Consider the following 110839-nt stretch of genomic DNA (forward strand, 5'->3'; position numbering starts at 1 on the left):
CCATGAAGATGGCCTTGGTGCTGGACCCCTCCCAGGTTTCCACATCCCAGGTGCTGCGGGGCCCACAGGGAGGACAGCCGGGCGCCCTCACTGACAGGACTCCGGGCTCCCGCCAGTCTGGGAAGGGCGTTTCCCCCACACCCGCCAACTGCACCCAGGCCCGGAATGGCCGCTCCCATTACCTCTTCTTTCTATCTCTGGCATCCAAGACCTTTTTCTTCAGCGAAAGGATCCTCTTCACTTTTGCTATGTCACCAGCGCTGGCAGCTTGGTGAATTTTGCCGAGATCTTTTTTCCAGATGTGGTACCATGGCTGTAGGAAGGCGCTGTCACCTGCCTCGCCTTCCAGGCCCACTCTGGTCTTGTCAGGGCTGCTGAAGGGGTCCAGTGCAATGAAGACAACTCGATCTGACCACGACCTCCAACAAGGGAAATCCCAGTTTCCAACTTCTGACAGGAGCAAATCGCCAGGCAGCACCAAACACAGCCAAGCAAGGACAAGCACCGCCAGAGCCGTTAAAGCAAGTGTGCATGCACGCATCAGAGAGCCGTCACTGCACATGAGCACAACCTCCAGCAGGAAACCGTTCCCCCAGTGACACACTCTAGAGCACACGGACTCCGGGCTGTTCTGGCTCTGTTGCCCACATGTCCTGCATGTGTGGCTGCAACTCAGGCCCCTACGTGGGCTGGCGGAGCTCACCCTGGGCTGCATCAGGGTTGCCGAGCATGGCACCCGCTGGGCCTATGGGTTACCAGCCAACTGAACTCTCTGCTGACCATGGCTATAAAATTATAGACTCTAAATAAAGCTATTTTTCCAAATCTATTAGAAAATGTGTTTTTCTTTTGAATACCTAAAGTTGGTGCAATTACTTTTCAAATATGAGTGGTTTGAAAAGAGGCTGTCCATGGAGAGCTAGAATAAAATACGATCCTCCAAGATTTGGAAAAATAGAGAGATTTCCCATTCTTGGGTGATAGCATTTGGGCTGGGGCTGGTTAAAGTCCCTGATCTGGTGTTTGCTATATAGGAAGGATCACAGGGAACTGGCATGGGTAGACTCCTGTAGCCTTTTGGTCTCTCTCTGCTGACTGTGGCTATAAAATTATAGACTCTAAATAAGATACGCACATCTCATTGATACATTGAAGCTGAAAAAAAAAAAATCAGTCAAGACCCAAAGATTACCTGGCCACAAAATATTATCTGAAAGCCAGCTTAGGCTCTTATTTCTGGAACTTTTTTCTTCCCCTTTTACAATTTCTCCTCTTAATCATTCCCTTAGCTAAACTCTTTTTATAAAATCCTTAGCTATTCTGGCAGACTGCTTATTAAAAAAGGAAACCCTCTTGAAAACCAGCAGATTTTTTTAAAGAAATATTTTGCCATTCAGACCTTTTTTAAAAGTAAAACATAAAATTCCTATAAAGACACCTTCCCTATAGTAAAAGAAATGATGACATTATTATCTTCAAGGATGAAGAATTGAGTCCAAGAAACTGTCAGAACTTGTCAGAAGAACTCTTGTTTTCAGCCTTCTCACATATTTCAGTCATATTTTCACAGTTAAGTGTTCTTTGTACAATCCAGTATATTGATAACTGAGTCAAACTGCTTTACCCAAAATTTGGTTGACAGCCTTTATAAGATGGCCTACTTAAAAAAATCTTAACCTTATCTCATTTTGTCAGAAAAATGATTTAGATCCAACTGGTTTTTATAAACTGGCGAGTTTATATGTTTTACTATCTCATGACTGAAATTCTAAAATGAAAACTTTAAGACCTTTATGTGTGTATATATATATATACACATTATATATATATATATATTTAGGTATATTGATGCATATACACATGCACTATGTCCTATGTAATGCCTACATAATAAAATCTGGTATAGTCAGCAAAATTGGTTTAAATAAATGAGCACTCAAAATATTTAGTAATTAAATCAAATTTTCAGTTCACATGACAAGAAAAGTTTTATAAAATTAGAAATGTCTTCAAAGTTGTCAACATACTTTCTTTTTTTAGCAAAAATTATTTTTTATTATAATAGTGAAATTATTTTACTGTATTTCACCACTACATAGTAATGGAAAATTGGAAACATTTTAAATGTTCAACAATTGAGAAGATTATTGTAGTTGTATAAACTAGAATATTACACATCAGTTAAAATAACCAGCTTGAGCTATATAGATCAACATGGATAAATCCCAAAACCATAGAATAGCAAGTTTCAGAAGAGCATACATGTTACCATTGATATAAAAACAAACAAACCAAAAATACACATTTACAGATACAAACATACGAAGTAACAATGTAAATAAGTAGAGAATATCAGCAAACACAGATGAGAGTGGCTGTCCACAGTGGGAGAACTGTTGTCTAGGGGATGATTTTACATAGATACATGAGGACATTGAGTTTTGTAATCTTTTACTTGTTAACAGGGGAGTAGGTGGTCATGTTATTCTCTGTTCTTTTCTGTTCATGTGAAATCCTGTAAAAAATTACCAAGCTTCCTATACTCTAAGAGGGTTGGCTGTATCTCATGTCCCCTGCATGTCCCCTGCCCCCACAGTGGCATCACCCCTTCAACATACTTTCTTGCCTGGGTTTACCAGCTTACTGGTGAAGGTTTTTGCATCCATGTAACTTTCTGTACTGCTTTCAAAGTCTTTTGATTATCACTTTGGTTAAATCAATGGCTACTATTTTACAGTGTTCTCTGATTTTGATTTGGTCAAATGTTTTGAGCCCTTTAACATCTTTGACAAACCTCCCCTAAATTGAATTCTAACTTAAGCATCTTTAACCTTGAATTAATTATGAAAATTTCCAGTTGGGTCCCTGGAAAGATTCAAAATATATATCTCCCATCTTAATAGGATATTAAATGATTAGAAAAGATGCCTGCTATTATAATTTCTTCTCAAGATTATACTGACGATCCTGGCAGGATCTGTGAAGTAAGATAAATATTTGAAAGAATAAAAAATATTGTCATTATTCACAGATGCTATGATTGCTTATGTTAAATATCTAAAGGAGATTTTAGTTAAGTATTAGAAACAATAAAATTAATAAGGTGGCTGGATACATATCAAAATGTAAAATTAATTGAACATTCATAAACAAGTAGGGATCAATTGTATGAAATAATTTTTAACAGGTACTATTTAGAAAATACTTCATGAAAATATGAAGTATTTAGGGGTTAATATAATAAAGGATGTATAAATCCTTTATGAAAAAATTATAAAATATATTGAAAAACATTTTTAAACAAATATGCAGAGATATAAAATATTCTTAAATGAAACATTCAGTAGAGCACATATTCTTTAATGAAACATTCAGTAGAGCAAAGATACAAATTCTTACCAAAGTGATCATATATTTAATGTAATTGTAGGCAAAATCTCAATGGGGTTTTTCTGGCACAGAACTTGAGAAGATGATCCTAAAAATATATAAAAGAATAAAAAATAAAAATAGTCAAAACACTCCTGAAGATAGACGAAGGTACAGGGATTTTCCCTACTGAGATGGGTGTATACATACATAATGAGTGCGATGCGCACTGTCTGGGGGATGGACACGCTTGAAGCTCTGACTTGGGGGAGGGAGGCAAAGGGCAATATACATAACCTAAACTTTTGTATCCCCATAATATGCTGAAATAAAAAAACACTTTATACTCATTGAGATAACATACTGTTCATTGTGCGATAGATAAATGGTCCTGTGGAACATAACACAGAGCTCAAAACCAACTTTTACCTGCCTGGAAATTTGATTCATAAATGAGCAGTTAAGTCAAGGTCAGACTAGCATATACAGTAGTAACAGATTCTCCTTCACATTTCTCACAACACAAATCCAGTGTGAGTTGGCTGGGGTGGGTGGGGGTGGGATGCGTAATCTGCTCCCCAGAATCACTCAGGGTTCCAGGCAAAAAGCAGCTTAATGATCTTGTAGCTGTACGTTTGGGAGCCTTGTGGTCGTTTTGGTCATTATGGCCAGAGTAGCAAGAACGAGAGGATCATGTGCCAGCTCATAAGTCCTTTGACTTAAAAGTGACCGCTCAGAGACCTTGTCCCATAAATTAAAAGCATGGTTCCACCTATCCAAAAAGGAACTAGGAAATGTGGAGAACTGTATGGAGATTCCATGAGTAACAAATATTACTGTTAGTGAGGATTGAAGATCATGGGGAAATCGATAGACTCTTTAATAGATTTAAAAAATAACAGTCTTATGGAGAAATGGTCAGGTGACATAAAGCTTTTCACAGAAGAGAAAATACACTGTCTCAAAGTATATGACATGATGCTAAAATTCATTTGTATTAATAGAAATTAAAATTGAAACCAAAATAAGGCACCCTTGTACACCATCTTTTTGATAAGGTTTAAAATGTGTGAAAATGATCAGGATGTGGAGGAACTTGAACATTCATCTAATGTTGGTTGGGGTGTAATAGTAAAGTAACTTTGGAAATCAGGTTACCGTCGAGTAAGGTATTGAACCTATGCATTTCTGTAACACTAGAATTTATTTCAACAGACCATGAGTACAGTACTCATTCAACAGAATATGTGTATAAGAATGTTCATACAACATGACTCATAATAGCCCCAAACTGAAAACAACCTAATTTTGGTAAAAGAAGACTGAATCAATAAATGGTAATATAGTCATACAATAAAATAAAGTTCAGCAGTGAAAATGAATAAATGCCAGCTAAATGTCTCAACATAGATGAAGCTCAAGAACATCAAGTTTTTGTTTTTTTGAGACAGAGTTTCACTCTGTTGCCTGGGCTAGAGTGCCCTGGCATCTGCCTAGCTCACAGCAACCTCAAACTCCAGGGCTCAAGCAATCCTTCTGCCTCAGCCTCCCAAGTAGCTGGGACTACAAGCATGTGCCACCATTCCCAGCTAATTTTTTTCTATATATTTTTAGTTTTCCAGCAAATTTCTTTCTATTTTTTTTTTTTTTTTATTTAAGTAGAGATGCGGTCTCGCTCTTGCTCGGGCTGGTCTCGAACTCCTGAGCTCAAACGATCCTCCTGCCTTGGCCTTACAGAGTGCTAGGATTACAAGTGTAAGCCACTGCGCCTGGCCCAGTGAATGTCATTTTAAAAATTCAAATATTAGCTTGATTTAACTATTTAAAAAGTACTATCCAATTGCCCATCAACAGGCAAACTTTGCAGTAGTTGAGATAAAAATGCTGTTGGTAACATAGGAATTAGAGATGTACTTTTATGTAAGAAAATGACAATTAGTAAGACTTTAATAGGTTGTGAAATATATGTTTTACAATGTTGATAATGAAAAATAACACCCTATTAACACCCACTTTATCAGTGCCTCCAATGCATTATTTTTTAGGATAATCAAATGAAGTTGTCAAATAGAATGAGTATACTCTTTTTTGTGCACGTGTGACATTGATCAATTTTTCTCCCCAGGTGGCATGTTAATTCCATCCAGGCTGCTCCCCAACAGATTAAAGTATTAAAAAAAATACTTGATTCCTGTGGGGGAAGAACTGTTGAATTGATCCTCAAATTTGGAGCCCAGCCCTCAGAGACTCTCTTCCCCACACCCAAGCCCCCAGGCTGTGCCTCCCCAAAGCTGAGCGCACACCTGGGGGCTCAGTTTCTCCTGGTTCCTATTCCTCACAGCTATGGTCTAGCTGATTTACTGTCACCCTCCGAACTCATGGACGTGGCCGGGAAAGTGCCTCAAAGGGGGGGGGGGCAAATGCTGGTGGCAGAATCAGGACAGTAGACAGCTGCAAGTCTCCGACCCCTACCTACCCTGTGTTTTTGTGAAGCCTGTCTGCTTGGCTCCTGGGGCCCAGTCATCCCAGCATCCTGGGAATGAGCCTCAATTATGAGCCACCTGAAAACTTGGGACATCTTGCTCCGCTGGACCAGTGGAGGCGGCTAGGTGAGAGGGAACGGCTCGAAGGACATCAGGGGTGAGGCTAGTGGGTGACCCTGGCACAGGGACAGAGAGAGGAGGACTTGCCTCCATGAAATAACAGGTGGGTGGGGTCAGGAGTGGGGGAGTGTGAGGTCACAGGGGTGACATTGTGACGCACCTGGAGCGGAGTTGGGGATTGGCCGGGCAGGCAAAGGGTAGTGATGAAAAGCTGGTTGCCGAGCTTGAGTGCAGCAGAGCCCGCATGGACTTGAAGGGCTGAACTTGGGCTCCAGCACCCGCCCTTTGGCTGTGACCACCTTCCTGTGGTCATGTCTCAAGGTCACCCTCTTGCCTGCCACTTCCAGTGAGTCTCATCTATTCTACAGCTTCCTCCCCTCTGCTTCCTAATCCTCCATGACTTCTCAGTTTCTGGCTGCCACAGTCCTCCACTTTGCCACTTTGGTTTCCAGAAATTTCGTCCGGAGCCAGCCCTGCTTTCCAGAGTCTTCAGCTTACCTGCTCATTGTCCCCTGTGTGTCCTGTTTGCCTGGAAGTCCAGATGACCGCAATGGAGACGGCCACTTGAGTTTTCTGGATCGCTGTGCCTGTGAGAGATGCGTCGTACATGCGCGGACAGAGAGAGCTTCATAGCAAGGTCGGTTTTCTTAGTGAGAAAGCCCATGCAGTTCCCACTGTAGCCTGGGCTGCACAAAGAGAATTCAGGTGGTGGGAATGAAAGTGGCCACCTGAGAGAGGTCCTTAGAAAATAAACCATCAGAGAGCTCAGCTTTGTTCCTCACAATGAAATTGGAAAGTTTTCTGCTATCTCTCAATGATGTCCCGACTTGTGAGGTCTTCCTCTTCTGGAAATGGAGGGGTTGGGCTTATATCTGAGGTAAGTCCTACATCTAGTCCTAGTGAGTCATCAAAAGGGCTCAGTAACTTAATGACCTCAGAGCTGGGCCCTCTTTTGGCCACATCTATAAGTCCAAGCAGCCTGAATTCTTCTGGATGGAGGAGTGATGTTTTTCACATTGATGCTTCTGACATCAAGTTTTTCCTGAAAATGCCAAGAATGATCTCACTCGCTAGGAGATTCCCACCCCTCATGTAGCCCATTTATTTATTTATATGTTTATTTAATGGTAAAATTTTGTTCATTTTTGTTTTATTTTGAAAGAATAGGGTACAAGTTGAATTCTGTTACATGTATATGTGATATAGTGAAGTCTGGGCTTTTGTACCCATCACCTGAATAGTGTGCATTGTACCCCATAAATAATTTTCATCCCTCACCCCCTCCCGCCTCCCTACTTTTAAGTCTCCATTATACCATTCTGTGTGCCCTGGTGTAGCCATAGTTTACACTTATAAGAACATACGGCATTTATTTTTCTGTTTCTGCTTAAATTTATGGTCAGATGATTTTTAAGGTTATAAATGAGCTTAATAACTCTGTAGGATACAAGATCAAACTACAAAAATCAATTGTTTCTATATACTAGCAATAAACAAAATGAAATAAAAATTTCTTTCAAAATAGTATGAAGAAGAATAAAATAGGAATAAATTTAGCAAAAAATTTGTAAACCTGTACACTGAAAATTATAAAACATCACGGAGAGAAATTTAGAAGATAGGAATAAGTGGAAAGACATTTTGTATTCATTGATTAGAGATTCAGTATTGTCAAGATCACAATTCTACCCAAATTAAACTCTAAATTCAAAGCAAGTCCTATAAATATCCCAGTAGACATTTTTATTGGAATAGACAAGTTGATTTGAAAATTTATATGGAAATGAAAAGGACTTAAAATAATGAAGACACATTTTTTACATAAAAGAATGAAGTTGAAGGACTTATGTACCTGTTTTCAAAACTTACTATAAATCTCCAGTAATCAAGACATCATGGTGTTGACACAAGATCAGGTATATAGATCAATGAAAATTATTTGAGAGTCCTTAAAAAATGTTTAAATTTATGGTCAGATGATTTTTGACAAAGTTATACAGTCTTTTAACAAATAGTGCTGAAACAATTGAATACCCATAAGCCGAAAAAAGCATTATTACTTCACACAGCACATAAAAACTAACTGAAAGTGGATCATAAATCCAAATGTAAGAGCCAGCACTTTAAAATTGCAATAAGAAATAGGGAAAAAATGCATTACCTTGTGTTGTGGAAAATGTTCATACAGACAACATTAAAAGCATAGTCCATAAAAGAAAACATTAAAATGGATTTTTATAGAAATTACAAAGTTTTTCACTTCTAAAGACACCATTAAGAAAACTAAAATACAAGCCACACACTGGACGATGAAATCACAAATAATATATCTGATGATAGACTTGAATCCAGAATATATAAAGAACATGTAAACCTCAACAATAAGAATAAAACTAAAAAATGTTCAAAAGACTTGCACAGACATTTCACCAAAGAAGATATAAGAATGGCTAATGGGCCTATGAATGATGAGCACATTGTGATAATACTCAACATTATTGACCATTAGAGAAGTTCAGATTAAAACCATAATGATATACTATTACATACCCACTAAAATGACTGCAGTAACCCAGAAAATAACAAGTGTTGATGAGAATGCAGAGAAACTGGAATCCCCACATGTTGTAGGTGGGAGTGTAAAAAGGTACAGCTACCTTGGAAATCAGTTTGGCAATTTCTTAGACTTACCACACAACCTGGTAAGTCTACTTCTGGGAATCTCTTTAAAAGAAATGAAAACACGTTCATACAGAGACACATACGTGGATGTTTCTAGCAGTGTTGTTCATAATGGCTCAAACTGGAAGCAATCCAAATATGCATCAATTGGCAGATGATTAAAGAAATGTGGTATATACATACTATGGAATACTATTCAGTAATTAAAAGCACACTACTAAGTACTAAAATATGGATGAAACTTAAACATGCTGAGTGAAAGGAGCCAGACCAAAAACGTCTGCATATTGTGTGATTCCATTTACATACAATGTCTAGGAAAGTAAGTTTATAGAGACAAAGTAGGTCAGCATTTTTCTAAGGTGGGGAGTGGGAGACGGGATTAACTGCAAATGATTGTGAAGGAACTTTTTGCAGGTGATGGAAATGTTCTAAAACTGGATTGTGGTGATGTTTGCATAAGTACAAATTTATCAAAACAATTTGAGTTTACATTTCCAGTGGGCAAATTTTAGGGTATGCTAATCATACATCAATTAAGCTATAAACGTAAAAAGGAAGAAGAAAAAAGTTATTAAGTGGTGTTTCTTTTGGTAGACGCTTAAAAGCTTATTTACATAGTAAGCTTCTGTTACGATAGTTAGGAGCTAAGAAGTAATGGCTTTGGTTTCAACATCAAAAAAGTTTAGTGTATGGTATGGTTTCATGCTAAAAAATCAGCTTACAATGGAAACATATGTTAGGAACAATATTTTTGTTTGTTTAATAAGAGGGTAAAATTTCTTGTGACTTAAATTTTATAAATTTCCTATATTGGATTTATAAGTAAATTACCACTGATCTCATCACTGCTTAAAACACAAAATTATACGTACCAACTTATATTGAACTAAATGAAATGATAATGGATGCCATTCTAAACGTTTTAATTTCATAATATTTTTACAAGCTACAAATCATAAGGATTTAATGTATTAGATAAATTACAATTTCCCTATCCTTATCTACCTTTAAGATCTTAGATAAATCATTCAGTTAATTAATAAGTTTTGAAAGCCTGGAAAGTTTCTTAGTAAAAAACAGACACAAAACACTTATAAATAATGATAATATCTATTCTTGTTATTTTTGAATGGCAATGGCTTAAGGACAAAATATATATCCTCCAGTTGCCCTCAGAGGAGATATATATATATACATATATATATGCATGCACATACAGTATGTTCAAAATTATACAACACAAATAAATATGTATGTGTGTGTATATGTATGTGAATATGTGTATATTCATCTATTTCAATTGTTAATCAATTGTTAATATGTGTTGATGGAGAAAAAACAGTAAAACAATTCATGTTTTTTTTATTCTCTAGTTCTTTTTTTCTGTCTGGAAAAGGTTATTTTAATTAAAGATGATATTTAATATAAATATTATATAATTTCATTTATAATATATAAATTATATTTTATGATATATAACATTTATATTTAATATGAAGACACTTAATTTAAATAATTATATAAGATACGATAATTAGAGACATGAAAATATGTATACAAGAAACTAGATATGATTTCCTTCTTATTTAAGAAATTAATAGTTTATCCACAGGACAAATTTAATATGATATATATGTATTATTTAATATACTGATTAGTTAATTATTTGTTAAAACCATAGGGAATTTTTATTATTACCAATTTTTATATTTATATATCTGTGTATGTCTAAACCTATAAGTCCTTTCCTTTAAATTATTATATAAATACTTATAAAGCAGAAACAAAATGAGTGACATTTTTATTTAAAATGACTGGGCTATTTTATGCTTATGTGGAAGTTTCTTCTTGTAATTCTGTTAAATTTTGGTTATTGTTTTTTACACTCCTAAATCAGTTTTTAAAAAGAAGTCTTGTTTGCTTTTCATAATTTATTTTCAATTACAATTGTTACAGTGTTTTTAAAATGTATGAAATTATTTCTGACATTAGTTATGATTTATATCATGTCTTCTGTAACTACTATTTTTTGTTTTAGCTTTCCAAAATTCAAAACAGTAATTTTGTTCTACAAAACAAAGGAAAATAGGAATAATTAGGTTTGTTAAAACTCTTTAGGTTTTAAATAATTCAAAACTGTTATGAGAGCCATTGTCCTTCAACCTTGGTATTTAAAAACAACAAAAAAGTAAGTTTTACTTCCCTCTGTGCAAAAATTAAAGTGCTCCAAACCTGGCAAATCCAAAAGAGAGTTGATATTAGGTTAATTATATATTAGTAAAACATATTAATAGAAGTATGTTTTAATAACTGTGTACTTTTCAAGTTAAAAGAAGCATGCTGCTATTTAAACATAAATACTGAAATATAAACTATCAGATTTTTCTCTAGGATTCTAGGCTCACAAATCCTTTTTCATGTTTTGTTCATGAAAACTCTGACCAAGTGCTGACTCAAGTATGTGGGAATCATTAGAGACCTACTGCTTATTTCAGTATTTTGTTAGATCTAGTGGCCAAGCCATATCCACCTTGTTTGGGATCTATAACAGCAATAGAAAAATGTATGAAAACTTCCATTGATTTAGTTCCAGAGTTTCTACTACACTTACTGGTTCCTATCCTCCACAGACTCTTTTACTGGCAGTCACCTGGCATCCTGTGAAATATTACTGCTTTCGTCTTCAAAGGTCTCTATTCATTGCTGCTTCACTCTGAATCCAGCCACCCTTCATTCATCACCTAAAGAAAGAACCCAACAATAACTTGCCAGCATTTTGGGAACTATTCACAATAATTTAAACCTTATAGACAAAACAACCTTGATTTTAATGTGGTTTTATGTAGTTAATAATTTAAAAAAACTAAAAATTATGAAGCTGAGTATGCTATAAGAAACTTAAATCAGGCCTTGAAATATAAGCTTCTCACAGAAATAAAATAATTCCAGATGGTTGCATTAATTGCCATCATTCAGATATATCAATTGCCAAAAGATAAAGAAAGAAATATTTATTGTTGTGGTAGGTATGATTTTAGGTTAGTTCACGACTATGAAATGCTTTAGAAACAAAAAGATGTCCTATTATAAGATGGTGAATTAAAAGCCCTAGTATTTCTATAGGCCATGCTCCCTAGACAAGCAGCTGATTAGCAAATCACAGAAATGGTAGAGGTCATTGATTTACATCCAGAAACCTGACTTTAGGCCGGGCGCGGTGGCTCACGCCTGTAATCCTAGCTCTGGGAGGCCGAGGTGGGTGGATCGCTCGAGGTCAGGAGTTCGAGACCAGCCTGAGCAAGAGTGAGACCCCGTCTCTACTAAAAATAGAAAGGAATTATCTGGCCATCTAAAAATATATATACAAAAAAATTAGCCGGGCATGGTGGCTCATGCCTGTAGTCCCAGCTACTCGGGAGGCTGAGGCAGTAGGATCGCTTAAGCCCAGGAGTTTGAGGTTGCTGTGAGCTAGGCTGATGCCACGGCACTCACTCTAGCCCAGGTAACAAAGTGAGACTCTGTCTCAAAAAAAAAAAAAAAAAAAAAAAAAACAGAAACCTGACTTTAGCTTGGTCAAAAGGAGACACTAAGAAGAGAGAAGCAACCTCTAATATTTGGAAACTCACCTAGCACTGTTAAGATTTGGTGTTGCTAGGAGTAGACCAGGTATTCATAGCAAGGTGATAATATTTTTCTGCTTAATGTAAATAATTCCGCAGAGCACTAGCTTCAGAAGAGGCCGCACAGTGATTGTGGTGGATCAAGAGAAAAAGAACAACTCTCTACAGTCAGGTTTGTATGAACTAAAATAAAATCTTAATCCCCCCAGCTGTGATGGAATGGACGTCCTCTTGGCAAAGGGCACTGCAGAAATAACCTAAGGCTCAGATACTGGCTATGAAATGGTAGGTGCACCTTTATCCTTTTGGAGACATCATACTTTATGACAGTGAGACAACAAATCATGAACAGACCTAAGGCTATAGAAGGAAAATAGCCTAAAACAAACCTATACGCCTTCAATTTACATAAGAGACCTCTTGAGTTTCAGTAAACATCCAATGGCTTATCTCTCATTAACAGATTTCTTTTTATTTTTATTTTTTTATATTTTTTATACTTTAAGACAGAGTCCCACTCTGTTGCCCAGGCTAGAGTGCCATGGCGTCAGCCTAGCTCACAGCAACCTCAAACTCCTGGGTTCAAGCAATCCTCCTGCCTTAGCTTCCCGAGTAGCTAGGACTACAGGCATGCGCCACCATGCCCGGCTAATTTTTCTATATATATTTTTAGCTGTCCAGATAATTTCTTTCTATTTTTAGTAGAGATGGGGTCTCGCTCTTGCTCAGGCTGGTCTTGAACTCCTGAGCTCAAACAATCCACCCACCTTTGGCCTCCCAGATTGCTAGGATTACAGGCGTGAGCCACCGCATCTGGGCAACAGATTTCTTAAGTTAAGAAATTCCAAGACTTAAGACAAAGCTTCATACTTTAACCAGTTACAAGTCAAAGAAACTGTAAGTGCACATATAACATATAAGAACACACTTTAAGATGTCCTGCCATTTCAGGGAAAACAATACACGCCCTCCACATACTGACTTAGGGAGTTATTTGTAGTTCCTACCTGCATGAACCTATACAACCAAACTGCACCGCAGTAGTGTGGGCACATATTCTCAGGACCTCCTGAGGCCATGTGCTCCAGGTGAGCCAGTCATGCATGTTCAGATCAGAATAAACCTCTTTAATTATTTTAAAGAGTTTGGGTTCTTTTCTTTTCACAAGATGGTGCTCACACCTGAGGTTCAAAGAAGACTCAGGATTCCTTGAAGGAGGAGCCCAAAATCAGCAACAGGTAGCAGCACAGCATCCAAAGCCACCCACCTCCAAGCTTTCCCTTGGGCTGAACTGGTAAGTCCTCCTGTGTCCCCAGACCTCACAATCTTGGTTGATGGTCCTGGTATATTCTGAGCCGTGGATACTTTTTCTAGGAAGCTGTTTTGATGGATCCTAATTTTGACTTGGAGGTGCACTCTAAAGGGTCTTCTCCATTCATTGCCTCTTCCTCACCAAATTTCTCTGAATTGGCCTTTCTGGGCCTTTGTGAAATGAAGGAGGAAACTGAACTGTCCCATTTGTAGACAAATAAGAGTCTCAGTTGCTCAGCTCCGAAGAGAAAGGGCATTTTCCTCCTCCCAGCCAAAGGGAAACCTGGGTGACTGCAGGTGCAAGTGGGAGTGCTTGGGGTGACTGCCCCCGGTCGGACATGTCCCTGCAGGGAATCCCCAACAAAATTAATTAAAAGAAGGATCAGCCAGGAAATGCACATAAGAGCTGATCACTTGGCATTTTGAGCCTTCTCAGAGGAGTTAGAGCCCTGGAGAGAGAACCTGAGACACGGGTGAGAGGCGGGAACCAACTCAGTGGTGAAACCCTGTGTGATCCTGCCCACAATCAGCACACTCTGATCCACTACACTGACCCCTAGACCGCTGTTCGGTTGCTTCCTGTAAAGAAAAATGGGAAGCCAATCCTCTACAAGTGAGAAAAGGCAAGGAGAATGATCCTATCTGGGCACCCCGGTCGCATTCCGGCAACTCTACTCACAAGTGTGTGTGTAAATGGCAAGATTCAAAGGCGTGCCAGGTACGCTAGGACTGCAGCTGGTTAGGGCCAATTCTTGTGCACATGTTTTAACTGAAGGGCAAATTGCATCCATGAAAATTCAGAGCTCAAGTGCTCGACCTGCCTCTATGAATTTAAAATGTCCAGTCTTTCAAGCTCTCTGTCTCTGTTGTCTGTTCTGTCAACTCTCAACCTGCTAAGTTTTCCTGTTGCTCTTGAGGTGGACTCAAAGTTTATGCTATTTGTCATTCAAAGCTACTTGGAGATCTTACAGCCAGTTCAAGCTAAAACACAAAGATTGAGCACTCTTTTTCCTCTAAGGAAAAGAAAGAAAAAAAGGATAAAAGGGTCTTTTTAAAATCAGACTGCCACCAAACTCTTTTATCCAACACTTTGGTCCATAGGCTTAATTAGCTTAACTCTCAGGGCCATGAAAATTCAAACATATGAAAGAGACCAGTTTTGTCAGAGGTAATTCTGGTCCAGTGATGTTTTGTAAACCGGGGAGTTTCTATCAGAACCTCATGGCTAGAATTGTGAGGTTAAAGGTAATGGAACATTGTGTGTGTGTGTACGTGTGTGTATGTTTATATGTGTGCATGTGTTTAGATTTATTTGTGGATATCCATGTAGTATGTGTTGTGTTTACATGATGCCAGACTGGTTTATACATAAGGCAGCACTCCTAACTTACTTAAAAAGAAGCAAGATTACTCTGTATTTCCTATGAATTTAGTAAACTTTGGTAAATGAATTGGCTTATTTAAACAGGGTAAGTATGAATGGTGAAGTGAAAGTGAAAATTTTTTCAAATTGTGAGCATACATTTTTATGTATGCTCCTGGACAGTTTGATGTGTTTAAAGTGTCAGTTTTTAGCACAAAAATCTTACAACTCTAAACCCATCCTAAAGCAAAATGGTCTTTGTTTGTATCATTTCTGATAAGTTAGGGATATTTAATGTTAGTCTCACAATAACAGCAAAATCTCCTGCCTTATGAACAAAACTGCCCATGTGTTTAATGTTCTTAAGTATCTAAAAAGGGAGACAGGCTGAACTAAAATAAATGGTCAAAAAATTAACATAATGGAAACATGAAGCACATAGGAGCACAGAAAGACATACTTATGGTCAAAAGCTTATGAAGTTATTATGGTTTTGGCCATTGAATCCTAGATACGATGTATTTTCTTCCCCTGATTTCAATGTCTGTGCAAAGGTACACATAAAATGTGTTTCTAACTCCCTCTTTCTATCATTTGATATGAACGTTACCATTAGGGATTTGAACCTGTGGTTACAAGGGCTTAAACTGGCAGCTTCAGTTTTCCCTTTGGTCTTATCCACTGTTCATTTGTCCAACTCTTACTACCTAGGACGTTATGTGTCCACTGCACAGACACAGCACAGTTTCTGCTTAGGAGAACAAATCCCTAAGCTGTTAAATTTTATATAATACTTTATTTTAGGGTAAACACAATGGTTATTACAATACAAAGAGAATCTCCAAACAGTATCCTTAAACCCACCGGTAACCTGTAATACCCCCCTTTGACATGTCATGCCTTTTGGGGCAAAACCAATGTATACCTTCTGTGTACTGAATTATGGGCAAACCCTGCCCTTCTGAAAGGTATAAAGCCAAGATGTAACCCAATCAGAGTGAGAGCACTCGCTGAAAACCTCTTGCCTGTGATTTTCTGGTCCATGGTCACACATACTCAGCTCAGGATAAACCTCTTTCATTTACTTTTCAGAGTTTGTGTTCCTGTCTGTTCACAAGATGATGTCAACCTGTGTGGCACCCAGAAGACTCACCAACCCCTGAGAGAGTAGCCAACCATGAGTGCCAGGTAAAGGCATGGCCCCCTCGGGTGCTCACACTGCTTCAAGATTTCACTTGGTCTGAACAGGTTAGTTCTCTTGAGACTGCACGGCCCTCACGATCTTGGTTGATGGTCATGGATTTTTCTGATCTGTCAATACTTTTACTGGGAAGTAGTTTTGAGGGGTCCTAATTTTGACATGGTGATGAACTCAAAAAGGTCTTCTCCATTCATGGCCTCTTCCTCCCCAAATTTCTCTGAATTGGCTTTTCTGGGCCGTTATAAAAGGAAAGAGGAAACTGAACTGTCCCGTTTGTAGACAAATGAGAGACTGAGTTGCTGAGCTCCAAAGAGAAAGGGCATTTTCCTCCTCCCGGCCAAAGGCACGCCTGGGTGACTGTGGGTACAAGTGGGAGTGCTTGGCGGGACTGCCCCTGGTGTGACGTGTCCCTGCAGGGAATCCCCAACAAAATTATTTAAAAGAAGGCTCATCCAGGAAACGCACATGAGAGCTGATCACTCGGCATTTTGAGCCCTCTCGGTGGTGTTAGACCCCTGGAGACAGAACCTCAGACACAGGTGAGAGGCGGGAACCGACTCAGTGGTGAAACCCTGTGTGGACCACCCACAATATCCATCTGTGTCATAAAGAAACTCACAGTAAATTGTTAGGGTACAATCCATGTTAGTCATGTGTTCAAGAATTCACAGATATTTCTGTATTGCATTCCTTTCTTTCTTATTCTTGTCTGGTTTTTATGGAGAAATAGTGTTTTAATTGCTAATGGAGACCTATGAGTCACAGCCAAGATGCAGCCAAATATGGGATCCTTAAATTAACTACTTTACTTCACCTACCTATGCATGTATACATACTAGGTGCATGTCTAAGCAAACAGTTATAGAAATTGCAAAAATTTCCTAACAGCGAAGTGTTACCTAGCTAGCAATTGCTTAAAACAACAAAATATGCAAAGATTTGTAGTTAGATTAAAATATAATTTTAAGATCCATGGAAAAAAATTGTTTGTAAGACTGATTATATCTTCTTCCATCTGTATAGCTATATTTCCTTGTGTCTATATATGTTATGTATATAATATTTTGCTACCAATATATACAAAGGTACTTTAATTGATTATCTTAGAAATAATTGCTACATCAAATATTTTTCTAGAAAATAGAAACTAATTGAAATGCTTTTTTAGAGTATGTGACTTTAATAGTACAATAATTGACCTCTGCTCAACTTTTTTTTTTAATTCCATTTCACTCTACTTCACAATTTCTGTTACATTCACCTACACAGTGAGACTATTAACATGGACCTGAGTACTCAGAGATACTGTGAATGTCCTTCAGTATTCTCTCAAATTGTCACAGCTGATTCATACTTTGACGTTTAGCCGGGGATCCATTCTTTTTCCTTACTTGTTCATCATATGGACAATGTTTTACTCCATAAACCGGGTGTCCTCTTAGACATCCTCATTCTTTGAAAGTCTCTGACTGAGTGACGCCATAAAGCCTCTAGGTCCAAACTCCAGAGGGTACATGCAACTGTTACTTAGTTTTAACATAAAATATTTCTGGGCACTCAAAAGCTCACCCAAAAATTCCTTGAGTCAATTTTGTTATAGCCCTCATTAGAGATTATATATTGGTAAAAGGAAATGTTGCCACTATTTACACAGACTCCAAAGATGCCTCTGGAGGCAGGTGATCTTCTGTTGCCAGGGTGTCTGGACACTGTTGGGATTTAAGTGAACAATTTGATACCGGGACTAGCTATATGCAGACACTGACTAATATGCTTGAAACATATCATCAGCAGGTGAAAGGACCATGGCTTCCACCAACTGATATGCTCTGCCATCCTTTTTGACCAAGAGAGTCTGTATACATCAAAATTTTTAGAGAAACACATGTACTATCATCTCTCTGGGCAGGCCCCTTTGAAGTACTGTTAACTACCTACATGGCCATCAAAATAAAAGAAAAATTTTCCCGGATTCATGCGAGCTACACCAAAGTGCACTGAGACAGTAGGAAGATCACCCCTACAGGGACCCGAAAGCAAGGATTTCCAGGGCTAGTTCCCAGGCCCCTGAAGCAGACATCACCAAAAAGTAGACAGGTTTTTCCCAAGATCTTAGATCAAGAAACCACATCTTCTATCTAACAACTCCTTTTTTGTGTGTTTTTTTTCTCTCTTTTTATCCCCTCCCCTCAAGAAGAGTTCTTCATAAACCCTTTTTCTTTTGAGCCTCCCTGTTCGAGGATTGCACATGGGAAGCTGAGTGGGGATTGCCTCAACCTATCCCAATTTCCCTTTTAATCTTCCACTATGACTTTTCTTTCAAACTATGACTCACTCTTACTAACTCTTACTGTTTTTCCAGCAGGTCAGACACAGACCCAGCATCCCTTTGCACCAGTTTTTCAAACCCTGGCCACACTAACTAATCAATCCAATTGCTAGTTGTGCCACCATGTAAATCATACAAAGGAACTTGAACTCATTTTTGTTTCTGCCAAAGTGAGTGCCTGGTGGGACTGGTCTGGAAGATGGAGATATGACAAGCAGTGGCATCCACAGCCAAAGAAAACATGTTATGGTACTGCTGCTGTTGGTGAGTAACTGAACACAGAAAAAGTGTCTTTTTCTCAGGTAAAGTCACTAGAAAGAAAATTTTTATCTCTTCTGGGTGACATTCTAGGGCAATATTATGATCAATGGTTTGATTCCACAGGAGGCATTCTTGCACCTCTTAGATGATGCTGACACTACCCCTCATGATGTCAATGCTTGCTAAATGATAAGATGTTCTGGATGGCTCGCAAGCCAGGCCTCTGCAGCTTGCTCCCTTTGCTAAGTTGACGGACACTAATGATTACATATGGACAGACCAAAAGTCTGGACTGACTTGGTTTCGTGACAAAACCAAGCCCTGTATCTGCCAGAACTGGACCAAAGGCCTTTTGTATCAAATATTTCACAACCTGTTTTGTTCTCACAGACTGGCAGGGACACATGGAGATGAAACTGTCCATATTAAAGTACTGTGAAGCCACAAAGTATAAATAGTAATCCAGGTCTCATTTTCATAGAAGTACAGATACAGACAGAAATCAAAGAGCCATTGTTCCCTAACTTCCTTGCTGCTGCAAAGGGTTACTACTTAACTGCACTACTTGTGCCTCCCTGACAGGCACCCGATATGTGACTCCCCCACTATTTCTATAGATAAAATTGCTATTGTAAATCCCAAGACTTTGACTCCATTGCTGTTTAAGTCTTAAGACTGGTCTTTGAGGTGTTTTTCAAACTCTGCATCCTGGAGACCTGCTGACACCAACCAGACCCGTGCACAGATGTGGGAATGGATCCAACAGCCTCGAAAGCCCCTACCCAGGAAACCTACCAACTGACAAGATAATTTCTGCATTCCAACCCTATGAGCTCATCCCTCACCCATCAGCAGACCCTATTCCCTAGCCCTTTGCTCACCAAACTGTCCCTTTAAAAACCTTTTCTCCCAAATGATTGAGGAAGATGGATTTGAGAAATTACTCCCCTCTCCTCGCATGGTGCCTGTGATAATAAAACTGTTTCTCTGCTGTAACCCCTGCTGGCTCAGTGTGTTGATCTCCTGTTGAGCAGCAGGCAGTGAACCTGCTCGGGCTGTAACAGATACTGGAGATGTAGAAGTGCCAATGAGAAAGAGCAAGTACAGCAAACTCCACACTGGGAGTCACAGGTTCCAAACTGACCCTCTCGGAAAATAACACTGGTCTTTTTGTTCTTAGGAGAACTCTTATGTTTTCAGCCTTCTCACATGTTTCAGTCACATTTTCACAGTGAAGTGTTTTCTGTACAATCCAGTATATTGAAAACTGAGTCAAACTGCTTTACCCAAAATTTGGTTGACAGCCTTTATAAGACGGCCTACTTAGGAAAATCTTAACCTTATCCCATTTTGTTAGAAAAATGATTTAGGTCCAACTGGTTTTTATAAACTGGTGAGTTTATATGTTTTACTATCCCATGACTAAAATTCTAAAATGAAAACTGTAAGACCTTTTTTATGTGTATATGTATATATATATATACACACTATATATATATATATATATATATATATATTTAGACGTATTGGTGCATTATGTCATATGTAATATCTACATAATAAAATCTTGTGTAGTCAGCAAGAAATCTCTTCAAAAGTTGTATTTTGATTGGTTTAAATAAATGAACACTCATAAAATATTTAGTAATTAAATTAAATTATTTTTAGTTCATATGACAAGAAAAGTTTGGCAAATTAATTGGTTTAAAAATTAATGATAACACAAAATTAGAAATGTCTTTAAAGCTGTCAACATACTTTCTTGCCTGGTTTACCTGCTTACTGGTGAAGGTTTTTGCATCCATGTAACTTTCTGTACTGCTTTCAAAGCCTTTTGATTATCACTTTGGTTAAATGAATGACTGCTATTTTACAGTGTTCTCTGATTTTGTTTTGGTCAAATGTTTTGAGCCCTTTAACATCTTCGACAAACCTCCCCCAAATTGAATTCTAACTTAAGCATCTTTAACCTAGAATTAATTATGAAAATTTCCAGTTGGGTCCCTGGAAAGATTCAAAATATATATCTCTCATCTTAAAAGGATATTAAATGATTAGACTCATTGGATAAATTGTATAAGAAACATGGTCCAATGATAAGTGACACTAGATCTTACTTAGTTTCATTTATTGGTATGCTGTTGATATGAATGTTTCAAAAACATCATTTCTACAAGCATGTAAGTTTATAGAAGTTTAATATATTATCAGTCATAATTCTGGTTACTATCTGTCATAGATATAGTGACGTTTCCTTGTTGACTGTAAACTTTCATCAGATTTTTAAAATCTCTAAAAATCATTTACAGTCAGATTCATGAAACAGACTCCAACAAACACTCTTACATACAGGTTTCTGATAACTTTAAGGACAATTGACTAAACAAAAATTTCCGGAACTCTGCTAAAGAAATGGATGGATTCATGATACTACTAATGGAGATTAAGCAGAACAAATGTTGACTATATGACATTGAATACCTGATAAAATCATGTCCATATGACTTTTATTTAAAACATTTTTGTTTGTCTACTTGAAATGTTTGTTTTCCAGATTTATTACCAAAGCTTTGACTAAAATATCATATTTGAAAATATGCATACAATGCCTGACTTCAAAGGTCCCTAGACTTAAAAAAAGTAAATAAAAACTCACTTTCTGTCAGAGCCAGCATCCTTACAACAGTAAATAAAACCTGAAGTCTGCCTTGGGTTTCTATGTGATCAATATAGAGAAAAAAAAGTTATACTTCTAAAAAAAAACAGGTATAATACATTCATTATATGACTGTAGCTCTGTATACTATTTTCTTAATTTTTTCGGGTTCTTCTCATCCAAATTTCTTACAAAGAATTACAAAAAGGCAAACTTCTTTGTGCCTTAACCCCTATACATTGAAACTAGATAAATTTCAAGAAACAAGTCTGTGGGTAATGTATGGGCCACACAGACATTCACCAAACTATCTGATGCTATAGCCAGAGACATGGAAATGTAAACCAGGACAAGTTGAACTTCCCATGCTATAAACGGCTTTTCCTAAGTGGTTGAAGCAAGACTCCATATAATAATTCTCACCACGTATGTCTGGACTTTTTAATATGTTCAGCTGATTACCTTTAAAATTAGTTTCATGGTTTAAAGCTATTATTCAAACTGGGCTTATTATTCCATTCTGATTTTAACTTTGTTCTTTTTGTCTGCCTAATCTCTGTAAATCCAGCTCTCTTCACAACATAATTTGCCTAAATGCTTCAAGATAATTTCTGATGCCTGTGGAACTGATAAGATGGAACTTGATGCTGGAATCCAAACAGCTGTGCTCAGAGAACATGTTTCCTTCTGGCCTCTTTGTTACTGTAATGTGTCCTGGGTCCCTGACAGGGCCTCATACTTTCCCCTGACTTGGGACAGAGACCACCAGGACAGGTTCATTTTCGCACCTGTCAGGTGCCAAGGGACAGGGTTTGGCACTTAGTTTTTTACCATTTTCTGCACAATTTCCCACGTGCCTTTGTGGCACCCCGACATGACTGTGTGATCTCTGGGTTAGAAGCTATGTCTTTACAGTCAATTACATTCTTAAAGCCTTCATGGGTCCCTTATTACCCTGTGGGTGCAAAGCAGTGTTTTCAGGGTATATGTGCGTGTGTCTGTTAGAGTATGCATGTCTGTGTTTGTGACTGTGTCTGTGTGTGTGTCTGAATGTTGGTTCGCGTCTATATGTGCACGTGTGTGAGCGTGTCTGTGTGTGTGAGAGGGACACCAAGGTGAATGAGACACACCCTGCTTTGAGGAGCTCCGACTGGAAGATAGGGCCATCCAGGGCACAGGTGACTGTGGTGGGAATCAGACATGTGGTGGAGATGGGGTAGAAATCTGGGAAGGGGTGGGAAAAAGCTCCGTGGATTGACGGGCCTCTGGGCTGGGGCTTAGAGGTGAAGCACATCTCACCTGGGCACAGTGCAGGGGACAGGTCTTCTGAGGAGGGAACTGCTGGAGCCAGGCTCAGACGGCAGGGCCAGGTGTGTCCAGGGTCAGAGAACTCCAGTTTGACTGGGAGTTCTCAGAGTCTCCTTTGGTACTGGGACATCTGATGTGGTCACGAGGCCCAGGCCACAGACCGAACCCTCCTCTGTGTCCAGGAGGTCGGCAGGAGCCAGGAGGGGACATGGCGGCTTGGACTCCCCAGAAGCCACACTGGGGGCCCAGGAGATTCAGCTGTGAGGTGTGATGGAAGATGGGGCATGGATGTGCTCTGGCTGCACCTATGTTCTCAGGGCCCCCCGCCAAGCACTTCTCACCCCTCAAGCCAGGGGCCCCAACTGAAGTTTTGGGGGGAAGCCACAGCCCACAGCTGAGTGAAAAAACTGGGCACAGACTCTGATAGGAGCACACCCTGATTTTGTCAACCCATGTCAGTTTATTTTCCCTCACCCCAGAAAGTTCAAGGCAGAATTGAGCACAAGCTGAGGTCCAGGCTCTGAAAGAAATCCAGGTGTCTCCCTGTAGGAGCACGTCGTAAAACCAGCACACACTCCGGGCCCCAGATGCCCACTCCTTCCTACCAGGGGAGCCCATTCATGTTCTTGGTGAGAAGGCACCTCCCGGAGGTGGCCACCATGCAGCACCTGATGTGACTCAGTGCCCCTTAGGCCGCTGTGTCGGCTGGGCCAGCTCCCTCCCATGCTCGAACTGCTGTTGGCCGCCTCATGGAGCAGGGACAGCTCCCACTCCAGGTCTTCAATCCTCTGAGCGAGGTGGACTCTCCTCACCTCCAGCTCCAGGGCCTGGTGGCTCTTCAGGGCCCAGGGTCCCAGCTTCTCTCCATATGGGCCACTTGTCTCCAGTGGGTGAAGTTTATGTTCCTGCCACTCACAAGGGGAGATGCTGGGAGCCACCTGGGAATGACAGATGCACAACATGGACAGGTGACCCCTGAACGCTCTCAGCTCACTCTATCCTGAGCCCTCTCTGTGGTCTTGGCCCTGACTTTTGTCATTTAGACACTCTCTAGGCACCAACATCCACCCCAAACATGGGAATATGCCAGTGAGCTCCCTCCAGGGACTGACCTCATGATTAACAAATGAAGACACAGTGTTCACAAGTTTCTGTCACCACAGTAATGCACAACAGTGGCCAACTATATCATTATACAATTGTCATGTTTAATAATTTAGAATGATTATTGAATAATTAAATCTCAGCATATTTTATAATCCCTCATCTAATCCTAATTTTCCCTTCCTTAAAACCAGGGATATTTGTATAGAATGTATTTTTAAGGATGATCACCTGTTACTTTAACCTCAACGAGTCATGCTCTTCTGGCCCCTCAGTGCAGCTGAGGACAGGCTGCTGCACCTACCTAGTCCCTCTGCTGTCGAGCTACCTTCACGGCTGCCCGTCTGAGGTGGACGGAGGGCGGGTTCACAGAGGAACTGACCCCTCAGCTTAGAGCAAACGCTGTGGAGGAAGTCCAGATAAAGCTCAGGGCAAGAATGATTGGTGCGATGAGATGACCGGAAGCCAGCATCTGCATTTGGGTTTCCTGAGGGGACTCACCTCTGGGGCTCAGGGACCCTGGAAGGCCATGAGAGACACAGTTCCCGCAGCCTCACTGGGAAGGGCATCTGTGCCTCTCGTGGCCAGTCCTTGGGCCACACCCTGCCTTGTCTGCTCACAAGAGAAATGTCCCCTCAGCTGTTTGTGAACACAGGTGCCCTTCCTTGTCGTTTCTGTACTGAGAGGTCAGTTTGACCAAGAAGAGTTGATATTCCAGATCTTCAGACATCAAGACCCAGATACCCACGATGTTCTCCTGAAACTCTCCATATTGAGGGACCAACCTGACTTTCCCTGCTGAGTAAGAATGAGAAGAAAACCTGCCCCTTGGCCCGGACTCCTGGGGTCACCGTGGCAGAGGGTGTTCCCTGGCAGGGGAAGAGGGGATTCTGTGGTATTTCAAGGTATCCCAGCCCAGACGCCCACACTGGGAAGGCGGATGTGAGAAGGTGCCTATCCACGCCCCTCCGCCACCCAGGGTGCTTCGCTAATTTTAGCAACGCACGGATGAGGCTGGGAAAAGTGAGGCCCTGGGCTTCGGTGTGAAAGTCCAGGGGCCCAGAACAGAGGATTAAACATGACCCGATAGCAAAGTGGGGACAGGACACACAGTTAGAGATAAATGACATAAAAGGTGCCAGAAACTTCAAGTCTGGTTGAATAGTATCTTATACAGTATGAAAACAATCAAACTGGTGAACTAACACCCAAAGACTGGCTGTCAACTTTAGCAAATAAAGTTGGCTTTTTTGCTTTACTTTTTCTTTTTTTTTTTTTGAGACAGAGTCTCGCTTTGTTGCCCGGGCTAGAGTGAGTGCTGTGGCATCAGCCTAGCTCACAGCAACCTCAGACTTCTGGGCTTAAGCGATCCTCCTGCCTCAGCCTCCCGAGTAGCTGGGACTACAGGCATGCGCCACCATGCCCGGCTAATTTTTTCTATAGAGATTTTTAGTTGGCCATATAATTTCTTTCTATTTTTTTAGTAGTCATGGGGTCTCGCTCTTGCTGAGGCTGGTCTCGAACACCTGACCTCGAGCAATCCACCCGCCTCAGCCTCCCAGAGTGCTAGGACTACAGACGTGAGCCACCGCGCCCGGCCTTGCTTTACTTTTTCTATATTTTTAAGGAAATAAAGTTATCTTGAGCTCAGTGCAGACACAATGGCATGATCACTTCTATCTTTCATCCTCCTTTCTTCTCCATCCATTCATGTGTCTGCAGCTAGGACAGGGAACAGCCTGGATGGAAGATGCATCTTGCAGAAAGCTCCTGGTCCCAGAGGTGTGCACTATTAATTAGGCTACATCTACAACAGCCATTGTTAGTGCTCCTTTTCCATGCTCGTCCTCAGTATTTTCAGGCTGTGAATTTAGAGAGTTTCAACCTAATCTGACGGTGTGGGCTTCCCTGTCTCCAGCCCCAGCTCTAAGCTTTCCATTCATGAAACCAACAAAACAGAACCTGACTTTGACTGGCAGACATTCTGGTCAGAGCTGGCTATTGCAGTCCCAACACCTCTCTGTGGAAGGGGCCGTGACTCCATGGGTCCCACCCCCCTGGACACCTTAGGAGCTGAGATGCTCGTCTGCTGGGCTTACCACAAATGTGCTGCCTTCACCTGGGGGCAGTGGGTCTGGCTCATCCTCCTCTTTCTGGAGCTCCAGGGCTGGAGAAGAGAGCTGGAAGAACTCCTCATTCACCTCATGCACAGTGTCTTCCACATGCCATATCTTTCTCTAGAAACAAGGAACATGTGGTCTTTATTACTTTCATTTGTATTCTAAGATCATTGAAAATTTCTTGTGCTCCTACTCCATGATTGACAGCGGGGTCAGTGCAGGGCACACAGACTCAGAGTCAGGTGCTGCTCTCGGACAGCTGAGCATCTGAAGGCAAGGGGAGCCAGACCTGCAGCCCAGCACAGCAAAGCAGTAAAGCTAATTGTAGAGAGATACACCAGGCACTGCAGGAGCAAAAAGCAAGACACCTAGTCCAGGAAGGATGGTCAGGGAGAGCTTTCTGGAGGAGGGAATGTCTCAGCTGAATATTAAAAGTTGGACAGGAGTTAGCAGGGTGGAGAGAGGGAGAAGAGCATTTTAGGCATTTGGGTAAACACAGGCATGAGAGAGTATAGGTAACATTGATGTATTTGTCCATCTATTCATTTGTCCACCCATTCGTTCATCCATCCATTCATCTAACCTTTCATAAATGAACTGAACCATCCATCTACCCATATATCCATCTAGCCACCAACCCACTCGGTTATTTGTCCATCCATATATCCACCCATCTATCCACCCACCCACCCATTCTCTACCCAGCTATCTATCTATGCTTCCATCCATAAGTATAGAAAGACTTACTATGAACCCAGTGTGTATCAAGACAATGGTCAGTTATGGGACACTATTAGGGAACTTCCATGGAGTTTATAAGCTGTGAAGAAAGGCAGACATATGGCAAGAAATTACATGTGAAGGGGGTTATGTGAGTGGATGTTTGGGTTGCAGTGGGGATTAATTAAAGTTCATTTGGCAGTAGCATAGAATTTGTCAGGAAAAGTGTCAAGAGATGATGCTAGAGAAATGAGGGTGGCATGCTTTTCTTACATTGTGGGGTCATCTAAAGGCCAATTTGGTAGAACCTTTCTTATGAATAGAACCTTCATTTTCTAGGGAGGGTCAATTTGCCCAGCTGAAATATGATTTATCTCAGACTCTCCATAAGATAGAGATGATCATGTGGCCAGTTTTGGCCAAAAAGATGTAAAAGGCAGTGTTGCCGGCCTCTAAATGATGGCTTTGTTGTCAGGCTGGCCTCATAAAATGACTGCCAGCAGCACGCATGCTGGCTACTCCTTCACATCCAATGGCAGAGCAAAGGCCAAGGACAGTTGTTAGAACCGGTGGTTCTAAAACCATATGGTCTCAAGTTTCACTCTGACTGGGCCACCCCGATCCAATTTATGTAACTAGGAAAGTGCCATTCCCTGATTGACTTACATCTGCGTCAATCACTATGACAGGGAAATGGGATTATTCCAAGTGGTTTAGAGCAACCAGAGCCCTCCTCTGGATCTGAAGATGAGGTTTCCCCTTCTAAACACCATGGCTGTCGCTCGAAGGAACTGAAAATGGATGGTAGAACAACTTCAATGTTTGCTACAATTAAAAAAATAATTTTTAGCTATTTAGTGCAGTGTTCCTCGTTGCCTTTTTTTCATTTTAAAGTTATCACTTATTTTACTACATTAGACACTTTCCAAATAAAATATCATGCTTTAGCATCCACAGGCAGGCATAGCTTAGAGTGAATTAATGGAAGCCAAGACATTAGCAACAATTTCAGAATATCCAGGTTGGCGGTCTTGTCTTCTCTCTCCAATTCCCCTGATTTTTCTCTCCCTCCATTTTCTCAATGATCTTTTGTTTTCCCTTTCCTTCCACTTATAATCCTGTTTTTCTCCTCTCAATATGACTTTTAACATATGCAAACATAACTGGATGTATAGTTAGACATTTGCCTACCTCCCACAAGTTTAGCTAAAGCCTCAAAGCTGTTGACACAGGTGACAATGTCCTCCCACAGAGGAACTACACATGCCCTCTCAGGAGTTATTCAGAGGAAGCCAAAATCATCCATTGCTCATGTCCCCGGCATCCTGTGAAAGAGAAAAATAGAGATTCATTAGAAACACAGTTCTACAGAGGTGAATTTATAGGTAGAGATGAGACAGGGATGGTCTCACCCCCCCCCAGAGCCAACTGAGGAAGACTTTCAAGTGACTCACTCAGAGAGTGCCGGTGCTTGGCAGAAGGGGGAGCTAGTATCTTATTCTCCAAATGGATATATACCAAGAGCCACAGTCTAGGAGTTTGGAGGGTGAAACAGGGGAAGAAAGAAGAGAGTAAAAGAACAAATATTGCCCATCCTTCCCACCGCTGAACCTCAAGGTTTAGGGGCAGGGTTGAGCTGGGCTGAGGGTGGAGAGCTTACAGGAAACCTTTAAGTTGTATGCAGGATGGAAAGTTGGACTGAACTGGGCTTCCTAATACCTGAAAACACCACTCTTCAATAATATTCCCAAAAGGCCCCGCCGAAGCTTTTTTCAAGAATTGAGAAAGAAAAGTCCAAAAGAATACCATTTTAAGTTAGTTGCGGAAACATTCCTTAAAATTTTACATTACCTTTTTAATGCGAAGAAAAAGGCAGTTTCCTAATTCTACCCTACTGAATTCAGTTATTTATTAAGCAGGAGGAGTGGCTGCCTGAGCCCACAGAGAGATGGAGCTGAGCTTCTCTGGCTTGTGCCCTGAACACCAGCAGGGGAGGAAGCCCAGCACTGCTGGGCACAGAGCAGAACGTACGTAAACAGCTCACTGCCCCTGGGAAATGGCAAATATTTAGCACATATGAAATATTTCAATTTCAGAATTCTGACAAGCAGAATTGTAATATACATAATATCCAAATTACTTCTGATGGTAGAATTGTGTGGAATAAAGTAGAATTTTTCCGTTGAGTCTTTTGTCAAAACATGCAATTACCTTCCTATAGGAAAAGAAATTCACTTAGGATCAATGAAATCAGCCTTAAGAGTGTAGAGAATGTATTTGAACAAAATTATTATTAGGCTAAAATGAATATGGATAAATACCTGATAGAAAATAATCACCAAGGCCAGGCACGGTGGCTCACGCCTGTAATCCTAGCACTCTGGGAGGCCAAGGTGAGAGGATTGCTGGAGCTCAGGAGTTCAAGACCAGCTTGAGCGAGAGCCAGACCCCCTCTGTACTAAAAATAGAAAAATTAACTGGGCATAGCGTCTGTAGTCCCAGCCACTCTGGAGGCTGCAGCAGGAGGATCGTTTGAGCTCAGGAGTTTGAGGCTGTGGTGAGCTATGACGAGGCCATTGCACTCTAGCCCAGGTGACAGAGAGAAACCCTGTCTCAAACAAAACAAACAAAAAAACCCCACATTACTCACTTGGTATGATTTATACTCAAAAAATCCCTATCACTTTGAATCCATTATATTTGAAATCTCCAAACAACTTTCAAATATTGAAAAAAGACACATGCCAGAGCTCCTGCCTAGTAACTTCCAAAGTGGAGAGTTTATGGATAATTCATTCTAACATTCCGTAAGCAGGTAGCATACCCGCGTACATTATGACGGTGGAAAACATGAAAGGGAAAAGCCAGCGACAGCACTGCTCATTCACAGTCAGCACAGCAGTGGGCTGGTGACAGTTTTCTAGGTGACTCTCAGGGAGGCTCCAACCCGGCGGCGCTGGGTCAACGTGATTCCTTAACCCTGGCCCTTACAACTACACACCACTGTGATGCGCTCCGAAGCTGATTACAAAAGCCTGACTGCTTGGGCACATCAAGTACTTGGGCGTCCTTTTATATTTTTCTCCCACGGAACACGAAGCCTGACACCTGAAACTCGTCTAACCTTGTTCAGGGGCTTTGGAGTTTTTATTACTTTTAAAGCCCACTGGGCATAGATTCAGTTTCGTGTGTGCTGTGTATGCAAGACCAACCCATCTCCCGCATGCACGGGGAAGAACGCGTGACAGTCAAGCGGCTCCGTCTCCCGAGTAACTTTTTTATCGGTTAGTCCTGAAATTCCCACAGGCAGCAAACGTCAAGCACCGGCCTGGCCAGGCGCACAGACCGGGCCCTGGCGCCTCCCGGGCGGATCTGTCCACCCTGGTCCCGCCCGGCCCAGCCCCGGCCCGCTCCGCCCGGGGCCCTGACCCGCGCCCCCCTCGCTGGCCCCGGCGCAGCAGGGCGCCTCGTCGCGAGCGCGGGGCTCCCCCGACCGCCCGCCGCGCGTGTCCCGAAGCCGTCCCGGCCCGCGCCCGCCCGCTGTCCCCACCCGGGTCGCACCCACGCCTGGCCTGGCGGCCGCACCCCGGTCCCCCATCCGAGGCCCCCGCAACTCCCCCAGAGGCCGCGCCCGGAGCCCGTCGGCGCCCCCGGAAGGGGGTCCCGCGGGGGACTGAGCTCGCAGCGTCCTCTCCTCTCCAGACACCTTCTCCTCCAGCCGCGCTCACCTGGCCGGCTCCCGCCGAGGGGCCGCCCGCCCGCACCCCGGGCCGCGGCGGGAGCGGGGCTCGGTGGGTCCGCAGTCGTCACGGCGCGGGGCGGGGGCTCCCTCCCGCCGGTCAGGCCCGCCCTTGAGTTTGACCTTTCCCCCCAGCCTGGCTGTGGGGAGGAGCCGAGCGGGCTCGTGCATGTCTCTGTGTGCGTGCGCGCTACCGGGCAAGGGGCCAGGGTCGCTCCCCGATGCCGGCGTCATTGCCATGGCAACGGCAGCCCATACCCCCCCCCCAGTTTTCCAATTCCTGTCCCCACCCACCGTGTGTGTCCCTGGGCCTCTTGTGCTCTCTCACAGGAACGCAGGCACTCTCAGAGCACTGGGGCGTTGGGAGGTCATCTGGGCCTCCTCGCTCCCGGTCCCTCTATCTCCGCCTCTCGAAGTTCGACCAATCCGGTGAGAAGGAGGTGTGGGCGGGGCGGGCTCGGCTCCCAGAGAGGTGTGAAAAATTTCCCGATGCCGAGTGAAAACTGTTCCAGAGCGACAGAGCATGTCCAGTAGCAAAAGGGCGCGCTGGAGGCCAGTTTAGGGAAGAAGAGGAGGTGGCGGCATTGGGGTAGGTGAGAGAAATGTTAGGGCAGGTACTCTGCTGTCAGATTCGGACCCTGTGGATTGGAATGTAGCTCCGCCGCCGTCTGGCTGTGTGACCTGGGGCGTGCTCCTTAAACACTGAACTGCACGTCCCGGGTAAAATGGGGTTGGTGAGTAAAATCGACCGCTGTTCTTCCAAGGATCGAAAGAGAGAATGTGGGAAACGCCTCACCTGGCAAAGGGTAGAACCTAAATGCCTGGGTATTATTATGGAGCCCACATCCTCCGTATTTCACAGATGGAGGGGACAGGGGACTTAGTCAAAACTTAAGGGACTCGTTCCAGGTCAGGTAGTCGCAGAGAGCCAGGCTTCAAGTTCAGTAATCCTCGTCCTACATAGCCTGTCTTGTGCGGGGGCATCACAAATCCCATGTGATCTGTGCATCACTTCGTAGTCTTGCCTCCTTCCCAGCCCTGCGAAGGTTTAAAATTCCGCACATAGGGTTGAACAGCTTTGGGGCAACTTTTAGAAATTCAGCTTCTGAATTTGCCCCTGAACGACCAGCAGAACGATGCTTTCCTCAATTCCCTTGGGGCCGCTGCATTTCTTCTAAAGTTTTGGTTAAAGCGTAAACACAGTAGCAGGGACCTCCAGGACCTCCACAATCCCTAGCTAGTGGAGGGAAGGTAACTCGGTTAACCAACATTTACCTAACATCCACCAAGCAGCAAATGTATTGAGCACCCTAATGCTTACCCACACCCTAATCCCTAACCCTAACCCTAGTTCTAACCCTAACCCATTCACCATTGTTTCTTAGGCCTGAGTACTACTCCATGGTATACATATACCACATTTTATTAACCCACTCATGTATTCACGTGCACTTGGGTTGTTAACACCTCTTCGCAATTGTGAATTTTGCTGCAATAAACATTTGAATGCAGATGTCTTTTTTATAGAATATCTTTTGTTCTTTTGGGTAGATGCCCAGTAATGGGATTGCTGGATCAAATGGTAGGTCTATTTGGATCTCTTTGAGATATCTCCATATTGCTTACAACAGCGATTGCACTAATTTGCAGTCCCACCAGCACTGTATGAGTGTTCCTATCTCTCTGCATCCACACCAACATGTATTGTTTTGGGACTTTTTGATAAAGGCCATTCTCACTGGAGTTAAGTGATATCTGATTGTGGTTTTGATTTGCATTTCCCTGATGGTTAGAGATGTTGAGCACTTTTTATATGTTTGCTGGTCATTATTCTGTCTTTTGAAAAGTTTCTGTTCATGTCCTTTGCCCATTTATTGATGGGGTTGTTTGATTTTTCCATGTTGATTTTCTTAAGTTCTATATAGATTCTTGTTACCAGCCCTTTATTGGATGTATAGAAAGCAAATATTTTCTCCCATTTTGTAGGCTGTCTATTCACTCTAATGACAGTTTCCTTGGCTGTGCAAAAGCTTTTTAATTTGATCAGATCCAATTTATTTATTTTGGTTGCTGTTGTGATTGCTTTGGGGATCTTCTTCATAAATCCTTTACCTAGGCCAATGTCTAAGAGACTTCCCAACATTTCTTCCAGAATTCTTAAGATTTCATGCCTTAGGTTTAAGTCTTTTATCCAATGTGAGTTGATTTTTGTGAGAGGTGGGGATCTAATTTTAATCTTCTATGTGTGGATATCCAGTTTTCCCAGCACCACTTATTGAATAGAAATTCTTTTCTGCAATGTATGCTTTTGTGTGCTTTGTCGAAGATTAGATGACAATATGAGGATGGTATTATATCTGGGATCTCCGTCCTATTCCAAAAGTCTGTATCTCTGTTCTTGCGCCAGTACTATACTGTTTTGGCTGCTATAGCCTTGTAGTAAAGATTGAAGTCTGGCAGACTGATGCCTCCCAATTTGTTCTTTTTGGTTAAGATTGCTTTGGCTATACAAGGTCTTCTCTGGTTCCAGAAGCAGTGTAGAATTATTTTTCCTAAATCTGTAAAGGATGATGGTCGAATTTTGATATGGATTGCATTAATTGTACAGATCACTTTAAGTAGAATGGACATTTTAACAATATTGATTCTACCAATCCATGAACACGGTAGGGATTTCCATCTGTGCACATCCTCTACACTTTCTCAGTGTTTCATAGGTTCACCCTATACATATCTCTCACCTCGTTATATATATTGTTAAATAATTAATTTTCTTTGATGCTATTGTGAAAGGTGTTACATTTTTTATTTCATTTTTGGCTTGACTGTTATTGGCATATATGAATACCATTGATTTTTGTGCATTAAGTTTGTATCCTGAGACTTCACTAAATTTATATATCAATTCCAGGGGTCTCTTGTTTGAATCCTTGAGATTTTCTAGGTATAATAGCATATCATCAGCAAAGAGTGAGAGTTTGACTTCTTCTGCCCCTGATCAGACACCCTTAATTCCCTTCTCTTGTCTGATTGCTATGACAAGCACTTCCAGCACTATGTTGAATAGAAATGGAGGTAGTGGGCAAACTTGTCTGGTTCCAGTGCTAAGTGGGAATGCTTTCAATTTTTCCCCTTTCAGTATGATATTGGCTGTGGGTTTATCATATATGGCCTTAATAATTTTAAGGAATGTTCCATCTATGCCTATTTTGTTAAGAGTTTTTAACATAAAAGTGCACTGTATTTTATCAAATGATTTTTCTGCATCTATTGAGAGAATCATATGGTCTTTATTCTTTCTTTATTTATGTGGTAAATTACATTTATAGATTTGCATATGTTGAACCATCCCTGCATCCCTGGGATAAAGTGGACCCCACCCCCTGGTCATGGTGAATTACTTTTGTAAATGCTCTTGGATTTGGTTTGCTAAAATTTTGTGGAGGATTTTTGCATCTATATTCACCAGTGATTTTCATCTGTAGTTTTCTTTCTTTTGCTACATCTTTTCCTGGCTTTGGCATCAAGGTGATATTGGCTTCACAGAATGAGGTGGGGAGGATATCATCCTTCTCAATGTTGTTGAATAATTTCTGCAGTATAGGTGTGAGTTCTTCTTTGTAAGTTTGGTAAAATTCAGATGTGAATCCATCTGGTCTGGAACATTTTTTTCTTGTTGGAAGACTTTTAATTGCTGCTTCAATTTCTGTGCTTGATATTGGTCTGGTCAGGAATTCTATTTTTTTCTGATTGAGCCTAGGTATGTTCTGTGTAAGCATTTGGAACTTGAAACTTTTCTCTAACTTTAAGACTGTTTCCAAAAGTTAATCAGAAATAAACAAATGAAGGAATGAATGATCAGAAAAATGAAAAGCCTTAGGCAAATTTTATTTCTCCAAGAAGAAAGAGTCATATAAATCAGTGCTTAAAATTAAAATTATAAACAGCTAACATTTTGGCAGTCTGAGGATGTAAAACTGGCTTTCATTTGCAAGACCTACTTAAAAGTCTTTCACATTGTATATTTTTTTTAAAAAAAAATTGGCACATATTTCCATGATGCTTTCTAAAGAATGTCTTCATTTAGATTTGACTCATCAGTGAATCTAGAGAAGAAGCTCTTCCACAGGAGAATATCCAGCAGCATCTGGAAAGGAAAGACAGAGTATTCTTTACCTAACAGATTTCATTGGAACTAAGTGAAAGTGAGTAAAAAAGAGTCAAGAAGTTTATCAGCATGTTAATAATAAAAAATATGTATGTACAAATGTAATATAAAATTATTATTAAATATAATTTGCCTGTAGTTGCACATTGAATTAATTGTCATTGTGGTTAGGTATCAGAGCTTCTGCTTTTCTGAGTCTTCATTCACTTACTCAACAACCATGTGCTAAGGTACTATGACAAGCACTGGTATACAAGGTAAGGATGATAGAGCCACATCATTGACCTCGATAATCATATAGTATACTATGAAAAACAAAACAGACAAATAGGCAATTTCCATGCAGAGTCATAGAGACTATAACAAGTTTAAAAGAAGGCACAATTGGAACACACAGAAGGGCCATATGTCTAAGTCTTCTCTCCAACACTATAAACTTTTTGATGCAGTGATATGGAAGTTGATAGCTGAGAGACAAGGAAAATGTGTGCCAGATAGAGGGCAGCAGCAAATGCAAAGTGCTGGATGTGAGGAGGAATGCTGTAGAATTCTAAGTAGTGGAGTTTAGTGAGATGCTACGGCAAAGGGGAAGAGTAGGTACGTGGTAAGAGATAAGGCTGAATAAACTAACAAGAACCACATTAATATGGGTGCTTTCTCCCATGCTAAGAAATATGGAACTTTTTCTGAGGGCAAAAGTACACCAATGATATAGTGAATGACTCATTTACAATGTCACCCGTCAGGTGACTGCATGTGAACTGCAAGTGCTTGGCTAAATGTTGCTAGTGAATCTGGGGTCTTTTGGCCTGAAGTTGCTAACCTAAAGGTAGAAAGTTGATGATGCCTTGGTTTTCTGAGAATAGTTCCAGTGTGCTGGGTGACACACTGACAGATTCATGAGGATGGCAGGAGTAAATAAAGTGTAGAGCCAGAAAAAAAAAAAGTTACATACACTTCATGAGATTTGTAAAAAGCTATGAAACATGATGATGCAATCACGAGGCACAAGTATACTCTTCAGTATGAATGCTAGTGTTTTCACGTCTTTAATTACATGTGTGGATGAGGAAATATTTAATGCAGTATCTATTAACCAAACAATAGAGAGGAAAGCCACTTGTTTTTTACAGTTGATCTCAGAAATCATTTTGTTAATCTCAATTTCATTCATAAAATTTGACAGGATACCTTCTTCCAGTTCTATAGTTATTTCTTCATAATATTCCTGCCGCATCTCAAATAAGTCAAATACTATTTATAATATTTAGGTAAATCAGATATATTTTCATGAGACGATTGCAAAGACTAAACTTCACTTGAGAAGTGCTTAAATAGAAAAATAATCACAGAAATAAAATAAAATTCCTATTTATTTACATGCAGACAATAGAGAATATATATGTGTGATGCTACTTACATTCATCTAATAAAAAGCACAATTAATATTGGTCTATTGAATATACATCATTTCAAAAGGGTAGCATTTTCTCTTATTAGTACAAAGGGTGCAGAATTCAAGTAAGATGTTCGCATGAATGTGTTACTTTGTAATTCTTAGAAAAATCCTGCCTTTTATATAAAAGTATGATGAGTCCTTCTCACTTTGATGGATTTTTCCTTAAAATTAAGTTGCTATAGTCCACTTCTAGAAAATTAAAATTTTAAAATATGCTTTATGCTGCTAACTTTTTAGCTCAAAATCTTAAATATACACATGAGGAAAGTGGCACTATCATAATGTCATGTGAATATTGTGGCAGAGATTAAATAAAAATATTTTGCTGTCTGTATTATGACTAACGTTTTTTCATATGAACACAAAGAGTTCATAAAATTTGCTTGAAAAAAGGAAAAATATGCATTACAGCCAGTTTTCAAACCTAGTTTCTTAGATTCATGATCTTCTAGAATTAGAATAAGGCAAAAAATATATGGTTCTTTAATTGTTACTTTGATTTATTTTCAGAAATTAGTACCAAGTTTCTGAAACATCTGACTACTTATAGATGCAATTATCTACTTGTTTATGAAATGTGTGAAAACATTTCAAACTATATTGTAAATGTTCTCATCTAGAAGTTTCTTATTTAAATCTTTTATATAAAAGATATTGTCCCTCTATCCTCCTGCCTAAGCCTCCCAAGTAGCTGGCACTGCCGTATGCACTACCGTGCTGAGCCTTTAAAATTCTCCCCCTAGTCAAAAATGGTGAAACATTGAACAAATATCTTAAACTGGGTCAAGTATACTTGAACTATTTTTTTTTCCTAAACAGCTCTACAATTACCATAGCTTTTCATTGTTGAATACATTTTGAGATTTTCCAGAAATAGATTCTTTGGTGAAATCAAATTTTGGATTGGGATGCTCTTCTTACATCTTCAGGGGACATGGGCACCATGTTTGGCATTCCATGGAGTTCTGGGTAGGAAGAATATAATTGATTCTGTTTGGTCATCATTGCTGTTTAAAGACTCTTGATGGTCTTTGCAATCATAGTCACAATCATTCAAATGATACCAACACAGAGAGACAAAAGTGAATGCCATTTTAAAAATTCAAATATTTGCTTGATTTAACTATTTAAAAAGTGCTGTGCAATTGCCCATCAACAGGCACATTTTACAGAATTGAGATAAAAATGGTATAATTACCATGGGGATTAAAGATGTATTACTACTTATGTGTAAGAAAAAGACAAATCTTTTAATTTAAAAAGAGAAGTTAATCTTTGTAGTTCTACAGGTTTATTTAATTCATAAAGCTTATTTATCTTGGATTCTTATAAATAATAAACATCCAGATGTGGTTAAGTGTTTGCATGCCAATCATTCCCTTATGATTAAGGGTGGAAAATTTGATATGGTAGAGGAAAACCTTAAAAGTGTTATGAATCACAACCACAGTCAAACTAAAATCAGTTAGAAGGAAGCCAAAGCACCTCTCAATATACTTTCTGTTATTAGCCAATAAGATTCAATCTCTAAAATTTAACTTAAATGCAGCTTTTAAAGAAATTTAAAAAGCGTCATTTTCATTACATATATTGAATAGCATTAATATTACTACATGGGTATCTCTTAAAAATGAGAGCTGCAGGGACTTTAAGAAAATGGAAAAATTTCTCTTTCCTCTCTTTATTAACACAGAAAATTATAACCTTTACTTAGCATGCATAGGTCCTTTAAAAAACTCAGTATTTCACCAAATAAAAACAAGTATTATATCAGAATTCGGAAACCCAAAGGAAAGAAGATAATATAACTAACCTCACTCAAGTTGTTCTTCATACCGGTATGTGAAGTCCATGGGCAGGAAAAAGAGAACGTTGAGTATTCTTTTGAAGTAAATTCTCTGTGAAGACCTAAACCATTATTAAGATTGCCACCAGGAGGTGACTATAGGACTGTCCATGAGTGGTAAAGAAAGTTCTGGTCTCCTGTCTCCACAAAAAGATTGCTACTGAATGCTGCTAGTCTCTCAGTAGTTCTGTGAAGACTGCAAAAGACAAAGTTTAGTAGTTCATTTTTTTCCTAAATGATTCCTCAGTGATTATATTTTTAAAAAGTGACCTTGAGAGAAAATGGAATTTCCCACTAAATAGTGTTTTAACTCGGAAAATGTGTCACAGCATGCCGACTCTGTGCAGTTATAGTTTTGCAATTGTTCTAAAGAAGTATAAGCATTCCTAGGGGAATGTCTGAAAATAGTAATTCAAATGAAGTAAGGAGCAGAGAGAAATGTCTAACAATAATGTGAGGCTTAACAGGTAACACTTGCTGCCTTCTGGAATGGATCTATTTATAACATTCTTGAGGGTGTCATTAGAAATACTTGTATTTAAAGGGTTAGTAAGTGAAACATTACTAACCTATTGGAAATATGTTATTAGCTTGACTATAATGGCCATTCACTATGTGTAAGTAGATCAAAACACAACATTGTACTCCTTAGATACATACAGTAAAATGCTTATCACTAAGAAAAGGTAGAAATTATTGTATTTAGTAAGGCAGTATAAAGAAGTTAATATACTGAGTGCCAGAAACCACCAAGAGTAGCTGCAGTAATTGACTCTTTTGGTTTACTTTGTAATCTTTCAAAAAGTAGATAAACTATTTAGGGACTGGTAACAAGCAATTTTATAACAGCATCATTGTCTAAATTATAAGACTTCAAAAATACTTAGCTGAAAGCCTATTAGGTCAGGTTAATGACATGAGAATATTAAGGGGAAAGAAAGTCATAATAAAACAAAAAAGATGGAGAGATATAAACTGTTCTGGACTACCATTAAAATTATAGTATGTACTTAGCTTTCATGTCCCACTAATGTCATAAACCTGTCTCACTAAAAAGCATGTTTTCAAGGCAAATTAATGAACTAAATTTATTTTCTATTCCATACTTTGACTTACTTTTTAATTTTGTTTGACAAGTATTTTCTAGCTTCCAAGTCTAATTGATAGAGGTGCCTGTATTTTCCCAATTCAATATAATGAAAGACTTCTCAAGAAGTTTTCCTGTTGGAGACTTCAGATTCAAGATCTTTCATTCTGAGTTCCATCTGACTTCTAAGTGAAGTTCTCTGTATTCTTCAGATGCTGCTTGTGCCTGAATCAAATTAAAAGGATACATTTTTAGCAGTGACAACCTGAACAATTCTTGCATATTTGTTTCCTTCACTTTTAAATCAGACAGCCATTTTATTTTATTTTATTTTATTTTATCTTAAATTTTCAAGACAATGTCTCCTTCTGTCACCCAGGTTGGAGTGCAGTGGCCCAATCATAGTTCACTGCAGCCTCAAATTCCTGAGCTCCACCAATCCTCCTGCCTCTACCTCCTGAGTAGCTGGGACTGCAGGTGTGCACCACCATGCCTGGCAAATTTTATTACTTTTTGTAGAGATCAGGTCTCATTATGATGCCCAGGCTGGTATCAAACTCCTGGCCTCAAGTGATCCTCCCACCTCAACCACCCCGGGAGGCATGAGCCACTACACCCAACCTCAGAGAGCAATTTTAAATATGTGACAAAAGAAGCTGAGGTTTAAAACATTTAACATCAATTGTCAACTAAATTGATAATTTCATCTGGCTTATAAAGAATTGAATCATTCCTCAATTACTACTTATGTGATCTGATAATCCAAAGAAAAATAGGAGTAATTTAAAATTTTAAAATTTGAACAATTTAACAGAAATACAATTCAAGAATATGGTACAATTTCTAAATCACAATTTTTTTCTTTTCCTAATAGTCTTCTTTTATGCTAACTGGCCCAAATAATCAAATGATTCTCTAAGGAGTATCAGCCTTCTCAAAGATCCATTTAGTTACAATGATGACAGAAACTAAAAAAGCTAAAGGGAGCAACAGAGGCAACCTTCCTTCTAGAAATCTACAAATCCAATTGCTGTAATGGAAACAGAGGAAACACACACAATGTACACATCAAAAATATAATGTGCAGTGAAATAAAGTAAGTGCATTTCACACTTAACTAACCTGTAAAAATAGATTGACTTGTTTGAATTTTTCTACAATACCTTTCTTGTGCTTTCTTCAATCTCTCACTTATAGTGTTCAACTTCACCACATTGAAAGCGCAAAAATCCTGTGGTGCTGGATGAAGGTTGGAGATATCAGTATATAAAGAGATGAATATACAGATTATATAGAGATATAAGTATAACCATGGGTTCATACACACACAAATTTTCTAGTTCTGACTGCCAAGAAGCAATGAAAATAAATCTTGGTTTCTATTTTTTTATCCTTCATTTTATTAGTTTTTTTTATTTCTTGGTTTCTAAATAACATTTTCAACTATAAGGAATCAGGTCTTTGGAGAAATGATTGATTCTAGGACCAGGCCAATGAAAATACCAGATGATCCTGGAGCATCCTGTGGTGCCAAAAACAAATTTAAAAAGTGTCCAAGAACAAAAGGAGAGGGCAGGTCAAAGAGGCATAGAGCTTACCTGAACAAGCTACCAATTGCCAAAGCTAGCACTATCTGAGCAACAACAAGAAATAGTGTGATATTGGGGGGTTATAATCCAAAGTGAAATATAAATATACATGAGTCATACTAATAAAAATAATATGATGGATAAATAAATGGGAGAGAGGAATCATCTTTCCTATGGAAGAGTTTCCAATAATTTATGTAGAAAACATGGGGAAATAGGAAATCACTATTAGAACACCACAGCAGTAGTCGCTGCAGGCAAGATCCAAAGTCGGATCGATATTATTGGGTGAAACCTGAAAACGAGATTTGTAAAAGCTCAATATATATTTAACCACATATTTACTACCTGCTGTGGTTAGTCTGATGCAATTATAACATACACAGTGTGGAAAGGGAAAGATAGTAAGTTCACATTGGAGAAACCTGGCAGACTCCACCTTAACCAGGTGATATGGTTAATGTCAGCAGTGATATCTTGCCCCCGTATGATGTGAGGAAAAGGTCGCTTCGCCTTTGTGTTAGTCTCTCCACAAATCCATAGCCCCAAACTAGACAGAGAAGCATAAACTAGGGGAATTCTATAAATATATAATCTGTATTCATAAAAAGTTCCAAGGTCATGAAAAACAAGGAAAAAGTGAGAAACTGTCAAGATTTGGGAAGACTACAGAATCATAATGACTAAACACAACACTGTATCTAGTACTGGATCCTGGAACAGACAAAAATAGGAATGGAAAAATGGTAAAATTCTAATGAATTACACAATATAGTTAATAGTATCATAGCAATGTTATTTATTTTTTTTAGTTTTGTTAAATGTATTATAGTTAAATAACATGTAAACCTTAGGGGAAGTTAAGAAAAGGACATGTGGAAATTCTGTGAAGTCTCTGGAATTCTTCCTTAAATCTAAAATTATTTCAAAATATATTTTTAAATAAAGCATGGAGGAGAATAAACTCTGCAAAGTATGGAGGAGAGCAGTAGGGTTCTTTGTTTTCATAGGGAGGTCAGAGAAGTTCTGACACCATTGTCATATTGTATCTCCAGCAAAGAGGAAGCCAAGCCTGGGCCATGTCTACAAAACCCTGATGACAGAGTGAACAGCAGATAGAGGGGAACTGAGGCAAGATGCTGGCATGTTCAGGGAAAAGAATAACAGCAAAACCATCAAGGCAGGTAAGACAGGGATGAGGTCAGAGAGGAGCACTGGGAGTGGCAGGAGGGATCTGTTAGCCCTGGGGAAGAATCTGGGCTTTGCTGTGTCACCTGAAACCATCTTAGGTGTTTGAACTGTGGGGTGGCTTGCACTGTCTTGAAGGCAAGACCCTCTTCTGGTTTCTGAGAATAAAATGTGGATGGGCAAGGACTAAGGCAGCAGAGGCCATCTGAGATAGAAAAGGACAATAAAAACTACAGCAAAAGATGATGCTATCTGGGTGAGAGCAGTGGTGGAGAGGCAGTGAGGCCTCACAGATACCAGATAAAAGTATAATTTAGGGCCCCGGCACTGGTGGATATATGACATATGGGTTTAAGTGAAAGAGAGACAGCAAGGATGACAGCAAGAACACTTTCCTAAGCTACTGGTATGATGTGGTTGCCATTAACTGAAAAACAGAAAGATTGGAGAGGGAGAAGATTGCAAAGCAGAAGAATGGGAGAATAGTGATTCCAAATGACTCCCAGGTACAAAGGCTAAGTGACCCCACAGGCAACTGGACATCCCAGACTGTAGATCAGGAGTGTGGGACCAGGCTGGATATATACAATCATCAGCCATCAGCACAGTGATGCTATTTAAAGTCATCAGACTATATAAACTTCCCTCTGAAATAAGTTTAGAAAATAAAAACAAAGAAGAATGAAAACAAACTATCAAAGGAGTCTGCAAAGGAATGGTTCCTGATGTAGGAGGGTAAATGAGAGAATGTGGTGTTCTAGAAGCCAAATGAAGAGAGCTTTAGAACTAGACAAGAGTGGGGATGAACAAGGCCAATGATTACTCCAATATTAAATTAAGATGAAGGCTAAGAATTAAACTTTGGATCTAGGAAGAGGCCAATGGTGACTGACCATGGCAAAGTTGGGAGAAGGGGAAGATGGCTTGTATGAGTTCTACATAGAATTGGAGGAGAAGAATTGAAAACTATAAATATTGATATAAATTGGAAAAGAGAAATAGAGTGGCTTGAGGAGAATATATGGTAAAAAAAAAAAGGTATTATTTATTTTCGAGAAGCAAAAATTACAAAATAATAGTGAGGAGAAATTCTCAGTGCATGAGGGGGCATTGGTCAATGTCTAGAGGTATATCCGTGTGTAGAAGATGGTAGATAGATTCTAGTGAAAGGGGGAGGGTTTGGTGTGAAAGGGGCATGGGCAGTGAGCATGCCTATGGCATCAGGAGAGAAGGCCAGGGCATAGACACACACAGCATGCAGGTGGACAGGTGTGGAGAAAATATGGAAGATCCCTTCTGATTGTTTTTGTTTTCTCAGTCTCAGTAGGAAGAAGGACCTCGACCAAAGAGTGAGCATTGGAGGTTTTGGAGGTTTGCAGGAAGAAAAGCTGTGAAATATTAAAAAAAAATACCGTGGGAGCATCACCAGACTAGAGAACATGTTAGAATTTGGGGGCAACACTGAATACCTTCATGAAGTTACTGGTCATGAGTCAAAGTGAGACCAAAGCTTAGATACCCTAGCAGAAATCTTGTCTGGATGAGATGCTGGCGGTTGATCATTAGATTCATCACCTAGCCCAGGGCTGTTGGTTGATGCTTGAGACCCATGGAGGAAGGGACAAAGAATCATATGTAAAAAAGCAAAAGAAAACACTGCACCACTAAAAGCTTTGAAATGTTAACACTACTTTTAAAGCATGTAAACAAAAGATGAGAAGATGACCGTCTCTCCCCATCCCACTGCTCGTCATGGAGCACCTCAAAGAATCTCCTGCTTTGGCACTGGTGGAATTTTCAGCCTTACCAGGTGAAAGTGGTGGTGACCTGAGGAGGATTATGGAACCTGTGAGTGTGCACAAGCAGGAGGACACTGCTGGACCCACGAAGAGGAAAAGGATCAAGATGTGAACACCATGTGGTGACTGACTAGAACGTCTCACCACGAAGGTCCCTCTGAGAGTTCCCAGAAGGGCCTGAATGTAGACTCTGTCGATAAAAGATTCATGAAGGTTTGCTGTGGGAGGAGGAATTCTAAACACAAACCTTGCTCTGGCTGGTACAGAAGGGAAAGTCAAAAAGATTTAAAGCACAAGCAGACCTGACACATCACTGCTTGCTTGAAGACAGAAGAAAACCCATGAGATGGAGTGCAGATAGTTATAGGATGCCATGATTGGACCTTGGCTAACACCCAGCAAAGAAATAGACCCCATCCCTAAAACTGTGAGGAACTGAATTCTAGCAACCTGAATGAGCTTGGATGCAGACTTCTCCATAGAGCCTGCAGACAAAAAACCCACCTGGATAACAGTTTGATTTCAGTCTTCTGATACCCTGAGCAGAGAATCCACCCAAACTGGGAGCTCTTTGTTAATAAATGAGTGTTGTTTTAAGCCCCTAAATTTGTGGTAGTTTGTTATGCAACAACAGAAAACTAGTACACTAGTCTTCATACATCTCTAGTGCAGGGCCTCATGAGCTTTAGAACCAGGACATTCATGTCTGGTCGGTGGCACTCAGGGAACTCAGTGAACTGGGGCCGTGGGGCATCAGGTTCTCTCAGAGGCATCAACGTACCTGGAAAATTGTGCTCATCTCCACAGTGATGGAGTTAGTTCCTGAGATCTTTTCCCCAAACTTGTTGGGTTAACCTTTGACCATGATTCAGTTTCAAAGCCATTATATTATATAGCATAATTCTATCCACAGACTCCCATTTACTTATAGAAGAATAGTAGGACTTTAATAGGCTGTGAAAAAGTTTTACAATGTTGATAATCACAAATGAGACCCTATTAACACTCATTATATCTGTGCCTCCAGTTCATTATTTCTTAGGATAATCAAATGAAGTTGTCACACAGAAGGACTATTGTTTTTATTGTGGAAATTACAGTTTTTTTTCCCCAGCTGGCATGTTAATTATCTCCAACCTAATCACCAGAAGATTCAAGGATTTAAAAAGGAATCAAATACACAAACACACACACACACACACACACACAAATTTTAACTTTAAGACAATACAAATCTGGATCTAGCCAAGTTGGAGAAGCCTCAGCATCTGAAAGGTGAAAAGAAGGTGCACTTACTGGGGAATAACACAATGATGAGTTCCTTGGGTCTTCAATTTCTTCCCATATGCTCTGGAGAGAGTGCTGCGGAAGCCTCCAATCAGGACCACTAAGTGGCACAGACAAAACAAAACAAGAAGCCTGCTCTCCCAACCAAAGGATTGGAAAAGAATGGTCTAACAGCAGAAAACCTTGCTGGCAATACCCACCCAACTGCAATGAAATACCAGGATGGTTCCAGTGGAGTCCATCGGGGAGCAGATTATCTACTTCATATCCACTGAACAGAAGCAGCCATGCTTTGATGTTCTTGCCTGCTGGTATTACTGGCACCAACAAAGGAGCTCATCTTCTATTTCCCATCTGGCAAAAGTAGGCATTATGATTTTCACTTTGGAGTGGTAGCAACAGACAAAGTAGGAAGCTGTTCTCCATCCCCTGCCTGACAAAAGGAAATAATTTTACAGTTCCCTTGGCAATGTAGTATCAATGGGGTCCAGAGGGAACCTGAGCCCCCACACCCACCCAGCATGCAAAAGATTTACCAAGACAGTGTGAAGCAGAGCTAGTGTCATCTTTGCAGCCCTGATGGCACTGGAGTTCAGTAGGAAGCTGAGCCTCCACCTCAACTCAATAAGAAAGAGTCCCACACACTGAGAGGCAAGGTGAGTGTCACCTTCCCTACCCTGGAGTCACTGGAGACAAGTAGGAAGCTGAGCCACCACTGCAAGCCAGAATCAACACACTGACAAGATAGTAGAGTCCAGGCTAATCAGCACTTCCATTTCACATACTTCTGTTGTCAGCAGGGCCCAGCAGGCAACTGAACCTCTACGCTGCCCCACCTACAATGAGACTGAGTGAGGTCATGCCAATAAGCAATTAGGAATTGTCTGGAAACAAATGAAAACCTTAAAAATTTCAGGAAAGGAAAAGAAGTTATGAGAAACAACCAAATGGTTATGGGGGGTAAGATGGTGGACCGAAGGCACCACCAGCCAGAGCATCTCTATAGAAGGAGAAGTTTTAGATGAAAGAGAAAAAACAGACAGACAAATGTAGATAAGAAAGGGGGCTTAAGGAAGTGTTCCTGAACCCACAGGAGACTCCAGGGGAAGAGGAGGAAGAGCAAGATTGGAAGGAGAAAGGCATCGATGGGAATTAAGCCCAGTGAGGCTAGGAGTCCAGGCAGAAGGGTACCTGGATCCAGTACCATACCCCTCCCTTGTATCTCAGACTCTTCCTGGGCTCTTGAGGTGCTGGAGAGACATTCTGTTGATGCAAGCCCAGACAACGCTGCTCCCAGTGAGTGGAGAGCTGCTTTCAAAAAGGGCACCAGACTCCCAGCACCGCTTAGTGCATCTCATGCCGCACAGACCCAAGCAAGATGGGAGATTCCACATTGCTTTTTGACACACCTGCTGCCTTTGTCTTCACCAGGGTGCCCCAAACATTCTGGTTCCATCTTCCTCATCCCAACACAGACATTTCTCAACTCTGGCCCAGACTGCAGGAGCCACATGAGTGCAGTGGGTCCTGGATGATGAGAGTGATTCCACACACCCGTCATTCTGGGTGGACTGCCTCCCAGAGAGAGGTTTGAAGAAGACGAGAGAGTGGACTTTCCTCCACCTAGACTCTTTTTCTTCCCTTCCCCTCCCCCTCCCATGGTTACTGAGAGAAAAAATTGAGCCACCACACAGAGGCTCCCACAGGGAATGGAGCTCATACCTTTTCTCTGGAGGTCCTGTAGCAGAAAAAAGAGGTGCTTGGACTGTGAGTGCACTGCCTGCTGGCCATTCCTGGTACTGTTGCTGGTGACTTCAGCAGAGTGGGACACAGCCCGAAGTGGAGGGACATTGATCCAGCTTGAGCATCCCAGGAGGGACTTGGGAACAGTATGCTTCTCCCTGCTATGTTCAGGGATTGATCTCCAGGGCCCAGAGGATGGGCCCACATGTCAGATCCAGTACACTCAGGTCCCAATCACAAAACCCAGGGGCAAGAGGGGATATTTGTGAATAATTCTCATGAGCTGTGGATGCCTGCAGGGGCAGATTGGGAGAGAGTGCAGTTTGGGTTCACACCTATGGTGTACATGTGGGGGCACCCCTCCTCCCCCAGAAGGGCCCCATTCCCAGCTCTGGCTGGGATCCTGGACAGGGAAACTCCCAGTCCCCATCACAGTCATAGTACAACAAGGCTGGCTTGAGGTCCTGCCTGCCAGCAGAGGCTTGGAAGAAACCACAGAATAGGGGAGGGTGGAAAGAAGTGAAGTTTGTTCCAGACTACCTGATTCAGGGTCTCAGACAGCCGTGCCTCCACACACAGACTTTCTGGCTGAGTAGGCCCTACTTCAGCCCATCCCTGGCAGCTGTGCCCAAAGGCAGAAATTTGACCCCTGCTAAAACTTCTGTGGAATTTTAGTGCAGGTTCACGAAACCAAGTCACACCCAGCCTCACTCCCCTACCTGGACCTGCTGAAGTGTAAAATAAGGACACATCTGCCAGTTCCAGAGCCCCACCCACCATCTGGGACACTAGAGTTCTTCTGAGTAACTAGAGGAGGTCCCAGGAACCAAAAACAACACTGAAGCTTGTTCTTCCCAGCAAGCAACACCTACGGATAGGGAGGTCAGTTTACATGCCCTTTTACTACATTTACTGACTCACCATACAGGGTGTGGTCAGTTCTCACACAGAAGCATGACCTCAGGGCTCAGATATTAAACTCGGTATATGTCATTATCGAAACAAAAGAAAATCGAAAGGTTTTACCTCCAAAGAGGTAAAAATTGCTCCATACGAGAAAGAATCAGCAAAAGAACTCTAGAAGTATGGAAAATAAAAGCTAAAGAACACCCAGGAAAGGCTTCACCAGCACTCTAGCAATGGATACCAACCAAAATCATAACACTGAAATGACTGGTGAATAATTTTGAACATGGATTGTAAGAAACCTCAATGCAATTCAATAAAATATGGAAATACAACACACAAAAAAAGCCAAAGTGCAGGAAATGAATGAAAAATTCACTAAAGCAGTTCAAGTATTAAAGAAAAATCAAACAGAACTTCTGGAGATGAAAAATTCATTCAAGGAATTACAAAACACAGTAAGAAGCCTTAAGAACAGGTTAGGTCAGGCAGAAGAAAGAATCCCAGAGCTTGATGATACCACCTTTCAATTAAATCAGTCAGTCACAGAGAGAGAACAGAGAAATAAGGGAAATAAACAAAGCATACAAAAATATGGAACTATGATAAGAGGCCTAACATAGGAATCATAGGCATTCCTGAGGGGGCAGAAGAAAATACACAATGGTTAGATAATTTAATTGAGTGAATGATTGAGGAAAATTTCCTTGACCTTGCTAGAATTCTAGATATCCAGGTACAAGAACCTCCTAGGACCCCTGGCGGAGCCATGATGAAGAGGAAAACACAACACATAGTCATCAGAGTGGAGAAATTAAACATGACAGAGGTGCTCTTATGAGCTGTAAGGGGAAAGCAGTAAGTAGCTTACCCAGGGAAACACATCACACTAACTGCAGACTGCTCAAGTGACACCTTACAACTGGGGCTCTACTCTCACTCTTCTCAAAGGAAATAAGGCCCAACTAGAATTTTGTATCCTGGAGAACTAAGTTTCATATATGACGGAGAAATAAAATTGTTCTCAGATAAGCAATCTCTGAGGGAGTTGTTCAAGACAAGACCTGCCATGCAGGAAGTACTCAGAACTGCATTAGTCATGGATCAGCACAATAGAACTCATCAGTGTAAAATTACCCAAAAGCTAAAGGTTAAAGGCCAGATACCACAATGGCACAGAGATAAAACAAAGCAACAGAAATCTAATCAACAGGATGCACAGATCCGACCCACTTATCAAATATTTCAATAAATATGAATGACTTGAACTGCCCACTGAAGAGACATAAATTAGGTGAATGAATACATATACATATGCCAAGTAACATCTATCCTCAGGAAATACATCTAACTCACAAAGACTCATTCAGACTCAAACTGAAGACATGGAAAACAATATTCCATGGAAAGGAAAACCAAAAGAAAGCTGGTGTGGCAGCTCTCATATCGAATAACTTAGTCTTCAAATCAACAAAAGTAATGAAAGACAAAGATGGTCATAATATAATGGTAAAAGGAACAATTCAACAAGAAGACATAACAATTCTAAATATTTACATGGTCAACAGAGCTGCACTCATATTCATGAAGCAAATACTACTTCATCTAAGCAAAATGATAAATGGCAGCACCATAATAACTGGGGTCTTCAAAACCCCTTTCACAGAACAGAACAAATCCTCCAAATAAAATATAAACAAAGAAACAATGGACTTAAAGTGAACTCTATGAGAAATGATCCTAACAGACATTTACAGAACATTTTACCCAAAAACTGCTGAGTATACATTCTTCTCATCAGCTACTGGGACATTCTCTAAGCTTCACTATATCCTAAGCAATAAAACATGTCTCAACAATTCTTTTTAAAAAATGCAAATTATACCATGTATCCACTCAGACCACAATGGAATAAAATTAGAAATCAGCTCCAACAGAAACAATCATCTCTACACAAATTCATGGAAACAAAACAACATACTTCTGAATGATACTCAGGTCAAGGAGGAAATTAAGATGGAAATCAAAAGATTCTTTGACCTAAATGATAACAAGGACACAAGTTATCAAAAATCTGTGGGACACAGCTACTGCAATCCTGAGAGGAAAATTATAGTCATACATTCTTTTTTCTAAAATACAGAAAGATCACAAATCAACAATCTAATGAATCATCTCAAAAAACTGGAAAAGGATGAGCAAACCAATTCCAAACCCGACAGATGAAAAGAAATAAGAAGGATCACAGCAGAACTAAATGAAATCAATAATAAAAGACCTATACAAAAGATTTATGAAACAGAAAGTTCATTCTTTGAAAAGAAAAGAAAATTGGCATGATCCTGACTAGATTGGCAAGATCCTCACTAGAACCAGAAGCACAAAAGTCAGGGTGCTAATAAGCTCAGTCAGGAATGAAAAAGGAGAAATTACAACTCATACCATGGAAATACATAATATCATGTATGAATACTATGAAAATGTCTATGCAGGTAAACTTGTAAGTGTGGAGGAAATGGACAAATTCTTAGAATGACAATGCTTCCCTAGGCTCAATCAGGAAGAAATAGAATTCCTGAACAGACCAATATCAAGTACTGAAATTGAAGCAGCAATAAAAACTTTCCTAAACATAAAAGTCTCAGACCAGACGGCCTCACAGCTTAATTTTATCAGACCTACGAAGAAGAACTGGTGCCTATACAGCAGAAATTATTCCACAATATTGAGAAGGTAGGATTCCTCCCCAACACAGTTTACAAAGCCAACATCACTCTGATCCCAAAGCCATGAAAGGACTCGCCAAAAATAGAAAATTACAGACCAATATCCATTATGAATATACATTCAAAAAATGTCAAGAAAATCCTAGCAAATCTAATTCAGCTACTCATCAAATAAATAATCTATCATGATTAAGAGGGCTTCATCCCAAAAATGCAGGGATGTTTCAACATACACAAACCTATAAATGTAATTCACCACATAAACAGAAGTGTAAGCTAAGACCATATGATCCTCGCAGTAGATGCACAGAAAGCATTTGATAAAATTTGGAACACTTTTATGATAAGAACGCTTAACAAAATAAGCATAGATGGGACTTACCTCAAAATGATAAAAGCCGTATAGGACAAACTCTCTGCCAACATTATACAGCATGAGGAAAATTTGAAAGATTTCCTGCTCAGAACTGGAACCAAACAATATTGCCTTCTATCACCAGTTCTGTTCAACATAGTGCTTGGGTTCCTAGCCAGGGCAATTAGATAAGAGAAAGAAAGCAAGCCAATACAAATGGGGGCAGAAGATGTCAAACTACTGTGCTTTGCTGGCAATATGATATTTTATCTAGACCCCGAAGATTCAGCCAAGAGATTATTGCAATTGATAAGTTCAGCAAAGTCTCAGGTTACAAGATTAATGTACATAAATTGGTAGCATTCATATACGCAAACAACAGGCAAACAGAGATCCAAATCAAAGACTCCATACTTTTCACAATGGCAACAAGGTAAATAAAATACCCAGGAATATATTCACCTAAGCTGGTGAAAGAGCTCTACAGGGAGAACTACAAAACACTGAGCGAGGAAATAGCAGAGGACATAAACAGATGGAAAGCCACACCATGCTCATGGTCATACTGCTCAAACTGATCTACAGATTCAATGCAATCTCTATTACAATACCAACAACGTTTTTTGCATATCTCAAAAAAATAAATGAACACTTTATATCAAACAAGAGAAGACCCCCGTATAGAAAAAGCAACCTTAAGCATAAAGAAAAAAATGGAAGGCACCAATTTAGCAGTCTTCAAGCTATCCTACAAGGCTAGAGTATCCAAAACAGTATGGTACTTGCACAAGAACAGAGACATAGACCAGTGGAACAGGACTAAAAACCCAGATACAAAACCATCCAGATAGAGCTATCTGCTCTTTGATAAACAAGAAACATACACACAGTGGGAAAAAGAATACCTATTCAATAAGTGGTACTAGGAAATTTGGATAGCCACATGCAGAAGACTCAAACAGGAACTGCCCTTTTTGCCTCTCACAAAAATCAATTCACAATGGATTACAGACTTACACCTAAGGCATGAAACCTTAAGAATTCTAGAAGAAAATGTTGGAAAAACTCTCACAGACATCAGCCTAGGCAAAGAATTAATAAAGAAGACCCCAAAAGCAATCATGGCATCAGTGAAAACAAACAAATGGGACCTTATCAAATTAACAAGGTTCTGCACAGCCAAGGAAACTCCCATGAGAGCAAACAGACAATCTAGAGAATGGGAGAAAATATTCACATGCTACACATCCAATAAAGGGCTGATAACCAGAATCTATATCGAACTCATCAAACAAATCCATACAAAGTGGTCAATGACATGAACAGAAACTTTTCAAAAGAAAAGACTAATGGCAGACTAGTGGCCAACACACATCTTTAAAAAGTGGTGAACATCTCTTATCCTCAGGGACATGCAAATAAAAACCACTATGAGATATCACTTAACTCCAGTGAGAACGGCTTTTATCAAAAAGTCCCAAAACAACAAATGTTGGTGTGGATACCAAGAGATAGGAACACTCATATACTGCTGCTGGGACTGGAAACTGATACTACCCTCTATGGAAAGTACCATAGTGATAACTCAGAGAACTAAAAGTAGAACTATCATTTGATCCAGCAGTCCCACTATTGGGCATCTACCCAAAGGAAAAGATATTCTATGAAAAAGACATCTGCACTCGAATGTTTATAGCAGCATGGTTCACAACTGCAAAAATATGAAAACAATACAAGTGCCCATCAATACATGAGCAGATTTAAAAAATGTGGCAGATGTGTACCGTGGAGTACTAGTCAGCCGTATAAAAAAATTAAAAATGATTAACTACCTATTCTATTATATTGGATGGAGCTAGAGTCCATTTTTTTAAGTGAAATATCATAAGAATGGAAAAACACCACAGGCACTCACCATTAAATTCGTACCAAATGATCAACACTAATGTGCACATATGGGAAGAAACATTGATAGGGTGTTGAGCAGGTAGGAATGGGGAAGAGGGATTAGGTAAATCCACAAATAGCGGCTATGGTGCATACTCCCTAGTGAATGGGCACTGTTTTGGGACAGTGCAAAAGCAATTATGTAATCAAAGCCTTTGTAACCCTATAATACTCCGACATACAAAATAAAAACAAGGAACCAAATGGAAATTGTAGATTTTAAAACTATAATAACTAAGTTAAAATTTGGGGGATAAACTCAATAGTAAAAGGGAGAAGATAGAATAAATGAACTTCAAAGCAAATCAATAGAATTTCCCTATTTTGAACAATAAAGAAAAAAACAGATATAAAACAGAACAAACAAGACAGCCGCGGGGACCCATCAGACAGCATCTGTATCATCAGAGACCCAGGGAAAAAAAGAAAGTCGAAAGAGACAGTAGGACTGAAAAAAATATTCAATGAAGTAATATCTGAAAATATCACAAATTTGGCAGACAAAACCCTACAGATTCAAGTATCTAAGTGAATTCTACATAAGATAAACCCAAAGAAGTCCAGATCAAGACATGTCCTTTAAAACCTTCTGAAAACTGAAAAATGAAGACAGATAAAAACTCTTCAAAGCATGCCCAAGAGAAATGATGTAGACTGATGGAGAGATATGGATTCAAATGACAGATTTCTCATTCAAAACCATGGAGGATGGGAGGAAGAGGCCTAACATTTTTAAATTGCTGAAAGAAAAGAACTATCAGCCACTAAATCTGCATCCAGCAAAATTCACACTCAGAAAGGAAGGGCAAATAAAGGCGTCCTCAGATGGAGGAAACTAAGACAAGTTGTGCTTAGCAAACCTCCTCTTACCAATGTATAGAGTGAGTTCTCTAAACAGAAAGGAGCTGGTATCAGAAGAATGCTTGGAACCTCAAAAAGAAGAACATCAGAATGGGAAAATAGGGGAGGATAAAATATGCTTCTTCCCATACGTTTTTGAATGATATTTGATGTGGCATCCAGTGCAACAGGGGCGTCACTTAGCACCATTCCATTTTAAAAAGTAAAAAGCTGAAGGAAGCTAAATGGAAATAAGGTTTCTACATTTCACTTCAAATGGTAAAACATCCACACCAGTGGACTCTGATAAGTTGTGCATGTATAATAATAATTAAAGTCACCACTAAGAAAATTATAAAAGATATATTATCAAAAACACTGTAAAAAAAATCAATATCTAATCCTAAAACTCCTGAAGTATCCAACAGGAGGGTAAGGAAAGAGATGCAGAGGAAAGAGCAAGATAATTAACAAACAGAAAACAAATCAAAAAGTAGCACACACCTGACCCTTAAGCATATAACAATTCCCTTGAATGCAAATAGTGGGCATGTGTCAATTAAAAGATAATACCAAAGTGGAGTGGGAAACAGCATGATTCAACAAAATTTATGCTGCCTGTTAATGAACGCACTTCAAATTTAACAGCATAGTTACAGCGAATGTAAAAGGATGGAAGTGATAAACTACGCAACCTCAGTTCTCTTTAAAAACTAATATGGCTATGTTAATATGAGATAAAGTAGACTTCAGAGCAAAAACAATTACTAGACATAAAGAGGTACATCACACAATAATGGAAAGGCCAACAAACAAGCAAGACATAAGAGCTGTTTAAATGTGTACACAATATGGCCTCTGTACACATGAAGTACAAACTGACAGAACTCAAAAGAGAAACAGATAAATGCACAATTTTACCTGAGGACTTCACCACCCTACTCTAGTAATCTACAGACAGAAGATCAGCACAGGCGTAGAACAAGTGCATAACACTCTCAGCCCCCACAAGTGGGTAGTCATAGAACAGTCCACCCAATAATAGCAGATGAAACTTTTTTTCCAATAATCCATGATGAATTCACAAAAATAGTCCATATTCTAAGTCATAAAATAAACTTCAAGAAATTTAAAACCATTGAAATCATACAAGTACGTTCAATTAAAATAATTGAATACACCTGGAAATTATGAGAAAGATAACAGAAATTCTCCAAACAGTTGAGAATTAAATAGTACCCATCAAAGAAAGGCATGGGTCTAAGAAGAAAGCTGAAAGGAATATAGAATACATGAAACTGGATGAAAATAAAAATATAACTAATGAAATTATGTGAACGCCACTTAAACAGTGCTGAAGATGACATTTATTGCACTAAGTACCTACGTTATTATAAAAGGAAAAGTTCAAATCAATAGTCCTAGTTTAAGAAACTAAAAAAGAACAAGAGAAACTGAAAATAAGAATGAGGAGGAAATAGTGAATATAAGAAGAAAAATAATTATATGAAAAAACAGGAAAATAATAAGAAATCAAGAAAACAAGTAGCTAGTTCTTTAAAAAAATAAATAAAATCAACAAAAATCTGACAAGACCGAGAAAGATAAAAACAGAGAAGATACAGATCACTAATATCAGACATGAGCAGCAAAAAAGGCAGATGTTACAGCCATTAAAATGATAACTAATGAATGCTACAAAAAATGTCATGCTCATCAACTTAACTATGTATAACAAATGGAGCAATTTCTCAAGAACCACAAATTATCCAAACTGAGCCAATATTAAATAGATAACCTGAATAGCTCCGTAACTATTTAAGAAACAAATGGCATTTGGAATAAAACAGCTCCCTCTCCCCAAAGTCTCTAGGCCTAGAGGGTTTCACTGGAGAATTTTAACCAACATTCAAGGAATTAACACCAGGGTTATACAAACTCTCCTAAAAAATTGAAGAAGACAATTACTTACCAAATAGTTTTATAAAGCCAGTATCACCTTCACATCAAAACCAGACAAAGACAGCAAAAGAAAAAAAGAGAACAACAGACCAAAGGATGTCACTAATTTAGAAATAAAATCTGCACCAAAATATGAGGAAATTGAAGCAAGTAAGGTTAGTGTGAAAAGAATTACACACCTGACTGAGTTAGATTTATTTCAGGTACTATGCTTGGCTCATTCAGCAAGTCAAATCTCAAACACAGCAGATACCACCATTAGCGGTCAATGCTAACATCATCAGGAATAAGACAAATCAGATGTAGATCCCATGTTAGGATGCAAAGAGAAGATCCACAGGACCACTTCTGTGATACACTTGTCAAAACACACAGGATCTAAATCTGAATGAACAGAAAAAATCAAAAGAGTTAGGCAAACTTTTTGTCTCCAGGAAGAAAGAGCCATATAAATCTGTGCTGAAAATTAAAATTACATAAGTCTGATGGCACTGTAAGAATTGTAACACCTCCAAACATTGACAATGACCACAGTACCTGAACCAAAATGATGTCTGTCTAAATGTAAATTTATCATTATGTATAGTGATGAAAATGGTAAAAGACGAATGAGAAATCAAGTAACTTCACTAAAGTATGCATGAAAACTTGAGTGTTTGGTTATTGAAAGAGCTCACACTTTGACAGTTTGAGGATATAAAATTGGCTTTCATTGGCAAGATCCAATTAAAAGTCTTTCACATCATATAATTTAAAAAAAAATTGGCATATATTGTTGAGATGCCTTCCAAAGAATATATTCATTTAGACTTGACTCATTAATGTATCCTAGAGGAGAAACTCTTCTAGAGGACTGTATCCAGCAGCACCTGGAAATAAAAGTAAAGAATTATATTCTTTACCTAAAAGATTTTGTAGGAAATAAGTGTAAGCTAGTAAGAAAGAGGCAAGAACTTTATTGGTGTTAATAAGAATGATAAATATATATGTAAACAGGCAATACAAAACTCGTATTGTAATATTAATATTATATTATCATATTATTATTATTATATTAAATATTATTGTCCATAGTTGCACATTAAATTAATTATCATTGTGGTTCAGCATCTGGTTTTCTCAGCTCCCTTCACTCATTCAACAACCACATGCGAAGGAACTATGACAAGCACTGGAAGGACAAGGTGAAGATGACACAGTCCACATGACCGACCTCAACAATCGTATACTGTAATATGCAAAGAGGAGAAGCAGGGAACACCCTGCAGAGTCAGAGAGACCATAACAAGTATAAAATGGGCACTCTTTTAACACAGACAAGGGCCATCTGTCCAAGTTTTCTATCAGTAGAGTACACTTTTTGGTAGGGGTGATACATAACTTGATAGCTGAGGGACAATTATCAGATAGAGGGAAGAAGTAAAGGAAAACAGGTGGCAGTGAGGAGGGACATTGTGGAATTCTAAGTAGTCTAGTTTTTGAGATGCTAGAACAGAGGGGCAGTGTAGGGTATGTGGCAAGATATGAAGTTGAAAAAATTGACAAGAACCACATTGATGTGGGTGATGTTTCCATGCTAAGAAATATGGAACCTTTTCTGAGGGCAAAAGTATGCCAGTGAAAAAGTAGATGATGGATTTAAAAGGTCACAGGTCAAGTGACTGCTTATGAACTATAATTGCTTGGCTTAGTGTCACTAGATGAGTTTGGGGGTTTTGGCCTTAAATCATTATCATAAACGTAGAAAGCTGATGATGCCTTCGTTTTCTGAGAATAGTTCCAGTGTGCTGCCTGACACATGAATAGGTTCATAGGGATGGTAGAGTGAATAAAGTGCAGATCCAGAAAATAACAAAACAAAACATAAATTTCATGAGATTTCTCTGAAGCTATGGAATATGATAATGAAATCATGAAGCATAAGTATACTGTTCAGTATGAATGTTAGTGTTTTCACATCTTTCACTAGATTCATGTAAGAGGAAATATTTAATGTAGTATCTATTAACCAAATAATAGAGAGGGATGCCACTTCTTTCTTACAGCTGATTTCAGAAATCAAATCATTACTCTCAATTTAATTCATAAAATTTGGCAGCATACCTACTTCTAGTCCTGAAGTTATTTCTTCCAACTCCTGCTGCATCTGAAATAAGTCAAATATTATTTATAATCTTCAGGTAAACCAGAGACATTTTCATGGCATTGCTAGAGAGACTAGACTTAACTTGAGGATTGCTTAAATAGAGAAATAATCACATAATAAAATAAAATTCCTATTTATTTCACATTTAGATAACAGAATGTGTATGTGTGATGCTGTCTACAATCATCTAATAAAAAAGTACAATTAATATTGGTCTACTGAATATACATGACTTCAAAAAGGGTGACATTTTCTCTTATCAGTACAAAGGTTGGACAATTCAAATCACATTTTCACATGAATGTGTTACTTTGAAATTCTTAGGAAAACTCTACCCTTTATAAAACATGATGAGGTTTTTTCACTGTAATTGATTTTTCCTTAAAATAAAATTTTTATTTTCCACTTCTAATAAAACTAAAATATTAAAGTATGTTCTATGCTACTAACATTTTAGCACAGAATCATGAATACACATATGAAGAAAATGGCACTGTCATAATGTCATGTGAATATTCTACTGGCTAAGATTAGGTAAAAATATTGTGCTGCCTGTCTTATGACTGACATTTTGTCATATGAACACTAAGATCTCCCAAAATTTGCTTGAAATAAGGATAAATATAGGTTAGAGCCAGTTTTCAAACTTAGTTTCTTTGATTCACGATGTTCTAGAATTAGAAAAGAGGTCAAAAATATATAGCTCATGAATTGTAATTTTTATTTCTTTTCAGAAATTAGTACCAGGTTTTGGAAACATCTGGCTGCTTATAGCTGCAATTTTTAGTTATTTCTAAAAATGTGTGAAAACATTTCTAACTATTAATGTATTGTAAATGTTCTCATATAGAGGATTCTTGTTTAACTCCTTTGTATAAAAGGTATTCTCCCTCTAAATGCCCAAAACGGGGCCTGAAAGAGTATATTCAAGCTAATAAATATATTGTCATGATAATCATAATATGACATCTGATGCCTTCACAAATGTCTGACTAACACTTTTCCCAGTATTTTGAGAGACTGTTTTCAAGAACACTTTTGTGAGAACACCACCATAGAAAGGCATGAACAAATGAATAATCTGATAACAGTATTACCAGCCAGGTGTTGTAAAAGTACAACTCAATACCAGATAAAGGGAGAAGGCTTTATCAACAGAATCTTACGTTACCATTAATAAACACTATGTAAAATGTACATCGTAACGTGACTTGAACTAAGGGCCTATTAATGTAATTATCTTTTCCCAGGTTACATATGAAAGCTCAGAAGGGAAAGGGAAGGACCCAGATCCCAGGAAGGGAGCTGCTCTGGGAGGGGCACCCAGAGGCTTAGGAAAAGGGTCTGGAGTATTGATGCTTCTAGTTTTGTCCTGGCTGGTGGGAGGCTTGAGTGATTTTATCTATATTGACAAGTGAGACTGTCAAATATTAAATGATGTTTTAAAAGACTCTTTCATTTTATTCTTACTTTCCCCTTAAATCACACATTTTCCTCATATTTCCCTTACTAGAAATTCAGAATTGTTGTCGCCAGTTGAAGGGCAATACAGTGCCTGGCACAGATTATAGAAGGAAAAAAGACAGCAAAATGTCTTGATAGATTTTCCATCTTAGTCATCAATCATTCAAGTGATGGCAAGATAGAGAGACAAAAGTGAATGCCATTTTAAAAGTTCAAGTACATGCCTCATTTAACTAAAAAGTGCTGTGCAATTGCCCACCAATAGGCAAATTTTACAAAACTTGAGATTAAAAGGCTGTAATTACCTTAGCAATTAAACATGTACTTTTATGTAAGGAAATGACAAATCTTTTAATTTAAAAAGAGAAGTTAATCTTTGTAGTACTACAGGTTTATTTAATTCATAAAACTTACCTCTCTTGGACTGCTATAAATAATAAATATCCAGATGTGGTTAAGTGTTTGGATGCCAATCATTCCCTTGTGACTAAGGGTGGAAACTTTGAGATGGTAGAGGAAAACTTCAAAAGTGTTATGAACCACAACCACAGCCAAACTAAAATCAATTGGAAGGAAGCCAAAGGACCTCTCAATATACTTCCTGTTATTACAGAAAATTCAATCTCTAACATCTAACTTAAATGCAGCCTTTAAACAAATCTAAAATGTGTCATTTTACTTACATGTATTGAATAACATTACTATCTGGGTATCTCTTGAAAATGAGAGCTGCAGGGAATTTAAGAAAATAGAAAACTTTCTCTTTCCTCTCTTTATTAACTCAGATAATTATAACCATTACTAATCATGCATAGGTCATTTAAACAACTCAGTATTTCACCAAACTAAAAACAGTAATTATATCAGAAATCTGAAACCCAAAGGAAAGAAGATCATATAACTAACCTCACTCAAGTTATTCTTCAAGCTGGTATCTAAAGTCCATGGGCAGGAAGAAGAAAACAGTGAGTATTCTCTTCCAGGAAATTCTCTGTGAAGACCTAACCCATCAACAACAGTTCCAGCAGAAGCTGACTCTGTGCTCATTGTACAAGGGCCAGAGAAACTTCTGGTCTCCTGTGTCTCTGCAACAAGACTGCTACTGAACGCTGCTGGCCTCTCAGTAGCTCTGTGAAGATTGCAAAAAGACAAATGTTTAGTATTTCATTTTTTCTTAAATGATTCCTAAATGATTAAATTTTCAAAAAGTGACCATAAGAGTAAATGGAACTTCCCAGTAAATAGTGTTTTAACTTTGAAGATGTGTCAAAGCATGCCTACTCTGTGCAGTTACGCTTTCACAATTGTTCCAAAGAAGTGAGTGTGTGTGTGTGTGTGTGTGTGTGTGTGTGTGTGTATATATATATATACATGTATATATATATATATATATATATATATATATATATATATATATTCCTAGGGGAATTGCTAAAAAAGAAGTAATTTAAATAAAGTAAGGAGGGTAGAGAAATGTCTATCAATGATGCAGCAATGTATGGCTTAACAAGTAATAATTGCTGCCTTCTGCAATGGATCTATTTATAAGATTCTTGTGGATGCCATAAGAAACACTTGTATTGAAAGGAATAGTAAGTGAAAATGAACAATGTGAATTTATCAGTTTGGTGCAATATAATGGCTATTTCACTATGTACAAACATATCAAAACATCATTTTATACTCCTTAAATACACACAACAAAATGATTATCCCTATAAAAAGGTAGATTAGTAGTATTCCATAGTTACATATCTGAAATTTTACTAATCCACTCATGTATTGATGTGCATTTGGGTTATTTCCACATCTTTGCAATTGTCAATTGTGCTGCTATAAACATTGGAGTGCAGATGTCTTTATGAAAGAATGTCTTTTTGTTTGTTTCTTTGTTTTCTGAGACAAAGTCTCACTCTGTTGCCCAGGCTAGAGTGCCATGGCATCAGCCTAGCTCGCAGCAACCTCAAACTCTTGGGCTGAAGCAATCCTTCTGCCTCAGCCTCCTGAATAGCTGGGACAACAGGCATGTGCCACCATGTCTGGCTAATTTTTTCTGTCTATGTTTAGTTGTCCAGATAATTTCTTTGTGTTTTTAGTAGAGACAGGGTCTTGCTCTCGCTCAGGCTATTGCTCAGTCTCGAACTTCTGAGCTCAAATGATCCACCTGCCCTGGTCTCCCAGAGTCCTAGCATTACAGGTGGAAGCCACCATGCCTGGCCCTAGAACATCTTTTTTTCCTTTGTTTAGATGCCCAGTAGTGGGATTACTGGCTCAAATGGTATTTCTACTTTTAGCTCATTGAGGTATCTCCAAATTACTTTCCACAGGGGTTGTGCTAATTGGCAGTCCCACCAGCAGTGTAAAAAGTGTTCCTATCTCTCCGTATCCAGGCCAGCATTTGTTGTTTTGGAACTTTTTGATAAGGGCCATTCTCACTGGAGTTAGGTGATATCTCGTTGTAGTTTTGAGTTGCATTTGCCTAATGAGTAGAAATATTGAGCACTTTTTTATATTTGCTGGCCATTATTCTGTCTTCTTTTGAAAAGTTTCTGTTCCTGTCCTTTGCCCATGTATTGATGGGGTTGATTGTTTCTTGTTGTTTTCTTAAGTTCTATATAGATTCTTATTATCAGCCCTTTATCAGATGTGTAGAAAGCAAATATTTTCTCCCATTCTGCAGGTTGTCTATTCACGCTAATGATAGTTTCCTTGGCTGTGCAAAAGTTTTTTAATTTGATCAGGTCCCATTTGTTTATTTTTGTTGATGCTGTGATTGCTTTGGGGTTCTTCTTCATAAATTTTTTGCCTAGGCTGATGTCTGAAAGAGCCTTGCACCTCTTATATTATCCTGGACAGAGATTGAGCCCGTCCTTTGATGTGAGGTATCACAAGGGTTGAAAACATGCACCACATGTACTCGCCATCAAATTGGTACTAACTGACCAACACTATGGTGTTCACATGGTAGTAATACTGAGTGGGTGCTGGTCGGGGGAAGGGTAGAGGGTAAACCCACAACTAATGGAAGCAGAGCACACTGTATGGGGAAGGGACATGCTTGTAGCCCAAGCTTGGGCAGGGCAAACAGCATTGTATGCAACCGTTAGGTTTATTACAGGTAGAAACCCAAAAAGGATGTATAGGACAGAATGTGGTTAATGCAAAGCTTAGGCTCATAAAACAATAGCCACAGCAGTCTGGGGAGACCCCGGACTTTGTAGATCAGACAGCTGCAGCCAGCATTCCTTCCCGCTCCCTCCCTGATGGAGACCAAGGCTATCCCTCCCTAGGTCTCCTGATGAGGACTATGCCAGAACAGAAGGATGGATGCGACTGGGGAAAGGGGCCATAGGACTTGGTCATTTTAAGAAAAATGTACTACAAACAACTGTTGTGCCCACTGTCCTCTGCTGCCCACAGCAGGAAGCAATTCTCCACCTGCCAGTGTGGCCCAGAAACAAAGAACTGAACACAGCTGGTGGGAGGGGGTCGGCTATCCCAGTTTATAAAAAACCTGATTGAACTCCCTTCTGTGTTGACACTTCTGACTCAGCCCACCCACACCCGGGTGAATAAACCAGCCACATTGCTCTCACATAACCTGTGTGTGAAATGTGTCCTTTAGGTCATTCATTCACCCTTTCAGTAACCAAAATGTTTGTACCCCCATAACATCCTGAATAAATAAAAAAAAAAGAAAATGTAGAAATTATTATTTTTGGTAAACCAATATAAACAAGATAATTTACTGAGTGCCAGAATGCACCAAAAGTAGTTGCAGTACTTGGCTATTTGGTTCGGGCTGTAGTCTTCCAAAAAGGAGTCAAACTCATTAATATTTTCATTTAGGGGGATGGTGACAAGCAGTTTTATGACAGTATCCCTCTCTAAATCATAAAGCTTCCAAAATACTTAGCTCAAGGACTATCAGGTCAGGTTAACTACGTGAGACTATTAAGGAGAAACAAAGCCAGATAAAACAAGAAAAGAGGGAGAGATGTAAACTGTTCTGCACTCCCATTTTAAAGGCAAGTTTATTTATTAATATAATTTTCCAAAATTATATTATCTAGCTAGCTTTCACTTCCCACTAATTTCATGAACCTGTCTTAGTAAAAGGCGTGCTTTCAAGGCAAATTAATGATCTTAACTTATTTTCCATTCCATATTTTGACTTACATTTTTAGTTTCTTTGGCAAGTATTTTCTGTCTTCTAACTCTAATTGATAGAAGTGTTTATATTTTTCCAGTTCAATACAATGAAAATCTTCTGGAGCAGTTGTCATATTGGAGATTTGGGATTCAAGATTATTCATTCTGAATTCCCTCTGACTGCTTACTGCAGCCAGATGATTCTCTCTCAACTGTCGTCTGTATTCTTCCGATGCTGCTTGTGCCTGAAACAAATTAAAAGGATACATTTTTAGCAGTGACAACCTAAACAATTCTTGCATATTTGTTTCCTTCACTTTTGAATCAGACGGTGATTTTATTTGATTTTGCTTTATCTTAGTTTTTAGAGAAAGTATCTCCCTGTCACACAGGCTGGAGTGCAGTGGCCCAGTCGCAGTTCACGGCAGCCTCCAATTCTTGGGCCCAAGCGATCCTCCTGCCTCTACATCCCGACTAGCTGGGACTGCAGATGTGCACCACCATGTCTGGCACATTTTATTATTTTTGGAGAGACGGGGTCTCATTATGATGCCAAGGTTGGTGTCGAACTCCTGTTCTCAAGTGATACTCCCATCTCCACCACCCAAAGTGCTGGCAGGCATAAGCCACCACACCCATCCTCAGAGAGCAATTTTAAATACATGACAAAAGAAGATGAGGTTTAAAATATTTATCAGCAATTATCAACTAAATCGATCATTCAATTTGGGTTTTAAAAAATTGAATCATTCATAAATTAGTACTCAAGGAATCTAATAATCTAAAGAATAGAAATAATTTACAATTTTAAAAACTGAACATTGTAACACAAGTACAATTCAAGAGTATGGTAGAATTTCTAAATCCCATTTTTTTTTTCTTTTCCTAGTACTATTGTTTTATGCTAACTGCATGCTAACTGGCCTAAATATACAAATGATTCTCTAAGGTGCATCACTACTCTCAAAGATCGATTTAGTTGTAATGATGATAGAAACTGAAAAAGTTAAAGGGAGAAACAAACGCCACCCTCATTCTAGAAATCTACAAAACCAATTGCTAAAAGTGTAGTAGAAAAAACACACACAATGTACATATGACAATATAATCTGCAGGGAAATGAATGCAAGTGCAGTTCACACTTAACTAACCTGTAAAAATAGGTTGACTTCTCTTAATTTTTCTGCAATAAACTGTGTGGCTGTTTCTTGAATTTCCTGCTTCTACTGTTGAACCTGACCACGGTCTACCATGTTCTGTTCCAACCTAAGTGCCCGTCAATTCATGACTGGATTACTAAAATTTGGTATATGTATACAAAGAATATTACACAATTGTGTATGACAATAAGAAATGACAGTGGTCTAGCACCACTTATACTTTTCCTGGATTGAGCTTGAGCCCATTATCCACAATAAGGTATCACAGGATCAGAGGAATAGCCTCCACATGTACTCACCATCAAATTGGCACTGACTGATCAACACTATGGCGCTCACACGGTAGTAATATTCTCCAGGAATTAGGGGTTTGGGGAGGGCATAAACTCACAACTAATGGACATGGTGAGCATGGTAGAGGGGAAGAGCGTGCTTCTAAACCCTGCCTGGGTGAGGCAAAGACATAAAATATAACCAAAACGTGTGTACCCTCATAATATCCTGAAATAAAATATAAATTTAAAAAAAGTATTTTTTATGTATAACTTTTATTAGCTGGAAACAAGGTATGTTTCTAGCCTGATATTGCAAATACATTTATCATCTAGATATGTTTATATTCAACTAGATTCAACATATGGTCACAAACAAAGATTACTTTAAATTTTCTTTCAGGAACTTTGAAAAAGATTTATGTTTCTTGATACTTACTTCTTCTGGTTTCCCTTTTTCATTTTGATACAGCCTTTCTTTCAACTGATTGCATTCACCGATTAACTGCTTACTTCTATCTTCTAGCAGACGGGTTTGCTTTCCGTTCTCAGCTAGAAGGTTTTTCACAGTATCTTGAAATTGCTCTCGCATATTCATCAGTGTCTCCTCTTTATGCTCTGCTCTGCTGTGAGCGTACACCAGTTGCTCTCGAAGCAACATATTTCCTCTTTCTAGTTCAGATATTCTCTCCTCTAGATATTCCTGTTGTCCAATGTATTTCTTCACGTGATATTGTTCATTTTCATACATTTGATTGATCTTTTCCATTTGACATTCTGTTTGGTAGAGGTGTCTTTGGACACATTCCAAAGACAGAGTCTTATCTCTCAGAACATTTCTTGTGCTATGGAGCTCATATTCCAGGCTACCGATTTGACTTTGAGCCTTAGAACAGTTTTGACCAAAAATCTCATGGTTTTCTTTGAGATCAGACACAGGTACATTTATTTCATTCCGTAAGCAAAACCACTCATGTCCTGCTCTCTGGAAAGACATTTCGACGTCTCTTCCTGACATCAGAATTTGATCAACGTATTGATCATGTATTGCAGCAGTCAGTCTAGAACTGCAGGATTCAAGTTCTGCCTGCAGTTGTTCCTTGCTCTCTTTTTCATTTTGTAGTTGAGCATTTAGCAAGGCATTCTCACATGCCAGAGCATTAAGCTGGTCACTATACTGAGATACTGTGTCTGTTAACTTTTCCACATTCTTTTTCATGGTCATTTGAAGGTTCTCATTCACTTCTTCCACAATTTTAATGTGGTTGATATACTTATTTTCTTTTTCCTCATTCTGATATTTTATTGTGGCTATTTCCGTTTGTAGCATGGCTATTTCTTCATGCAACATGTCATTTGTACGCATGAGAAATCGTTCTTTTTCATAACTCTGACAAATCTAAGTACAACAAAGGGAACTTTTAGTTAGCACTCAATGAAATGACATATGATTTCTTCTTAAAATAAAGGAGAACCTATCCATTTATACATTGAAAATGATGCAATAAGAGGATATCCAACTGGAAATAGAAGATGGATCAAAACCTCACACTGTATAATAGAGCATAAATTCTCAAAACATCAAACATTCATTTCTGGAAAATGAATCCATGAAAGGAAAAAGGAAACCATTAGAGAATTTTTAAGAATCTCAGAATTGGAAAAGCCTTTCCCTGAATTACAACAAAATCAAAGGCATAAGAAGAAAGATTTATAGATTTGACTACATTAAAAAATTGGGTTTACACTGTAACAGCTAACCTCTGCGTTACCCATAGGAAGAGACTTAGCTTTGCATATATTTGGACAGATAAAATTTCCTTATAGATATTCTACCTTCCTAGCTATTTGTAGTCAGTGTGTATGGTACATTGGTGGACAAATGATGTATCTAGGCTTTGTCCTACACCATTTCTACATACATCAACAAACTCATTTAGTTATCACAGTTCTGAAAAGGAGAGGTTAACAATGTAGGCAAGCTGTGGAATTTCCCCCAGGTCTTCTGATTCTACCTCTACCAAATCACAGTTACTTCTCTTGTGTAAGCATATAAACACAAAGGAAGCCTTTCATTTCAAAACACCAGCCATAACTAAGATAACATTGATTGAGCTCTTCTTAAGAAAATCATGAATTGCCATCACAATGGCTCTTATTTTCTCCTGGTTACAATGTTTGAAACCGTAATCAGTGTGAACAGGGGAAAATGCACTCAATCATTTTACTAGGAACAAAACACTTATCAAAAAATTCTCACTAAGTCTATGTTATGGCATACTATTGTTTGCAAAACCTCTTTGTACTGAAATAAGACACTACTTGGAGCAAATTGTAACTCCTCTCCACAGTGAGGAGCATGGCATCCCAAATATGGTCTCTGAACTGGCTGTCCTTTTCCTCCTTAACCATCAGTGCAAGTAATAAACTAACCTCTCCATTAATATATCAAGGGAATGGAATCACTTCCCAAAACTAGAACATCTATTCTTAGTAGCAAGGGATTTGAGATTATGAAAATACCATCAATTCCTACAGAAAACATTAAAAGCCTCTGATTTGGATGAGGCCATTGTGACTATAACTACTGGACTATGGCAGAGAAATGTAACTGAATTGAGAACAATATTTTATCCAATGGGCCAAAAATGCCACCACCATCACTGCCATACATGTATAAATACACAGACACGCAGCTTAAAATACTTTATACTTTCCAAGATGCATATAGTTTGTGTTTTACATATTAATATATACACATACAAGCACACACAAACACGTATGTGAAAATGACTAAAGAAAATACCTGAGATTCCATTTCCCTCAGAGTCATTTCTGTTTCAGTTTGTGTGTAAAGTTGATTGGCCAGAATCCAACCTTGTAATTGTCTGGCATTCCGCTCTCCATATAGCTGCCTCTGACTCTCGTTGTACTTTTCTGCAAGCTAGAGATATAGTAAAGTTTTTGGTCTAATAGCATCAGGGAAAAACGTCCAAAAAGTTAATTAAGAGTATAACCTTTAACAAAGCTGTGAAAAGCAAGAGCTTATGGAAGACAAGGACTTTTTTGTCTCAAGAATTACTCCAATTTTAATTGAATAAATGACAGCTAAATTCATCAAAGAACAACAATTTTAAATACACACATATATAGTACTGTGAAAAAAAATTTACAGAACATTAAACTAGTTTCATTAGAGTTTCAAAGCTATAGACCTTACTGTAATATAAAAATGCCTAAATTAACATTTTTATTAGTGATTAAACTCAACTTTCCCTTCATTGCTCCATGCAGAACGCATATACTGAACACTTATCAGATGCCAATATTTATAATAAGGAATTTTAGCTAAAAATGCCATAATTCATTTTTAAGATAACATTTTTCTTGTGTTTTAATCCTACATAACATATATTTTACCAAATTGATGTAAGCAATATTGTTGACATAAAGTTAATCTGGGGAAAGGACATGGTTGAAGTTCTGACTCGGGGGTGGGGGGGGGTGATGGGCGGGACATGGCAATATATATAACCTGGACTTTTATACTCACATAATAAGCTGAAATATAAAAAAAAATAGAAAGTTTTACCGAAGATCAATTTACCTCAGACAAATAGTTTCTTAATATATTCATTTCTGCATTCAGTGTTTTGACAGACTCTTCAGCTTGTTGTTTCATTTCAACTTCTTTCCTGCATTCCTCTTCCTTTTTTCTTATCTCTTCTCGAGTGTTTTCATATAACAGATCAGCATTTCTTCTCTTCTCTCCTTCTTCTTTTAAGGTACATCTGCAATTAAATACACTTATCTTTTAAAATTAGTTTTTTGTAGAAAATACAAAGTCCACTTTATGATCTGCCTCTTCATATGTTGGTCTATTATCCTAATAAAATTTCCATGCTCTTGAATATTTTTCCTACTTCTCAGGTTTTTAATTTCTCATTTCAGTCTCTTCCAAAGGATATAAAGAGTACTGATGAAAGAACTATCTGCTAACTGATAAGTTTGTGTTACTAGTACCTCTGGTAAATATTATGGAAAAGAATACTGGCAATGATCCACTAAAGATACAAGTTGAAAGTTTCCTTGTTTTCACACAGTCATAATTACCCCTCAATTAGGGCAGATCATTTCAAGTTAACTAAGTTTTAAAAAGTCACTGTTTATAAACAAGCTTAGACATTCAGTAGAAATAAATTGTCAACTTCATGACATATTGCAGGTATCCCTAACAATAATTTACCGTGTAGGAGAGCACCTTCCCATGTCTTTCACAGAACATGTATCTACAGATTACCATGATCCAGGAACAGCCTAAGGAGTCCAGTATCTATTACCCCACACCTTTTGCATTTCTTTGTTTGGTAACATGTTCAGTGTATCTTGCTCATTATTTTATATTTCATAAAAAATTTTAAAATCTGCTTTGGATCAAGAGAAGATCTAATATTTAATTAAATAACATAGGATAATATGTATTTTAACATAGAACTCTGAATTAACTTTATCTCTGTATGAGAGAGTGATGTTGAAGAAACAAATCCGTAATTATGTTCCATGTTACTTTTTGTTCCATGCATATTCAGAATAAAAGCATATAAAATTTTTAAAATTCATTCTGGGTTGAGAAAAATGGCCATTTCACATTCTGTTCAATTGTAAATTAATATGAAGTTTCTTGAGAAAAAAATATCAATATTGATCAAAGATCTTTCTTTAAAAGTTCCTATACTTTCACCAAAAATTCTACATTGAAGAAATTATTCAAAGTAAATAGTTAGAAATGTAGGAAAATATTTATATCAAAGCTGTTCCTTGTAGCATTGATTATAATACAGAAAATTTTAAAATTCAAAACATAATTTCTGGAATAATGAGATTTCCAAATTTTAGACTTCTATGTAGCCATTAGCATTAAGAAGTAAAAGAATATGCATTTATTAGTAGACATATTCACAGTTTATAACTTACTGTCTTACTTTGAGGAAGTTCACACTCTACAACATCACAGATTTTACCCCTGTTAAACCCCAGAATGGAAGTAGCAATTACTCAAATTCTCCTGTAGATCTTTAGTGTGAAGTAAACAGTACATGCAAACATTTCTTTAAAACTAGGATGTCATACCTCAAAGTAGAGAGTTCACATTCCCATACGGCTTTTTCATAATTTAACTGTGACATTATTTTTTTGGCTTCATAGAGCTCATCTTGCAGAACGCTAACCTCGTTTTCCATTTTTCCAATTTTTATTGTGAGTCTTTCACACTCATTGCTTTTAAGTTCTACTAATCTTTGCTGGGAAAGAATGGCATCTTGCATTTTCAATAGGATAACAAAATCTGTATTAGGGAGAAAACAATAAAGATATAAAATACATGAGTACTTTTGGGATATAAAGGACTGCACATTTAACAGTCACTCATTCATACAATGAACAAATATATAGCGAGGGCCTGCAATGTGGAGGACCTTACACCCAGCTCTGAAGATAAAACAGATAAGACCTCTGTTCTTATTTAAATACTTTAAGTGTGGTCAGGAACAAAGACAATTATAAATTCAGATAGATGCTATAAGTAAAGAGAGTTCTATGAGCACTTAAGAAAAACTGATCTACACTGAGCCCAGCGAACTGTCTCTGAGGAAGGGATGGCAACACTGAAAAACAGAAGATGAAAGGAAGCAGTTGAGCAAAGGGAGAAGGAAAACATTCCAGCCACTCTACAGCCTGGGCTGAAGCTCCACTGCAATCTGCTTCCAGCCAAGTTGGAGGAACAGGTGCTGATTGACCTTCTTACTTGAAACAACCAGAACAAAATAGACAAGGCACATTAAACAACGATTTTCAGGACAGTGGACTTCAAGCAATGGAGACCATGATCCCCGAAAGAAAGGAAACAAGTGAGCTAAGCCTTATGAATGCCTCAGCTCTCTGCCTTGACAGACGTTCCAGGCCATGACTGAGGGAGGAAAAACCTCAGGTAGAGTCTCCCAGACTCCCCGAGTTGAGGTGATGAAGCTGAGAGTCTGGTAAAACCAAGGCAGAGAGAGATCACAGGACAGAACACTGGATAGGAGAGAATAGCACAGGGAAAGAAACCTGGAGACCTGCAGAGATCCCCTGTCGGGTATTTAGTAGAGTAACGAACAGTGCATGTGTGCTAGGAAACTACCTAAACCAAGGGTGGGGGGTGGGGAAAAGCTAAAAGAAATAGAGGAAACCATGCCTGGTGTTCACACAGAGCCAGGAAGAGTGGCCATTCCCATGAGCCAGGCTGGGAAAAAAATCATACTAGCAAAAAACAAGCAAATTAAAATTTTAAAAATATTTACAACTTCATCAAACAATGAAATACAGATAAAACTGGTAAAATCAAGAAAACCTATACACTGAAAACTATACAATATCACTGAAATAATTAAATTCCATTATATAATTGGAAAGATACCGTCTGGTGCCAGAACAATTGAATATCAATAACCAAAAATGAACTCAAAATGGAACCATAGATCCAAATATTAATATAAGCCCTAAAACTAGAAAACTTCCAGAAGAAAGCACAGTAGAAAGTCTTTGTGATCTTATGCTGGGCAAAGACATTTTAGACATGCTATGAAAATCAAAATCCATAATTGAACAAATAGATAAATTGGACTTCATTAAAACTATAAACTTCTTCTCTTTATAAGATACTACCAACAGAAAGAAAAGTTAAACCACAAACTGGGACAAAGTCCTTGCAGAAAAAAAAAAACAAAAACATTGTTAATAAAGTAAAAGTATCCAAAATATATTTTTAAAAACCTCCAAAAAGATAGTTCACAAAGAAGTCATACAGATGGCAAGTAAGCATATGGGAAGATGCTCAAGGTTATTAGTTATTAGGATAATGTATATTGAAACCATTATGATATGCACAATACACACCCACCAGAATGCCTAAAATTTAAAAATTCTAAAAAATGGCACAACATGGTGTTTGTGGCAATACAGCGCAACCGGAACTGTCAGATACTGCTGATGGCAATGAAAAACTGTACAAATACTTTGGAAAACAATTGAGTAGTTTCTTAATAAAGGAATATAAAGGGGCATGAGGAGACTTTTGTGAGTGATGGATGTTAACTATCTTGACAGTGGTGATGGTTTAATGTCTCCATATGTGTCCAAAATTATCAAAATGTATTTTTTATCTATGTCTTTATCATATATTAATTATGCTTCATGAAAGCCATTGATTAGAGCGACAAGCATCTAAGATGGTGGCTGGAACACAGAGAGAAAGAAGGGTAGAAAATTATGCAGTATAATGCTGGAGAATTGAGATCTTTAACCTTATAGCAATGAAAGGTGATAGCTGCGTTTTAAGCAAGGGAGGACCATGATGAGATCTGGAGTTTTCAAAATATATAATTATGGTTGAAGAGTAGACCACAGTTTGGGCAGCTAGGGTAGAAGGGAAAACAGTTTTAAGTGTATTCCAATATTCTAGGTGGGAGTTAATGGCAACCTGCCCTTGGCTATAGGTAGGAGGAGAAGCAGAGTCAACAAAAAGACTGGGCATGCCATTCACACAGAGAAAAACACAGTGGAATTATCATAACTCTTCAGCTGACAGTGCACAATATACATTAGTTCTAATTGTACATTAACATAAAGTATATTTCTGGGATGAACTCGTGACTATAGCACATCAGTGCTGTATGGTGCCGTGCTAAGCAATGGGTACATATATGTTACTTAGGATACGTAAGAAGGTCTTACATTTATACAATGGTTCTACCTTTACAATACATTCCAAGCTGTTCAACAAGCAAGATAAAATGCTGATAGTAAGAGGAAGGCAACTCACAATCCTCTGGGGCTGTTGCAGATGACCAAGTTAAGTCATCATGGTCACTCATAGACTGTATTTGTTCTTTCACCTACAAAATAAATAACACTGCTTCAATATGTCTCCAAATACTCATAGCATAAAAAAATGTACAGAAGTGCTAGTTATCCAACTTTTATATGAATAAAATCATAGGTTCTTCTAAAAGAAAGGGATTTTTGTTCGAAGGATACCTTTATCGATGCCTACTGCTTCTTACCACTTTTTCAAAGCAAATGACTTTACAACAAAATGTCCACTATTTTCTTATTTTATGTTGTATAATACATATTCTAACAATATTTTTGATAATTTATTTTTAAATACCTTGTTCTTTTCATTAGGTGTTTTCTTTGCAGGCCTGGAAAAATACAAACAATTTCTTTCAGAGAAACAATAAATATATGAAATACAAAGAATAGCTAAAACTTTTGTATATATAAATGTCTAATTTTTATATGATAAAATTCATATGTAAATTTATTTCTCCTCTTCAAAATGTTACAGGTAATTATATTTACAGGCAATATAAAATATAATAATTTTTACAAGGAAGTTTAAATGATAGAAAGTAATATGAAGAGATACAGAAAATATATTAATAATATCATAACAAAGAATTAAATTTAGATCAAGCTTTCTGACATTCAAAACAAAAGGAAACACATCTTAGCTACATTATTTGATAGAAAGAAATCTATCAGGGTATTTTTATTGTGATTATTCTCCTTTTCACTAAAAACAAGCTTTTACTGGCACTGAAACCTATTTGGGAAATCATACTTATGTCCTTATATGAGGGAAACGTTTTTCTCATGATGGTATTAGCTAGCTCATTCCGAACTTATTATGCAGATACTATGCATTATTTTAAGCACTGTGCATGTGGTAAACTCATTTTTGTCCTCACCATAATCCTGTGAGGTAGGTGACACATTAGGTATTTTATAAAGGAAGAAGCTAAGCACAGAAAGGCCACAGAACTTGCTCAAGCCCATAAAGCTTGTCCGTAGCAGACCCAGCATTCAAACCCAGGTTTCTGACTCCAAAGCATGGGTTTCCCCATGTGATGTGAAAGTAACATTTATTTTTAAGTGTTTTAAGTGAGATGATAGCAGAGGAAACAATATTATCATTCCATTTCTTTCCAAAATCATACATAATAACTTCTAAACCTTACAAATGTTTTCTTAAAAGGTTTTATACTCAACCAATTTTGGAAACATATTTTAATAAACTAAACATTTATTTTTTCTACAGAACGTCATCAGCAAGCATTCATTTATCTATTCAACTGTTCATTCATGCATTCAACAAATACTTATTCAGCATGTAATACATGTGAATGACATTGTTGGTACAATGAAACTTTATTTTATACTTTAGAACTTTATAATCCAAGGCCGGGCGCGGTGGCTCACGCCTGTAATCCTAGCACTCTGGGAGGCCGAGGCGGGTGGATCGCTCGAGGTCAGGAGTTCGAGACCAGCTCTGACCAAGAGTGAGACCCCGTCTCTACTAAAAATAGAAACAAATTAGCTGGCCAACTAAAATATATATAGAAAAAATTAGCCGGGCATGGTGGCGCATGCCTGTAGTCCCAGCTACTCGGGAGGCTGAGGCAGTAGGATTGCTTGAGCCCGGGAGTTTGAGGTTGCTGTGAGCTAGGCTGACGCCACGGCACTCACTCTAGCCAGGGCAACAAAGTGACACTCTGTCTCAAAAAAAAAAAAAAAAAAAAAGAACTTTATAATCCAGAAGTAATAATCTGTGGTAGATCATAATAGTTTGCTTTTTTATTGTACATGAAGAAAGCCCTCCCCACAATCTAAATAATTATAAAGTTGACACATATACCTGATACTTTAGAGCACCTTACCAAATCATAGGTATTTATTATGCTACTGGCAAAGGTACTGTAATATATACATGGTCAAAAAGGAATGTTTAAACTGTAATAAATATGCCTTAAGTGTCTGTGTGTTTTTACTACACTTTTTAAAAATCCTATCTATTACAGTTTAATTTTTAAGTCATCATTGGCATCTTTAATTCAATTAGAAAATTTCATTTCTGAACCAGTTCTGAAGAAATAACATCCTACTATAAAATCATACATGAATAGAACTTCTAAGGACAATTAGTTTACTACAAATGCTTAAAACGTAATGTATGAAGGTTTCTAGTGCTCAGACATGTAAACAAAATTAAATTTCCTTCTCTACTTGGTCATTCCCAACAGCATACAAATATATTCTCTAAAAGCTTCTAATTTAAAATAAAGAAATAAAACTCCCTTGAATCCCACATTCTTCTTCAGTTATTACCCATTTCTCCATTGCCTTTCCCAGGAAAATGTCACTCAAGAGCTGTCCATGCTGTCCACTACAGTCAGGGTTCCATGGTAACCATTTATTGAAACTGCTCCTTTCTTGAGCTACTTCACTTAGGACAATGGTCTCTAGTTCCATCCACTCTATAATAAATTACAACTAACTAAGGGGCACACACAGACACACAGGGAACTAAAAGTCATTGGAAATCAAACAGGGGGAAATAGGGAAAGGGGCACAGACCGCCCTGAAGGGTATACTGAACACTGCTCAGAGGATACAGGCACACTCACAGCCCTGACTCAAGTTTTACAAAACCCACCCATGTAACGAAAACATTTGTACTCTCTTAATATTTTGAAATGAAAAATAATAATACTTAGCTTAAAATACAAAAAAAAAAAAAAAGAAACTACTGCTCTACTCCTTGTCCAAGTTCACTTGTCCTCATCTTAATCAATCATTTCACAGCATGGATACAGTTGAGCATTCTCTAGTTTTGGCAGGCAACACTATTATATTTCCAGTAAAAGTAATCACTGCTGACATTCTTTTACAAGGACATAAAGGACTTATAGATTTTATGTTCCTTCATTCTATTTCACTTCAGGCGCTGTCATCATTCACACCTCCAGGTACTAAACTGGCCTGCGCATACACTGCTCATCACAGATTCGTTTGAGGTCTGTTTTTCATTTTCATTTTTCTTTACTTCCCTTATATGCAATGCAGGACCAGTACTTTAAAACAAACACATAAAAGAGATAATGTTTTCTAATAATTCTATTGACAATATATAAAAGGGAATTTTTTATAAACTTCTACATCTTCTCCATTTCAATTCACTTATTAATTTAAAAAAATATTATGAAGCACCAACAATATGCAAAGAAATACATATTCCTTGCTTCAAAAAAAAAGGTCAAATGCAATTATGATACAATGTGATACACAAGACTGAATCTTTTTGAAAAGTTCTACATGAGCCCAGGGAAGGCTTCACAGAACAGACAAAATACATAAAAGAAGCTCACCAGGCAAAAAGTAGGAGAAACCCAACCAACTTAAGGAAAGAATGTGAGTACCAAGATGAGGCACAGGGTGTCTAGGTGTTTCTTAGGAACTTGAAAGGAAAAGTGTAAAATACACAGAAGCAAATGCTGAGAGGTGAACGCTACGCTGACCTTGAATCCTACACTGAAAGCTGGGAGCTCACTGCCTACAAGAAATGATTCTTAGGCATAGGAGCAATAATTAGATTTGTGCTATATTTTTGGTTTTCTGTTTAAATATGACAATGTTTCACTTCAAAAGTTATAAAATAGCATGAAGCACACATAACATGAATGTAAGAAATCGGCAAATATCTTAGGGGAAATCCTTACTTTTAGAATACCTATATATCATTCTATATAGGATTTATAAATGGTAATATTGTGATGAATTATAATTTTGTTTGAAAATAAAATAATTTTTTGACTTTTATATACTTTTAGCCTAGCTAATTCTAATGTAAATAGTAAGATATACCAACAGAAAAGTGTATTTACTTTTTTGTGGAATAAACACATGTGTAAGAAAATCACTATCATATACGTATATGAATTTACAAAGAAACCAAAATTTCCCACAGGAGATTATGTTAGGAGTTGAGCATGAGCCTTTAAATATATCAAAAACAAAAACAAAAGTAACAGCTATAAAATGAATCATGTAGATAACTGTTCTGTTTAAGACTAAGCAGGCCAGAAAGAAAAGGGGGTTGGGGAGAAATCTTCCTGAGAGCAATTATCAAACAACTGCTCTTGACTCAAACTGCAAAATAAGTTTACGATTCTAGAATAACAAATAGTTTTCATTTTGAACATAGTTGATAGAAGGCTGATTTCAACACAAAATGTCTGGTCCTCACACTTAGAAAATGACTGATCTGTAGCCATGGTAACAAATAGCCACCCCCAAGTAGTTTTAAATCTAGTCAATCTATCAGTGACCACTGGCCTCATTCACCAATCAGTATCAGCCACTTGCTTCTGAGAGACAGCCAGTCAGACACAAACTCATTCCAATAAACATGCCTGGGAGTGCCCAGCACTCAACCACTGTGTCACTCAAATAACCGTGCTAGTACAGATGATGTCAACCCACGTATTCCTCTGAAAGGCTGCCAGTCCTTCAATGCCACTCTTCCCAAAACCCTGTGTAAGATCAGCAACTGCTCTGTCGGAAGAAACTGCCTCACCAGCATAGCTCTCTTACTAGAGAAAGCAATAAATTCCAACTTCATCTTCTTATTTCAGATATTGAAGGCTCACCATTCTTTGGAAAGAATTGTTAAGTCCATTAAAATTACCTCACTTATATTTTACTTTTCTTAATAAACACAAATGAAGTTTGCAATTCCTTTGATCTGTCTTACCATATGTAAAACAATCATCATTACAGTAAAAGAGTAAATACTGAGTAAACACATTATTGGGCTTTTCTCCCTAAATGAAAACAAATAAATATACAGAATATAGCTTATTAAAGTGTACGTAAGAATTCAAAAATGCATAACCGCTAGGTAAAGTTGTCACAATGAACCCATGTCACACTTTTAAATGAGATTTAGTCTAATGATTAAAACAATACCCACAGGGTAAACTCCATACACTCAGTTAATACAAGTGTATGGAGTAGGTCCTTATGACATTACATGCTAGGCTGTTTTCCAGACACAGGGGTATGGCAGTGAACACGCAAAAGTCCTATCATGAGAGTGAAGGAAACACACAATGACAGTAAACAGAAAAGCTGGGCAAACTGCATCATATGTTAGAGGAGAAAAGGTAAAGCAGGATAATGAAATGTTTATGTGTCGGAGAAGAGGCATGGTGGAAATGTTAGCATGTCTAGAAAAAGCCTTGCTGAGAAAACAGTTGTTAAGGAAAGAACTGAAGAAATAGACAAAAGGAGGCCAGAAAGATTTCTGAGGAAAACCATTTAAAATAGACAGAACTGCCAAGTACAGAGGTGTGCCTGTAGAGTTTAAGGAATAGTGAGAAGTTCAATGAGGCAGTAGCAGAGCTAAAGGGATTTAAAAAAATGGAAAATTAAGGCAGAGGGACTAAAGATCAGATCACGTGCTTCCTTTTAGGTATTAAGAAGAATGGTGACATATACTCTGACTGAAATGGGAGGCAATTGGGATGTTCTGAGCAGAGCAATGACATCCTCTGACTTGTTTTAATATGAGCACTGGGTTAAGCATTGATGGAAAGAGGACTAGAAAAAAAAGACCATTTAGGAGTGCGTTACACTCATCTAGACAGCAGATGGTGGTGGCTTAGACATTGGTGGTGGCTTCACCAATCTGTGAATGGTTTCTGCATCTATTTTGAAGGAAGACCTGACAAGATTTGCTGACAGATTTGGTATGAGATGTCAGAGACAGAGAGGGAGAAAAAAAGAGAGAATGAGAGAGAGAGAGATGTCAAGGATTACACCAAGGTTTTTGCCAGAGTAACTGAAAGGGTTCCCATTAACTCCAGTAGGAAAGACTCCATGATGAGGGTGAGGTATAAGAAAGAACCTCAATAGCTCAATTTTGGACCTCGTAAGCTGTGATACCTAATAGCTAACCAAAGAGGGAGGTCAAGTAGGCAGTTTTGTCTATAGGTCTGGAATTAAGAAAATCATTAGCACACACAAGGTAGTAAAAGTCATGAGAAAGAAGCCTGAGGACTGAGCCCTGGGACACTTCAATGTGCGAAAGGTGGGGTGTGAGGATGAACACACAAAACAGACTAAGATGGATGAACTAGAAAAGAAGGAGGAAAAACCAGGTGAGTGAGTGATATACTGAAAGTCAAGGGTAAAAGGGATTATGGAGGAGAGAGTTTTTCACTGGAGAAAAGATTGCTGACAGAGTGAGTAAAATGAGGTCTCAGAAATTATATCTAGATTTATTAAAGTGAAAATCAGTGGGAACTTTGAGAAAACCAATTTTGCACTAGAGGTGGGAGTGAAAATTGCTGGAATGAGTTCAAGAGTGAATGGCAAAGAAATTCAAGTCCATGTGCAGACACTAGGCAGTTTTTTCAAGGCCATCATACCTAAGTGGCATGATCATGGACACTCTAATGTTCTTCTTGTTTAGCTATATATTTCAATCACTATAAAATAATTATATAGTATATTTTCACACTTTAAATGTTTCCAAATTGTATACATATGGCATTTTAAAAAACGCCAGACCAAGGTATTAAAGAATAAATTCACAAAAATTATAGAATTACAAGATCCTATGAACATTTCTAGATCATATAAGCTGATTTTTGCTTATACTTTTGCCCATACTTATAAAAAAGACCATAGAAACACCAAAACATTCAAAAGTAGTATTTTTGCCTTTAGAAACATCATCCAATTGCAGGATATTTTATACTCATCAAATATAGAAAGCAATCACTCATACTAAAATACTGATTCAAGGACAGGAATAAAAGGGGTAAATGCACAAAATAATCTCATTTTTAAACTGAATGTTTGTAACATATAAAGTCACTGTAGAAAATACGGTATGATGCATACTGACGTATATTTAAAAGGAAGGTTAATGCCATGAATTCAGGCTATCTTTACAAAGAAGATTCACCACATTAGCAGCACCTTGGTGTTGGCACGGGGGTCAGCAAATTAGTGTCTTGGGGCCAAGTCAAGCCCGCTGCCTGTTTTCATAAGTAAAGTTTAATTGGGACACCACCATGTCTATTTATTTACTGTCTATCACAGTTTGTGGACTACAATGAACAGAGGCCCTGTGGTTCACAAAGCCTAAATCATTTACTATCTGGCTTTCTACAGAATGAGGTGGCCAATACCTGGTTAGTAGATTAAAGATCCTTTGATGTATTTTAGTAAGTTTTACCCAAAATATGAAAATGTATATATGGGATATGGATATGCAATCCCTTGGCAATATCTGGATTAATGTGAGGATCCAGCAGGTGAGCACTCATGCATTGAGAACAAAACCCCAACAAATCAATAATTAGCAATTCTGTTGGGAACAAGGTAGAGCTGCAGTGTAGCATGCAGCATCCTTTTGAACCTCAGCAGATATTACAAGAATTCTAACATAATTTGCTTAAGATGTGTCATCAAACTATATGCTTTAAATATCCATCAATTGTGAAGTAATCAGTACACTACAGATCTAACTTTGTTGTTTAAATGGTTGCATATGACATTATTATATGGACATGACAATGTAACTATTTCCTTCTTGATTGGTATGTAGACTACCTCGAAGTTTTTGAGATGATGATGTTACAGTAACTATCTTTAACATGCATATACATGTATGCACGTAACACACTTGTATAAATATTCTGAACACACATATATTATAGATCTTTGACATACATAGGCTATCTATTTTATGAATATATTGGCTTCTTGTATGTTATATACAATATAGAATAAATGTCCTTAACTCGTATGTGTTTACATGTGTTTCTACAAGTCATGTTTTCCTGCAGCATCTAGTCCCAGATCCTAAGTTCCTGGTAGGCCAAAGGAGTGACATATTTGAAGTGTTGATACATGGTACTAAATTACACTTCAAAAAGGATTTGTCAATTTTATTTACCAACAGTGTATCAAAATGCATTTTCCTCACATTTGCCAACACTGCTAATCTTTTAATAAAATGCCAGTATCATTGGAAAATATGTTACATCATTAATGCACATTTTTCTGATCACCGAGCAAGGCTGAATATACCTACAGAAAGCATAAAATTTGTTAATCATGAATATTAGTCCAATTAGAATTAATTGTATAGCACAATAAAATTATCTACTGTTAAATATTGCTACAGGCTTACCTATCACACACTTCATTCTCCATCCTAGGAAATTGCCAACTGTCAGTTTTTCTACTCTTTCTTTCTTGAAGTAATGCGTCATCGTCACTGTCATCACCAGCACCATCACATAGGTTTTCTGATGCTGCCATTTTATTGCTTTTGTGCTTCTCCTTTTCTTCAACCTTTAATGAAAGCTTGATAGTACGAATAATTGTTATTACCTTATCAATAAAAATAACTTTTTCTCTTTTCATTGATTTTATCCCTTGACTCACCTTAACTGTCATATTTTTAATCATTAAATATTTTGTGCTTACTTGAATATTATTGTACATAATTACCATATAATTATAATTATTATGGTATTATTGAAATTTTTATAAAGTCTACTTCATTTCTGTTTGAGTGAATGAAACAGAATTTTCCCAAATTTCTAAAAGGGCCCTTCTTAATTTTTTGCTGTTATTCACATCCACTCTTCTCTGGATAATAGGAATTTCCACCCCCATTTGACTGGCAGAGACAGAAAGAAAAAGACAAAGACATAAATCACGTCTTCTTCTGTCTTATCACCTGGATTTTACGTTAAATGGCCAGATTTAGAGGATGCAATATTGTAAGGCTTCAGGAACAGAGAGAAAGCTTTCCCTTTTCTGCACCAAGTTAATCTTTTGACGCTGCCGTTTATCATTCTTTTTTCATTTGGATAGAGAAATATCAAAAGACGAAGATACACACAAATGTATATGAACCAAGTTTGTCACCACACAAGGAGCAGAGTGCAAGTGCTCAGTTGCTGGTGTGGAGTCCTGAAAAATGAGATGCTTCCCAAATTTCACATTCAGTAGCCATACAATTTTACAGTTGGAGGATGTACAGTATAAAGTAATTATCTATTTTAGCTCCTTCACCTACTGATAACTGGAGTAAAACCGAGAAAGATTAAATGATTCATTCAAAGCTCCTAAAGTGGCATTACCTAGCAATTTCTGACAAAAAAAGAAAAAGAGATAGTGGAATTGCATCATGCTGAATCAGGTAAATTACGAGATTAAACTAGTCAAAAACTAGTCAGATAAATTAACTGTCTGACTTTGGCAAAATAACTAAATGCCTTAATTGGGGGGCAGGCCTCATCTACATCGACATTTAAAAAAGAGTATCTCTAGATTTTTGTGTAGCTTTAAAACTCAACGTACAGAACTCACCTTTCCATTTTGGAGTCAAATACTGTATTTTTGGCTGGGGATTTTTCTACTCATATGATCAAATCATACTTGTCAAATCTTATACCATATTTGCAACATAATGTAAATTCTGATTTCACAAACATTTGAGAGTGGCGATTTTAAAAGCTATGTGGAACTATATATGTTTCTGGTCAATAATATTTAAAGTGGTTATGATGGAATTTTAAGTTCCAACAGTTTGAATCAAATAGATGAATCTTGCACACATAAAAGCACATTAAACAGATTCACTTGGCTGGGCATATTTGTTGCAAATCTCAAGGTTAGTCACATATTTATCTCTTCTCAGTCACTGCTTCCTTCCCACTGTATTTTCATCTTATTGTTCAAATCAATGCAATTCATCTTTAAGTCACTAGGGGGTGAAAAAATCCTAGACCTTACTACATACTTTTATTAACTTATTTTACATTTATTCTTGTTGAGATGATATGGCATATGAATGAATTAGCTTCCCAGTCCTTAGGCCACTTGGAAGACTGGAGATGGAGAAACAGGTTGATTAAGGAATAATGATTATGAAAAAAATATTCTGAACTCCTATCATTTACATAACAGATAAAATCTATTTCTATATACAATTATATCTTTAGATAACTCCATCTTACCCATGAACTTTTATAAGTAGAAAATCAGAATGGATCAGGCAATTGATGAAGAGAAAGTAGAAAGGGTAGCACTTAAGTACTTTTTCTAAAGATTGCTAACTGGGGAGTGTCACACTTTTAATTATTAGGATCCAAAATCAACACACCAATTAGAAAGAAAAGGAATTTCTTAAATGTTAATTCAAATGATATACCATAAGATGATAATGTCACGAATCTAGATGGACAATCTGCTTAAGACTAGTTCTAATATAGTCTTGTTAGAAGAGAAGTTTCAGAGACAGGGCTGAGATCACATGTGGGGACTTGCAAAGTGGGAGCAGATGTTACAGTAAATAACCCTTAGACAGGAGCTGACTAGAGGGGCTGTTAACCATAGGCAAGAACCAGCTTCAGCTGGCTTGTCATTATGATTTCTGTCATTTTACATGAACTTAGGCCAATTATTACTGGAGTTTTACAATTGCTCCACCCTTGAAATCACCATGATGGCTCAAAGACAGCCATATACAGTATTAAAATGAGAGCAAACCCAATTTTAGGAATTACTACTCAAATTCATAGCAAAAGTCAGCCCCTTACTCATAAATACTCCTCCCCTCGATTAATAAGACTTCAGAACACCAAAAACCTCTTCCTCCTGATGCAGATGCTCTTTTCAAAGCCTGCCCACTCCCTTACTCTTGAGAGAATGCACTGTTGCTTTCAATCATTCAATATAAAGCTTCCTGCTTGACTTTCATGGTCCATCCTAAAATTCTTTTCCTGATTAACACCAAGAACTTGGAAAAAACCTCCATTCAGAGGCCACTAACAGTCTAAAGTCTCCTAATGACAGTGAATTTAAAAATATAATAACATTTCATGATTTCCCACATTAAAACAAGTTAGAAAGTTGTTTGTACCCTAACACCAAAGGACCCCTTCTTAAAGATATGAGTCCCTTAACAGACAGTACAGATGACTTTATGACCCTATTCTCACCCTGGACATAGATGATGAAGTCAATTAGAGACCACAAGGCAGAAGAAATCTTTAACCGTGCCATTAATGATTGATAACATAAAACTGAAAATTCTGAACCACTGGCAATGGTTACTCCTTTGACATGAATACAACTCAGTGGTCATCACTCTTAAATTACTCATAATTTCTATTGCTTATAATTCAATATTTGATGTCACCCTCTTTATCATGTAAGGAAGTTGTAAAAATGGAAGAGTAAACAAAATTTGGAAAAACATATGCCTCAACTCCAAGGTAAACATCAGCTATAAGTTACTAGAGATTGTAAGAATATTTTCAGTTGCATAACTACTTTAAATGGGGGTAGGTAAACTCATAACTAATGAGCGCATAGCACACTGTATGGGGGATGGGCACACTTGTAGCTCTGGCTTGGGCAATGCAAAGGCATTACACATAACCAAAATGTTTGTAGACCTATAATATTCTGAAATTTTTTTGAAAAATGAAAATAAATAAATAAATTGGAAAAATAAAAATATAAATAAATAAAATTATAAAATAGTAAATGATTATTTACTCTAACAGGTTAGTGCAAAATGATGTTATTAAAATGAAGAAAATTATGTTAAACCAGAAATTTAAATTTAAATCTTTACATACCGGTGGCTGGTTATTTTCACTTCCTTCATGACTCTCTTGCTCATTCTCTGATGTCACTTCTAGGTCTTCTTCTGCTAAAAAATCCATACATTGAATTAAATTGGATTAGTTAGAAGAGTGAGGTAAAAGACAGTCTTTATAGAAATAGATAGAAAATAAAATTTTCATTGTATAAATTTAGAGTTTAAATGAAGCTAAATCTATGATGAAATACTTACTTCTTTAAGAAATATTTCTAATTAAAAAAAGAAAAAAAACCCAAGCTTCAAGAAACCACTTGGGGAGACACCTGGTCCAAGGCATACAACATCTCAAAGATTCACTCACAAATTCTATTAACTATTAGCTATGTCTGTTAACTGAAGAGGAAAGTGGCCATAGATCTGTGTGAACATGCTGATTGATGAGGGGAAAAGGGATCATTAATCAGCGGAGAAAGTCATGACCCTGAGAGGGTAACCATCAAAACTGATGGGAGAATGCTACAGCATATCTGTAACACAACCCAGCAGAATTATTTGTACCATTATACTATAATTAGTTATCATGTTCTTCAATTTGTCCCACGATTTAGAAGTACTCAGCTGCAATGCAGTTGAGAGCATAATTCATCTTTCATCGGAAAAACTATTCTGAACTGATCAGCTTGGATTCATTTGTAGAATGCTAGTTAATGAAAATATTCACCTTTTTCATTAGTTATATGGGCTATTGGTATGCCTACATTTCTTGTATCCTCTGGGTTAGTCATCTTAAACTTTCTTGATACACACACATACAAAAAGCCTTAACACCACATCTAAGAAACAATGTATAATAAATTTTCTATATTGAAATAACAATTTTAGTATTCAAGGATGAACTCTGTAATTTTTTTTCTTTTTAAAATTAGTTGGGTTACCAAGTAGTCTTTAAAAGACTTTTATGAAACAATTACCTTACCAAAAATTTAGCTATCTTAAAAAAGCGGCTGATGCTTCTATATTCAAATTAATCTCATTTGATTAACTAATATTAATGCAACATGTATATTTGCTGTCTGACAGCTATGGGGAGGAAAAATAAATTACTATTGTTCACCCCAATTCTAGCACTCCCTCCTGCTTCTACTAACCTTTAAAGTAGCAAGAATCTAAGCTTCTGTTTGAGTGTAAATATAATGAAGTCATCTGAAGTGCTCCCAAGTTTCCTCATCAACTCCAAAATCACCTTCCTAACTTCTTTCATTCCTCCCTCCTTCACCCCTCACAATCTTTCTTCCTTTACAGCAGTCATGTAGAGATCTGTGCCCCTTATTCTCCTCCTTCAACATCTTTGATTTATTATTCCCACCACATCTTTCCTCTTCATTTAGCAGTAGTACCTCACATCTCTAATTTCTCCTTCCTCATCACTTGGCTCCTTCCCCTCTGGCTACAAACATGCTCAGAAATGATAACAAAATAATGTTTTCCCCTGATCCTGTAACGTCTTAAACTGTTATCCAATGGCTCTTCTTCCAGATTTCTCTAAAAAGAAGTCTATACCCAAGGCCCACCAGCAGGAGCATCAGCTGAGAAGTTACTAGAAATGCAGAATCCCAGAGCTGCTGACTCAGAATGTGCATTTTTAACACAGCTGATTGATGAAAGTTTGAGACGCTCTGGTCTACACTGAGTGTACTTCCACATTCCTCTACCTGAACTGACCCTTTTGGAATCTAGCCTCATGTTCCTCCCTATCATGTCCCCACAAATGAAATTGTATTACAAGTCATAATGTTTCTAATGGGCTGCTTATCAGCCTCTATCTTCCCTCATCTCTCAATAACTGACCCTATTCTCTTCTTCTCTCCAAAGTTTTTATCTTGAGCAGTACTAATTCTACCCTATGAAGTAAGAACATTTCAAACCACATTAAATTATGCATGTGTACAGCTGACCACATATGCTTCTATTCCTCTATGGTATAGAAAAGATAGTGCTGCAGGCTTAGGTGCCTCAATCCTTAGTGCCTTCCCAACAGTGAGGGAGATAAGAAGAGTGAGAAATGTTTGCTATACTTCTCTGACACACTCTGGTATTGGAAGCTCACTTTATATGCTTCCCACATTTCAAACACTCTGCTCTTCCTTTTTCTGAAGAATTATTTTATTTGACCACCCTCCATTACATATGCCTGCTTCTTGATGCTTGATGATATTCTTTGGATTTTAGAATGTATCAGTGTACATGTTTTTAAATAAACAGTCTGTTAAATTATTTTCTTTTAATAAAATATGGTTCTTACCTTCTACTTGTCCATTTATGGTGTATTCTTGTTTGTGAACTGCAGCCCACCGTAAATCACCACCATACTTCTGTGGGAGATTCGTGGAGACATTCTGTTAAAATTAATATCAATAATAAGTTTCAATTAAAAAATAAAAATAATGAATTCCATCAAAATTTTCCAATCATATTCTTAAAACTACCTGAATTTCCTATTGTAAAGGCAATTAGACTTAAAAATAAGAGAAGTATGTATTGAAAAACCAAAACATTTGTACAGGGAACTTCACAAATGTTATCCAGCTCAAGGTTACCTTTTATCTATTTCTGGCTATTGACTCTGAAAACCAAGAATGGAGGAAAAAGGCAATATAGTCACAGACAAAATATTAATGGGTATGCACATTTCAACAAGGAAGTAACTTCAAAATACCTGATTGTACTTTACAATCCCCACCAAAAATAAGAAGAGTATTTAATATATATACATACATACAATACACCTACTATAATAATTACATAATTAAATATTTAGAATAATTTTAACCTTCGAAATGTTTAGTGTTAAAATAAGATACTTAGCATGATAACAAACATCAGAGTATGTCAAGTTCAGGAAGAACAGCACATTTAACAAGCTGCATCATTTTGGAAACAAGGGCTTGCAAATATCTAAATATTTTTTAATAAAGTTTTTACTGATAGTATAAACGGATGAATAAAATGATGGAGTAGTAAAAAAACATATCTTTATGTCATATTTCAATAAAACCAAGGAAATGTTACACATGTACAAGGTAAAGCAAACAAATATTAGAGATACACAAAGTAAAGTATATGTAACTCTTTCCCAATTAAAAAGAAAACTGCAAAAAAGAATAGCAAACCTTAATGAAGAGAGAATTATAAGAATATTTATTCATAAAGCATCTAAATGGTGCTGGACACTTATTTGTACATTTTTTCTATACTTAATAATAATTGAGTAGGATGGTGGTTGTCCCATTTCCTGCTTCCTGGTCATTCCAGGATGTTAAGGGTAAAATGAAGAGATGTGATCCACTCATCTCTCCATCCAGAATGTCCTCCTCCTAGACTTTCACGTAGCTTGCTCATTCCTAGTCATGTGAAAGTCGGCGATGTAAATGTCACCCTCAGAAAGATATTCTCTGACTACAGAATTCTATTCACATTTCCATCCCCATCCTAACTACAAACTACCTCAATATTTTCTAACCAGTCTCTGTTTTCCTTATATGCAGAACTTATAATGACCTATAGCTCTTTGTTGTTTACTTATTTTTCTCTTCCTACCCCTATAGCATATTCCCTCATCTTGTATATTCAGTGTCTTACTTCCCAGCATGTAGTTGGTACTCAATAACAGACATTTAATCAACGTCAAAACATGTAAAATCCCATCAGGAAGGTCTCAAGCATCAAATCACTATATTCCCACAGGACATCTCTGGTAATAGTCTGCTGGGAAACTGAACATAACCAAAATTAGGAATCCATATGCTTGCTATAACTTCCATTCTTTTCTTAGGACTACTGCCTTCTGGTTTGCAAAAAGTACCTTCAGCATTCATTAAGTTAGTGAGTATCAGTGTAATCATTTGGTCCCTCATTTGTATAAACACTCTCTCCAGTTTACAAAATGTTTTTATGTTTCTTACCACATTTGTTCATTGCGCGTACTTAAGGAATAGATGTTAGTACCACATTTATGAAGAAGGTCACTGATATCTGAATAGGATAAATCATTCATTTTTTTCAAGATTGCATGGCTACTAAGCGACAGCACCAGGACACTAACATGTCTTCTGGCTTCCACTCAGTGCTGGTACCACTGTGCAGCAGCTGTTCTATCATCAGACCCTTCCCATATCTTTCCACAGTTGTCACTTCAATGTACACTGTCATTATATTATGCTGACACTAGTACAAACATGGATGCCACAAAAATATCCAATGGCTTCTATTTTTAAAAATGAATTCTACTTATTAAAACACCACTAAACTGAACTGTTGTTACTATAGTCCTACATATTTACTGTTCCCATACTTTTCCTTGTCTGGAAATGTTGTTTGCAGATCTATACTTAACAACCCAATTATACGAACACCTTCAAGTTGCAGATATTATCTTTTTAAGTTCCACGTTGGAAAAGACAATCGTTCAAACAGTTTCTCTCTGAGTATCATTAGGACTTTTACACACCCACATATAACATAGAATGATTCATTTGATCATAAGTTGACCTGGAATAATTCTTTTGTTGTAGAAAAACCTAAGTTGAGAACCCAAACTGATTCCTTTTCTAAGCTTTATTTTGTTGCACTATACTATAGTAGCTTCTTAAATGAATCCCACAGGTGAGAAGAATTGTACTATGCAATAACCAATTTGTTAATTGTGAGCTGAAAATACAAGAAACTAACTCTTTACAGGCATAAACAGAGGTGAGAACATAAAGTCTAAACATTTCCTTTTAGGTTCTAACATCATTTGATACTTATATTTTAAAATAACAACAACAATAGACAGTACCTCCAAATCCTGAGGTGATTCTGCATCTTCATTTTTTCCAGGCTTTAATGCAGACATCTTGTCTATAAAATGGTATTCACAGATACACTCATGAGAACATTTTTATCATACATTTTAAATACATATACAAGTCTATCACCATTCATTTTTATCTCAATAAAATAAAACTAATAGCAAAAATAATTTCAAGGTTGAACCAGTTTTAGGAAGAAAAAAGTAGACAGTATCAAGAAAGACAGCAAAAGAAATATATTTAAAAGAAATGGATAATATATTTGGGTCTGCATACTTTAAATGTTTTTTTTGTGTGTGTGTGATGGCATTTAAGGATTAAAGAGTATCATAGGTATTCACTAACTTACCACTTCTGTTATTTTTGTGCACATAAATAAAATTGACATTACTTTTTGCTCTCACGGAGCATGTTCAATAATACCAATACCATTTTCCTTTTGTCCAGATGCTGGCTTTGTTGCTCCTTCCTATTTAAAAAAAAAAAAATCCCAACTTCAGAAAACATTGCATTTATTCCCTCACTCACTCACTCAATTAGTCTATAAGACAATGAACGTTACTCTGTCTATCAAATCACAGGCACTATTCTGGCAGAAGCTGATAATATAAAAAAACGGTGGATTTTGCCCTAGATTCAAGAGGAGTTTGAGATGTATGAAAGAGAGATGGAAAAGAATAATTCACTGATTCTACAATTAAAGTGAATAAAGGACAGTAAGGGCACAAAGGAGAGAGCAGTGAGTTCTGCCTGGGAAGATCAGGAAATACTGCAAAGATATATGGCCACATTGTGAAAGATAGAAAAAGTGCTGAGAATGGGTGTGAAGCATTTCAAGACAGGGCAATGTGAGAAAAAGGATGAGTATTTGTAAAGTATATGAAAATGGTAGAATTAAATAATGAAATTCTATACAGAACTCAGAAATTTTGAAAATGAGAATAAGAGGAGGAAAAATACAGTTCAATTTTTTCAACTATACTTTTAAAAATTTGAAGAATGTGAGATATAATAGTACTAATATATGAAAATATTTATTTCTGGAATATTATCATAACATACACTTTTAAATTGAATAAAAAGATTTAATTCTAAAGTACCAATTCAAGATGCTGCAAGAAGACTATTTTTAAAATTAATCTTAAGTTCCATCTGGATCTCTCCCTTGACCCAGTAATCATTCAGCAAGAGATTGTTTAATTTCCATGACCTTGTGAAGCAGTGTTTCTGTTGGAATTGATCTCTAGTTTTATACCACTATGATCTGACAAGATACATGGTACAATTTCTATGTTTTTAAATTTGTTGAGGTCTGATTTGTGGCCTAGGATTTGATCAATTTTGGAGAAAGTTCCATGAGATGATGAGAAGAATGTATATTCAGCTTTATTTGGGTGGAATATTCTGTAGATGTGTGTTAGACCCATTCGTTCTAGAGCTTTGTTTAAGTCCATGATTTCTTTGCTTACTTTTTGTTTGGGAATCTGTCCAATTCAGTCAGTGGGGTACTGAAATCCCCTCCTAATATGGAATTACTGTTTATCATGCTATTTAGATCAAACAGGGTTTGCTTTATGTATCTGGGTGCTCCTGTGTTCGGTGCATAAATATTAAGAATTGTTAAGCTTTCTTGTTGGATTTTTCCTTTCACCATGATTTTGTGACCATCTTTGTCTTTCTTTAGTCTTGCTATTTTAAAATTTATGCTGTCTGAAATCAGAATCACCATGGCCTCTCTCTTTTGGTTTCCATTTGCTTGGAAGTTTGTTTTCCAGCCCTTGACTTTGGGTCTGAAAGTATCTTCAAACTTTACTACAAGGCTATAGTAACCAAAACACCATGGTATAGGCACAAGAACACAGATATAGAATTTTGGAGTAGGACAGAGATCCCAGACATAAAACCATCCTCATATTGTCATCAAATCTTCAACAAAGCAGACAAAAGCATACATATGGGAAAAGAATCTCTATTCAACAAGATGTGCTGGGAAAACTGGATGTCCATGTGCAGAAGATTTAAACTGCATCCCCACCTCTCACCTCTCACAAAAATCAACATACGATGGATAACGGACTCAAACCTGAGGCACGAAACCTTAAGAATTCTGGAAGAAAATGTTGGGAAGAGTCTTTTAGACATCCACCTTGGCAAAGAATTTATGAAGAAGACCCCCAAAGCAATCACAGCAGCAACAAAAATAAACAAATGGGACCTGATCAAATTACAAAGCTTCTGCACAGCCAAGGAAACTATCATTACAGCAAACAGACAAACTGCAGAATGGGAGAAAATATTTGCTTTCTACACATCTGATAAAGGGCTGATAACAAGAATCTATATAGAACTTAAGAAAATCAACAAGAAAAAATCAAATAGCCCCATCAATAAATGTACAAAGGACATGAACAGCAACTTTTCAAAAGAAGACAGATTAATGGCCACCAAACATATAAAAAAGTGCTCAACATCTCTAATCATTAGGGAAATGCAAATCAAAACTACAATGTGACATCACCTAACTCCAGTGAGAATGGCCTCTATTAAAAAGGCCCAAAATAACAAATGCTGGCATGGATACGAGAGATTGCGACACTCTTATACTGCTGGTGGGACTACAAATTAGTACAACCCATGTGGAAAGTAATTTGGAGATACCTCAAAGAGCTAAAAATAGAGATATCATTTGATCCCGCAATCCCACTACTAGGCATCTATCCAAAGGAAGAGAATAAAGACATTTGCAATCAAATGTTTATAGCAGCACAATTCACTTTTCCAAAGCTATGGAAACAACCCAAGTGCCCATCAATACATGAGTGGATTAATAAAATGATATATGTATACCGTGGAATAATACTCAACTACAAAAAAGAACAGTGATCTAGTACTTCTTATGTGATCCTAGATAGAGATTGAGACCATCCTTTTAAGTAAGGTATCAGAAGGATGAAAAAACATGCACCACATATACTCACTATCAAATTGGTACTAACTGATAAACACTAAGGTGCTCATAGGGTAGTAATACTCACTGGGTGCTGGTCAAGTTGGGGGGTGGAGGACTGAGGGGAGTAAACCCACAGTTAATGGAAATGGGGAACACTGTATGTGGGAAGGACACTCTTATAGCCCTAGCTAGGGTGAGGCAAACAATATTTCATGTAACCAAAATGTTTGCACCCCCAAAATATCCTGAATTAAAAAATTTAAAATAAAAAAAGGAATGACACTAAAAAAAATAAAATTAATCTTAAAATTTTAAACTGTAGAAGAGAAATGCTTATGTGATGCAGAATTATGATGTATTTCTAAGTACTATGATCATGTAAGAAAGAAACATAAAGCCCTCCATTAAATTTCACCTTGTTTTCTTACTCCCATGTAAGCAACATACTCATAGCTCTAATTTCCTATTTCCATCATATAGGACGGTAGTTAAAAATTGGACAGAGCATCTACTATAAAGAACATAAAGCTATGATTACCCGAATTGAAGATTTAAGAATCTTTAAATACATCTACAATTGTCAAACAGGCCCCAATATTCACATAAGGAGTGGAGAGAGGACTACAAAATCAAGTCTACAGGCTTTCTGAGTTTTGCAGATGAACAAATTTATGTGCAAGATATAACAACTATGAATACTAAACTTAATAAATCTTCCTGAGAATAATATAAAATGTTCCCAATGCTAGAAATATTTTTTAAAAGTAAACAACCATCTTCCAGAGATGAATGTGTATACTCTGTTGACAGTCACCCCTTCTTTATAATGCTATGACAATAAGTAGTTTATTCTAGGGAACAATAATCAATTATGATTGCATTCATGTGATGTATACATATGTGTGTCTGTTATATGTAGAAATTATTGGCACAAGATAAATCACATGTCCAGAAGTAAACAATTGTAGCATTTATTTCTTCAAGAGGGTTGCAGCTCAAAATTTATATTCTTATTTAATGAATACTGATTAAGAACCTCCCTTATATAACCTGAAATTTTAAAAAAGATCAAATAAAATGTTTATTCCTTTCTCTATTTTCAAACAGATCTAAAATGATTGTCAACATTATACCAAACAGTAATACAAATTATTTAAGTAAGTTATGGATATGCAAAAGATAAGTTATAAACCTTAAAGAAGAAATGAAAGAGTCAAAAATTAATAATTCATAATATCAGATATGGCCTGAAATATATTTCACTTGGCATTATCCAGGAACATAGGTTTTACTCGATTAAATATATTACTTTAATAATTTACTAGATTAAATGTATTACCTTAATAATTTTTTAAAAATGAGGATTCATTTTTTTCCTTTTTACATAGTTTTTATTTGAGCATAACAGATGTACAAATTTTGAAGGGACCTAAATTTTGATACATTTCTAGAATCTTATCAGTGTACTTGAGATATGCATCATGTTAAATAGTATCTGTTCTTTATGGCAGAATCATTTGAATTATTCTCTTATAGCTAGTTTTAAATGTACAATATATTAATTATAGCCACCCTTAACTTTTCGGTTTGTTTTTCATTAAAGCAATCTATAAGTTTTTAAAAGAATATCAGCCTCTTTTTCATTGCCTGTCTTTTCTTGATTTGCATGAAAACAATTTCTAACATACCTTACGATACAGAGTTCCCACTCTCATTTATCTCCACTATTTCTGTTATCTTTTCATAATAATTTGTGTGATCTTGACTCTCTTAATCAAACTTTGTATTTATCTTGCCCTTCTTCGCATGAATTCTTCCCCATCATCCCCCTCTTCATTTCCACATTTCTGAGCTGCTCTTTTGGGTTGCTTTCTAATTCTTTCCTTCTACAATTTCTAACCTAAGAATTGTTTACTCCCCTCAGCTTTTACAAATCTCAATCCTGTCCATCCTTCCTTTTGTTATTACATTTGTTTTCTATTATGGCCTTGAGGAGGTCCATTTCTTTACAGTATTTTTGTCAGCATTATGAGGATGGGGGAGGGGTACATAAATATATGGGGGAGAAAAGTTTTTCAAATAATAACTTACCTTTGTAAGACCACAGTTTTCCAATGACCCGGAGGAAGGTTTCCGCTGAGGCTCAGGTGGTGGAAAGGAAGGATTTAAAAAGCCCTGGACTTTGCCTGATGTTGTGGGAAAGCATTCAAACACATCTTCCTTTGGATGATCAGAAATCTTGTCCTCAAACACGTTTCCCTTACCTGTTCTCACAGTAGCATATTTTGCTTCTACTACAGTAAAAAGAAAGTAAATAATATATAAAGATATTTGTAATGAAGAATCAGTGGATAATACAAAAATAGGCAATCTTTAAAAAGCTTACAATATTTCCTGGATTGCTGAGAAGCAGTAGTTAAGTTGGTTAAGTTTGGTTCAGAAACATCCTAGAACAAAAAACAATAGCTTTAAGGATAACAAGTATCAAAGTGGTAAAATAATTATAATATTCACCATTACCATATGACCTAATGCAAAGAAAAGAGGTTTTGGAGTAGATTCAACCTCAATTCTGTCATTTACTAATTTACATCTTCTCATGGGGTGAAGATTATGAGAGATGGTACAGATGTCCTAAGAATGTTACTCCCTTTGCCCATAATTGATTATTCTACAAATGCTATAATATCCATTAGATTATATTCTTAGCCAAAATAGCCTGAGACAAAAATGGACCTAGTCAGCTTACAGGATTATTAAAGTAACTATCATTAAGATACTTAAATTAATCAATTTTGTGTTACATTGTGAAATGTGTTTGCATGATTTACATTTGGATTAACTATCTCTTGCCAGGGAAAATGGGAGAGTTTAGGTTTTAGTAATAACTTATTTTAATGGGTTGGCTTTGCAAATATTATCAATCACTTCTATTATTTTTGTCAAAATTCTAAAGATAAATTATTGTATAGATTCAGGTTCTCCCAAGAAAGACAGAAAACAATAATAAACCTTGTGGGGCAATCATTGAAGAATGAAAGCCACAAACAGCTACTCAGTAGAAAGCTTTCACTAAATACGATGACAATGAAGACAAAGAGGCACTGACAGGGTACACACTGAGGAAATGCATTCTGCAAGGAAATATTTAGATTGGGGAAAAGCATTTTTGCAAGGTGGAAGAGGAGGATGAAACAAACAAACAAAAAGAGACATGACCACTCCACCTAATATGTGATTAAATCATGGAAGAAAAGGAAAAATATTCTGTATGATAAGGTACATGGAGAAATATGAGAATAAAACAGAGACTTTAGTTTACAGTATATCCATGATAAAACTGATAATTGATTAATATTTACTCTACAATTTACTTTCCTATATTCTTCTATAGGAAAGAATTTAATTTAATTACCATAAAACAATAAATTATTGAAACATAATCATCTTCCACTATGTGGAAGCTGTGACACTATTGCTACAGAGATAAAAAAATCAGAAAAAGAAATATTCCATCTCTTTTGTACTTGGAGAAAAAATTGGTAATTAGAATTATAAAGATTAATGTATTGCTTAAAAAGACATTTTTTAATAGAACTTCGGTTGAAGATAAGGAACACTTAAGAAATTTTAATCTGAAATTCTAATCTAAACTTCTAGTTGGATGATACTAGAAAAGATAACATAGTTCTCTTTCCTACTTATGATATGTTGCTAATTTGTTCATTTTCATGAAATATTTTCTCATAATAACTCTCCTGAAGTTGTACAATCTAATTATTAAAGGGGAACATAAATTTAAATTATATTTTAAAAATTCAATAGATTTAATTATTAATTATACTATGGATATTGTTACTTTTAACATTCCATTGTAACCTTAATATTCTAACATTTCTTTGCACTAAAATTCATTTATCTATTCATTTATTCCCATTAAAATATATTAAAATGCTTTATACATGCCAGATTACATTCTTCATACTCTAACACACACACAAATATGTTTCCTAACCTGTAGTAACTCATAGTAATGCAGGAGTTATAAAATTATTATTTAAATAACTAGGAAAAACATGGAGTGGATATAGCTTAGATGGCTGACTAGAGATATCAGAAGCCAGATCATCTCAGAAAGAAGAGAAAGTTTCAGATGAAATCATAGCCCAGGTGTAATTCTGCAGGAAGAGTGCCAGAATCTGCCAGAGACACCAAGGAAAGAAGTCACAGGAAATAACAAGAAGGAACAAGATTTTAGAAGAAATGAACCCCCAGGGAATTAGTGGCCCCATGGAAAGGGTAGGTCAGTGTGTTTGATTTTCCTCCTTTCACACCTCTGGCAGTCCTAAGGCTCCAAACTATTGGGTAGACCCTGTAGCCTCATAAGCCCAGCACTGCTGCCCTTAGTGAACTGAGAGCTTCTTGACAATACAGCACCAGGCTTCTAGCCCACTGGTTATCACTCACGCTTACCACAGACCCAAGTTGAGGCAGCAGTTGTCATACTGCTTTTCCAGCTATTGTGTGCCTTTGCCCTGCCCAGGGGAATTCAGCATTTTACATTTCTTGACACTGGAACCCACACAAATATTCTCTAATACTCAGTCAGATTGCAGTAACCACAGGGCACTGGTAGGTCTTAGGGGAACTGTGTGATCCCAGAGCTTGGACATACAGGGTGGGCTCCCTTCAAGTAAAAAGAGAGTGCATCCCCTGCAGGGTACACCTTGGGAAAAAGAGGACCAGAGTGCCAGCTCTCCTCCATTCAGACTCTTCTCCCCTGACTCACAGCACTGGACCTGCTCTACAGAAAATGCTCAAAAGTGCTCTAAAAATCAGAGTACAGTCAATACTCTACAGTGTAAAAATAAGTAGAAGTTAAAACTCACAATTCTTACAAAATAGTAAATTAAGTGAGAATACAAAGCTACTGGTACAAATCAACAAGACTGAAACAGTATTTCACTAATCAATATTAACATTCAATGTAAACCTTCTAAATATCCCACTGAAACGTATCAATTCATGGCATGGATAAAAAAAACAAAACCCAAAAATATCATGTCTCAAAAAAATACATTTAATTCATAAAGATTCTCACAGAATCAAAGTGAAGGTCTGGAAAAAACATTCGATGCAAATGGATATAAAAAGCAAGCAAGAGTAGTTAATCTTATACCAGGTAAAATAAACTCTAAAACAACAATAATGACAATACAAAGATGGTTATTATATAATGATTAAGAGATCAATTCAATAAGAAGATTTAACAAAACTAAATATATATGTACTTAACACCAGAGCTCCCCAATTCATAAAACAAATGCTACTACAGCCAGGAAAAGAAATCAATAGGGGCATAATTATACTGGGGGACCCTAACACTCTACTGACAGAACTAGATAAATTACTGAGGCAGAAAATCAGCAAGGAAACAATGGATTTAAGATGGTAGAACACATACACCTAAGAGACATTTGCAGAATATTCTGCCAAAAAAACTGCAGAATGCACATTCTTCTCATCAGCACATGGAACATTCTCCAAGACAGAACTTATTCTAAACCACAAAACACATCTCAGAAAAGTTTTAAAAAATCAAGATCATATCATGTATTTATTGTCTCATACTACAGTGGAATAAAATGAGAAACAATTCCAAGAGGAACTCTCAAAATTGGACAAATATATAGAAATTAAACCACTTCCTGTGAAATGATCTTTGGGCCAAAGTTGAAAACACGACAGAAATGAAAAAATATTTTTCGATTGAATGACAATGGCAACAAAAGCTATAAAATTTTCTAAAATGCAGAAAAAGTAGTAACAAGAGGGAAGTTTATAAGAGCACAAAATATCTACATGAGAAAGACAACAAATTAATAACCAAATATCATACCGCAGGAAACTAGAAAAAATGAAAACAAACCAATGCCAAATCTAGCAGGAGACAAGAAATAACAAATAGCCAAGCAAAACTAAACAAAAGTAAAACCAAAAAGAAAATACAAAATGTCAATGAAATGCAAAATTCGTTCTTTGAAAAGATAAAACCATTGACAGACCATGAGCCAGATTAGCCAAGAAAAGAGATGATTCAAATAAACTCAATCCAAAATGGAAAAGGAGATGTATTTTAAAAGAAAATCTGAGATTACTACAAACACCTCTATGCACACCAACTAGAACATCTAGAGGAAGTGGACACATTTTTTGGAAAAATGCAAAGTCCCCTGCTTGAATCAGGATAAAATAGAAATCCTGGATGAACCAATAATGAATAATAACATTGAGTCATTAACAAGAAAACTCCCATGGGAAAAAAAAAAAGCCTAGGGTGAGATGGATTCACAGGTATATTTTACCAGAGCTACAGAAAAGAACTTGTACTATCCTACAGAAATTGTGCTACAACAAGGAGGGAATCCTCCCTTACTCACCTGACAAAACCAATATCATCCTGATAACAGAGCCAGGTAAGGACACAACAACAAAAAAAGAAAACTATAGGCCAATGTCCTTGATGAAAATAGATTTAAAAATTCCTCAAAAACAAACAAACAAACAAGCAAAACCTAGCAAAAAACACTTCAACAATATAATTCACCATGATCAAGTGGGTTTCACCTGAGAGAGGAAAATGTGGTTCAACATACAAAAGTCCATAACTGTAATTCACCACATGAAAAGAATTAAAAACAAAACCAAAGCCTAATCTCAATACATGCAGAGAAAACATCCAACAAAATCCAATACCCCTTTCATGACAAAAACCCCCAAGACACTAGGCATAGGAAGAATATGCCTCAAAATAGTGAAAACCATATATAAAAAACTCACTGCCAACATCATACTGAATGGGGGACATCTGAAAGCATTCCCTTGAAGAATTGGAACGGACAAGGATGCCCACTTTCACCACTTCAATTTAACACACCACTGGAAGTCCTAGCCAGAACAATGAGGAAAAAGAGAGATAAAGTGCATACAAATTAGAAAAAATTGAAGTCGAACTATCCTTGTTGGTTGAGAATATGATCTTATACAAAGAAAAACATAAAGACACCTCCAAGACATTCCTGAAATAGATAAATAAATTCAGTAAAGTCTCAGGTTACAAATTCCATGTATACACATCACTAGCATTTCTATGCATTAACAACAAACAAGGTAAGAATAATATCAGCAACTCAATCTCATTTATAACAGCTTCCAAATAAACAAATAAATAAATAAATAATCTGGGAATATACTTAACCAAGATTGTGAATCATCTCCACAAGAAGAACTACAAAATACTACTTTAAAAATGTCCTAGATGATACAAAAAATTGGGAAAGTATCTCAGGATTATGGATTAGAAGAATAAATGTTGTGAACATGGCCACATTGACAAAGTAATCTGCGGATGCAATGCAATTTATACCAAAACACCCATGTCACTTTTTTCACAGAATTAGAAAAAACAAACCAAAAAAATCATATGATACCAGAAAAGAGTACGACAAACAGCGAAAGCAATGTTAAGGAAAAAAGAAATCAGGTGGCATCGCATTACATGATGTTAATTTACACTATAAGGCAATATTAACCAATAAATCACACTACTAAAATAAAAGTAGATACATACACCAATAAAACAAAATAGAGAACCCAGGAATAAAGCCAAATACCTACAACCAACTGATCATTCACCAAGCAGACAAAACCATAGACTAGAAAAAGGAAACCCTATTCAATAAATAGTGCTAGAAAAATTGGATATTCCTATACAGAAGAAGGAAACTTGATTTCAATCTCTCACCATATACAAGAATTAAATCAAAATGGATTTAAGACTTAAATGTAAGACCTGAAACCATAAAAAAAATTTAGAAAAAAAATACTAGAAAAAACTATCCTCAAAATAGGGTTAGGTAAAGAATTCATGTCTATGACCCAAAAAGCAAATACAATACAATCAAAAATAAATAAATTGAAATTAAGTTAACTAAAATGCTTTTACATAGCAAAAGATGTAATCAACAGGGTAAACAACCTACAGAATGTATGCACAAGCTCCGTATCTGAAAAAGGCCTAATACCCAGAATCTATAAATAACTCAAATCAACACGAAAAAAGAAAAAAAACCATCAAAAGTAGGCAAAATAAATGAACATTTTTCCAAAGGAAAGAAACAAATGACTAATAAACATATGAAAACACATCACTATTCATTGTACATCACTATTCATTAGAGAAATGCAAATCCAAACCACAATGCGATACCACCTTACCCTTGTCAGAATAGTTGTTATTAAAAAGTCAAAACCAATAGATGCTAGTGGGGATGTGGTGAAAAGAAGAGGCTTATACACTTTTGGTAGGAGAATAAATTACAACAATCTCTATGGAAACTATATGGAGATTTCTCAAAGAACTAAAAGTAGACATACCAAAAGAAAAAGAAAGTCATATTATAAAAAGGACATCTGTAGGAGATCTGAGAAGAGCAAGATGACCAAATAGAAACCTGCAGCAATCATCCCTCCACATGAACACCAAATTCAACAACTAGACACGCAAGGAAGCACCTTCAGGGAAACCAAAAATCATGTGAGTGATCTCAGTACCAGGTTTCACATTCAATCAATGAAAGAGGCATTGACTGGGGCAGTAAAGAGCCTTGCACACTATCCCTCCTCCATCCGCAGGCAATGCCACACCAGCACATCAAGCAAAGAGAATACATTTCCCTGAGTCAGAGAGAATGAAGTGATTGTGGGACTTTGTATTGAATTTCAGAGGAACATAGCACAGGTCAGAATGCTGCCAGTGCCCACAGAGGGAGCATTTGGACCCACCCAGCCAAAGAGAAATTCTCTGTCCTGAAACCTTAGTTCTGACTACGTCCATCAACTGGCTGAGAAAAAGCAACCTGGGGCCTGAAATAAATTCGTAAGGCAGTGATTTCACAAAGGACACCATCCTTGGGTAGTTCCCGTGCCTGTGCTGGCTCCGATCCAGTGGGCTTGAGGTACACATGACCCAGAGATACACTAATGGTGGTGGCCAAGACAGTGCTTATGTCACCCTTCCCACAAACCCTGGCAGTGCAGCTCAGGGAGAGTCTTCTTCCATTTGGGGAAAGGAAAGGAAAAAATTCAGAAGACTTTGTTTTGCAACTTGCATGCCAACAGCAAAATAAAGTACATAGCAGACTCCCAAGGCCCTGGATTTAACAACATAGTCCATGAATTACACTCCTAGAATCACCTTGAGCCCGAAAGATACACTCTGCTATTAAAGGAAAGACCCAGTCCTGGCAGGATTCACAACTTGCTGAATAAAGAGCCCTTGGGCTAGCATAAACATCAGAGGGAGCCAGGCAACAGTCACCATGGGCTTTTGTTGAGATTGGCTGGGGTCCAGTGTGACCTAAGCAAAGTCTTAGCTATGATGACCATGAGGGAGTGCCCACATTGCTCCTCCCCCAACTCCACCAACTCAGCACACAGAGTGAGGAAAGAGAATGACAAATTTTCCTCATAATCCAGGAAATTCTCCTATATCATTCCCAACTCCACCAAGCCAGTACTACAAGGATTTAGCAATCGTCATATAATTACTGGACGTGGGGTTCCCCCTGTGCTGATTCACCTGTAGTAACCAACAAGTTACTTAACAACACTCAATTTCCTTTGAATATCTGGAAAGACTTCCCAAGAAGCTCATGTTAAATGGAGCCCAGATCAAGAAGTTTAAAATAAATAACTGCAAGATGGTGAACCAGAGGCACCACTAGCCAGAGCATCTCTGTAAGAAGGAGGAGCTTTAGATGAAAGAGAAAGAACAAACAGACAAACGAACACAGATTGAGTGACAGTCTAAAGGAAGGGTTTCTGAACCTACAGGAGACTCCACAGGAAGAGGCTGCAAAACACAACTGGAAGGAGAAAGGCATCAGTGGGGATTAACCCATTAGAGGCTTGGAAACCTACAAGAAGGGTAGGTGGAGGAGGAGTTAACATCCCCCTCCCTCACATCTCAGACTGTCGGTGGGCTCCAGAGCTGCTGGAGCATCCTTCTGCCCACCTAAGCCCAGAGAATGTTGCCACCAGTGAGCAAGGAGCTCCTTAAAAACAGGAAACCAGGCTCCCAGCCTCCCAGGACACCTCCCGCCCTTCTGGGAGTCAGCTATTCTCCAAGAAATACAGGTTCCAAGCAGGATCCTTGCAAGACATTTGGAAATAATAGAGATAGAGACAAAGTGTAGTTTAAAATGATGGGGGAGGCAGAGGTCCTCCAGCATTCCCGTGAGCCAGGAGTCACTGAGTGAAATCCTGCATCAGTATTTATTGGTACAACAATTAGCTGTTAGCGGTTACAGATATATGTGTACAGATCATTCATTTAGGTTTAAAGGCTCCCCAAAGGTTTCAAGAGATCCTTTAATTAATTCTATCTACGTGAGCAAATGGTTACAAAATTTTTCTAAGATAAACTTCTTAAGCACTAAGTTAAGAATAGACCTAGCTGAGTATACAAGTTAAAGATAAAATTACCAATTAGCAATAAAGCTAAAACAGAAATATACAGACCATGTATTTCTTTATCTAGTTTGTCATTAACTGAGACATGTGGTCCAGAGTGAAGCAGGAACTGTCCATGAGGCTAATTAGCTTTAGCTACAGGTGCCTGCTGGGCTGGCATCCTTTGATCACTTCCTTAACCTGTGACCCTATGCCGAGCTCCGCCTTTCACAAGCTCCAGGTGCTGGCCTGCAGGCCTCGAGACAAGCATAGCCTTGCAGTCACCCCTGGTCAGTGGAATGCCTCCCCTGTTGCTAAGCAGCTTCTGGAATGTGAACTAATATGCTCAGTTTCCTTCAAGCAAAGCCCTGAAAAACTCTTGAAACTTTCCATGTCTCTTAATTCTGTATTCCAACAACACCCCACAGATCTGAGCTGGACAGTAGGTGTCATATTTCTTGTCTACCACCAGACACCTTTGTCCTCCCTAGGGGGCTTCAACCCCTCAGGTTCCATATTACTCACTCTCACATAGACATTGCTCAACTTTGTCCCAGACTACAGGAGCCACAGGGGCCCTGTGGGTCCCAGGTGATCTGCATGAATCTGATACCCCATCATTCTGGACAGACTGCCTCCTGGAGAGAGGGCTGGAGATGACCAGAGTGGATTTTCCTCCAGCCAAACTCTTCTTCTCTCCTTTCCCTCCCCAACCCATCGCTGCCAAGAGAAACAAATGGGCGACCACATGGAGGCCTCTATAGGAAACAGGGTTCACACTTTTCCTTATTGGTCCTGCAGTGGAGAGAGGGGTAACACAGACCATGAGCTCCCTGTCTGCTAGCCATCCCTGGTGATATTTCCCCAGCAACTCCAGTAAAGCATGGAACTACCAAAGGTGGGGGGACAGAGAATCAGCTTCGGTACCCCATGGATGACTTGGGAACGGCATCCACATCCCTGGTATAGTCAAGAACTGGATCCCAGGGATGGGCCCACACACCAGATCATGTATGCCCAGGTCTCAATCGTATTGCCCGGAGGCACAGAAGAAATATTTGTGAATAAGTGTCATGAAATGTGGGTGCCTGCAGGGACAAAGAGGAGAGTGCAGTGGGGGTCCTAGATGTAGTGTGCTCTAAGGGCACCCCTTCTTACATGGGAGGACCGCACTTCCAGCTGAGGCCAGGATCCTGGGAAGGGAACATCCTGGCTTGCACAACAGTTGTAGGGGACCTTGGCTGGTTTGAGGGCCTAATGGCAGAGGCCTGGGAGAAACCATGTAATAAAGGAGGGTGGAAAGGAGTGAGGCATGCTCTAGACTGCCAGATTGAGGGACTCAGATAGCCCTGCCTCCTCACACAGACTTTCTGGTTGAATGGGGCCACTTGAGCCCCTCCCTGGCAGCTTTGTCCAGAGGTAGGGAGCAGATCTTCAACCCTTGTTAATAGCATTTTTCATCTTGATGGCAAGTTCACCACCCAAGCTAAACATGCCCACCCTCACTCCCCCACCCACAACTGCTGTGGTGGAAAGTAAGGGCACACTTGGAAGTCCCAGGGTTCATCCAACCACTGGGGGCATGAGAGTGCTTTTCTTGAGGGACTAGACCTGGTCACATGACCCCCCCAAAAAGCATTGCAGCTTGTTCCTTCTGGCAAGCACCACCTACTAACAGTGAAGTCAATTTGTACATCTTTTTACTGCATTTACTGACTCATCATATGGGCTGTAATTGATGCTCACCTCCAAGCACCACCTACTGGTTCAGAGAATAAACTGGGCATGTCATTCTCTAAACAAAAGAAAATCCAAAAGTAAGAAGCAATATCTGCTCCAGATGAGAAGGAATATGAGACAGAACTCCAGAAATATGAAGAATCAAAGCAAAAGGACACCCCCAAAAGGGAACACCACATCTCTGGCAATGGGTAACAACCAAAACCAGAATATTGAAATGACACATAAAGAATTTTGAACGTGGATTATAAGGAAGCTCAACGAAATACAAGATAACAAGGAAACCCAACACAAAGAAAGGACCAAAACAATGCAAAAAATGAATAAAAAAAACACCAAAGAGACTGAAATATTAAAGAAAAAAAACAAACACAATTTCTGGAAATGAAAAAATCATTCAAGGAATTACAAAACACAGTGGAAGACCTTAAGAATAGGTTAGATCAGGCAGAGGAAAGATTCTCAGTACTTGAAGACAACACTTTTTAATTGAACAAGTCAGTCAAGAGATGGAGCAGATAAGCAAGAGGAACAAGCAAAGCCTACAAGAAATATGGGATTCTGTAAAAGGCCTAACATAAGAGTCATAGGAGTCCTTGGGGAGAAAGCCAAAGTAGCTGACTAGAGAAAAAGCTTGCTGGACCATCCCAGCAGAACAGTTGAGGATTGGACTGAGAGCAGAGAGTGATTACCGCTTGGAAGTAGACTTCGGGGATAGATACCACTGGAGTCCAGGAACACCACCAAGAAGAACTGAGTTACTGAGAGAGGAAGATAGAAGGGAGTTATTGGCATGTCCTGGAGCCCAGGGAAATGGTAAGGGTTTTCTTTTCCCCTCCCCCACCCAGAGGCCTCAGGGCAGCAACGAGATGCAGGGTTCTCATCCAATAGGGGAGTGCCAGAAGAGACAAGGGAGTTGGCATCTCTGCATGCAGATGCCATCTCCTCTGCACTCCCCGACTCCTGGCATCACAGGAAGTAATTTTGGCTCAAGCAACTCCTAGCCATGAGGCTGCACCCACACCATAGTAACCACCAAAGCACCTTGTACTGAGTGACTTGGTTCCACACAACAACACACTCCCAGCTGAGCCTGCCTTGAGCCAGAGAAGCGCACTCCCAGACCCCATTCCAAGCTCAGCCTGCCTGGGTCAGCAGAGCTGCCACCAGGGCTCAGAGAGGCAGACAGACAGGTGCCACTCCAAACTTCAGAGTGGTGCAGGAAGTCCACAGCCCCTTCCCCAAACCATAGCAGCCCTGGAGTTCTCTGTGCTCAGTAACATGCTTCAGTGCCAGGGGCACTTTTCCACCCACAGCCCTCAGTTTGTGATCTTGCTGCCTACAGGTGCTTGGTGTGTTCAGCTGCTAATTGTGCAGACAGAAGGGCAGGGGCCATGGGGGAGAGATCCAGTTCTAAGTTCAGGTGGCAAGTGAGAACCCATGCCCATTGGGAGGGTGTGGAGGAGCACAAGAGAGCAGGGTTCTATGGGTGAGCCCCATGCCCCCTTCCCCACTGAGAAGTGCCATATTGGAGTTGGCTGTGCCATTGGGATGCAATTTGCATAAGTACTGGTTCCTATGGAAACCAAATGCCTTGAGTGCCACAGGCTGAATCAGAGCAACCGTCCCTATCCCCACTCACTTTAATAGAGAGTTAAGCTTGAACCAAAATTTCCTTTAGCTGCCATTATTCTCCCAGTGGGAGCATCACTTTAGTGGTGACTTTGGGGGGTAGAGAGGCCCACCCACCTTGCGTTGGGGTCTAGTGGCACAAAAGCAGTGTACAATTGGAGATCCCCCTATCTATCAGTGATGTGCAGAGACACATGCCAACAGGCCAGATACACAAACTGTGGGGAAGCTTGAGAGCCCACCTTGGGTGGAGAGGAAACAAAAGCAGACCGATCAGAGGGAAAAGTGACCAGGTTTGTGGATAAGAATGGAAAATCTGGCCAGAGGCCTCAGCAATCACATGAGTAGGCACCTGCCATCAGGAGCAGCCCTCTAATCTTCCAGAGACAACTCTCAACTCTGTATCAGTGGCTCCCCCTAATGGCCAGATAAGCAAACTCTGAGCCCCATGGAAGCCCACACAACCAGGCTATTGCACCCCAGCTGTGATCCATCTTGCTCCTCCCCCTACTTAAGGAGGGAGCAGGGTCCAAGCAACACCTGGAAGCTAACGGCCCCTCCCAAAGCTTAAGGCATTCGTATACCCCACCTGGTGGACCAGAGCCTACCATGGGCACAAAGGATTACCTCAGTAACTGGCTCCTCCACACAAACTAAAAGCAATGACAGCAGGAACAACCCCATAGCTAAACACAGTTCCTTCCATCTCAAGCTAGTAAGGAGCAGTGGATTCGTACCCACAAGTACAGTCCACAAGCTTGAATCTTAATCTGGGGGACCGAACTCCCTACACTCCATTGGGAAGAGGTGAAGAGGAAGATAACAGGTCAGAGGTAACACAAGGGTTTCATCAAACTTATGTAGAATGGTTTTCTCTGACCAATTTTCTATTATAAAGTCATATGTAAACCACTGCTAAATTTTAAGAGAATATACTATACAAAAGGAGATTCAGAGTAGTAAAATTAATTTCACAAGAAACCACTTTACCTTGGTATCGACACTGCTTAAATCATCAATAGTCGGGTAGGTGGACATCCTTTAGAGAAAAAATATACAACAAAAATAAATGAGGTTATCGCCTTAAAATAAAAACATCTACAGGGTTCTATCTAGGTGCACTCACCCAGAAAAAATAAAACAACATGAAAGGTCAGCTATCTAGATATTAAATGATGTTTCTTGATATAATTATTAGTAAAATTTGGTCTCTGTTTTAAGAAATATTCTAGTTACTTACTTCTGTCTCCACCTCTCACAGTCTATGAAGTAGTCAATGAAGACTTACTTTTAGCTTCATAAGAGATATCGACCGCCAATATATTAGCAAATCCCGAGTATAATATGTCTTCACAAATTGTCTGTTAACTTAGTGACTGACATGACTCTTCTTACCTGAACTGGAAGAAACCTGATAACCTGAAACAAGGTAGAAAAATATGCTGTCCCTTCTCCATTACATGTCTCTGTTTCAAAGACTAATCTGTATAACTCAGAAAATCGGGAGGCTTGCTTCTTCAGGAAGGAAAGCACCTAAGAAGGCCCTATATCTCCCCTTTCCTCTAAAACCATACAGGGAGTTCCAGGAAACATCTGAAATGTTTGAAAGACAAATGTACAAAAGTAAAAAAAAATTATATGTTGTTATTGGGGATATTCTTCCAAGAAAAAGTACAAAATTAAAAATTATATTACCCGATTATTTTGCCCATACAGGTCATTCCTTATTCAGGTCTATATAAACTAGCAAGCCTTTAAAAACCTTCATAGACACTCAGATACTCAAGGAGAGAGACTACTGGAAAAGGAGAATCCTGGTAGTCATACTTCTATTTCCCAAAGTACTATCTAAGTACCTTCTTATGGGCTCCTGATTCCAGGTCCTTCTTCTGGAGGACTCCATGGCAGTCTTCAAACTTTTAATCTTCAGTCTAATACAGCACAGGTTCCTGAAAAATAGGCTCAAATGACCAAGAGCAGAAACCCTCTATTTCCCTCATCCTGATAAGCAGGCTAAACGAGTCTCAGTCATCCTCTCCCAGGATAGGAACATTACCAGCTACCCCAGCTCCATGACTGATTTCCCGGCAAATCTTACCCCGTCTCTACTCTACATGTACATGGGAAAGACATCAGTGAACTGGGAAAAAGGACAGAGGTGAAGGGACACGTGCCATGGGCCACAGACCTATGTAATTCAGCAACCGCTAGCCCCCTAGTACTCAAGGGGCTGTAAGCCACCCCTGTGTAGGTTGGAGTGGAAGTAGATGATACCACATTCCTATCTGCTACAGAGACTCTTCCCAGTGGCTCAAATTCTTTTAACATCTTTTGACAGAAATTTCAAGTTTGCCAGTTCCTCCAATTAAACAAACAAAAACACAGCAACCTGTTCAGAACTCCCTCAAACCCTCTATTTTAATGTGCCTTTCTAGATAAATCCCAACATCCTTTCTCATTCATTCATATGATTTCTCTTTATCACACTTGTCAGAAGCCCCAATATTCTGATCTGTTTTCTTAAACCTGTATTTCTCTCCAACCCAGCATTGTTCTTCTTCAAAATTGGCCTTCCAATGCTAATTCCACTCTTATCCACTGCCACTGGGTTCAGCAGCTAATTTCATTCTTATTCTCTTCCATTGGGTTCCCTAGATCTACTCTCCATTTCTATTATTAAAACACTCACCTACAAGATGATGAAAAAGGAACAGTACTGGGCTTGAATGAAGAAACATGAGTTCAAATCTCATTTCTGCCTCTGACTATATCCAAATAAATCACTTAAATATCTTGGGTTTCAATCCTTTGTTATTTACCAAAGTAAAAAGTTTCAGGTATGCTATCTAAACAACTACTTGACCAGGATGTTAAACACAGATTAAAGTACCAGAGGACATTTTTATTAGTCCCTAAGATTCCTTAAAATCATGAATTTCTATGTGCTTTGCATTCTCTGTTTAGAAAAGTAGGGAATATTTAACAGGAAAAAAAAAATAAAAAACCAAGAAATGCAAAGTAGAAAGTAAAAAAATATTAAGACAAAATTATAGAAAATCATGGGAGAAAAAAAGATTCTAGGAAAAAAAAAAAAAACACGTTCATGGGATTAGGCAAGGATACCAGCCTAATGGGAAAACTAAACTGGTAAGTCACTAAGTAGAAAAATCAATTAGAAAGAACTTCTAAATAGCTGATAAATAATTAACATAACATAGCGTATATGTAGATAACCTTCACTTAAAGTAAAACAATTCCTCTCTAGGACTTGCCTGGTCTTGCTTATGTAAAACCTATCGTCCTACAACCACAGTGAAGTGAGATCCGCCCTAAAACCTTTGATGTTAAAAGGAAGGACCACTGTCATTCTCAAATACATCAGGACATGCTCTTGGAATAACCAGATTTCTAAGAAGAACTCTTGATGAGAATTAATATATAACTAAATCTGACTTTCTAAATTGATCTAATTTGTACCTGTACCTTGATGCAATACTGCACAGGTTTCTCTTGATCTATGCTAAAGGACAAGCAAACACATTTGGGAGCCAGTCAGGCTGATAATCAAACTATGGGATCATGGAGCAATTAATTAACTTCTTGGAACCACAGTTACTTAATCAGTAAAAAGTAATAGCATGGATTCTTTGAGAAGCAGTTGTGATGACTATAGAAGATATGAAATGTTAAGCACATAATGTGGTCTGCAGCCCAGAATAGAACACTGAAAAGTTAGGTTATTTTCTCTGCATTCCCTTAGTTATCATACAATTTTTTTAAATCTGCAAAATCCTACCTGATTGTAGAGTCTTCAGAAATTCCATACACTATTAAAAAAAAAAGCAAAGTATTTTTAAATCAACAACAGACAAATATAGAATATTAAAAGCATACAAGAGCATGGTGTTATGTGCCTATAAGTTCAGCTACTCGAGAGGCTGGGGCAAGAGGATCCTTTGAAGGGTTCGGAAATAAGACCAGCCTGAGTGACACAGCAAGGCTCCACCTTCACAAAACATAAATAATTAATGCACACTTTTGTATATGTTTTAGATTTTGGACCAAAATAAGAAAAAGACTCATGCTTTGTTACAAAGGATTCTTTTGGGGTCATACCTGAGGACTATACTAGTATTAATATTATTGATACTATTGGTAGGCAATCAATACATTAGTAACAGTTGCCTCCCCTCCTTTGATTTATCAAATGCAAGGGAGACTGGAATTTTTCAAAATTTGATACCTACAGGTGAACCGCTGTGTACAATCATCATAATCCCAACTGAAACCTACCACAGTGACAGAAACTGGTCTCACTAGCAGAGTCAGTATTGTAAGAAGACAGTGTCAAACTTAAACAGCATGATTTCTGGACTAACAGACTGGGAGATGTAATCACAGAGTATACAGCAGTCCCCCTTGCTGCTGTATGTTCTCACCCCACAACAGCAATTATGGACACAAAGGACTTCTTTGACCAAATGTGGTGGTGGTTCAGGGGCTCCCCATGAACAATCAAGCCATTCATTCTGCTGGAGACGCCTGTTGAGAGTCCTCCAATCCAGTTCCATCACTATCTTCAGATCCCACGGGTTGGGGCTCAGTTCCCAAGGCTGGCTTTTTCCCACACCAGTAGCAAATGTGGGCCTCCAGAACTTCTGAATGATCAGATTCAATCCAGGTTCCTGTAATACCCTCTTTGGGTTCCACTAATTTGTCAGAATGGCTCACAGAACTCAGGCAAACATGTTGCAAAAGATATGCATGAAGAGATGCATATGATAAGGTATGGGGGAAGGGGTAGAGCAATTCCATACCCTCCTGGGGCACCACCCTAGAACAGCTTCCACATATTCAGCTATCTGGAAGCTCTCTGAACTCACTCCTTGGCTATTTATGAAAGCTTCATTACAGAGATATGACAAATTAAATCATGGGCCATTGAAGATCACATTATCTTCAGCCCCACTCTCCTCCCTGGAGGTTGGAGGTAGGGTGGAAGTCCCAGCCCCCTAATCATGCCTTGGTCTGTGATGACCAGCCTCCATCCTGCAGCTACCTGGTGGCTGCCAGCCATCAGTCAATCCTTCACACAGAAAAAGATAATCACTTTGGAGAGTACAAAAATTTTAGGAGTTGTATGCCAGGAAA

At 38.1% G+C, this 110839-nt stretch overlaps 2 protein-coding genes and 5 long non-coding RNA genes across 12 annotated transcripts; 3 read left to right on the top strand and 4 right to left on the bottom strand.

The window, feature by feature from the left end:
* The first annotated feature begins 11162 nt into the window (after nt 1-11162).
* Nucleotides 11163-13565, top strand: LOC123629786. Its single transcript, XR_006732243.1, has 3 exons — nt 11163-11346; nt 12377-12449; nt 13446-13565. It is a non-coding gene; the product is annotated as an uncharacterized LOC123629786 (long non-coding RNA).
* A 2496-nt stretch (nt 13566-16061) lies between these two features.
* LOC123629790 lies at nt 16062-19292 on the top strand. The gene is made up of 3 exons (XR_006732254.1): nt 16062-16199; nt 18653-18745; nt 18866-19292. It is a non-coding gene; the product is annotated as an uncharacterized LOC123629790 (long non-coding RNA).
* A 3854-nt stretch (nt 19293-23146) lies between these two features.
* Nucleotides 23147-30708, bottom strand: LOC123629776. Of its 6 annotated transcripts, none has more exons than XR_006732237.1 (5): nt 30379-30490; nt 28105-28181; nt 27842-27975; nt 25910-26047; nt 23147-23644 (listed from the first exon to the last, which is right to left on the bottom strand). It is a non-coding gene; the product is annotated as an uncharacterized LOC123629776 (long non-coding RNA). The 6 variants fall into 6 exon arrangements; XR_006732240.1 differs by lacking the exon at nt 30379-30490 and adding an exon at nt 28972-29005; XR_006732238.1 differs by lacking the exons at nt 28105-28181; nt 30379-30490 and adding an exon at nt 30684-30708.
* A 3553-nt stretch (nt 30709-34261) lies between these two features.
* LOC123629775 (ankyrin repeat domain-containing protein 26-like) lies at nt 34262-80738 on the bottom strand. Its single transcript, XM_045539167.1, has 14 exons — nt 80570-80738; nt 72692-72725; nt 72344-72416; nt 69616-69829; nt 68093-68276; nt 67292-67429; nt 64925-65884; nt 63081-63298; nt 59808-60030; nt 57395-57437; nt 40113-40188; nt 38979-39174; nt 37830-38058; nt 34262-34536 (listed from the first exon to the last, which is right to left on the bottom strand). Exons 1-12 carry the CDS (start codon nt 80698-80700, stop codon nt 39135-39137), a joined length of 2334 nt encoding a protein of 777 aa, XP_045395123.1. The 5' UTR covers nt 80701-80738; the 3' UTR covers nt 34262-34536; nt 37830-38058; nt 38979-39134.
* On the top strand, nt 41312-44131 carry LOC123629777. The gene is made up of 2 exons (XR_006732242.1): nt 41312-41722; nt 43045-44131. It is a non-coding gene; the product is annotated as an uncharacterized LOC123629777 (long non-coding RNA).
* Nucleotides 80739-84072: 3334 nt separating the features above from the next.
* Nucleotides 84073-88883, bottom strand: LOC123629796. The gene is made up of 3 exons (XR_006732259.1): nt 88842-88883; nt 86307-86400; nt 84073-84112 (listed from the first exon to the last, which is right to left on the bottom strand). It is a non-coding gene; the product is annotated as an uncharacterized LOC123629796 (long non-coding RNA).
* Nucleotides 88884-89092: 209 nt separating this feature from the next.
* LOC123629795 (ankyrin repeat domain-containing protein 26-like) lies at nt 89093-109506 on the bottom strand. The gene is made up of 6 exons (XM_045539179.1): nt 109485-109506; nt 107545-107637; nt 106679-106727; nt 94191-94251; nt 93896-94098; nt 89093-89323 (listed from the first exon to the last, which is right to left on the bottom strand). Exons 2-6 carry the CDS (start codon nt 107589-107591, stop codon nt 89255-89257), a joined length of 429 nt encoding a protein of 142 aa, XP_045395135.1. The 5' UTR covers nt 107592-107637; nt 109485-109506; the 3' UTR covers nt 89093-89254.
* Between the last annotated feature and the right edge of the window lie 1333 nt (nt 109507-110839).

The sequence above is a fragment of the Lemur catta genome, unplaced genomic scaffold (genome assembly GCF_020740605.2).
Source record: "Lemur catta isolate mLemCat1 unplaced genomic scaffold, mLemCat1.pri scaffold_43_ctg1, whole genome shotgun sequence".
Classification (NCBI taxonomy): domain Eukaryota; kingdom Metazoa; phylum Chordata; class Mammalia; order Primates; family Lemuridae; genus Lemur; species Lemur catta.

Coding starts and splice junctions, on each gene's coding strand:
- LOC123629775 (XM_045539167.1), bottom strand. CDS start 80,700: ATGGCAGCATCAGAAAACCTATGTGATGGTGCTGGTGATGACAGTGAC. Junction 72,726..80,569: donor GAGAATGAAGTGTGTGATAG/GTAAGCCTGTAG, acceptor GTATTTTTCCAG/GCCTGCAAAGAAAACACCTA. Junction 72,417..72,691: donor CACCTAATGAAAAGAACAAG/GTATTTAAAAAT, acceptor TTTATTTTGTAG/GTGAAAGAACAAATACAGTC.
- LOC123629795 (XM_045539179.1), bottom strand. CDS start 107,591: ATGGAGTCCTCCAGAAGAAGGACCTGGAATCAGGAGCCCATAAGAAG. Junction 106,728..107,544: donor AATCAGGAGCCCATAAGAAG/GTACTTAGATAG, acceptor TTTTCTCTAAAG/GATGTCCACCTACCCGACTA. Junction 94,099..94,190: donor TCAGCAATCCAGGAAATATT/GTAAGCTTTTTA, acceptor TTTTTACTGTAG/TAGAAGCAAAATATGCTACT.